The 143299-nt window shown below is 47.8% G+C and overlaps 2 protein-coding genes across 5 annotated transcripts in view; one reads left to right on the top strand and one right to left on the bottom strand.

Moving 5' to 3' along the window:
- The window catches only part of Jade1 (jade family PHD finger 1), a 48251-nt gene extending 275 nt beyond the window's left edge, over positions 1 to 47976 (top strand). The window contains exons 1-11 of one of the 4 annotated variants that reach the window (XM_042670485.1): positions 272 to 313; positions 9984 to 10060; positions 17645 to 17730; positions 20643 to 20800; positions 21734 to 21921; positions 23378 to 23589; positions 28988 to 29155; positions 29952 to 30068; positions 37321 to 37827; positions 41731 to 41848; positions 44577 to 47976. In XM_042670485.1, the coding sequence (XP_042526419.1) occupies positions 10009 to 10060; positions 17645 to 17730; positions 20643 to 20800; positions 21734 to 21921; positions 23378 to 23589; positions 28988 to 29155; positions 29952 to 30068; positions 37321 to 37827; positions 41731 to 41848; positions 44577 to 45481 (2511 nt within the window). In that variant the 5' untranslated portion in view covers positions 272 to 313; positions 9984 to 10008 and the 3' untranslated portion in view covers positions 45482 to 47976. Of the gene's footprint in view, positions 1 to 271; positions 314 to 9983; positions 10061 to 17644; positions 17731 to 20642; positions 20801 to 21733; positions 21922 to 23377; positions 23590 to 28987; positions 29156 to 29951; positions 30069 to 37320; positions 38914 to 41730; positions 41849 to 44576 lie in introns of those variants that run through there. The other 3 variants (XM_042670486.1, XM_042670484.1, XM_042670487.1) reach the window with 3 other exon arrangements.
- A 15124-nt stretch (positions 47977 to 63100) lies between these two features.
- Sclt1 (sodium channel and clathrin linker 1) lies at positions 63101 to 139245 on the bottom strand. The gene is made up of 21 exons (XM_042670488.1): positions 139165 to 139245; positions 132012 to 132082; positions 130051 to 130109; positions 129093 to 129165; positions 125504 to 125559; positions 123495 to 123630; positions 119552 to 119644; positions 118136 to 118183; positions 113578 to 113648; positions 103872 to 103962; positions 99990 to 100081; positions 99005 to 99182; positions 96837 to 96935; positions 91698 to 91769; positions 90708 to 90782; positions 89269 to 89414; positions 87129 to 87321; positions 85331 to 85527; positions 76625 to 76703; positions 75636 to 75731; positions 63101 to 63583 (listed from the first exon to the last, which is right to left on the bottom strand). Exons 1-21 carry the CDS (start codon positions 139226 to 139228, stop codon positions 63521 to 63523), a joined length of 2052 nt encoding a protein of 683 aa, XP_042526422.1. The 5' UTR covers positions 139229 to 139245; the 3' UTR covers positions 63101 to 63520.
- Positions 139246 to 143299: the final 4054 nt, after the last annotated feature.

The following is a 143299-nucleotide window of genomic DNA, read 5'->3' as shown; positions in this document are numbered from 1 at the left end:
GCGCTCGGCCGGCGGGGCCGCGCACGTGTCCGGGGCCCGTGCGTGCGTCCGCGGGCGGCTCGCGGCCGGGCGGCCGGAGCGGAGCCTCGCGCCGAGAAGCGCCGGCGGGCGGCGGCCCCGCCCGGCTGGCGCGGCCCGGGGCGGGGGCGGGGCTGCGCGGCGGCGGCGGCGGCGGCGGCGGCGGCGCGGCGGGAGGCAGGTGCACGGCGCCGGGGGCCGCGGCTGCCCGGGCGCGCGGCGCGGCGGCCTCGCTCCGGCCCGGCGGGCGGGCGCACGTGCGGGGCCGCGGGCCGACTCGGCGGCGCCGCGTCAGGTAACGGACCCCGCGGCGCGGCCCGGCGGCCCGCACAAAGCCCGCGCCCGGCCCCCGCGTCCCCAGGCCGCGTCGGAGGCGCACCGGGCCGAGCGGATGGCGCAGCCGGTGGCGGCGGCGGGGCGGGTGGGGGGGGGGACGACGCGGGGCCGGGGGACGCGGGGCCGGGCGGGATCGGCTCGGCGCTTCCCGCCCCGCGGCGCCGGCGGCGTCGCCTGGGGGAGCGGAGCCGGGGCCGGGCGGGGGGCGGAGGCGGCGCCGCGGCCGGGCGGGCGGCCCGCGGCCCCGGGAGCCCCCCTCGGGGACCCCGGCCGGCCCCGCCCCCGCGCCGGCGCCGCGGCGCGCGGGCAAAACGCGGGCGATTTAAACGGACGCGCGCCCTGGCGCCGCCGCCCGGCCGTTGGGAGGCGGCCTGGAGGCCGGGAGCCGGCAGCGGCCTTCCGATCCGGTCCCCGTTTCCCCCCCCCCCCCACACCCGGTCCCCTGTTCCCACCCGTTCCCCCTCCCCCACCCCCGTTCTCCCGTCCCCCTGCCCCGTTCCCTGTCCCCCTCCCCCGTCCCCTGTCCCCTGCCCCGTTCCCCGTCCCCCTCCTGTCCCCCTCCCTGTCCCCCTCCTGTCCCCCTCTTGTCCCCGTCCCCGTCCCCCTCCTGTCCCTCTCCCCGTCCCCCTCCAGCCCCCCTTCCCGGGCCCAGCGCAGTCCTGGGGCGTCTGGCGCCTCCTGGAAGTGACCTTGGGCTGCGGTGGCCGAAGGGGCAGCATCCTCGGGGTCCGGGAAGGGTTGGCCTTAGCCCTGTGGACAAGGGTGTGTGTGTGCCTCTAAACGTGTGTGAGTACACCTGCACACCTTCACACATGCAGGTGTGTGTCCACATGTGCACATAGACACCTTCACACATGCAGCTGTATGTGCATGTGGACACACACATGTGCACATAGACACCACACATGCAGGTGTATGTGCACGTGGACACACACATGTGCACATAGACACCTTCACACATGCAGGTGTATTGCGCGTGGACACGCGTGTGCACACCCTGGCCTGGCTGTGAGGGCCCTGTGAAGTGAATTCTGGATAGCCAAGGCCACTGTCGCCCAGCCCAACCCTGCAGACTCAGGGCATGATGCTGGGGACTCAGGAGCCCCAGTGATAGCAGGGTGGCGGAAGTGACACATGGCCCCATGTGTGAGCAGGTGTGAGTGAACTGCTGGTTCACCTCGCAGAAGCCCTTGAGAGTCCTGGTCCTCGGGGCTCTGGTGATGACGGTATCTTCAACACACAGTCATGGGGCTGCAGACCGATCAGACCCTCCGAACCCCAACAGTGCTGACGGATCAGACCCTTAGAACCCTAACAGTGCTGATGACCCTCAGAACCCCAACAGTGCTGACCCAGACCCTCAGAACCCCAACAGTGCTGACCCAGACCCTCAGAACCCCAACAGTGCTGAAGTCCCTCAGAACCCCAACAATGCTGACGGCCAGACCCTCAGAGCCCCAACTGTGCTGACGGCCAGACCCTCAGAGCCCCAACTGTGCTGACATGATTAAAAAACCGGGACATTGGTTGTGCTTTCCCTTGGGAAAACCCCTGAGAGGGTTTTTTGCCTCCCGCTTCCCTCGGGAGGTAGGTTGCCTGCCAGGGTCCCCCATTCCAGTCTGGGGTCCAAGTGCTGCTTGCCCTCTCCCCTCCCCTCTCCCTTCCCTTTTCTTCCCCTTTCCCTCTCCCCCTTCCTTCCCCCTCCTCCCCCTTCCCATTACAGTTGGTGCTCTGTGGTCTGCATGCCAAGTAAGCCCAGTTTTCCAGGAGGTTATACGAGTGTCTTCTTGAGGAAGGTGGACTTTAGTTTTTTGTTTTTCTTTGGGTCCGGTCGTGGGGCCTGAACTCTGGGCCTGGGCGCTGTCTCTCAGCTCTTCAGCTCAAGGCTAGCGCTCTACCACTTGAGCCACAGCGCCACTTCCGGCTTTTTTCTTTTTGCTTATGTGGTGCTGAGGAATTGAACCCAGGGCCTCATGCATGCAAGGCAAGCACTCTACCACTGAGCCACCTTCCCAGCCCGGAAGGTGGACTTTAGGAAGCACTTCTTGCCTTTTATTTGAACTGGCAGCGCGGGTTTGCTTGGTAAGCCAGTGAGAACTGTCTCAGTTTTTCATCTCTTTCCCCGCTCACTACCTACCTTAGCAAACTGGCACTGTACCATGAGTGAACAGTCAGACTCCTCACACCTTTTTTTTTTACATTTTAACATAAAGAATGAGTTTGCTTAGAATTACTTTTTCTTAAAAGGTACTAGGAGTCTGGTGGCAACATTGAAAATGTTTTAATTCCTAAGAAAGTAGATTTTCTTTAAAGGTTCAGTGTTCCCTTTTTTTAGTCTTTTTTCACACTCTGATCCTGTACGTAAAATTTAGGGCTGGTTGTGTGTTATTGTGTAGTGTGTTATTTATCATTGGAAGGCCCGAGTTTGATAACCAGTAAAAAGAAGTGTAAGTTTGGGTAATGGGGTATTTTTATCCTTAGAATATATCTGTGTTGAGATTTCATTGCAAGTCTTTTGTCATTTCTCTGGTATACTTTTCACACAAACACTTCGTGCATCAAGAGGCTGTGTGTTGTGGTTTCTGGTTTTTAATGTATTTTTTAGCAGTTGGTCTGTCTTGGTGAGCGCAGTGGTGCTCATGATGTTGAGGGGGAAGAGCCGCTGGTGCTGGCCTGGACATGGGGGCAGTCTTCTCCAGCCCTGGCTTGAGTGGCCTACCTCAAAGCACAGGTCCTTACTTGAGACCAAATACTTGGTGTCTGATATACAACAAATGTCCAAAGGTGGATTCTTAGTATTGCCGTGGATGAGACCAGTCTGTGGCACGCTGGAGAGAAGGGGGGGGGGGGGCGCCTGCCTGCCCACGTGTGCATGCTTGTCCTGGGGCTTATCTCAGGGCCCAGGCTCTGTCCCTGAGTTTCATCAACGCTGGTGCTGTACCACTTGAGTCCACAGCTCTGCTTCTAGCTGTTTGCTGGTTTATTGGAGATGAGTCTCAAGGACTTTCCTGCCCAGGCTGACTTTGAACCATGATCCTCAGCTCTCAGCTTCCTGAGTTCTAGGATTACAGGGGTAGGCCACTTGTGCCCAGCTCAGAGCAAACTTTTGACTTGTTAAGTCAGAACCAGAGTTGGGCGTGAGATGATTGAGGACAATTTGGTGCCGGGAGAGAAGGTAGAGCGAAGCCTGCACACTGCACTGAGCACGGTCACCAGCCCTACAAGTTTATTAAAATGTCAGGTTCTCTCCAGTTTATTTGTTGAAGAAATTAAAAGTAGGTTGCTCTGTTGAAAGCACTAAGATTGGACAATAATTATTCTCCACAGACTTCTTCTGGTGAGGTTTGAACTCAGGACCTTGGTCTTGCTGGGAAGGTACACTACCACTTGAGCTATGATCTCAACCTATTTTGCTTTGGTTATTTCTCAGAGAAGGTCTGCATCCTTTGCCTAGACCTGGGCTTGGACAGTGATCTTCCTACCTATGTCTCCGATGTGGTTGGGTGACAGTCTGCCCTACGCAGCCTTTCTTTGTGGGTTTCTCTTGTTGGGATGGGGTTTCCCTAACTCTCTGTGTGAGTGTGTGCTGTAGGTATTCCTTAGGGTTCACAGACAGCACTGTCATCTGCTGAGGCACAGGAGGCTGGAAGGGCTTTCCTGAGCAGACTTAGTTTTATCACAGCACACTCTGCAGGTGAGACGGTTGTGTTCATGAGAAAAGATAATTAATAGGCCTGTGGGCCAGTGAAACTTCGTGAACACTGAAATGTGAATGTTTGTGTGCTTTTTGTGTGTCATGAAATGTGAGTTTGATGTGCTTTTTGCACATCATGGACAGTCTTTATTCTCTCCTGATTTTTGAAGATATGTGAAAAACCATTCTTTACCAAAGGCTGTTCCAAATCAAGCTTTTGACCCTGATTTATAATGAAACACCTGGTCACCTGCATGTTTTCTGTTGGTGGCTGATAACTCTTTCTTGCAGGGACCTGAAGAAACACCTTGAAGGTAGAAGTTTGGTAAATATGTTGGTAGTTGGCTAGTTTGAGATTTTTTTTAGTCTTAGTTGTTCTAGAATTGGGCAGGTAACGCGTGCGTCATTGTGTGAGGTAGGCTCAGTGTTCTCAGGGTTGTAGTTCTTGGTTGCGCTTGTGCAGTGTCCGCCTGGGCCCTGTCTGTGTACGGGTGTGCCCTTGAGGACTGACTGTCCCCTGGGGGAGGTGAGTGGAGGGCTGGTGCCTGCTAACAAAAGTGGAGCTGCTGTGGTTGCGTAGAAGACTGGAGGCCACCGCCAGCTCTGCTGGACTCACTGTCCTCACTCCTGCTTGCCAGGCCCGGCCGGCTCCATGGATGCTCTTCAGTGACCACTGGAAGGGCACCGTGGCCTGCCCTCTAGACAACCCTCGATGGTTAGTTCTGGAAGCTGTCAGCTGGTCTTGGGTTTTGCTGTTCATTTTGCCCATCCCCTCCAGATTGCTGACCCTGTGCAGAATTGAGTGTGCTTGTCTTTGAAATCAGGAAGTGTGTTGTGCTTGATCTCTGAAATCTCTAGTTCTTCAAGTAAGGTCTTACACGTTTCTTTGGGGAGAGTCCTGTGGACACAGTCCTGTGGTCTGATGCCTTTCAGCATTAGCCACAGCAAGTACTTTCCGGGCCTTGCTAGTAGTTTTCAGACCATGATAACAACAACTTGTTTGATTGTGATGGAATGCTTGTTTTCATTAGTAACTCAGGTGAGGGTGGTTGCAGTTTTTGGTAAATGTGCTATCTAGGGCTTTTAGTAGACAATGTTGGACGTTTGGCTCTTTCTGAGGCAGTAACTTTATAAATTTCTGGTGACGTGGCATTGTTAGTAGTAACTGATAGTTTCTGTAATCAAGGAACAGAGTTATTCAGATCAGGGGCACTTTGATCAGCACATGTTGTATGTAATTGTCATTCGCTGTTTTGAGTCTGACATCTACAGAAACCTTGTATGTCCTGTCTAAAAACATCTGGTTTAACATTTAAAAATCTGAAAATTACCCTGCAGATGCTTGGATTGGCTTAGATGACACGGTAGGTTAGCATATTTCCCCACCTTTCTTTTCCCACAGTCTGTCTAGCTCTCTCTCAAATGTTCCTGGTTTGACCTGAAGGTTGTGTTTGTGTGGATGCATGCTTATGTGTTTGTGTGTCCATGCATGCACACGTGTGCATGCGTGTGCGTCCTCAAGCATGTGCCTGTGATGTCACAGGCAATGTGTAAGATAAAACCTAGTTCAGAGACTCCAGAGCAGAATGGAGCACCAACTTAATTTCAGTGAAGTGGTTAGAAAGTGAAGATTAGCATGAAGGAGTTTGGGAGGGAGAGTAGTTAGAGGGCATACCACGGGCTCTGGCTCTGGCTCTGGCGAGGCAGCCATGGTACGGGCATCGGTTGGCAGTGTCCCATGGCTGTCACGTGGCCCTCACTTGTCTCTCACCTGCTCGCACAGTGGTGAGCCTGGCTGTCTCACCTGTTCAGTGTCCTGTTACTCACGTGCCTGTTGCAGCTGCTCAGGAGCAGTGAGCTGGGCCCTCACGTGGCTCTCACGTGGCGGTCAGACTGCTTGTGAGGTGAGCGTGGCTCTCACGTGGCTGTCACACTGCCTGTGAGGTGAGCGTGGCTCTCATGGCTGTCACAGCTGCCTGTGAGGTGAGCGTGGCTCTCACGTGGCGGTCAGACTGCTTGTGAGGTGAGTGTGGCTCACGTGGCTGTCACAGCTGCCTGTGAGGTGAGCATGGCTCTCACGTGGCTGTCAGATGGCTTGTGAGGTGAGTGTGGTTCTCACGTGGCTGTCACACTGCTTGTGAGGTGAGCGTGGCTCTCACGTGGCGGTCAGACTGCTTGTGAGGTGAGTGTGGCTCACGTGGCTGTCACAGCTGCCTGTGAGGTGAGCATGGCTCTCACGTGGCTGTCAGATGGCTTGTGAGGTGAGTGTGGTTCTCACGTGGCTGTCACACTGCTTGTGAGGTGAGTGTGGCTCTCACGTGGCTGTCACACTGCTTGTGAGGTGAGTGTGGTTCTCATGTGGCTGTCACACTGCTTGTGAGGTGAGTGTGGCTCTCACGTGGCTGTCACACTGCTTGTGAGGTGAGTGGTTCTCATGTGGCTGTCACACTGCTTGTGAGGTGAGTGTGGTTCTCACGTGGCTGTCACACGGCTTGTGAGGTGAGTGTGGTTCTCATGTGGCTGTCACACTGCTTGTGAGGTGAGTGTGGCTCTCATGGCTGTCACACTACTTGTGAGGTGGTGAGCTTGGCTGGATTTTGCTCTGCTGGGGCATACTTACTTTTGAGGAATTCCTCTCTAGGTAGTATTTTCTGCTTGTTTAGAGCTTTTATACAAGTGGTATTGGGGTGCCAGGCCCTTGTGCACTGTGCGGTATTCCTCTTGGCATCTAGGGAGCTAGGGTGACTTCTCTGAGCTGGAGGAGGCACAGGGGTTGGTGATCCAGGCACACTCAGGACGGGGAAGGCATTTGCTTCAAGTGGGGGGGGGGGGCTTCCAGGTAGGTTTTGCAGGAAGGGTCAGGTGGTTGATGTTGGGGTGGTGGATTGTGGCGTTGCATCCTGCTCATACTCGGGGAGCAGGGGAAGGACCTCTGTGAAGGTTCACTTATCTCTTGGTAAATCCTTCTAAAACCTTACCAACATTTTTATTGTTGAGTTTCTCAAAAGAACATATAAAATGGTGCACATGTGGATCCTTGGCCTAAGTATTTGGGAGGATTAGCATTTAGACGTTGTTTGCTGTGCTTCTGGAAAATTTCCAGAGGCCTTGAAGAAGCAGAGCTTCTTTGGTAGTACTGGTGACAGGTGTGCACAGACACATGAATGAAGTAGAAATCCTGAAAGACTATGGACCGAAGTGGAAATCCTGAAGACTGTGGACTGGAGAAGTGGAAATCCTGAAGACTGTGGACTGAGAAGTAGAAATCCTGAAGACTGTGGACTGAGAGGTGGAAATCCTGAAGACTGTGGACTGAGAAGTGGAAATCCTGAAGACTGTGGACTGAGAAGTGGAAATCCTGAAGACTGTGGACTGAGAAGTGGAAATCCTGAAGACTGTGGACTGAGAAGTGGAAATCCTGAAGGGCTGTGGACTGGGAGAAGTGGAAATCCTGAAAGGCTGTGGACTGGGAGAAGTGGAAATCCTGAAAGGCTGTGGACTGGGAGAAGTGGAAATCCTGAAAGACTGTGGACTGAGAAGTGGAAATCCTGAAAGGCTGTGGACTGGGAGAAGTGGAAATCCTGAAGACTGTGGACTGAGAAGTGGAAATCCTGAAAGGCTGTGGACTGGGAGAAGTGGAAATCCTGAAAGACTGTGGACTGGGAAGTGGAAATCCTGAAAGACTGTGTACTGGGGAAGTGGAAATCCTGAAAGACTGTGGACTGGGAAGTGGAAATTCTGAAAGGCCGTGGGCTGGGAAGCTTGTGTACTATTGTGTACAGAAGGGGGTTTGTTTCTAGAGACTGACTCTGGAAAGGTGACTGGACAGGATACCTGTGGATGAGAGGAAGTTCAGTTACAGATGACATCTTCTTTACAAAGGCAGTTTATGCCTCGTTCAGGTCAGCCTGGGAGGCCTAGAGCTCCTGGGTACTGTGTTTCAGTTCTGTGATCTAACCCAGGGCCACCGGCTTCATGGACACATATCCCCGCCCAACTCTGGGTCTTGTGCTAGCACAGTGGTTCTCCGCTCCTCATCAGAAGCACTTGCACACATGTTCTGACCTCGACCAGAAGCACCGGCACCATGTGTTGTGACCCTTACCAGAAACATCTGCGTCATATGTGTTGTGACCCCCACTGGAGGCCTCTGCGTCACATGGTGTGACCTTCACTGGAAGCATCTACACATGAGCCCCTCACCGGAGGTGCCCACATTACGTGGTGCAATTCCCTGTGAGGACTTTTGGTGGGTGGGTGGGTGAGGGGCTTTGTACCTTTTAGACAGGACAGTACTCCTTCCTTTGGGGTGTATTGATCTGGCATCGAGGTGCAGACCCTGCAGAAAACACCCAGGACCGGTACGACTCACGCCCCTCTAGTCTGCCCACCCCAGCTGCCACTTCCTTTGTGCAGAGGGGTCAAGGCCCAGCTCTTTGTAAGACTGGCTTTCTGTGTGGTCAGTTGTCCCTGTCCTGAGATGAGTGGGGGCATTGGGCATGGAAATAGAACTTCTTAGCACACACTGAGACCTTGGAGAATTGCTGACTAACCGGTTGGCCCTCACTCCTGGAATAAGAGAGGGGTCTGGTTCAGGGTTCCTTCCTGTGCAGACACTGAGGGTCAGCAGATGGGGTCATTTCCATGACCCAACTCCCAGGTGTCAGGCAGTGTCTGGCACAAGCCCTGCCCCTCCCCAGCACACACAGGACATTTGGGACTGGCTGTCAGGGAGTCTGAGGGGACTTGGCTGTGAGAGGATGGTCTGACTGAGAGAATGGTCTGACTGAGAGGGTGGTCTGACTGTAATAGGGTGGTCTGACTGTGACAGGGTGTCTGACTGTGAGAGGATGGTCTGACTGAGAGGATGGTCTGTGAGAGGGTGTCTGACTGTGAGAGGATGTCTGACTGTGAGAGGATGGTCTGACTGTGAGAGGATGGTGTGACTGTGAGAGGGTGTCTGACTGTGAGAGGGTGTCTGACTGTGAGAGGATGGTGTGACTGTGAGAGGATGTCTGACTGTGACAGGGTGTCTGACTGTGAGAGGATGGTCTGACTGAGAGGATGGTCTGTGAGAGGGTGTCTGACTGTGAGAGGATGTCTGACTGTGAGAGGATGGTGTGACTGTGAGAGGATGGTCTGACTGTGAGAGGGTGTCTGACTGTGAGAGGGTGTCTGACTGTGAGAGGGTGTCTGACTTTGAGAGGATTGTCTGACTGTGAGAGGATGTCTGACTGTGAGAGGGTGTCTGACTGAGAGGGTGTCTGACTGAGAGGGTGTCTGACTGTGAGAGGATGGTCTGACTGTGAGAGGATGGTCTGACTGTGAGAGGATGGTCTGACTGTGAGAGGGTGTCTGACTATGAGGATGGTCTGACTGTGAGAGGGTGTCTGACTGTGAGAGGATGGTCTGACTGTGACAGGGTGTCTGACTGTGAGAGGGTGTCTGTGAGAGGGTGTCTGACTGTGAGAGGATGGTCTGACTGTGAGAGGATGGTCTGACTGTGAGAGGGTGTCTGACTGTGAGAGGATGGTCTGACTGTTAGAGGATGGTCTGACTGTGAGAGGATGGTCTGTGAGAGGGTGTCTGAAGGGATCTGACTGGTAGGGGTGGTCTGATGTGAGGGAGCCTGACTGAGAAAGTGGTCTGACTGAAGAAGCTCTCCTAGTGATGGGCCATCTCTGCAGTCCTCCTGGGCTGGTTGTAGCTACAATGTTTTGAGAGGGAGGGAGGGGAGAAACGGGTGCCTTTAGGAGGCCCACTTCCAATACCCTTGTTCCATCTGGTCTGTTAGTGATTGGAACCGGTTACGTGCCTCTTCCATTTTCTGTTGGAGGGCGACCTAAGGCCCTTTGGCTGTTGTCTGCTGTGGATCTGTGCTGGTGGCCGACACACCCCGATGACGCGTGTGTGTTCTTGTCTCCTTGCCTTGCAGGCTGCCTGCTGTGCCCTGGGAGATCATGAAACGAGGCCGCCTTCCCAGCAGCAGTGAGGACTCCGACGACAATGGCAGTGAGTCCTGCTTTGTTGTTCTCAGCCGGCCGGGCTGGGGCCAGCGTAACACTTGACTTCTTCATTCGTACTTTCAGAGGCTGAGGCCCTTTGCGTGTCAGTGTGAGGCTGCAGGTGTGTGTGCAGAGCTCCCTGCCAGGGACTGCAGACAAGTCCCCAGGGTCACCATGGTGTCTGTGTTCCCTGTGCATGGAACTTGTGCTTCACAGGTGCTTCAAGCCAGGTCATGACTGATAGGCTGGGCCTGGTCCACGGGGAGATGGGGGGCTGCTGGTGACTGATAGGCTGGGCCTGGTCCACGGGGGGATGGGGGGGCTGCTGGTGACTGATAGGCTGGGCCTGGTCCACGGGGGGATGGGGGGGCTGCTGGTGACTGATAGGCTGGGCCTGGTCCACGGGGGGATGGGGGGGCTGCTGGTGACTGATAGGCTGGGCCGGGTCTACGGGGAGGTGGGGGGCTGCTGGTGACTGATAGGCTGGGCCAGGTCCATGGGGAGATGGGGGGCTGCTGGTGACTGATAGGCTGGGCCTGGTCCACGGGGAGATGGGGGGCTGCTGGTGACTGATAGGCTGGGCCTGGTCCACGGGGAGATGGGGGGCTGCTGGTGACTGATAGGCTGGGCCGGGTCCACGGGGAGATGGGGGGCTGCTGGTGACTGATAGGCTGGGCTGGGTCTACGGGGAGGTGGGGGGCTGCTGGTGACACCAAGTGTGTGAAGTGGGTGCTGCGTAGTCTCGATACCGGTGTGGTCTGTGTCTCAGCAGTCTGGTCACCTTGTGTCTTCACAGCACAGCTGGAGTGAGCTGGCTTCTGTTGGTGAATGCCATGCCGTGTCGGTGGACGCTACACATTGTAGATGTCACACTGTTGATGAAGGCCCACATGGTTTCAGTGGACGCCATATGATATTGGCAGATGTCATGTGGTATCAGCCGATGCCATGTGGTATTGGTGAATGCCACACGGTAGTGGTAGATGTGACATGGTGTTGGTGGACGTCACAGTGTTGGTGAACACCACATGGTGTTGGTGACCATCATATGGTATTGGTGGGCATCACGTGGGGCCAGTGGACCCACATAGTATTGGTGGACGCCAAGGGGTTGGTGAAGTGACACACTCAGATTACTGAGGGAAGGAAGAGCTCCTCTCGTACAGCGGATGGAGGTTTGTGCCTGGCACAGTGCTGGAGCATGCAGTTGCGCTCTTGTGTGTGGGTAGGGGCCTGGGGAAATACAGCTCGGCCAGGTAGGAGCAGCTGTGATTGAGACCACGAGGACAGTTTCTCAGCTGTCTTTCCATGTGTTAGGTACATATCGACAGACTGAAGAGGAAACTTGACAAAGAGAAGAAGGTTTTTAATTTCAGTTCCTTTAGTCTCTTAAGTTATCGGCAGATTAAACGCTGTAGAGTAGCACGATGTTTGTGGTAAGTGTCTCTCCTGACAGCTGCGGGAACCGTGGAAGGGTCGGGAGGAATTCTGGCTGGCACTTTGGGAAGGTGTTAGAGCAGTGCCAGGTGTGTGCAGGAAGCTGACCAGCCTAGCCCTGAGGAGCACAGGGAGCCTTCACTGTTGTTGGAGTAGAGGGAGGGAGGGAGGCAGGGGAGGGAGCAGGCCCCGAAGGGGTCTGGCCACACCAGTGGGCTGGTCTCAGGGCTTTTCCTCCAGCGTTCACTGTATTGGACGTTGGACGCCACAGGCACAGGCGGGCCGGGGGGTTCTCCACCTCGGATGGCAGTTCCCCGACTCATCAGCAAAGGGCTCAGTAAATGCTTGCTGCTTGTTCAAGTGCACAGTTTAGTCCTCCAGAAATGCTTAGAAAAAGTTGTGCCTTTAGGTTTAGAATTAATCCTGAGATGGCTTTGTGAATGACCACAGCAAGGACTGAGCGTCCTGTGTGCGGACGTGTATATGTGTGTACACGGACACATCCGTTTGTCATCATTGAAGGGAGTGTGCTCACTGTGTTTGCTCTCATTTCCTCCAAGCAAGACTGGAGCTAGAGATTCTTCTGGAATGTTCTCTCAAACATGAGCCTTTCTCTTTCTGGGCAGCATTTATTAGAATAGCGTGTTCTAATCTGGTACAAGTACGAAAATTGAATTTTAAAATTCCACTTAATTTTTAATGAATTTGGACGTGGAAGCCACGTGCAGCAGGTGATGCAGCCCAGCCCCTCCCAGCCTCACCCCAGGGTGGAGCCTGCAGGCCTCAGCCAGGCCAGGGTGCAGCTCCAAGGCCCGAGTGCTGGCCGGCTGGTGTCCCCTCCGCCTGCACCCTCCCCGCAAGCCCCTCCCAGTGGGCTGCCCCCCCCCCCCCCCAGCAGCTGGTTTTGACTAGAACCACCTTTTGAGGTTCCTGCTCCAAGAACAGTCACACACGAGATGCTAGGAGTTGAGGCTTCACACAGCCCTACAAGACCAAGTGCTTCATTTAGAAATGCATTTCTAGTCTGGTGTGGTAGCTCACACCTGTAATACCAGCACTCAGGAGGCTGAGTTTGAGGCCAGCAAAGAGCTTCACACTCAACTTCAGAACAAACCAGTCTCCTCATTTCTGCGCAGAACTTTGGCTGGAAAGGAAGGAGAAAGAGAATGTCTGTGTCACATCTCAAAGGTGTGACTCCTGAAAACAAGTTTTCAGGGCCAGGCCATTTTCTTCCTCATACCTTGTCGCCGGCCTCTCTGAGGACTCTGGGTCCGGGGTTTGTGAACATTTATAGGGTGCCAGGGGTTTGTCCTGGGGGGGTTAAAGCCCAGTTGTGCTCTGGTCCTTTGCTGGTTGTGGAAGTGGGGCACAGGCCTTGTGTGGTGGTCCAGTACAGGCGTAGATGGGCTTTGTGGCTGCTGCATGTCCAGGCTCGGTAGTAACCAAGCGTGCAAAACCAGTAGTTTTTGTGAGGATCTCTAGGAATGCCGGCCTGTGTGTCCACGCTGTGGAATGCCCCTTTCTCCACCTGCTCCTCGCCGGCTGGCTTCTGACGCAGCCTCTCAGGTGCGCTTGTGTGTCCGGGGTCTTGGGGTGCCTTTCCCTTCTACTTGAGGTGGTCACTGTGCCCTGTGTGTTTCAGACTGCTCTGGGCACTGGCTTCTGCCTGCAGTCCTGGCAGAGTTTGAGCAAGGGTTCCCAGCCCCACTCAGAGTAAGTCCAAGTGGGGGACAGGGCGTTGCGGGGTCAGGAGGTCTGGGGCTGGGCTGAACGCCTTCCCAGTTCTGAGCGCTCTGCTTTATCTGCTGGCCTAGTGTGTGTATGCCCGCTGCCACCCTTCTCCCAGGCTTGTATGCCTGGCGCCACCCTTCTCCCAGGCTTGTATGCCTGGCGCCACCCTTCTCCCAGGCTTGTATGCCTGGCGCCACCCTTCTCCCAGGCTTGTATGCCTGGTGCCACCCTTCTCCCAGCATCCCGGAGCCCCTCAGGCGGATGGGCTCTGTGGTTGCTGGCCTCTTGGGACTGGGTGACCCAGCCCCACTCAAGTTACATACCATGCCAGGGGGGACCAGGGGAGCAAGCCTTTAATCCAGCCCAGGCTCCTCTGTCCTTTGGGCCTTGGCAGCTGTGGAATGGATCTGCCAGCTGCCTTCAGTATTTCCCAAACCTAGAGCCATTTTATCTGCAATCCAAATGTGACTTCCTCTTGTTAAGAAAGAAGTATTACTGGTTGTTTGAGGCTAAACAGCTCTGATTTGCCTCTTCTTTCTATAAAAATAAAAACGACATAATGCTTGGCAGTTTCCTGCCTGAATGAGGTTTTGGCTTTGGTTAGCTAGCCAAATGTAATGGCATTTTTGTTGATTGTTTTTTTACTGGGTGCCTTTCAGAGACCCAGAGGAACATGGGTTCTTTGGCTTGTGCAAAGAATGCTCGACCTGCGCAGGTTATCTGCAGCTCCCCTAGAGTCGGGGCAGGCTCCGGTGCCTGGTTTTCAGGTTTGCTGGCCTCTGCGGGGAGAGGGTCTGGGGCCAGGCCTGCCAAGCAGCCTTAGCCCACTACTCATGTCCTCCGCAGGGAACTGAGTGGCTGGCGGGGGTCTTCCATCGCCTGTGGAGTGGAGCGCGGCCTTCTGCGCAGATCTGCTGTCTGCCGGGGCTTGTTACCCCGCTGCGAGTCTGTAGTGGGAAGAGTGGGGTCTGTTCTTGCTGCAGTGCGCTGTAATCTCCTCCCCCTCACCTGCGTGGACACTCAGGGCCCGGCGGGGGCTCACTCCCAGAGCGGGGGGCTGTGGCCCCAGTGCTGCACGGCGCGTACCCATGCTCTGGGGAAGGCTGAGACGGCTGTGGCAGAGTGTGCCGTCTTGGGCTCGCGGAGCATGTCCTCCACAGATTGCTCTTCTGTGGCTCTTGGGACTTGTGATGGAGGGATGATGGTGTGTCCTTGGTGGCAGGCCCCCATTTACTTAATCTGCTGAGCTTCTTGGGCCAGTTCTCTGCACCCAATGGTGAGTTGGACCAGGAGGTCAGGTGGGCTGGAGTGGAGAGCGAGGGCAGGTGTTGGTCGGCCCCTGTTCAGACAGCGGCCAACCCAGGCACCTTGTCTTAATAGCAACAGTGCTTTCTGTGGCTGAGAGCCGACGCGGGCCACTTCCTGGCAGAGCAGCTGGCTGGCAGGCCTGTGTGTCCGCTCTGACATGTACGGCACCCTGCGGCAGGTGGGGTGTGTGGTGGCGTGAGTGTGGGTTCAGTGCCCACTGTTGGGGGGCTTCTTCCACACGGCTGTGAGGTGTGAGGTGTGTGCGTTCTCCTGACCTAGGTCCTAATATCTCCAAGGGGCTGTGGTGATGTCTGAAGGACAGGACGAGAGGGCGGAGCTCGGAGTGTTGGACTTGTGTAACTGCAGTTCCCAAAGGGTCTAGCCCAGTGGAGCTGGGATAGTCAGAACAAGACTAGCAGGTTGTCAGTGTGGGATTGCTCCTGAGCAGTGCACATGCCCCGTGTTGGAAGCCACAGAAGCCTGCCTCTAGATTGGACTTCGGCAGTAATCTTACATCGCGAGTGGCAATAAAATGAGTTAGACATTATTGTCGATGTTTAGGACTGCCAGCATCTCTCCTGAGAGCAAAAGGAAGCAGTTTCACTTGTATATTCTTATCATTGGTACTTAAATATCAGCATCACAGAGACAAGTGCAGTACCAACCAAACCTGACCTTAGCACAGAACTAGATGTAGTCTTAGCACGCAGCTGGGCACAGACCTAGCCTACGTCAAGATGTCATCTTAGCACGCAGCTGGGCACAGACTTAGCCTACGTCAAGATACATCTTTGCACACACTACATACAGTCTTGGCACACAACTGGATATAGTCTTAGCACACAACCAGGTACAATCTTAACACACATTAGATGCCTGATGCTTTACTACGGCATAAATCAGTCTCTCAGACCAGAGTATTTCTAATTAACAATATGAAAATGGTTATTTTTACTGTTACACCCCGACTATGATAAGGACACACCACGTTGGGTGTTTCTTTGAAACAGGGTCTTTATAATAAAGCCCAGGGTGGCCTCCAACTTGGGCTTCTGCTTTTTAGCCTCCGAGGTACTGAGACTACACTGGAACACCAGTGATTTCTGTTTGGGAGTTGAGGGTGACCTGGACAGACGGTGCTGGAGTTGTGAGGACAAACGGCTGTAGTGGCTCTGGGCCTTTCTGTGGTGGGAACGCGTTCCAGGAGGAGGCCTCTGGCCCTCCTTCCCCTCTTGTGCCTGCCATTTTCATCCCTTGGCTCACAGGGATGGATCTCCTAAAAGCAAGACTACCTGACTCTTCCTGATGCCACTGTTAAAATTTTGTCTGCTCTTGAAAAATACATTTATTGGGAATTGTCTGTGGAAGAACAGTTGGCTGCACTCGGTCCTGCATTCTGTGGCTCATGCCAGTCACTCTTACATAGCAGTGTGAGTTGGCAGGAAGACGGCACCCAGCCTGCTGCTGACCCAGGACGCTGGGCAGCTACTCTGAGCCCTGTCTCCTGTCCATTCCTCCCCGGGTTTGCGGCCATGTGTAGATTTTATATAAACCACTGGTGCATTGCGAGACCGAGTTTTCTTTGACTGTATGGTTAGTGCCTGTCTCCGTGGTGGTAGGCTTCTGTAGCTTTATGGAGGGATGGTTGACACACAGCAGCTGTTGGTGTCCAGTGTGGCTGGAGTGAAGGTGTGCGTCCCTTGGTCTGGAGAGTGGGTGTGGCACTGAAGCTGCGTGCACACCCAGTGGGGGCGTGTTACTCGGCTCTTTGGGGACTTAATTCTGGGGCTCTTTGGGGACTTAATTCTGGAAGGCAGCATGGTGGGTTGGGATGGTAGCAGTTAGTGACGGTTGGGAGCTCGGCAGTAGTCTTGCACCCGTGGTTATGTGGCTACTGAGGAGCAGCAAGCCGTGGTGGGTGGAGAGAAGGGAATTGGAAGTTCAGTCGATAGCTGGACCGTCCAGGGGAGAGCTGGGAGCGCTCACAGGTAGGCCTGGTACTCGGTCCAATGTGTGAGAACTGCACAGGTTTTTGTCTAGCTAACGGTTGATGTCTGCTGTGGAGGCCAGCATAGACGGGAGGGGAGGATGGAGGTCTAACAGACTTCCTGGGTGTGCTGGGTACAGACGCCACCGATTACAGGTGCACAGAAGAGAAGGGCCGGAGGGGAACTTTCAGGACAGAGGCCTGCCTCCAAGACCAGCTGGAGTGGCTCTCGGTGCCAGCCTTCCTGGCACTCCAGAGGCCTGGATCCACGGGGAGAGTCTGTGGGAGGCTCAGTGCCAGCCTTCCTGGCACTCCAGAGGCCTGATCCATGGGGAGAGGCTGTGGGAGGCTCAGTGCCAGCCTTCCTGGCACTCCAGAGGCCTGGATTCTCAGGGAGAGTCTGTGGGAGGCTTAGTGCCAGCCTTCCTGGCACTCCAGAGGCCTGGATCCACGGGGAGAGTCTGGGAGGCACGGGGCATCCCGGGGAGGGGAGAACGCACACTCATGAGAAGCTAGAAGGGGCAGTTATTTTTGTTGTTGTTGTTGGTCATGGGGCTTGAACTCTGGGCCTGGGTGCTGTCCCTCCGCTCTTCAGTGCTCTACCACTTGAGCCAAGCACCACTTCCAGTTTTTGAGTGGTTCATTGGAGATAAGAATCCCACAGACTTTCCTGCCCGGGCTGGCTTTGAACTTCGATCTTCAGATCTCAGTCTCCTGAGTAGCTAGGATTACAGCCACCGGTGCCTGGCACAATTGTTTTAAACTCACGTGAAAGGGGTTGCTGAATTGTATGTCTTCTTAAAATTTTTGTTTTTGGTAAGGCCTTTGGGTGATGTTAGCGTTAGAAAGCTTACTGGGACTCGGCAAGACGTGTTCCATCTGTCCATGAGGAGTGTGCCCAGCAGGGCCTGCCGGCAGCAGGGCCTGCGCCGTCTCCCTGCCCGTAGGCAGGAACTTGGGGAGCCTCGGGGTCTGCACAGTGCCACGCGGGCCCGCGGTCGTCACATGGAACTGGGATGCTTGTGCCTCTGCGGAGCCGCGGCTGGAAGAGGAGGGGATGAGCGCTGCGCTCTGGGTGTGGACCCTCCCAGCCTTCCATGGATCCCATTTTGACCTTTGTTTCCATAGGCCTGTCCACTACTTGGTCCCAGAATTCTCGATCCCAGCACAGGAGAAGCTCCTGCTCCAAACACGAGGATCGCAAGCCTTCCGAGGTACCTAGTGGCCCCACGTGTCCCGTGTGTGTGTGTGTCCGTGTGTGTATGTGTGTGTGTGTGTGTGTGTGTGTGTCCGTGTGTGTCACATTGTGTGTGCGTGTTGTACCCGCATGTCGCGTGTGTGTCACGCGCGTGCACATCACGATGCATGTGTGCACACACGTGCCTGCTGCCGGCAAGTGCAGCCTGTGGGTGTCTCTAGGGCGGGGCTCTCGTAGGGGTCAGTGGTGATACTTATGGATCGGGCGTGGTTTCTGTCGGTCACGCAGTGTGCCACAAGTGTCAACTGTTCTTGTTAACTGTTCCCTCTCACCGGCTCCCAGCCCCTCCCCTGGCCAGAAGGTGAGCAGGCCGGCGGCTGGACAGGGGCTGCCAGCCTCAAGTTTCAGCCATGAGTTTGTGGCCTGTTTGGCCACAGACCAGTGCAACCCTGGGAGTTTGTCTTGGGCTCCATGCTTCAGGCTTTCCCTGCTCTTCCCTAGTTTGTTTCTTATCCCCCCCCCCCCCCCCCCCGCCAGCGCGGCCAGCATTTTGTTGTTAATCTTGCTATCCGAGCTTGTTTTCCATTCGCCTCTCACACCTCTCAGCTGGCTGTGGTTGGCTATTCTCTCTGTGCCTTGTTCGGCTCCAAGCACTCACTTCAGAGTGGTTTGCTTGCCACCGTTTCTCAGTGGGCAGCCTGGGAGGGAGCTCACTCCAGGCCGATTCTGGCCTTGTGCTGCTTCTGGTGGAGTGATGCTCTGCCTTACCACAGCACTGCACAGGAGGGCCTTCCCCGGCGCCGGCCAGGCAGGGGTGTGGGGTGAGGGCCTTCCCCGGCGCCGGCCAGGCAGAGGTGTGGGGTGAGGGCCTTCCCCGGTGCCCGCCAGGTAGGGGTGTGGGGTGAGGGCCTTCCTCGGGCACAGGCCAGGGCAGGGGTGTGGGGTGAGGGCCTTCCTCGGGCACAGGCCAGGCAGGGGTGTGGGGTGAGGGCCTGCCAGGGGCGCCAGCCAGGTACGGGTGTGGGGTGAGGGCCTGCCTGGGGCACCGGCCAGGCAGGGGTGTGGGGTGAGGGCCTGCCTGGGGCACAGGCCAGGCAGGGGTGTGGGGTGAGGGCCTGCCTGGGGCACAGGCCAGGCAGGGGTGTGGGGTGAGGGCCTTCCTCGGGCACAGGCCAGGCAGGGGTGTGGGGTGAGGGCCTGCCTGGGGCACAGGCCAGGGCAGGGGTGTGGGGTGAGGGCCTTCCTCGGGCACAGGCCAGGCAGGGGTGTGGGGTGAGGGCCTGCCTGGGGCACAGGCCAGGCAGGAATGTGGGGTGAGGGCCTGCCTGGGGCACAGGCCAGGGCAGGGGTGTCAGCCCAGCAGTGCCTGACCCAGAGCAGTGAGCTGGCTGTGAAGCTAGCCCCTGAGCAGTGTGTGTGTGCTTAGGGCACGGAGGCTGCCCCCAGAGGCCTTCACCTGAGACTGGGGCGGGGGCGGAGGTGTGGGTGACTCAGAGGGCGGTGACCAGGCCTTTTGTGCATTTGACCTGTGGGGCCTGCTCTGCTTCTGAGGATCTGTGCAGCTCCTTTTGTTCCTGTACCCAGGATGCCTTTCTGATCATCATACTTGGTGCCGTTGGCCCAGCACCCACTTGAGAAGTGGGTGCCTTTCTGGAGCTCAGACTATGTCCTGCCGTAGTGCAGTGCTGCTTTGAGCCTAGTGTACCTGAGGCTTCTCTGTTGGAGGAGATCAGAGCCCTGCCCAGTCTGTAGAGATGGTGCCTGTGCTCACATCGCTCATCTTGTCCTCCCAGTTTGGTTTTCTTTCTTCTTTGGAGTCGGTTTGTGTGGACTTTGCTCTGTGTAGGCCTGTGGGGCCACTTGGGGTGAAGGATGCTGGGCTGTGCTGGGTTCAGGGCTCAGTCTCTGGGTGGTTCTGTGGAAGGACTGGGAGTGAGGATGGTTCTGGAAGGACGCTGTTGAAGATGATGGCCAGAGAGGGGAGGGCCGGCCTGTACTCGCACACTGATTGTAGAAGCCACCACCAGTGTGTGAGGCTCTGTCAGCAGCAGGTGTAGATTACGAAACGTGGATGTAGACAGGTGCCAGGTGTGGTCTGCTGAGCAGTGCGAGGGCACGCCCCTGTCCTGTGTACCCAGAGGACTGCCTTCAGACACCAGACACAACTTTGGGGTGGGCTGATACCCCGGTCAGGCTTCCTTAGGTAGCTTAAGACATGAGTGGCTGAGAAGAAGGTGTGGGAGGAAACCAGCAGTTAGTTCTAGCCAGCAGCTCAGGTTGGCTTTGTGACGTGGATGCCGCTAGAGGCCGCCATGGTTCTGGGAGGCGATGAGGAGTTGGAGAGGGGCATTGTGGGGCATCATTGGCCAGGTGGGGATATGTCCCCTCATCCAGCAGCAAGGGACTGTGCAAGAAGAGCTGCAGTGCGTGTATGCACACGTGCTTATGTGCACACACGTGTACGCGCACGCGCGCACACACACACACACACACACACACACACACACACACACACACACACACACACACACACACACACACACACACACACTTGCTTTCCCCAGTCCTTTCTGGGCAGGTATCTCAGAGGCCTAGTGTTGGCCCTACCTCTGCAGCACGGTGAAGCGGGGTTTCCTCTCCCTTGCCCTCAGCCCCACCACCCAAGGCAGCACTCACTGTGAGGACGGCCCTGTAGGCCAGGCTTTGTCTGTGGCCGGTGCGAGTTTGTGTCTGACAGAAGTTAGGCGATTCTCCAAGAGCCTTCCCGGTGTGTAGAGGTTGGGCGTGCGCTGCCTGTGCAGAGGGAGCAGGGCTGGCCCTCTGGCCTTCTGGCTTGGGTGAGGGAACTGCTCCTTCTGTGTGGGCATGTGGCAGCTCCAACTGCTGTGCACAAGATGAAGCGTCGGCGTGCCCCTTTTCCTCCTTCAGGTGTTTAGAACAGACCTGATCACCGCCATGAAGCTGCATGACTCATACCAGCTCAACCCGGATGAGTACTACGTGCTAGCCGACCCATGGAGACAGGAGTGGGAGAAGGGAGTCCAGGTGCCCGTGAGCCCAGGGACCATCCCTCAGCCTGTGGCCAGGTAGCGCCCTCCCTGCCCTGCCGGGGCTCCGTCCTGCACCAGGCACAAGGGAAGCTGGTCAGAGCCCTGCACACGGCAGGATTAGTAGGAGTCGCCGTGGGGAGGGAGGGGGGGCGGGGGGGGCGGGGCCCCAGGACAGCCTGGGGAGAGTACTGGCTGACGCCTGTGGCCGCCTCTTCTCTTGGGTGACTGGAAAGCAGAGCAGTCCGGCCTGGACGCGTTGTAGATGACGCTGCAGGAGCAGACCCGTCTGGCTAGGGCTTCAGAGGAGGAACTTGTGAGATACTGCCCTTTCTAGCTATAGTTGTAGATGATGCTGCAGGAGCAGACCTGTCTAGCTAGGGCTTCAGAAGAGGAACTTGTGAGATACTGCCCTTTCTAGCTGTAGTTGTAGATGATGCTGCAGGAGCAGACCCGTTTGGCTAGGGCTTCAGAGGAGGAACTTGTGAGATACTGCCCTTTCTAGCTGTAGTTGTAGATGATGCTGCAGGAGCAGACCCGTTTGGCTAGGGCTTCAGAGGAGGAACTTGTGAGATACTGCCCTTTCTAGCTGTTAGGCACATTCTCCAGACCCACTGAGAAGTCGCTCCTCTGTGGTGAGCAGGCCCCGGGCTCAGGTGATTCCCTGGGCCGTGCTGTGTGTCCTGGTGTCTCTGCCCCGCCAGGTGGCTGCTCTGCTGCAGGTTGGCCCACAGCGGCATGCAGAAGAGGCCTCGCTCTCTGGCTTCCCAGCTCCATCACTGAGGGGCCGGGCCACTGCCTGGACGTGGGCTCCTATTTCCATTGGAGGCCTTTGTTTTTCATCTAGTTAGGGGTTTCCACTGTCACTGGGGCTGTGTGTGAACCTGGGAGAGGACCTGAGAGAGGAGGAGGAGGAAGCTGCAGCTGGGTTTTCTGATGCACTTGTTGAGTGCCCTGTGTTCTGTTAATCAGGGTCCTGTCTGAAGAGACGCCCCTCATGTTCATTAGGCCGAAGAAGCACATCGTCTCCGCAGGCTCGGAGCCTCCAGCTCTGGGCTATGCTGACATCCGGACGCTGGCCGACAGTGTGTGCCGGTATGATCTCAACGATACCGATGCCGCGTGGCTGGAGCTGACCAATGAGGAGTTCAAGGAGATGGGTAAGGCCCGGCAGGGGCGGCTGTTGGGCATGCACGTGGGCAGGAGCGTATGCCAGCCTCGGAGTGCACTCTGGCGGCTCCTCACACTGTGGTGTGAGGAGGCACTATGGCGTCTTCCCTGGGGTCCCGTGTCAGGCGCGCTCCTTGACCACCTGCTGCGCTGCCAGGCTCCAGCTCCACCTCGCGGTCTCCTGCCACCTGTGTCCATCGCGCTCCTCACTGCGGGCAGTGGCCACAGGAGCCTCCTGTCTGTGGGCCTCTGTGGTGCCGTCTCCACATGCGCCCAGCCTGCTGCTCAGGGCCCCTGAGGGCCGCCACCGTCAGGCAGGGAGGGCACGTCTGACCATGCAAGGTTTGTGCCGTGGTCTGGAGTAGGTAGCCACAGGGCTTTGGGGGCCGAGGCACTCTTGTCTGGCTGTGTGGAAGCTTACCTGCCACTGGCCCGGCCGTTGACCACTGCCCCTTCTGGCTGTCCTCACCAAGGAGATTGCTTCCCTCAGCCTTTGCTTTCGGTGTTTGCAGCCAGACCTTGCCTTGCGAGTGGCCTCTCCCTGTCTCACCAGAGGATGGGCACTGCCAGCCGGCTGGTGGCTCCGGGGCCCAGCCGCGCCCTTGCCAGCTGCCTAGCTCCCTTGGTGCTAAGGCCTGTGCTGCCTGGGGATTCGGGGGCTCCGCAGGCCTGGAAGCAGGGCGGCAGTCCTGTGTGCTGAACGTTCATTACAGGGCGGACTGGGGGCCAGCGCCTCCAGCCAGAGGAGGGGACTGCGAGGAAATGTGGGGCTCATCTCACCTGTGTTCTCTACGTTGTTGAAAGTGTGAGAAGTTAATTTGATAGTTTTAGAGTTTATGGTAAGTGCAGCCTGCAGTCATTTCCTTTGCCGTTTCTGCAGCATTTGTATCCTTGAGTGGTTTTTTAACCAGCTTTTTAACTGCACAAATATTTTCATTGTAAGGAGTTTAGAGAATGTGCAAATAGAAGACGGGCCTGCCCCCTGCCCTAGCCAAGACCATGGCTCTTGCCAGAAGTGTGGTTTACAACTGCACGGTCTGCCACTCTGCACTCTCCCGTGTTTGTCTTCCACGTATCCGAATAACTATGCATTCTTGTGGGTGGAACTCAGAGGAGAGGCTGGCCAGGAAGTCTGCTTTCAGGGCACAGTGGTAAAGGAGAATTCCAAAACAAATAGTCAAACCCTATAATACGTTGTGGTCACAGTTTTGAAACTTAACATGTTAGCTGTTAGGTGCAATAAGTATAATGAAGCGGCTTATTTCACAGTCTGGGTATTTGATATTCTTGTTGCTTCTGAGGTTTGTGTGTGCAGCCAGAATGGGGATGGTTTCGTGAGAGGCTTCCCCGTGGAAGGCGTTCACAGAAGGCGGTGTGCTCTCCTTATCGGTTCTGAATTGTTGAGGTGCACCGATAGGGCTTACTGGCATGGATCTTGCCTTTCAGGAATGCCTGAGCTAGATGAGTTCACCATGGAGCGGGTCCTGGAAGAGTTTGAGCAGCGATGCTACGACAATATGAACCATGCCATCGAGACGGAGGAAGGGCTGGGGATCGAGTACGACGAGGACGTGGTGTGTGATGTCTGCCAGTCCCCCGACGGCGAGGACGGCAACGAGATGGTGTTCTGTGACAAGTGCAACATCTGTGTGCACCAGGTGGGGCGGCCGGGCGCGCGGGGCCCAGGTGGGCTGGGGGTGCGCGGGGAGCAGGGCTCCACCTCCTGGGACGGGCACACCCTTCCGCCCAAGGCTGGTCTAGTTAGGACCGCCAAAGAGGGCTAGCTGCTTCCTTAGTGTCCACATTCAACAGACTGTGTGGCTTTCGTTAAGCAACTGGAGTTGGCTTTTTGTCGAAGAGGGAGTTTTGAGAATGGGGCTGTAGGGCAGACCCTCTCATTGGCCAGAAAACCTCGGCCCAGCACCACTTCCTTTGCTTTTCCGCTCCAGTGTCCCAGGTGGCTTCTTGTCCTTGGAGCCCACCTTCTCCTGTCAGTCCCATGGACCTATCGTCCATCCTGTCAGTCCTCAGAGCCCATGGTCCATCCTGTCAGTCCTCAGAGCCCATGGTCCATCCTGTCCTCGGAGCCCATGGTCCATCCTGTCAGTCCTCAGAGCCCATCGTCCATCCCCTCAGTCCTCAGAGTCCATCGTCCATCCCCTCAGTCCTCAGAGCCCATCGTCCATCCTCTCAGTCCTCAGAGCCCATGGTCCATCCCCTCAGTCCTCAGAGCCCATGGTCCATCCCCTCAGTCCTCAGAGTCCATGGTCCATCCCCTCAGTCCTCAGAGTCCATGGTCCATCCCCTCAGTCCTCAGAGCCCATGGTCCATACCCTCAGTCCTCAGAGCCCATCGTCCATCCCCTCAGTCCTCAGAGCCCATCGTCCATCCCCTCAGTCCTCAGAGCCCATGGTCCATCCTGTCAGTCCTCAGAGCCCATGGTCCATCCTGTCAGTCCTCAGAGCCCATGGTCCATCCCCTCAGTCCTCAGAGCCCATGGTCCATCCCCTCAGTCCTCAGAGTCCATCGTCCATCCCCTCAGTCCTCAGAGCCCATCGTCCATCCCCTCAGTCCTCAGAGCCCATGGTCCATCCCCTCAGTCCTCAGAGCCCATGGTCCATCCCCTCAGTCCTCAGAGTCCATGGTCCATCCCCTCAGTCCTCAGAGCCCATGGTCCATCCCCTCAGTCCTCAGAGCCCATCGTCCATCCCCTCAGTCCTCAGAGTCCATGGTCCATCCTGTCAGTCCTCAGAGCCCATGGTCCATCCTGTCAGTCCTCAGAGCCCATGGTCCATCCCCTCAGTCCTCAGAGCCCATGGTCCATCCCCTCAGTCCTCAGAGCCCATGGTCCATCCCCTCAGTCCTCAGAGTCCATGGTCCATCCTGTCAGTCCTCAGAGCCCATGGTCCATCCTGTCAGTCCTCAGAGTCCATGGTCCATCCTGTCAGTCCTCAGAGCCCATCGTCCATCCCCTCAGTCCTCAGAGCCCATGGTCCATCCTGTCAGTCCTCAGAGTCCATGGTCCATCCTGTCAGTCCTCAGAGCCCATCGTCCATCCCCTCAGTCCTCAGAGCCCATGGTCCATCCTGTCAGTCCTCAGAGGCCATCGTCGATCCCCTCAGTCCTCAGAGCCCATGGTCCATCCCCTCAGTCCTCAGAGCCCATGGTCCATCCTGTCAGTCCTCAGAGGCCATCGTCCATCCCCTCAGTCCTCAGAGGCCATCGTCCATCCCCTCAGTCCTCAGAGCCCATGGTCCATCCCCTCAGTCCTCAGAGCCCATGGTCCATCCCCTCAGTCCTCAGAGGCCATCGTCCATCCCCTCAGTCCTCAGAGTCCATGGTCCATCCTGTCAGTCCTCAGAGGCCATCGTCCATCCCCTCAGTCCTCAGAGCCCATGGTCCATCCCCTCAGTCCTCAGAGGCCATCGTCCATCCCCTCAGTCCTCAGAGCCCATGGTCCATCCCCTCAGTCCTCAGAGTCCATGGTCCATCCCCTCAGTCCTCAGAGCCCATGGTCCATCCCCTCAGTCCTCAGAGTCCATGGTCCATCCTGTCAGTCCTCAGAGTCCATGGTCCATCCTGTCAGTCCTCAGAGTCCATGGTCCATCCCCTCAGTCCTCAGAGCCCATGGTCCATCCTGTCAGTCCTCAGAGTCCATCGTCCATCCCCTCAGTCCTCAGAGTCCATGGTCCATCCCCTCAGTCCTCAGAGCCCATGGTCCATCCTGTCAGTCCTCAGAGTCCATCGTCCATCCCCTCAGTCCTCAGAGTCCATGGTCCATCCCCTCAGTCCTCAGAGCCCATGGTCCATCCCCTCAGTCCTCAGAGTCCATGGTCCATCCCCTCAGTCCTCAGAGCCCATGGTCCATCCTGTCAGTCCTCAGAGTCCATCGTCCATCCCCTCAGTCCTCAGAGCCCATGGTCCATCCCCTCAGTCCTCAGAGTCCATCGTCCATCCCCTCAGTCCTCAGAGTCCATGGTCCATCCCCTCAGTCCTCAGAGCCCATGGTCCATCCCCTCAGTCCTCAGAGTCCATCGTCCATCCCCTCAGTCCTCAGAGCCCATGGTCCATCCTGTCAGTCCTCAGAGTCCATCGTCCATCCCCTCAGTCCTCAGAGTCCATGGTCCATCCCCTCAGTCCTCAGAGCCCATGGTCCATCCCCTCAGTCCTCAGAGCCCATGGTCCATCCCCTCAGTCCTCAGAGCCCATGGTCCATCCCCTCAGTTCTCAGAGCCCATGGTCCATCCCCTCAGTCCTCAGAGCCCATGGTCCATCCCCTCAGTCCTCAGTCCATCGTCCATCCCCTCAGTCCTCAGAGCCCATGGTCCATCCCCTCAGTCCTCAGAGTCCATCGTCCATCCCCTCAGTCCTCAGAGTCCATGGTCCATCCCCTCAGTCCTCAGAGCCCATGGTCCATCCTGTCAGTCCTCAGAGCCCATGGTCCATCCTGTCAGTCCTCAGAGTCCATCGTCCATCCCCTCAGTCCTCAGAGCCCATGGTCCATCCCCTCAGTCCTCAGAGCCCATGGTCCATCCCCTCAGTCCTCAGAGCCCATGGTCCATCCTGTCAGTCCTCAGAGCCCATGGTCCATCCTGTCAGTCCTCAGAGCCCATGGTCCATCCTGTCAGTCCTCAGAGCCCATGGTCCATCCCCTCAGTCCTCAGAGCCCATCGTCCATCCCCTCAGTCCTCAGAGCCCATGGTCCATCCTGTCAGTCCTCAGAGCCCATGGTCCATCCTGTCAGTCCTCAGAGCCCATGGTCCATCCCCTCAGTCCTCAGAGCCCATGGTCCATCCCCTCAGTCCTCAGAGCCCATCGTCCATCCCCTCAGTCCTCAGAGCCCATGGTCCATCTTGTCAGTCCTCAGAGCCCATGGTCCATCCTGTCAGTCCTCAGAGCCCATGGTCCATCCTGTCAGTCCTCAGAGCCCATCGTCCATCCCCTCAGTCCTCAGAGCCCATGGTCCATCCCCTCAGTCCTCAGAGCCCATGGTCCATCCCCTCAGTCCTCAGAGCCCATGGTCCATCCCCTCAGTCCTCAGAGCCCATGGTCCATCCCCTCAGTCCTCAGAGCCCATGGTCCATCCTGTCAGTCCTCAGAGCCCATGGTCCATCCCCTCAGTCCTCAGAGTCCATGGTCCATCCTGTCAGTCCTCAGAGTCCATGGCCCATCCCCTCAGTCCTCAGAGTCCATGGTCCATCCTGTCAGTCCTCAGAGCCCATCGTCCATCCCCTCAGTCCTCAGAGCCCATGGTCCATCCCCTCAGTCCTCAGAGTCCATGGTCCATCCTGTCAGTCCTCAGAGCCCATGGTCCGTCCCCTCAGTCCTCAGTGCACCGGGCTGGCTGCTGTCTTCATTGTGTGTGGTGGCTGCCGGGGCCTGTGGTTCGCCTACTCCAGTGTTCCTGTAGTAGCATCAGCTGGATTTCAGGGCTTTGCTAGGGTACATCCCCATCTCAGGTCAGTTTCTTCCATTTTCAGGGACTGTAGATGAGGTTGTATAGGCTTCTGCTTAGCTTTGGGGGTCAGAACGTATGAATAGATAAAGCAGACTTCCTGCCGTCTCCCACAGCACTGAGGCTTGAATTCAGGACTTGGTCTATACTGCGTCATGTAGACCCCAGCCCCCTTGCTTGCTTTGGGTATTTTTGGAGAGGGCCTCGTGCCTTTTCTCCGGGGCTGCCTTGGACCGTGGTCACTACCTGTGTCTCCCTCAGAACCGAGATCATCGCCAGGAGCCCAGGTGCTTTGGCTTGCTTGTTCAGATAGGCCCTCACACACCTTAGTCTAGGCTGGCCTGGAATGTTGACGCAGATGGGTGGGATGTAGGGGTTCAGAGGCAGTCTGGAAGCGCTTCCCGTGGATCTGTCGGGTCTGAGGTTCAGACAGATTGGGTGACGTCACGGAGGAGGCTCAAGCCTCTCCTTTGAGATCCACCTGCCCTCCTCCATTTGCCGCCACGGCTCAGCAGAGTCTGTGGTCTTGTTCTGCATGTCTTGGGAAGCTCATCCATTTGTCTGCGTTTCCTTGGGCAGTGAATTCCTCGGGTGTCAGCCGTGATCATGGGCCTGGTGGCCACCATTGCTGCTTTTGGCTGCTGGTACTTGTAACCTGTGGAGGACTTTCCTCACTTCCTTTACTTGTCTGCTTGGAAACTTAAGAACTCTGTTCTAGAAACTTGTCACGGACATCAAGGCTAGTGGGCTCAGTTTCAGATGCTCTTTTTCTGATCTCTGTGTTTAGTATATTTTTCGCTTGTGACCTCTTCTTGGTTTGTCTTTAAGCCATACTTACTAGCTTAGACCTGCTTCTCGTTTTGTTTTTACCCAGTCGGAACCGGCAGTGTTAGCCCAGGTCTGTCTGTGGCACCTGTCTGGGCCCTAGCGTCGCGAGGTGTGGTTGAGCAGCCTTTGCGTGCGGGTCCCGTGGAGTCTGTGGGGTCGGTGTTCTTAAGACGCTGTCTGAGGAGGGAGCGTTGTGTTGCCACGACTCCCGACTCCCTGAAGTTCTGTGCACTTCATTTTTATCAGTTTGGCTTTTAAAGCTCTCTGGGCCTCTGGTACCGTTGGGGTAACTTACTCAAATTTGCCTTTTTACTCCTTGAGCCGTCATGATTACATTAGCCGTGAAACCTTGATTTCTGCAGTGTGCTATCTCGGGTGGTTTTGCCATCTTGTGCAAGGCTTTGTTTTAAATATTCTCCTTGGGTCTTGTTCTTCCGTGTCTGTTTGCTCCTCACGTGGCTTCTGTGTCGGCCACTCTCGCTGTCCTGTGTGTGGCCGTGCATTGCTGCCCTGTGCTCCCGCTTTCTGTGAGGCGAGGGTAGGGGTCCCCCGCGGCCCTGCCACGTTGGAGAGCCTGGCGTAGGTACAGGGCTAAGCGGCTGTCCCGCAGGGGTCTGCACGGCGCCTCATGTCTCAGCCCAGAAGCCTTTCGCCTTTGCTGGGGTCGCAGCCCAGGGTTGGGATCTCAGCGTTGGTGGGACCTCTGTGTGTGCATTCGGAGAGGAACCGTGTTTCTCTTTGTCTCCTTTGCCTTGTGCTGTGGCTTTGTCCAGGCCTGTTATGGAATCCTCAAGGTGCCAGAGGGCAGTTGGCTGTGCCGGACCTGCGCCCTGGGTGTGGAGCCGAAATGTCTGCTGTGTCCCAAGAAGGGGGGTGCCATGAAGCCCACCCGCAGCGGAACCAAGTGGGTCCATGTCAGCTGCGCCCTGTGGATCCCAGAGGTATGTGACTCCCGCACACCCTCCCGGACGGCTTGGGATCCTTCCCAGTCGCTGCCGGCTTGGCCTCCGCCATGTTGTCCTGGGGTGGGGACGTGGGAACTGTGTTAGGGTCAGGTTGCTCCCTCTGCGCAGGGCCAGCCTGGCCTGGGGTCCTTCCTCGACGGTGCCACACACCAGGCCACACTTCTGCAGGTTGTAGTTGTTGAAAACTCTTACTCAGCTGCAACCTTTTTAACTGCAGGGTTTGTTTTGTCTATTTCCTGTCCCACACCTTGACTAATTTAATTGGCCGTGCCACTCTGAGAAGATCGTGTGTGGCTCAGACTGCTTGGCGTTGCAGGGGGCAGGCGGTGCGGGATCCTGTGTTTGTGGTCAGCCCGTCTGCTGGCTTTGGGGGATGGAAGGCAGAGATGATGTTTTATCTGGCCTGTGGGATTTCTTCTTTGCATCATTCTTCTTTTCATTCTGGTGGAATGAGCTAGTATGTTTACTGGGAAATGGATAAAATGGCTTTTGTATTTGCTCACTCCAAACTGAAAGTCTATGTAGGCATTTTAAGGTGATTTTTCGTCCTGACCAAACTGTTACTGGTTCAGAGGAAGACTGCGCTATCCACATGCCAGGGTCTTTGCCGTCACATTCTTCAGTGGGAAGGGAAGAGGTAGCCGTCTGCAGGAGTCAGCCAGGCAAGGGTGTGTGTGGGTCAGGGCTGCCCTCAGAGTGGCAGGTCTTGAACTCTAGGACGTCGCGTTCTGCTTCTGATGGCTGGGTGTTCGCCCTTGCTGTTGGCCTGCAGGTGAGCATTGGCAGCCCGGAGAAGATGGAGCCCATCACCAAGGTGTCTCACATCCCCAGCAGCCGCTGGGCACTGGTGTGCAGCCTCTGCAACGAGAAGTTTGGGGCCTCCATTCAGGTGAGCTGCTCAGCAGGTTTGGCCGCCGGGCCTTTGCTGTTCCAGGACGGGAGGGAGCATGGGACCGGCCCAGGTGCCTGGGGTTAGCTGATGGTCCAATGTCCCTGGACCCAGAGCTGTTACCTGGAAGTTCCTTGCTTTCTGTTCTGTCCCAGGCCTCCTGCTAGGCCCGGGCCACAGCTGCTGTCCCCAGGCAGACATGAAGACCTGGGTGTGCAGGTTGCTCTAGGAAGAGGTGGCCTGCTCTGAACACAGCCTAGACATTGGATTTTTTTTTCCTGGTCCTGGAGTCTGAATTCAGGGCCTGGGCGCTGTCCCTGAACTTCTTTGTGCTAAAGGCTGGCACTCTACCACTTAGCCACAGAACTACTTCTGGCTTTTTCTGAGTAGTTTTTTGTTTTTTTAGGGGTCCGGTCGTGGGCCTGAACTCTGGGCCTGAACGCTGTCCCTCAGCTCTTCAGCTTAAGGCTAGTGCTCTACCACTTGAGACACAGCGCCACTTCCGGCTTTTTTCCTTTTTGCTTATGTGGTGCTGGGGAATCGAACCCAGGGCCTCATGCATGCAAGACAAGCGCTCTACCACTGAGCCACCTTCCCAGCCCTGAGTAGTTTTTTGATATAAGAGTTCTCTTGGACTTTCCTGCCCAGGCTGGCTTTGAACTGCAATCCTCAGATTCAGCCTCCTGAGTAGTGAGGATTACAGGCATGAGCACCAGCACCTGTGCATTTGATTTATGGCACTTACTTACCTGCAAGTAAATGCGTCAGATGCGCAGATACAGGCAGGCATGACAGTCCTGAGGTCCAGTGAAAGGGAGAAAGCACAGCATGCTGTTTCCTCTTGTCATCTGATGGCATCAGTGCGTCGCTTTCTGGGCCTTGCGTCCTAAGGTCTGGATGGCCGTGGTCTGAGAGGCTTCTCTGGCTGGCACGGGGCCTACGGCGGCGGCGGCTCTGGAGCAGAGGTGCTCTCTGGGCTGTGTCTCCCCAGACGACACGGTGCTCAGCACAGACAGCGCCTGCATGTGGTCCTGATTCCCCAAGGTGCCAAGCCACGTGTGTTACCTGCGCCTCCTCCCCTGCTTGCCGTCAGGCGCGCCACCCCTCGAGCCAGGCCCCTTGTTCCCCTTCACGACTTTGTGGTCAGGGTCCCAGCTTGCGCCTGTGCTGGCCTCCATGGGTCCTGCTCGGCTTTCTGCAGTTAGGGTCACAGGGGCGCCGCCACACCAGCTTCTTTCAATGGTTGAGCTGTGGGGCCAGCCCCAGACCACGATCCTCCTGACCTCAGCCTCCCAGGTAGCAAGGGTTAGAGGCGTGAGCCACTGTGTCCAGTTTTCTCTCTCTACCTCCCTCCTCCCTCTCCTTTTTCCTCCTTCCTCCTTCCTCCTTCCTAACAACCCCAGAGATTCCACTTATTGTAACTGCCATCTCCTGGTGTTTGAGGGTCTGAAACCTTCGCAGAAATATCCAGAGGCTTGGGGACTTGGGTGTCAGGAGAATCTGTTATGAACTAAGATTACCAGTACCTCTGCCTGAGAGTGGGTTGGGCAACGGAGAATGGAAGAGAGAGTTTAGACACTGTGTTACTTGGGGACAAGCACCGCGGACTAAGGACAAGCCACCACCCTCTGGTGAGCTGGCGGCAGGCGGAGCCGCTTGCTTCTCCTCTGAGGGCTCTGGCCAGTCCACCTTCTTCTTGCCATCGATTGCCTTATGTTCCTGATTGACTCACTTTCCCAGAACATGTGTTTGAAGGAAAAGCGATGTGTCTTCCTAGAGTCGTTTTGTCAGTTCCTGTCTGCATGTCTGCGGCTATGCTTCCATCTGTCTGTCTGTCTGCAGCTGGAGGGCTGTGCTTCCATCTGTCTGTCTGCAGCTGGAGGGCTGGGCTTCCATCTGTCTGTCTGCAGCTGGAGGGCTGGGCTTCCATCTGTCTGTCTGCAGCTGGAGGGCTGTGCTTCCATCTGTCTGTCTGTCTGTCTGTCTGTCTGTCTGCAGCTGGAGGGCTGGGCTTCCATCTGTCTGTCTGTCTGTCTGTCTGCAGCTGGAGGGCTGGGCTTCCATCTGTCTGTCTGTCTGTCTGCGGCTGGGTGGCTGTGCTTCCATCTGTCTGTCTGTCTGTGGCTGGGGGCTGTGCTTCCATCTGTCTGTCTGTCTGCAGCTGGAGGGCTGTGCTTCCATCTGTCTGTCTGTCTGTCTGTCTGCGGCTGGGTGGCTGTGCTTCCGTCCGTCTGTCTGTCTGTCTGTCTGTCTGCGGCTGGGTGGCTGTGCTTCCATCTGTCTGTCTGCAGCTGGAGGGCTGTGCTTCCATCTGTCTGTCTGTCTGCAGCTGGGTGGCTGTGCTTCCATCTGTCTGTCTGTCTGCGGCTGGGGGGCTGTGCTTCCATCTGTCTGTTGTCTGTCTGTCTGTCTGTCTGCAGCTGGGGGGCTGTGCTTCCATCTGTCTGTCTGTCTGTCTGTGGCTGGGTGGCTGTGCTTCCGTCCGTCTGTCTGCAGCTGGAGGGCTGTGCTTCCATTTGTCTGTCTGTCTGTCTGTGGCTGGGGGCTGTGCTTCCATCTGTCTGTCTGTCTTTCTGCAGCTGGGGGGCTGTGCTTCCATCTGTCTGTCTGTCTTTCTGCAGCTGGGGGGCTGTGCTTCCATCTGTCTGTCTTTCTGCAGCTGGGGGGCTGTGCTTCCATCTGTCTGTCTGTCTGCAGCTGGGGGGCTGTGCTTCCATCTGTCTGTTGTCTGTCTGTCTGCAGCTGGGTGGCTGTGCTTCCATCTGTCTGTCTGTCTTTCTGCAGCTGGGGGGCTGTGCTTCCATCTGTCTGTCTGTCTTTCTCTAGCTGGGGGGCTGTGCTTCCATCTGTCTGTCTGTCTGCAGCTGGGGGGCTGTGCTTCCATCTGTCTGTTGTCTGTCTGTCTGCAGCTGGGTGGCTGTGTTTCCATCTGTCTGTCTGTCTGCGGCTGGGGGGCTGTGCTTCCATCTGTCTGTTGTCTGTCTGTCTGTCTGCAGCTGGGTGGCTGTGCTTCCATCTGTCTGTCTGTCTGCAGCTGGGGGGCTGTGCTTCCATCTGTCTGTCTGTCTGTCTGTCTGTCTTTCTGCAGCTGGGGGGCTGTGCTTCCATCTGTCTGTCTGTCTGCAGCTGGAGGGCTGTGCTTCCATCTGTCTGTTGTCTGTCTGTCTGTCTGCAGCTGGAGGGCTGTGCTTCCATCTGTCTGTTGTCTGTCTGTCTGTCTGCGGCTGTGGGGCTGTGCTTCCATCTGTCTGTTGTCTGTCTGTCTGCAGCTAGGTGGCTGTGCTTCCGTCTGTCTGTCTGTGGCTGGGGGCTGTGCTTCCATCTGTCTGTCTGTCTGTCTGCAGCTGGAGGGCTGTGCTTCCATCTGTCTGTCTGTCTGCACGTCTGCGGCTGGGTGGCTGTGCTTTCATCTGTCTGTCTGTCTGCAGCTGGAGGGCTGTGCTTCCATCTGTCTGTCTGCAACTGGATGGCTGTGCTTCCATCTGTCTGTCTGTCTGTCTGCAGCTGGAGGGCTGTGCTTCCATCTGTCTGTCTGTGGCTGGGTGGCTGTGCTTCCATCTGTCTGTCTGTCTGTCTGCAGCTGGAGGGCTGTGCTTCCATCTGTCTGTCTGTCTGCGGCTGGGTGGCTGTGCTTCCATCTGTCTGTCTGTCTGCAGCTGGAGGGCTGTGCTTCCATCTGTCTGTCTGTCTGCAGCTGGGTGGCTGTGCTTCCATCTGTCTGTCTGCGGCTGGGTGGCTGTGCTTCCGTCTGTCTGTGGCTGGGGGCTGTGCTTCCATTTTTCTGTCTGTCTGCAGCTGGGTGGCTGTGCTTCCATCTGTCTGTCTGTCTTTCTGCGGCTGGGGGGCTGTGCTTCCATCTGTCTGTCTTTCTGCAGCTGGGGGCTGTGCTTCCATCTGTCTGTCTGTCTGTCTGTCTGCAGCTGGGTGGCTGTGCTTCCATCTGTCTGTCTGTCTGTCTGCAGCTGGGGGGCTATGCATCCATCTGTCTGTCTGTCTGTCTGCAGCTGGGGGGCTGTGCTTCCATCTGTCTGTCTGTCTGTCTGCACGTCTGCGGCTGGGTGGCTGTGCTTCCATCTGTCTGTCTGTCTGTCTGTCTGCAGCTGGGGGGCTGTGCTTCCATTTGTCTGTCTGTCTGTCTGCAGCTGGGTGGCTGTGCTTCCATTTGTCTGTCTGTCTGTCTGCAGCTGGGTGGCTGTGCTTCCATCTGTCTGTCTGCCTTTCTGCGGCTGGGGGGCTGTGCTTCCATCTGTCTGTCTGTCTGTCTGCAGCTGGGGGGCTATGCATCCGTCTGTCTGTCTGTCTGCAGCTGGGGGGCTGTGCTTCCGGAAATCTGTCTGTCTGTCTGCACGTCTGCGGCTGGGGGGCTGTGCTTCCATCTGTCTGTCTGTCTGTCTGCAGCTGGGGGGGGGCTGTGCTTCCATCTGTCTGCTGAACAGGAAAGCCCAGGGGCCACTAGCGCAGGGCTGCTGCAGCTCCTTTCTCTTGATGGTTAGCACACTTGCATTAGTGCAGCTCAAAGCCAGGCACAGATGGGCTCCGGCTAGCGCCAGCTTCCATTCCTGTGGCTGCAGCTGTGCTGAGCGGGACCTGGCCAGGTGTGTCAGTGTTGTGTGCTGAGCGGGGCCTGGCCAGGTGTGTCAGTGTTGTGTGCTGAGCGGGGCCTGGCCAGGTGTGTCAGTGTTGTGTGCTGAGCGGGGCCTGGCCAGGTGTGTCAGTGTTGTGTGCTGAGCGGGGCCTGGCCGGGTGTGTCAGTGTTGTGTGCTGAGCGGGGCCTGGCCGGGTGTGTCAGTGTTGTGTGCTGAGCGGGGCCTGGCCGGGTGTGTCAGTGTTGTGTGCTGAGCGGGGCCTGGCCAGGTGAGTGTGTTCTGCCACTGATGTTGCCTCACCCGCTTGAAGCTGTTGTTAGTTGTGGGTTGCACAGCAGGTATTTCTCCAGGTTCTCTGGGCTGAGTGCTAAAAGCAGAATGAAGGGCTAGGTTTTCAGTGTCTCTGACACTGAAGGATAGGGGCAGACAGTGTCCCGTGTCCCATGGCTCTGGGTTTGGGGTGCCGAGTGGGCTCCCTCTCTGCAGCCTTCCCGGGCTAGGTGCTTGTGCTCACCCGGGTTGGGTCGGCCTCCTCCTGAGGCCGAGGGGCACGGGAGCCGAGTCACCTCACGCTGGCTGGGCAGGGCTGCTGCACTGGGGCACCTGGCAGCCCCGCCCAGGCAGAGGGGTGGCGCTAGGCGCACAGCTCCCTGAGCCCGGGCTGACTCCTGGCTGGCTCCCCGTGGCAGGCGGGTGGTGGGCGGGTGCCGTCTTTGCCCTGGCCTCCCTGGCCCCAGTGCCCCGCCTCCTCCTCACCCCTGGGGCTGTGTCCTCTACCTCTCCCTCCCCCCATGCCACTCTCTCTCTCTCTCTCTCTCTCTCTCTCTCTCTCTCTCTCTCTCTCTCTCTCTCTCTCTCGCTGCCGCTCTTACCTCTCTGCCTCTCCCTTCTGAGCAGTCTCTACACTAACATGTACTGTATAAAGCGTCCTTCCACACAATGTACTTCTGATCAACTTCACTCCATTACTTTCCCATTCTCCCCCCTTTTCAACACACTTAGGCTGGGATGTTGTTTTTGTGGTGAGGATGGGTTTCTTTGAGCCCTGCCACCCTTTCCCTGTGAGGGAAGGAATGTTTGCCATCCTCAGCCACGGTCCCTGGGGCTACCCGTGTTCGTGGCCCGTGAGGACCCCTGGCTGGCACATACCTGTCCGTAGAAGATGCTTGAGGTTTGTCATAAAACCCAAAGCCAAAATGTACGAAGTACAAGGTGATGTGGAGCATGTTGAGCCCCCGGCCGGCCGTCAGCTCCGGGTGTGAAGGCGGCCAGGTGGGCGTGACGATCCTCAGGGCCATCTGGAAAAACGCCGGTCTGGAGACGTGGCTCAAGTGCAGAGTGCTAGCTGAGCGAGCAAGCTGAGCAGGCATGAGGTCCTGCCTGAACTCAGGGCCTGGGCGCTGTCCCTCAGCTCTTCAGCTCAGGAATCAAACCCAGGGCCTCAGGCATGCAAGGCAAGCACTCTACCACTGAGCCACCTCCCAGCCCCTGGTCCTCAGTTTATACTTGAGTTGTTTCAAGCTACTGGTGGTTTTTGTGGTTAGGAAGCCTCCACATGCGAGTTCCCTTTTCTCCAGGTTCTGCTTCACTGAAAGCCTGCCAGGGTTCACTTTGCTGCCACTGTGCATGTGCATGCATGGGTGCCGGAGTGTGATGGTGTGACATGCGTGCACATGCGTGGTGTCAGGTGTGATGTAGTATGTAATGTGTGACATGCGCATGCATGGTGCCAGGTGTGACGTAGCATGTGATGGTGTGATGTGCGTGCACATGTGTGGTGTCAGGCGTGACGTAGCATGTGATGGTGTGACGTGCGTGCACATGTGTGGTGTCAGGCGTGACATAGCATGTGATGTGTGACGTGCACATGCGTGGTGCCAGGCGTGACGTAGCATGTGATGTGTGACGTGCACATGTGTGGTGTCAGGTGTGACGTAGCATGTGATGGTGTGATGTGTGATGTGCACATGCGTGGTGTCAGGTGTGATGTAGCATGTGATGGTGTGACGTGCGTGCACATGCGTGGTGCCAGGTGTGACGTAGCATGTGATGTGTGACGTGCACATGTGTGGTGTCAGGTGTGACGTAGCATGTGATGGTGTGACGTGCGTGCACATGCGTGGTGCCAGGTGTGACGTAGCATGTGATGTGTGACGTGCACATGTGTGGTGTCAGGTGTGACGTAGCATGTGATGGTGTGATGTGCGTGCACATGCGTGGTGTCAGGTGTGACGTAGCATGTGATGTGCACATGTGTGGTGTCAGGCGTGACGTAGCATGTGATGTGTGACGTGCACATGTGTGGTGTCAGGTGTGACGTAGCATGTGATGTGCACATGTGTGGTGCCAGGTGTGACGTAGCATGTGATGTGCACATGTGTGGTGTCAGGCGTGACGTAGCATGTGATGTGTGACGTGCACATGCGTGGTGTCAGGTGTGATGTAGCATGTGATGTGCACATGTGTGGTGTCAGGCGTGACGTAGCATGTGATGTGTGACGTGCGCATGCGTGGTGTCAGGCGTGACGTAGCATGTGATGTGTGACGTGCACATGTGTGGTGTCAGGTATGACATGCGTGTGGGGTGCCCCGGGGTGTGGCTGTGTGTACGTGCGTGCCTTTGCTGTGGTCGCTCGGTAAGTCTCTCCTCTGCACGCTCTCTGCAGTGCTCGGTGAAGAACTGCCGCACAGCCTTCCACGTCACCTGCGCCTTTGACCGCGGCCTGGACATGAAGACCATCCTGGCAGACAACGATGAAGTCAAGTTCAAGTCCTACTGCCCGAAGCACAGCTCGCACCGGAAGCCCGAGGAGAGCCTTGGGGCGGGGCCCGCGGAGAACGGGGCTCCCCGGAGCCCCCTGGAGGCCCTCACCGGCCCTGGGCAGCAGCGTGACGAAGCCCACCGCACCAGCGTCCGCAAGCAGAAGCTGCAGCAGCTGGAGGACGAGTTCTACACCTTCGTCAACCTGCTGGACGTGGCCAGGGCCCTGAGGCTGCCGGAGGCGGTGGTGGATTTCCTGTACCAGTACTGGAAGCTGAAGAGGAAGGTCAATTTCAACAAGCCCCTCATCACCCCAAAGAAAGACGAGGAGGACAATCTGGCCAAGCGCGAGCAGGACGTCTTGTTTAGGAGGCTGCAGCTGTTCACGCACCTGCGGCAGGACCTGGAGCGGGTAATGATCGACTCCGACACCCTGTAGTGACCTAGCGACGAGGATGCAGAGGCCGGGCTCGCCAGAGCAAGAGGTGATAGCCAGTCCTCATGGTGACCTGTGCGCACCACGCACCAGGTCCTGCGGTCTAGTGCGGTGGCGGGCGGCCACTCCCTGCGCTGGTGCGCTGCCGCCGCCGCCGCTCTGGCGGGCTTCTCTGTGATTCTTAGACACTCTCCCTTCACCTTTACTGTTGGCAAGATCAGAGGGCGTTCCTTTCTTTACCCTCTTTTTCCAGAGGGGACTGAACCCCAGGAAAATGACCAAGGGTTGACTCAGAATGTTTACAGACTAACTTTGACAACTAGGACGGGTTTCACTTGTGAGTGGGGGGCAGGAGTAGGGGATGACTTGTGCAGCCGGGGAGAGGCCTGCAAGGGGCACCAGGCTCCGCTCCCCGCCTCGGCCCCAGCACCACTGTGAGCGGAGCAGGCTGAGGGCGCCGACCTGTGTGCATGTTTGTGAGGACACTCCTGACAGGCTGCCGTGTCCTCACAGAGGCTGCATTCTTGCTGTGTATGCACGGTGTGTGTATATACACATGGTGTGTGGCGTGAGTACAGTGTGTGTTCAGTGTGTACGTACAGTATGTATGCAGCGTGTGTCTACTGTGTATACACTACGCAGTATACACGTGTGGGTATAGCGTGTGTACAATGTTTATACACCATGTGTATGCAGTATGCATGTGTACTGTGTATACACTGTGTATATGTGCATGCATATGATGCGTGCATGTGGTGCACCGTGCATATGTGCGCATGTACAGTGCATATACACTGTGCATGCAGCATATGTGCGTGTGTACAATGCATGCAGGTGTGTGTACAGTTCATATATACACCGTGTGTATACAGTATGCATGTGTGTATGATGTGTGTATGGTGTGCGTGCCGTGTATGTATGTAGTGTGTGTGCATGCATAATGTACACACCGCGTTGCATTATGCATCCGTGAGCAGTGGCACACGCCATGTGTATGCAGTATGTGTGTGCATATGATGTGTATGGTGTGTGTGTAGTGTGTATGCAGTATGTGTGTGTGCACAGTATACACTGCAGTAGGTGTGTGTGGTATGTGTACAGTGTATGTATGCCGTGTGTCTGAGTGTACCATGTGTATGCGCCATGCAGTGTGTATGTGTGTGTGGTGTGCACGTTGTGTGTGTGCAGTGTGTATACACTGTGTGTATGCACTATGCATGTGGGATGTGTGCAGTACACGTGCATGTGTGTGGTGTGTGTACACTGCGTACAGGCACGCACTGAGTCTGGTGTTGCGGGTGTGTGACTCCTGGCACAGGCCTTGGTGCTAGCCAGAGGCCTGGCAGTTGTGCTCCACTGTGTGCTGCTGATACTTGTGTGTTCCGCTGCGCAGCTGCAGCCATGGATGCCGGCACTGTGCATGTGTGTGCTGCTTTGTACCCCCGGTTCTCCTGGCCTTCGGGGTCTGCGTGAAACTCCTTCCCACTTGGGCTGGCTCCCTTCCCAGGGTCTCCTCTTTCTGCCTGGGCTCACTGGTTCTAGAAACTCCCCCACGCCACGCCCCCCCCCCCCCCCCCCCCCGGGCTGTCGGCTACCATTAATTCATTAGTGTGGCCAGGATGGCATGGCGTTTTCCGGCCTGGGGCGGACTGAAACAGTGAAGGGCCCCCAAACCCTGGCTTGCTAGTGGGGTGTGCACCCTCCCTGGGAGTCTGCTCAGATGTGGAGATGAGAGGCTGGGCCGCAGGGCAGAGCAGACGAGCTGTCTAGACCTCCCAGAACCTGGCTGGCCTGGAGATGGGTCCACAGTGCTGCCACCCCTGGCCCCTAGGCCTCTGTCCTGCAGAGACCCCAGGGTGAGGCCCCCTGGTGGTGAGGCCAGGGAAGACCCCTTCGCAGGCCCGTGGCTCCTGTGATGCCCGGGGCTGAGGCCGGCCCGGCAGTGCGGCCCGGCCCAGCTCGGCTCGGGGAGGGAGGGCAGAAGTCTCGTGTTTGAGCTGTGTCTGTCTCAATCACCACAAAATAAAAGTGTAGAAAATGCCTGTGGTGTACTAACTCTTCTCTGTATTTAAGAACATGCACTCACAATTAAATTCTGAACTATTTTTGGAGTCACTGCTGCTTTCTAAGTAGAATGCCTATGATGTATGAAACAGGGAATAAATCAGGATTTGTGTGTGCGTGTGTGTGGTATTACTTGTATTTGTCTTATTAAAAAAATCAGATGTTAGGGGATTCAGCATCGGTTGCTTACGGTACTGGAAGTTGCGCTTTCCTGAAATTTGCCATCGTGCTGTGATAGCAGCGGCTCTAAAAAGTTGAACTCTGCCCCAGAGAGGGCAGTGCTCGTTGTAATTATGAACAGCACGCATGTCAGACCAAGGGCTAATCAGGGCAGCGGTGACAGTGAGAACTAACTGTGAGGCAGGGGACTTGTCTCAGTCCTTGGAGTTCTGCCCACATGGCTCAGGGCATGGCCCTTCTTCCCAGCACAGACACAACTCCGTAAGATAGGAACGGATCTGCGTGGTAGTGAACACATTGAGCCCCACGGCCGCCTTCCTGCCTGGAGCGCCCCTTAAGGCCCTTTTGAAAAGACACAGTGAATGGCTCAGAGAGTGATGTTTGGCCAGGGGTTCAGAAGGGCCAGGCAGTCCTGTGCTCGGGTCACATGTGAGGAGCTGGACACCATGGCCTTGAACATGGATGGGTTGGGGTCATGCTGTGACCTGTAGGAACTACCTTCCGGGTAGTTCTTCGGGCAATTCCGGAAAATTCATTAGCAGTGCAGTCAGGTGTTTGCAAACTAGTGCTTCAGGGAGAAGTATGGTCAGGACATGGCGTGGTTTGGGAACGGTGACCTGCTTGAGGCGGGTATGCGGGCGGGTGCCTCGGGAGCGGCCGTAGCCCGCAGTGAAGTACCATAGGGTCAAGCTTCCCATGCGTCTCTCAAGTCCGTCCTGTGGCAAACTCACAGGAGATGCGGCTCTGGCGGGGCCCCTCCTGTCCGCCGCCGCCGGGCTCCTGTCCTGTTCCCCTCCTGGCTTTGGGGTGTGTCTGGGAGCAGGAACTGACCAGGCCCAAAGATAGCAACACCAGCTCCCCTCGCTCCTCTGAGGAGGCGGTGGGGCGGCCGGGACCATGCTCCGTCACCCGTGGGAGAAGCCAGTGCCTGAGTAGTGTGCAGGGGGTCTGCAGAAACGAGAGGAGCGAGCTGGGAGGCCCGCAGTGCGTCCAGGCCGTGGCGCCCCTGTGACCGAAAGAAGGCACAGTGGCCTTTGACCTTTTCCCCCCGGGAGGCAGGAGGGTGGACCCATCGCGGAGATAACTGCGGTCCTGTTCACACGGCGCTGTCATGCTGTGTGCTCTGGGCTCATGAAGATGCAGGAGCCTGGCATCCGCGGCGCTTAGTGGCTGAAGCCTTAGCTTTGGGTTCCGTGTGGCTAGTGATGTGTGGTCCTATCTGGTGACGCGGGGCGCCTGGGCCTTGCTGTGCACACAGCCGCCAGCTGTTTGTCACGCCCCGTGGACAATGGCTCACTTGAACTGTGACAGTTGGGTGGTAGAGGGGGCTGGGCTGGGGGCCTCTTCTTCAGAAAGCACAGTGGTGGCTTCCGAGTCCTCTGAAGGCCGTGGCCGTAGAGCCCAGGGGAGAACCTGCAGGCGGGCGAGGGCAGGAGCAGATCCTGGCGGAGGAGCGCGCCTCTGCGGGCGGCTCGGTGTCAGGGCGGTGCAGCACCAAGGGAAACAACTGGACTTCTTGTTGCCAAAAAGCTAAAGATGGGGTGAAAGGCTAGCCCGAGTTTTCTCGGCTGAAATGAACCCCAAGGCACTGCTGCTGCTGTTGCTCACGTGGAATCTTTTTTTCTCTGCGTTCAGGTGCGGAACCTCACGTACATGGTCACACGCAGGGAAAAGATGAAACGGTCGGTGTGCAGAGTCCAGGAGCAGATATTCAGTCTTTACACTAAGCTCTTGGAGAAAGAAAGAGTTCCAGGTATGCACTGAGTCTTCTTGGCTAAAAGGCAGGGCGGATGTTTGTAAGCCTTAGTACTGTTAAAGGAAAAATGGTCTGTCCTTTTTCTTCCCATAAAAAATTTAAGAAGTACTGATTTTCATCAAGGAAGTCATTGAGACCCCATGTTAAGGGAGTCTCCCACGGGAGGGGGGGGGGTGAGTCCCCTTGTACTGATCAAGCACAAATCTTGTCTTTCCACTCTCCTCTGTGTAGAATGGGGGTACAGCAAGCTTCGTGTTGAAGCTGTCTTGAGACCAGAGTCAGATATTGCAGAGCCTGACTCATATTTAAACATCAGCCCAGCCTTTGGGTTGACCAGTAATACAGGAGACAGCACGGAGTTCTGGGGGCCAAGCAGGAGTGGGGCATCTTGACCCATCTTGGATTCTTTTCATCTGTAGGAAAGGCTTACGCTGTGACCAGCATTCTGCAAGTGCAAGTCCCCAAAAGTAGGGCTGGAAGAGTGTGGAAGTGGTAGGCAGGTCTGGCCTGCCTTCTGAAGAGTTGAGTGTCTCTGCCCTGGACTGAACTAAGTTGGAGCAGTGTCCTTGTTTGCACTTGCGTTAGTCACCGTTGACTTCTACTTTTCTGCATTTGTGCAGTTCTGTTTCTGCATTGAGATTATTATGACAGGCAGAAACAGCAAACACGAATTAACTTTATCCTTGTGAATAGCCTTGGTCGGCTAAACAGGTCGGCTGAGTTTTAATCTTGATATGTGACACCATTTTAACAGCATTGACTTATTGACACTATTTTAGATCTTTCCTGGCCAGGACTAGGTATTTTCCATATGTAGCCTACCCACATCATTAGCTGGACCTTGGAGTTGACTGGCAAAGCTCTTAGGAAGTTGTTCCTCGTAGTGTGTTTAGGAAAGATGTTCAGTTCTGATTCTTCAGCTTCCAGCTCTCCTTTCCCTTATTCCTTCTTGGCTTAGTGTTGCCTGGGCTCCTTCTAGGTTGTGCCTCTGTGGCTCTTGTCCTGTGGAGGTGACTGTGGAGGTGAGCTCCGAGTGTCTCTCAGGGTCTTGTTGTCCTGTGGAGGTGAGCTCCGAGTGTTCCTCAGGGTCTTGTCCTGTGGAGGTGAGCTCCGAGTGTCCCTCAGGGTCTTACTGTCCTGTGGAGGTGAGCTCCGAGTTTTCCTCAGGGTCTTACTGTACTGTGGAGGTGAGCTCCGAGTGTCCCTCAGGGTCTTACTGTCCTGTGGAGGTGAGCTCCGAGTGTTCCTCAGGGTCTTGTTGTCCTGTGGAGGTGACTGTGGAGGTGAGCTCCGAGTGTTCCTCAGGGTCTTGTTATCCTGTGGAGGTGAGCTCCGAGTGTCCCTCTGGGTCTTGATGTCCTGTGGAGGTGAGCTCTGAGTGTTCCTCAGGGTCTTGTCCTGTGGAGGTGAGCTCCGAGTGTCCCTCAGGGTCTTCTTGACCTGTCTGTCAAAGCGAGTACTAAGTGTTCCTCGGAGGTCCCTGTGGACACTGCAGGCAGGATGTTCTGCATTTCAAGGCGAGGGTTTTACTTGTGTGAGCAAGTGGTGTTTCTCCCAAGGCTGCTGTCCTGAGATGGCCGTTGTAGGTGCTGTGGGCAGTGGCTCTCCCCACGCCTTCGTGCACGGCCTGTGGAGCACAGGAGACCCCCAGGGTGGCTCTGCACCTTCCCCACTGGGGACTGTGGTGCCTGAGGTGAGATGCCTTCCCTGTGAGGACCTTCCTGGATAAGGGTGTCAGAGATCTGCAGACGGACACCCTGTTTAAGAATCACTGGTCTCCATTCTGTTTTTCTGTGGTGCCAAGTGTCAGAAATAAGGAAGTATGTACGTTAGGTGTGGCACTGAAGCCGAGCCAGTGGCCTGGCAGATAGGACCACACCGTGTGGTCACCACGGCGCACCTGTCGTGACGGGCACTAGTTGTTGTATAGAGAACTGTTGTGCAGGGGGGTCTGAGCCTTTCTCATAGGAAGGAGCACAGGAGTGCTGTGCTTTGGGTGGCAGGAGGCTCTTGCAGGAAGGAATTCAGGCCCGCCCACTCGCGGGGTGAGGCCGTTCACTGGGGCATGACTCGAGGCAAACAAACACAACATGCAATGACACGTGATGTCGCAAGAAAGGAAGTTCTGCTAGTGTTACGGAATTTAGTTCTCGCTGTGATTCACCTCAGAAGACAGTGTTAAGTCATTCTCAGCTCAGGTGTCAGTGCAGTTGAATCCCACTGATAGATTTTGTACATAGTGATGGTGGCTTTAAGAAACAAAGCACAAAAGATCCCCTCTAACTGTAAAGAACTGTTCAGCACCGCTGTTTGCCTCACACAGTCACACGTACGTGTGAGAGGCACTGGGGGGGACGGGCAGGCTGCCTGGTCCTCCTGCGGGTCTGGGGTGGTGGGGCGGGCAGGCGGGAGGCAGTGAGTGCCTGGCCAGGGGGTGCTGCTGAATCTCAGGGGGTCCTGCTGAATTCAGGGGGTCCTGCTGAACTTTCCTCTGTTTGCAGGAAAGGGTAGTCCTTGAATAGGTAGCTTCACGAAGGACCATATGAATTGTAGCTGGAAGAATCTAGAATACTGAGCATGTATTGATCTGGATTCTCCTAACTAGAAACCAGTTTTTACAGACAGGCTGACCGATTTACACTGGTGGGTCGGAAGTGTGCGTGGAGCGGGTGACACTTAGGTCCAGGATTGCTTTGGACTTGCCTTTGTGCTTGTGTGTTCACAGGTGTGCCTTCTTCCTGTGCATCCTCCTCCTCCCTGGAAAACATGCTTTTGTTTAACAGTCCTGTGGGTCCTGGCACTCCCACCATAGAGGACTTGACGTGGCATTCGGCCTTCTTCAGGAAGCAGATGGGCGCATCCTTGGCCCCGTCGCTGAAGAAGCTCCATAAACGAGACCCGCTGAGACCTGGGAGCATGGGCAAGGCCTCCCTTGGACGGCCGGGCCTGGCCGGGGGGCGGGGCGGGCTGGGGGCCCCAGGCGGCTTTCTGAACTTTGAAAAGACCTTTGCAGATGCACGCTTCCTATCATCAGCACAAGAGAAAAATGGGGTTGCGCCGCCAGACCATGGGAAACGGAGAGACAATCGCTTTCATTGTGACCTCATTAAAGGCGACTTGAAGGACAGGCCTTTGAAACCGAGTCACAAGCCTCTCAGGTCCACAGATTCATCCCAGAGGCACCCGGGCAGCCCCCGCATGGCCACTCTGCCCGGGGCGGGGCAGTGGGCGCCTGGCGCCCGGAGGGAGGGCGTGCCCAGGTGCAATGGCTCCCTGCTCCGAGCCGGCGGTTCCCAGACTGCAGCCCAAGTGCCTACCACACCTGCCAGCCCGGTGAAAAACTGGGGCGGATTCCGGATTCCAAAGAAGGGGGAGCGGCCGCAGCAGGGAGAGGCCCCTGAGGGGCCTGGCCACCAGCACACAGACTGCCCGTACCTCAGCCTGGGCCGGGCACCGGCCAAGGACCGGGCTAAGAGCAAATTAAAATCTGACCACGAGAATGACGGGTACGCCCCAGACGTAGAACTAAGTGACTCTGAGGGCGAAGCATCGGAGAAGAAGTGTCCACAGGCCAGCGGCCCCCTGGGCAGGAGGGCGGACTTCATCCGGAGGAGCATCTTGGCCTCCTGATGGCCGAGGGGGACAGACCCCCCGATTCCCGGGCTACACACACATTTACTTACAATTCAGATTGGGTTTTTTTTTCAGAGTCATTTATAAATCACTGTTGTGAGAAGTTTGTGTTATTAGCAACTTGTTGAGAAAACAGAAGAGTAGACTAACGCAGGACAGCTAAGGTCAGAAGCTGAGTGTTAAGGGTTACAAGAAGGCAAGGCTTCAGTAAGCCTCTGCATACTGTGCTTCTTGCCCTCTGCATTCTTCCAAAGCACAAACTCTGGGTTCCCTGAATGTACAGAATCCTATCTAGTTCTGCAGAATGGACTGACACCCTGTGGAGACCAGGGCGCCACGCACGTACAGCCCTGAGGTGTATTCCTAGGACGGGTCGATTTTACAATCACTCTGGCCCCAAGGCCATTCTTGTTGCGTTGATAGTGTGCAGGCAGCAGCTCTGGGACCCCCCTGCACCCCGCATCAGCAGAGTTGGCAGGAAGGGGCTTCTGGAGGGCTGGGCGTGGGCAGTGCCACAGGGCTTGGGGAGTCAGGGAGCCCGCGCATGGCCCTGAGACAGTTCTCACAGTTCTCTCCTGGCACGGGGTGTCCTTGGCCACGGCCCGCACCTTTGCCTTCTACCCTCCAGTGGTCGTTTGCGGTCACTCACTCCCCAGAGCCAATCACTAGTGCGCGTCAGGGAACCCGGGCCTCCATCACGAATAGGTTCCCTGAGGAAAACAAGAAGTGAGGTTATATTTTAAACCTATAGAAAGGCAATAAGTTGCAATAAGCTCTTACCATTGACCTAGTTATATAGACAAGAGGTTGAAATGCACCCAGGAATAGGTTTTTGGGGTCAGAGTTCTTATTTGTAACTTGGACTTTCTAATTGCAAATGGCAATAACTAGTAAGTTATCAGCAATAATAAGTTTAGCATTAAATTTGAGAACAATGTTGTAGTGCATATGTATTCAGATACTGGGTAGTGTTAAGGTCCTGTTAATTTTCTTTGGAATTCAATGTCGTTGTGAGTCAAACTTACGGGAAGCTTAAGCAGCAATGAGATTTAGAAGTACGGGCGTCGGGAGCCAGCCCAGCGTCCCCCACACTGCCCCACAGTCCGTCAGTGCCAGCGCCTGCCCTCCTGGTTCATTTACATGTCTGTCCTCATTGGCAGAGCGGTTCTGCTGCTTAGGAGTGATGCTCCGAGCACTGTGGTTCACTGTCGAGTCTTCCAGGTGACTGTCAACCGCAAGCTTTGTGAGCTCTGTCTTGCTATGCAAGTTTTACCAGATGATTGGATAGCAGATCTGGCGCATCCCTGTTGTGTGTTTGACATGTTCAAACCAAGTCTTCACTTTTCCAAGTACACTGTAGCTCATTCAGGGGAGGGGAAAGACTGGTTTTTAGACAGACTGCTTTTGAGCCCTGAGGCTCATTTCAAGAGACTGCTGTCCTAAGTAGCTGTTGCTGTAGGCGGCGGAGGGTCTTATCCAAGTTGCACGTTTGCTAGTAGCATAATTTATGGATTTTTTTTGGTAATTTTTGCATACGAGCAAAACCCTTCTGGACAGAGGAGAAGGTTGGACTCCACCGCAGTTGTCTTTTGATGACAGCTCTCGGTGAGAGGAGGGTTGTAGAGGGGTAATCTGTGAAGCCATAGAAAGAAAGTCTAAATTAATGTAGTGTATGGCCTCTCACCACTCAGAGGTACCAGACTCATTTGCACTATTTAGGAATGCTAGTTTTGTGCAAAAAAAAATGCCTTACCTGTTTTCCCCCACATTTAGGTTGAAAAGCTTTCAAATGTTCCAAGTTATGCTGAACCAAAAAACAAAAGAAAAAAACCCACAAAAAAAAAAAAAACAAAACACAGAAATAAAGTCCATACTTTATAGTCCTGCTCTGAAATGCCAGTGGTGTGCGGTCTCCGGACAGTAGGTGGCAGCCTTGTCGCTGGGAACTCTGCAGCAGCCGCCCAGCGACCCACTGCGCCCTATTAGCATTGGAACCGTTGGCTTTTTCTTTTTCCCTTGTGCATCCTGACCAAGAAATACCTTTGATTATGATCAATGTATTATGTCAAAATGTAGGCTAGTTAAGCTTTTGTAAAGTTGCCTGGAGTGTCATTTGTTAGGTTATAAACACAGGACTTAAATGACGGTTTTATGTGTTGTGTACAAATCTAAATTATTTTAAAATGGACAAACTTGTCATTACATTTGTAACCTTGTACAGAGGATTTTTCACTATGTGCCTAGCTTGGTGTCCATTCAACTGAATTGAAAAAAAAAAGAGGTGCATGAAGAGCTACAAATCAGAAATTAAACAAAGTCTATGTAGAGATGACTATTTTATATTACACGGCCCAGTCCTGTATTTATTTCTACCCCCTTTTTGAAAGTATTTATAAAACTAGTTGAGGACAACTGTATTTTTTGTTGAACTATTTAGTAGAATTGTGCCTTTTTGTCTGTATGTGAATAAATGCTGTACATTTTGCAATACAGTCATGTCTTTGGGAATCTGATGTGCTGAGGGCCTCCACCACCCACGGCGGGCCGGGCATGGAAGGGTCCTGCCAGCACTGGCAATTCTTCCGGGATATAGTTCTGGATCTGGAAAGATCCAATGGTTGGAACAACTTAGGCGTTAGAGACAGAAAAACCCGTGATTCTGATCCTACAAAGAAAGAGACGGTCTCAGTGGTGATAGACAGCAGGGACCGCATGCAGAGCCGTGGTGTGGGCACAGATGGCCAGTGTCGACGTGGACACGAGAACAAGATGCCGCGTGAGGGAGGTGGGAAGGCTGCACTCACAAAACGCTTTTCAACTAGTTTTCAAGATGACTCCATGGAGTGTTGCTGTTTGGTCTCACTGTGCAGACAGAGGGTTGTCCACATCACTCACTGAAGACTTGTCTAGGGACACAGCCCGTGCCCACAGCTGCTGCATGCAGAAGTGGCCACAGACTGAACACAGCAGTGAAGCCGGGGCAGTTCACGTGTCCCATGTTGCTGTAGCTCGCGTGTCCCGTGGAGGTTGTAGCTCGCGTGTCCCGTGTTGCTGTAGCTCACGTGTCCTGTGGAGGCTGTAGCTCGCGTGTCCCGTGTTGCTGTAGCTCGCGTGTCCCATGGAGGCTGTAGCTCGCGTGTCCCGTGTTGCTGTAGCTCGCGTGTCCCGTGTTGCTGTAGCTCGCGTGTCCCGTGTTGCTGTAGCTCGTGTGTCCCGTGTTGCTGTAGCTCGCGTGTCCCGTGTTGCTGTAGCTCGCGTGTCCCGTGTTGCTGTCGCTCGCGTGTCCCGTGTTGCTGTTGCTCGCATGTCCCGTGTTGCTGTCGCTCGCATGTCCCGTGTTGCTGTAGCTCACGTGTCCTGTGGAGGCTGTAGCTCGCGTGTCCCGTGTTGCTGTAGCTCGCGTGTCCCGTGTTGCTGTAGCTCGCGTGTCCCGTGTTGCTGTCGCTCGCGTGTCCCGTGTTGCTGTCGCTCGCGTGTCCCGTGTTGCTGTCGCTCACGTGTCCCGTGTTGCTGTTGCTCGCGTGTCCCGTGTTGCTGTAGCTCACATGTCCCATGGAGGCTGTAGCTCACGTGTCCCGTGTTGCTGTAGCTCGCGTGTCCCGTCGAGGCTGTAGCTCACGTGTCCCGTGTTGCTGTAGCTCGCGTGTCCCGTCGAGGCTGTAGCTCGCGTGTCCCGTGTTGCTGTCGCTCGCGTGTCCCATGGAGGCTGTAGCTCACGTGTCCCGTGTTGCTGTAGCTCGTGTGTCCCGTGGAGGCTGTCGCTCGCGTGTCCCGTGTTGCTGTAGCTCGCGTGTCCCGTGTTGCTGTAGCTTGCGTGTCCCGTGTTGCTGTCGCTCGCGTGTCCCGTGTTGCTGTCGCTCACGTGTCCCGTGTTGCTGTCGCTCACGTGTCCCGTGTTGCTGTCGCTCGCGTGTCCCGTGTTGCTGTAGCTCGCGTGTCCCGTGTTGCTGTCGCTCACGTGTCCTGTGGAGGCTGTCGCTCGCGTGTCCCGTGTTGCTGTCGCTCGCGTGTCCCGTGTTGCTGTCGCTCGCGTGTCCCGTGGAGGCTGTAGCTCGCGTGTCCCATGTTGCTGTAGCTCACGTGTCCCATGGAGGCTGTAGCTCGCGTGTCCCGTGTTGCTGTCGCTCACGTGTCCTGTGGAGGCTGTCGCTCGCGTGTCCCGTGTTGCTGTCGCTCGCGTGTCCCGTGTTGCTGTCGCTCACGTGTCCTGTGGAGGCTGTCGCTCGCGTGTCCCGTGTTGCTGTCGCTCGCATGTCCCGTGTTGCTGTAGCTCACGTGTCCCGTGGAGGCTGTAGCTCGCGTGTCCCGTGTTGCTGTAGCTCGCGTGTCCCGTGTTGCTGTAGCTCGCGTGTCCCGTGTTGCTGTAGCTCGCGTGTCCCGTGGAGGCTGTAGCTCGCGTGTCCCGTGTTGCTGTCGCTCGCGTGTCCCGTGGAGGCTGTAGCTCGCGTGTCCCGTGTTGCTGGTGCTGTTGTCCTCAGGGAGAGCACATTCCCAGGATGACTGGTAATCAGATTTCTTACAAAAGTTGGGCCAGCTTATTTTGGTGTGCATGTGGCGGAACTACTAAAACCTTAACTCTTCTTGCTTCTCCTGACTTACTTGGTTGGCTCCAGAGAGAAGTAATGTGATTCAAGCGCCCAGGAGCCACAGGGAGGCCTGGCACAGGTGGCCACTCTGACCTGAAACATGCCCGGGACTCAGGTTTTCACCCAAGTGATTAGAAAGTGGCTTCTCCTGGTGAAACACTGGCACTGGCCAGTTCACACAAGGCAGCCGGTGAGCCGCAGTGAACTGTACAGCAAGGTGACAACCTTGGCTTCAGGTATAAGGCACCAGTTAAAGGCCTCACGTAAACTGAGGTGGTCTGTGCCTGCCTTATTCTGGGAGCTAATCACACACGCATTGATGTAAGCCCATTCACAGGTGGATTCTGTGCATCATACGCAAAGAAAAGCTATCTACATCTGACACAACACTTGCAACTTCAGTCATTTAAGAGCAATTCATGACTGTTATCCTGGGCCTAATATTCATGTATCATGAACACTTTAGGTTGAGCCAAACCTCCAAATCAGCATTTTCAAACATAAAGCACGATGAATCTGGTTATTTTTACATCTGTAATGCCAGTCCCAGTACTGGCAGGATCATGGTCTTGAGGTCCTGGGCTACACAGCGAGAATAAACCAAGCCCAAACCAGCTGAAAACTAAAACCATTTACACAGCGCCAAGTGGCAAAGTGCACCGTGTTACTCCTAATGTGTACAACATGTGATTCCTGATGGATTTCTACGGAGCTTCCCAACATGTCAACACCTGATTCTGGCGTGTCACCATGTCCTGGCGATTGCACTAAGTGCTTCCGTTTAAGTAGTGTATTAACGTTGAGCGCATGTGTGTTAAGTATTGTATTTATTTTTGTTGAGACCATGTTTGCTTAGTATGTTTATGTTGAGCTTACGTGTTTTGGTAAGTAACTTTACCTTTGTTGAGCTCATACATTTGTTTGGTGTATTTATGTTACGCTCATGTGTTTGTTAAGGAGCATATTTATGTTGAGCTCATGTTTGTTAAGTGGTGCATTTAGGTTGAAGTCACAAATTTAGTCATTTATGTTGAGCTCACATGTTTAGTATATTTATGTTGAGTGCATGTGTTAAGTAGTGTATTATGTTGAGGTCACGTATATTCACATGCGTTGACACATGTGTTTGTTGTGTAGTATGTTTATGTTGAGCGCATGTGTTTGCTTGTTTAGTACATTCATTTATGTTGAGTGCATGGTTTGTTAAGTAGTGTATTTATGTTGAGGTCACGTGTTTAGTATATTCACATATGTTGAACATGTGTTTTTTGTGTAGTGTTTATGTTGAGTGCATGTATTTAGTATATCATGTTGAGCGCATGGTTAAGTAGTGTATTTATGTTGAGGTCACGTGTTTAGTATATTCACATATGTTGAACATGTGTTTGTTGTGTAGTGTTTATGTTGAGCGCATGGTTTGTTAAGTAGTGTATTTATTTACCATTACAGACTCCCTGCTTATTTCGCCTTCTTTTTTAATTTTCTCCTCCCACCCTATCTGTCTTGAGATCAGGTACTTATGATAGCTTCAACTCAACTATTCTAAATAAATGTAACTTTGCAAGATCATGCTTGAAAATAGTATATTTTGAGCCAGGCACTAGGGGCTCATGCCTGAAATCCTAGCTACTCAGGAGGCTGAGATCTGAGGATCATGGTTCAAAGTCAGCCAGTAAAGTCTGTGAGACTCTTCTCCAATTTGTCAACTGGGAGCTGTGTCTCAAGTAGCAGAGCACCAACCTTGAGCAAAAATGCTAAGAGCCAGAAGCTGGTGGCTCACACCTGTAATCCTAGCTACCCAGGAGGCTGAGATCCAGGATCATGGTTCAAAGCCAGCCTGGGCAAGAAAGTCCATGAAACTCTTATCTCCAATAAAACGGAAAACTGCAAGTGGCTCTATGGCTCAAGTGGTAGAGCGCTAGCCTTGAGCTGAAGAGCTGAGGGACAGCGCCCAGGCCGAGTTCAAGCCCCACAACCAACGAAAGGAAAAACAAACAAAAAGCTAAGTGATAGCACTCAGGACCTGAGTTCAAGTCCCAGTTCCAGCACAAAAAATATACTATGTTTACTTTAATGAAAGAACTCATGTAATACTGTTTAAAACACCAACTGTTGGATATAATTTAACAACTATAAAATTTAAATTTAAAACCTTCAAAAGCAGGTATTTATTATAACTTCCTGTGTTTAGGTAATTTCTACTGACTTTAGTTTATATCTACTTTTCTAGGTTAAAAAAAATTACCACATAAATCCCACTAGATAGGATAGTTTTTATAGTAAGTCCTAAGTATACGGCTACTTTGATAACTGAACGTGCTTTCTGGACTCAGGGCAAAAATAAAACAACAAAGCTAACTAGCACTTATTATCGGGCTGGTGAGGAAAATGGTGTCAGAGCGTCTCCGGCTGTATCTGCATCTGTACTTTCCCATCAAGAGCTGAGGTCAGACCAGACCTGCGTCCCCAAGAAGCACGGAGGTCTAGGAGTCCCATCTCCCGGCTGGCCGGAGCTCATGCCCTGGCCAGTCTGTGCTCCCTTACAGTCCAAGTGCAGATGTGGCAAAAAAAAAAAAAAAAAATGAACAGTACAATGTGGCAAACGCACGAGTTCTGCAGACTAAAGATGTAGAAGGGGCCAGGCACTAGTGCTCAGGGGCTGAGGTCGGAGAGTCCCTGTTCAAAGCCAGCTGGTGAGCCGCATTCAGAAGGATGCTGGTGCTGCAGAGCACGGTGTGCAGCCCGCCGCACACTGTCCACTGCGTTAGAAGGAAAAGAGAATACCTTCCTGGCAGGAGTGCTGGTTCTAAGTGAAAATAAACGCAGATGTCCAGCACTTGATAGACTCTCCACAGACAGACACCACTGCAGACTCTTCCTAGTTCCAAGGACCCTCCAACGGACTGGAGCATTTACAAAATGTGAGTATAACTCGCTTCTCTTCTAGAGTTTGCATCATAAATGCAGGTGCTAGGGTCTTGTCTTTATTCATTACAGCTTCAAGTGCTGACTAAAAAAAAATTATCCTCTGAGCCAGGCGCCAGTGGCTCACGCCTGTCATCCTGGCTACTCCGGAGGCTGAGATCTGAGGATCGCGGTTCAAAGCCAGCCCAGGCAGGAAAGACTGTGAGACTCTTATTTCCAATAAACCACTAGAAAACCGGAAGTGGTGCTGTGGCTCATGTGGTAGAGTGCTCGCCTTGAGCTGAAGAGCTGAGGGACAGTGCCCAGGCCCAGAGGACTGACCAAAAAAAAAAAAAAGGACCATGCTGTCATAAAATATGAAATAAAAATTCCCAGGGTGCCTTCTCAATGGAATGAAACGATTTAGCAGGCACTTAATGGTATGGCTCAAGCGGTAGAACACTGGCCCAGCAAGCACAAGGTCCTAAGATCCAAACCCCAGTACTGCCAAAAAAATAAAAACCAACCGAAAAGCAATCCACCACAGCAACTGTCTAAAGAACAAAATGGAGAGAGATACAAAGGAGTGTAGAAGGGACCAGGAAAAGCCGGAGAAGTACAACTGCCAAGAACGCCGGGCTGGAGGGTGCCTCGGCTGTGACATCTCACCGAGCAGAAGAAAGGCCATGCGGACCGCAGCGCTGAGAGGCCGGCAGGCGCGCAGGGCCCTGGTCCCGAGCGGACATTAGGAGAAGGCCAGCTCCTTCCTGATGCTCTCAGTCTGGAGCACAAGCAGAAACGTGGGCAGGTTCAAGGAGCACGGTGGCAGGTGGAGGAGGTGGTGGCTAGCCTGCTCTAAGATGGGACTCGGGTCTCTCCAAGGTGTTTCGAGAAGATATGGGCACCCTGTTTATCTGAACTGTAGCTGACACACACTGGAGGTTTCTGGAACATAAGATGTACTGCAGTAAGGAAAATAAGCCAGACACACTCCATGTGCTCAGAACTCACCAATGAGGAGAAAATCGGGCATGAAAATAACCCACAGTACTGCCAGTCCTGTTTCTCGGATTAGTGATAAAACCTCTGAAGGAAGTGTTTGATTTCAGTAGGTTCAATATCTGCCTGTGATTCAGCTTCAGAGAAAAAAATGAGCTCACAGTTTCAAGTTGCACCCATGGAAGGACAGACTTCGTTTCTATCAATTTCAAGTTGCACCCATGGAAGGACAGACTTCGTTTCTCTCACTCTGAACATGGAGAGCTCTTGTGTGCTCGCACTTGCTTCCAAGCCAGGGCAGTGCTCTGGGCTGCGGAAGGGAACGCAGTTGGACACCATGTCTGCTTCTCAGGGATTGAGTAAGCTGCTCCACTCTTGGACATGTATAATTTACACTCTTTCTGATCCTCTCAAGACCCAAAGAAAGGCATCACAAGTTTACACATTCAGCATGCTTCCATTTGGCTTATATACACGGTGTATAGAAGCTACTGACTGGCTCAGTGAGTGGATGTGCAATTGCACATGGATGTACACTGGCAGGGAGACCAGAACCTCTCAGCCCAGGTCTCAGATCCAAGCCCTATGAGAACGTCAAACAGGTGTGTACAGTATTGGAAGTCACCTGCTACAAAAAATTAAGTACTAGCTGGGCGCCGGTGGCTCACGCCTATAATCCTAGCTCCGTAGGAGGCTGAGATCTGAGGATCGCGGTTCAAAGCCTGCCTGGGCAGGAAAGTCCATGAGACTCTTATCTCCAATAAACCACTAGAAAACCGGAAGTGGCGCTGTGGCTCAAGTGGTAGAGTGCTCGCCTTGAGCTGAAGAGCTGAGGGACAGTGCCCAGGCCCAGAGTTCAAGTCCCACGACCAACAACAACAAAAAAAAAAGTACTGAAAAGAAATCAAGTGGAGCAGACTCTGCTACTCTACTTGCTGTCGAGGCGGCGGGCTCAGCCGCACAGTGTCTGTGGGAGGGGCACAGGGAAGTCACGTGGGAGAAGGTGCTGGTGTTGTAAAGAGCTACCTGATGGTGTCTTCCTGCTTTGACCTTTGTTATTTAAATACATACCTGTTTTCCTTTCTTATATAAACACTAAGAACACTGATATTACCAACTGATTTGCCATACTTTGTTTACCATTGCCCAAACAACAAATCTGTGGTGAACTTTTATAAACATACACCCAAAGGTGTATGCTTCAATATAGATTTAGAGACAGACACTGACAACAATACTGAGGCTGCTTGTGAAGTCTGTCCTTTATCAGCCCTTAAAACGTGCACAGATTTGTTGTTTGGACAAATGGTAAACAAAATATGGCTCCAGAAGAGATCTACAGTAAAGCGTCTACATCTGGAGCATTTCTCAGGCTGCCTGTTGGGAGCTGCTTTGGCGCATGCCAGTACGAAACACTCAGCATTGGCTGAATTGTTGCTAACTGTGTGTCCACATGTGTGGCAGCCGCAGCTTCCACAGAGGAGGCGTGACAAGCGTGCAGCCTGCCACAGCTCACGGGGCACACGGGGCTGCCTCCTCCTCCTCCTCCTCAGCAGACCCAGAGGAAGGCACACAGGAGAGAAAGAGCCGGGCTGCCCTCCAAGTCAGCTTTATAGAACTTCTCTCTTTCATACTCATTCTCTTCCTTCTTTGAATATTTCACAGAAGAAGTGATAGTCTTCGTAAATGATGTCAAAGATGGGAAACTAGGGAACGTTAAACACGTGACCTCAATTTACATTAGAAATTAACAGACTTTTTCTGGAAGAAAAATAACCACCACGCTCAGTTCTATTGCTAAGACAGCTTCGAATCTCTTACATCTACAGGTCACAAAGGCAGGTGACTGTGTGCTCAGCGTGTGACTGCGTGCTCAGCGTGTGACTGCGTGCTCAGCGTGTGACTGCGTGCTCAGCGTGTGACTGCGTGCTCAGCGTGTGACTGTGTGCTCAGCGTGTGACTGTGTGCTCAGCGTGTGACTGTGCTCAGCGTGTGACTGTGTGCTCAGCGTGTGACTGTGTGCTCAGCGTGTGACTGTGCTCAGCGTGTGACTGTGTGCTCAGCGTGTGACTGCGTGCTCAGCGTGTGACTGCGTGCTCAGCGTGTGACTGCGTGCTCAGCGTGTGACTGTGCTCAGCGTGTGACTGTGTGCTCAGCGTGTGACTGCGTGCTCAGCGTGTGACTGCGTGCTCAGCGTGTGACTGCGTGCTCAGCGTGTGACTGTGCTCAGCGTGTGACTGTGTGCTCAGCGTGGGACTGTGTGCTCAGCGTGTGACTGCGTGCTCAGCGTGTGACTGTGCTCAGCGTGTGACTGTGTGCTCAGCGTGTGACTGTGCTCAGCGTGTGACTGTGCTCAGCGTGTGACTGTGTGCTCACCGTGTGACTGTGTGCTCAGCGTGTGACTGTGCTCAGCGTGTGACTGTGTGCTCAGCGTGTGACTGTGCTCAGCGTGTGACTGCGTGCTCAGCGTGTGACTGCGTGCTCAGCGTGTGACTGCGTGCTCAGCGTGTGACTGTGTGCTCAGCGTGTGACTGTGCTCAGCGTGTGACTGTGTGCTCAGCGTGTGACTGTGCTCAGCGTGTGACTGTGTGCTCAGCGTGTGACTGTGCTCAGCGTGTGACTGTGTGCTCAGCGTGTGACTGTGTGCTCAGCGTGTGACTGTGCTCAGCGTGTGACTGTGTGCTCAGCGTGTGACTGTGTGCTCAGCGTGTGACTGTGTGCTCAGCGTGACTGTGTGCTCAGCGTGTGACTGTGCTCAGCGTGTGACTGTGCTCAGCATGTGACTGCGTGCTCAGCGTGTGACTGTGCTCAGCGTGTGACTGCGTGCTCAGCGTGTGACTGTGTGTTCAGCGTGTGACTGTGTGCTCAGCGTGTGACTGTGCTCAGCGTGTGACTGTGCTCAGCGTGTGACTGTGTGCTCAGCGTGTGACTGTGCTCAGCGTGTGACTGTGCTCAGCGTGACTGCGTGCTCAGCGTGTGACTGCGTGCTCAGCGTGTGACTGTGCTCAGCGTGTGACTGTGTGCTCAGCGTGTGACTGTGCTCAGCGTGTGACTGTGTGCTCAGCGTGTGACTGTGTGCTCAGCGTGTGACTGTGCTCAGCGTGTGACTGTGTGCTCAGCGTGTGACTGTGTGCTCAGCGTGTGACTGTGTGCTCAGCGTGACTGTGTGCTCAGCGTGTGACTGTGCTCAGCGTGTGACTGTGCTCAGCATGTGACTGCGTGCTCAGCGTGTGACTGTGCTCAGCGTGTGACTGCGTGCTCAGCGTGTGACTGTGTGTTCAGCGTGTGACTGTGTGCTCAGCGTGTGACTGTGCTCAGCGTGTGACTGTGCTCAGCGTGTGACTGTGTGCTCAGCGTGTGACTGTGCTCAGCGTGTGACTGTGCTCAGCGTGACTGCGTGCTCAGCGTGTGACTGTGTGCTCAGCGTGTGACTGTGCTCAGCGTGTGACTGCGTGCTCAGCGTGTGACTGTGCTCAGCGTGTGACTGTGTGCTCAGCGTGTGACTGTGCTCAGCGTGTGACTGCGTGCTCAGCGTGTGACTGTGTGCTCAGCGTGTGACTGTGTGCTCAGCGTGTGACTGTGCTCAGCGTGACTGCGTGCTCAGCGTGTGACTGTGCTCAGCGTGTGACTGCGTGCTCAGCGTGTGACTGTGTGCTCAGCGTGTGACTGTGTGCTCAGCGTGTGACTGTGCTCAGCGTGTGACTGTGCTCAGCGTGTGACTGTGCTCAGCGTGTGACTGTGCTCAGCGTGACTGCGTGCTCAGCGTGTGACTGTGCTCAGCGTGTGACTGTGTGCTCAGCGTGTGACTGTGCTCAGCGTGTGACTGTGCTCAGCGTGTGACTGTGTGCTCAGCGTGTGACTGTGCTCAGCGTGTGACTGTGCTCAGCGTGACTGCGTGCTCAGCGTGTGACTGCGTGCTCAGCGTGTGACTGTGCTCAGCGTGTGACTGCGTGCTCAGCGTGTGACTGTGCTCAGCGTGTGACTGTGTGCTCAGCGTGTGACTGTGCTCAGCGTGTGACTGCGTGCTCAGCGTGTGACTGTGTGCTCAGCGTGTGACTGTGTGCTCAGCGTGTGACTGTGCTCAGCGTGACTGCGTGCTCAGCGTGTGACTGTGCTCAGCGTGACTGCGTGCTCAGCGTGTGACTGTGTGCTCAGCGTGTGACTGTGTGCTCAGCGTGTGACTGTGCTCAGCGTGTGACTGTGCTCAGCGTGTGACTGTGCTCAGCGTGTGACTGTGCTCAGCGTGTGACTGTGCTCAGCGTGTGACTGTGCTCAGCGTGACTGCGTGCTCAGCGTGTGACTGTGCTCAGCGTGTGACTGTGTGCTCAGCGTGTGACTGTGCTCAGCGTGTGACTGTGCTCAGCGTGTGACTGTGTGCTCAGCGTGCGACTGTGCTCAGCGTGCGACTGTGCTCAGCGTGTGACTGTGCTCAGCGTGTGACTGTGCTCAGCGTGTGACTGTGTTCAGCGTGTGACTGTGCTCAGCGTGTGACTGTGTGCTCAGCGTGTGACTGTGCTCAGCGTGTGACTGTGCTCAGCGTGTGACTGTGTGCTCAGCGTGTGACTGTGCTCAGCGTGTGACTGTGCTCAGCGTGTGACTGTGCTCAGCGTGTGACTGTGCTCAGCGTGACTGTGTGCTCAGCGTGTGACTGTGTGCTCAGCGTGACTGTGTGCTCAGCGTGTGACTGTGGTCAACGTGTGACTGCGTGCTCAGCGTGTGACTGTGCTCAGCGTGTGACTGCGTGCTCAGCGTGTGACTGCGTGCTCAGCGTGTGACTGTGCTCAGCGTGTGACTGTGCTCAGCGTGTGACTGCGTGCTCAGCGTGTCACTGTGCTCAGCGAGTGACTGCGTGCTCAGCGTGTGACTGTGCTCAGCGTGTGACTGCGTGCCCAGCGTGTGACTGCGCTCAGCGTGTGACTGTATGCTCAGCGTGTGTGCTCAGCGTGTGACTGTGTGCTCAGCGTGTGACTGTGTGCTCAGCGTGTGACTGTGCTCAGCGTGTGACTGCGTGCTCAGCGTGTGACTGCGTGCTCAGCGTGTGACTGCGTGCTCAGCGTGTGACTGTGCTCAGCGTGTGACTGTGCTCAGCGTGTGACTGTGCTCAGCGTGTGACTGTGCTCAGCGTAACTGTGTGCTCAGCGTGTGACTGTGCTCAGCGTGTGACTGTGCTCAGCGTGACTGTGTGCTCAGCGTGTGACTGTGTGCTCAGCGTGTGACTGTGTGCTCAGCGTGTGACTGTGCTCAGCGTGTGACTGTGCTCAGCGTGACTGTGTGCTCAGCGTGTGACTGTGTGCTCAGCATGACTGTTTGCTCAGCGTGTGACTGTGCTCAGCGTGTGACTGTGTGCTCAGCGTGTGACTGCTCAGCGTGTGACTGCGTGCTCAGCGTGACTGCGTGCTCAGCGTGTGACTGTGCTCAGCGTGTGACTGCGTGCTCAGCGTGTGACTGTGCTCAGCGTGTGACTGTGTGCTCAGCGTGTGACTGTGCTCAGCGTGACTGTGCACAGCGCGTGACTGCGTGCTCAGCGTGACTGCGTGCTCAGCGTGTGACTGCGTGCTCAGCGTGACTGTGTGCTTAGCGTGTGACTGTGCTCAGAGTGTGACTGTGCTCAGCGTGTGACTGTGCTCAGCGTGTGTGCTCAGCGTGTGACTGTGCTCAGCGTGTGACTGTGCTCAGCGTGTGACTGTGCTCAGCGTGACTGTGCTCAGCGTGTGACTGCGTGCTCAGCGTGTGACTGTGCTCAGCGTGTGACTGTGTGCTCAGCGTGTGACTGTGCTCAGCGTGTGACTGTGTGCTGAGCGTGTGACTGTGCTGAGCGTGTGTGCTGAGCGTGTGACTGTGTTCAGCGTGTGACTGTGTGCTCACCGTGTGACTGTGTGCTCAGCGTGACTGCGTGTTCAGCGTGTGACTGTGTGCTCAGCGTGACTGCGTGCTCAGCGTGTGACTGTGCTCAGCGTGTGACTGTGCTCAGCGTGTGACTGTGTGCTCAGCGTGTGACTGTGCACAGCGCGTGACTGCGTGCTCAGCGTGTGACTGCGTGCACAGCGCGTGACTGCGTGCTCAGCGTGTGACTGTGTGCACAGCGCGTGACTGCGTGCTCAGCGTGTGACTGCGTGCTCAGCGTGTGACTGCGTGCTCAGCGTGACTGTGTGCTCCGCGTGTGACTGTGCTAAGCGTGTGACTGCGTGCTCAGCGTGTGACTGCGTGCTCAGCGTGACTGTGTGCTCAGCGTGTGACTGTGCTCAGCGTGTGACTGCACGCTCAGCGTGTGACTGCGCGCTCAGCGTGTGACTGCGTGCTCGGCGTGTGACTGCGTGCTCAGCGTGTGACTGTGCTCAGCGTGTGACTGTGTGCTCAGCGTGTGACTGTGTGCTCAGCCTGTGACTGTGCTCAGCGTGTGACTGTGTGCTCAGCGTGTGACTGTGTGCTCAGCGTGTGACTGTGCTCAGCGTGTGACTGTGCTCAGCGTGTGTGTGCTCAGCGTGTGACTGTGCTCAGCGTGACTGTGCTCAGCGTGACTGTGCTCAGCATGTAACTGTGCTCAGCGTGACTGTGCTCAGCGTGTGACTGTGCTCAGCGTGTGACTGCACAGCGTGTGACTGCGTGCTCAGCGTGTGACTGCGTGCTCAGCGTGTGACTGCGTGCTCAGCGTGTGACTGTGCTCAGCATGTGACTGTGCTCAGCGTGTGACTGTGTGCTCAGCGTGTGACTGTGCTCAGCGTGTGACTGCGTGCTCAGCGTGTGACTGTGTGCTCAGCGTGTGACTGTGTGCTCCGCGTGTGACTGTGCTCAGCGTGTGACTGCGTGCTCAGCGTGTGACTGTGCTCAGCGTGTGACTGTGTGCTCAGCGTGTGACTGTGTGCTCAGCGTGTGACTGTGCTCAGCGTGTGACTGCGTGCTCAGCCTGTGACTGTGCTCAGCGTGTGACTGCGTGCTCAGCCTGTGACTGTGCTCAGCGTGTGACTGTGTGCTCGGTGTGTGACTGTGTGCTCAGCGTGTGACTGTGCTCAGCGTATGACTGCGTGCTCAGCCTGTGACAGCCTTCCTTTCTGTTGGAAAATCCTCAAGTGTTGAAATGTGGAGCCTGTTGGTGAGTTGTTAATACCAGAATGTAGAGTCCTTTTCATTTTAGTACGAAACTATCTGTATCATCTCACCCTTAACAATTCAGTTCATGGACAACCACTGAAAAGCCCCAGTGTCCCCCAAATTATGCTGAGTGCCCAAAATGCAATGATGTAAGCTCATCCTGCTCACAGATTGCAACAATGTTGAAGAGGCTGATCCAATGTTACGGTGATGGAGTGAGGCTGATCCAGGGGTAGGGCGATGGAGAGAGTAGATTGATCCAGGGTTACGGTGATGGAGAAAGGAGGCTGATCCAGGGTTACGGTGATGGAGAAAGGAGGCTGATCCAGGGTTACGGTGATGGAGAAAGGAGGCTGATCCAGGGTTACGGTGATGGAGAGAGGGCTGATCCAGGGTTATGGTGATGGAGGGAGGGCTGATCCAGGGTTATGGTGATGGAGTGAGGGCTGATCCAGGGTTATGGTGATGGAGATAGTAGGCTGATCCAGGGTTAGAGTAATGGAGGGAGGGCTGATCCAGGGTTACAGTGATGGAGGGAGGGCTGATCTAGGGTTACGGTGATGGAGAGAGAGCTGATCCAGGGTTATGGTGGAGAGAGTAGGCTGATCCAGGGTTACGGTGATGGAGTGAGGCTGATCCAGGGTTACGGTGATGAAGAGTGGGCTGATCCAGGGTTACGGTGATGGAGTGAGGGCTGATCCAGGGTTACGGTGATGGAGAGTGGGCTGATCCAGGGTTACGGTGATGGAGGGAGGGCTGATCCAGGGTTATGGTGATGGAGATAGTAGGCTGATCCAGGGTTACGGTGATGGAGAAAGAAGGCTGATCCAGGGTTACGGTGATGGAGAAAGAAGGCTGATCCAGGGTTATGGTGATGGAGAGAGGGCTGATCCAGGGTTATGGTGATGGAGAAAGGAGGCTGATCCAGGGTTGCGGTGATGGAGGGAGGGCTGATCCAGGGTTACGGTGATGGAGGGAAGGCTGATCCAGGGTTACGGTGATGGAGGGAAGGCTGATCCAGGGTTATGGTGATGGAGAGAGTAGGCTGATCCACGGTTATGGTGGAGAGAGTAGGCTGATCCAGGGTTACGGTGATGGAGTGAGGCTGATCCAGGGTTATGGTGATGGAGAGTGGGCTGATCCAGGGTTAAGGTGATGGAGGGAGGGCTGATCCAGGGTTACGGTGATGGAGTGGGCTGATCCAGGGTTACGGTGATGGAGTGGGCTGATCCAGGGTTACGGTGATGGAGGGCTGATCCAGGGTTACGGTGATGGAGTGGGCTGATCCAGGGTTACGGTGATGGAGAGAGGGCTGATCCAGGGTTACGGTGATGGAGAGAGTAGGCTGATCCAAGTTTACAAGGAAGAGAGGAGGTTGATCCAGAGTTACAGCAATGGAGGGAGTAGGCTGATCCCACTCAGGGTTACAATGAGGACAAGAAGCTGATCCTGCTCTCAGAAGTCTGGTGAGGATAGCTTTTGAAAAAGAGTTAATTACAATTTTGACAAATGCTGAAGGAACAGCTGTACTTTTCAGTGTTACAGCAAGGGGACGGACCTAGTTCTGAGTGCAGGGAAGGCTCATCGGGGAGTGACGGCTGACAAGAGATGTGAAGAAAGTGTAAAGGAAAAGATGAAGGCAGAAGCGAAAGGCAGCCATGGAGTCAGAGGACGGAGCGGGAGGGGAAGTGGCCAAGGCGGGTCAGCGTCACCAGCAGAGGCCGTGGACATTCCCGGTGCCACACCCTCTGTGCTCAGGGTCTGCGGGAGGACATGCACCTGTCTCCCATCAGAAACCCACATCCTCTTCTTGGTTACTCCTTCACTTCCCCTGCCTCCTCTGAGCACCTCTCAATCCACAACCTCTATTATCTATCCACAACTACAGCAGCTCAAAGCCACTGGTTCTTAAAATCTGCTGTGTGACTAGGAAGCACTGCCTTGACTAGTACTAAAAACATCCTAAACTCCTATTAAACATCAGGTTCTATCCATCCGTGAAACCATGTGTGTAAAAATGAATCACAACCACTTGGCATCATTTGTGAAAACACTGGTTTATTACATGTGAGTTCACAGAATGGATACTTGAGAACTTTAAAAATGAGTTAGGAATAACAACTGGATATAAAATCTCCAAATCCTAAAACCTGAAATAACCAATTCACAAGTTTTCTTAAAAATTTTTTTTCTCATGATTAGCACAGCTTGAAAACAGTGATGTTCTTCCAAGGGAAAAGGAGATTAAAACGGACACGGGATGATGGTAGAGTTCCCACTGGATTTATTCTCCACTGGAGCACTCGTGGCAAGCTCCATTCTCTTAATTACAGGAAACCACCACGGATCTCTCTTCAACACCCGCAGGCAGAGTGGAAAACGTCCTGCAAGTGCCATTTCCACTCATGCTAGTCCGACAGTGTCCCCAATGCTATGCTGTCAGCGAACTACGAATAGTTTAAGTATTTCCCAGATTCATCATGGAGGCTGCTTTTCTTCTCTGCACTGAAATCACACTGAGCTGAAATTAAAATAAACAATCAGTAAGCAGTTGTTTTTGCTGTGGCGAGTGCAATGTGCTGCAATCGGTAGTTATCTGCAAGTCCTGGAAGAGGTCTGTGTTTGGTGTTCATTTCTGGTTTACTCCAGACTTCAGTGTCTGCATTACTTTTGAGAAATGTCAAGAATGACATCCCATACTCAGAGGGGTTCACTCCTAAATTCCCAAATTTATTTATTTCATAGGTGGATAAAAAAGCCATCTAGATCAAAGTTAATCAGAACGTGCAGCATGAAAGGGTATCTTTCCCATCACCACCCGCATTGCTTTTCACAGTCCTCTTCAGTCCTCTGCTACTGTCAGCAGCATGTTTTCCTTAAACATTTTGAGACAGGATCTTCAATGCATAACCCTCCTGCCTCAGCTTCCTCAGTGCTGGGATTATAGGTAGGTGTGTGTGTGTGTGTGTGTGTGTGTATATGTGTAAGTTCTGGTACTCGGGCTTGAACTTAGGGCCTAGACTCTGTCCTTTAGCTCAAAGTTGGCACTCTACCACTTGAGCCACATCTCCACTTCTGGCCTTTTGGGGGTTAACTGGAGAAAAGGATCTCTTGGATTTGACTATCCAGGTTGGCTTCAAATCATGATCCTCAGATCTCAGCCTCATGAGTAGAAGCTAGGCTTACAGGTGTGAGTCTTTTTTTCCCCCCCCTGAGTGCTGGAGCTTGAACTCAGAGTCTTGCACTTTTTTGGCTTTCTTGCTCATGGCTGGTGCTCTACCACTTGAGCCATTCTTCTAGCCTAGCTGTTTATTGGTTATTTTGGAGATGGAGTCTCGCTTTTTCTGCAAGACTGGCTTTAAACAGCAATTCTGTAGATGTCAGACTCCTGAGTAGCTAGGATTACAGGCTTGAGCCATGGCACTCAGATATAACCAGTTTGTACATTTGTAGAGATATTCTAAAGGAGAACATATACACATGTATACATTTCTTTTTTTTTTTTTTTCTTTTTCTGGTCATGAGGCCTGAACTCTGGGCCTGGGCGCTGTCTCTCAGCTCTTCAGCTCAAGGCTAGCGCTCTACCACTTGAGCCACAGCGCCACTTCCGGCTTTTTTCTTTTTGCTTATGTGGTGCTGAGGAATCGAACCCAGGGCCTCAGGCATGCAAGGCAAGCGCTCTACCACTGAGCCACCTTCCCAGCCCATTTTTTTTTTTTTTTTAAATGATGAAGTCTACATTCACTTTCATCATGTCTTCTTCTACATAACCAGCCTTAGGAATAACTATATGTTGAAATACTAGACTGCTCTATGACTGTAAACTATACACTGTACCGAACGTCACTCTGTGAGCTGGCCTCTCACCACTGGTTACTTGGATGGGTTTACATCTTTACTGTTAGAGATCGTGTTGCAATGTGTGTTGTACGTAACAGTTGCCTCACCAAGTCATCCGGTGCGAGCGTGGACCAAAGGTCATGCTCACTGAACAGGTCTGAGAGGCCTGACGGCGGTGCCTAGACACTGTCCAGGGGACACTCACATCCAAATAGAGTTGGGCCCACAGAATCATCACCGAATTTTATGATCTGATAGTAAAAATGGCACAGGCATCACCTGCCATTGCCTTCCCTGTAAAATCCCCTCGCTGTCTTGTCCACGGCACTGAAGCACTTTGTCTTTTCTCAACTTTGGCACTTTGACATAAATTCAGGATACTGAACCTTTTTATTACTATGTGGCTTGAGGTTCCCCTGGGGAGCAAACTCCAGACCATGTGCATGCTCAGCAACCACTCTACCACTGTGTTATCTCCTGACCTTTGTGACTAATGCAGCTCTGAGACTGTCAATGCTTATACTTATAAATCGTTCTGTAGACGCTGCTGCACAGAAAGGTTTCACCTCACATATTGTAACAGTTGCCTTCTTGTCAGAAGAGTGCAGTGTGACATTCAATACAGCTCAGAGCTGCACTCAGAGTGGTGAGAGGCTGTCAGGAACATGGTGTGTCTAGGGCAGGACGGGCCAGCTCAGCAGGCCCAGGGCTCTAACCACAGCCTCCACATGCCTTTGGTGCATTAAGAGGAATGCCCTCAGAGGGATTCATTTTTAATAGCCAGTCTTGTCTTTAGAAGAGAATAGGAAAATGAGAGGATTTGGAGAAAGCAAAGAGAAAAGACAAAAATGAACTTCCCAGAGGAAAATTAGCTCCAGGATACTGTCTGTGAGCTTTTATGCTCAAGGCTAACGCTTTATTATTTGAGTCACAGCTCCACGTCAGGCTCTTTGGTAGTTGATTAGAGAAAAGAGTCTCATAGACTTTCCTGCCTGGGATGGCTTTGAACTGTGATCCTCAGATCTCAGCCTCCAACACAGATAGGATTACAGGTGGGAGCCACGGGTGCTCAACAGGACATTTCTTTTTTGTAGGCAGAAAATGCTGAATGGCCACTGTTCATTTTTAAATAACATCAGAATGAAAGAAGAAAAGCTTAAAGTTTGTTATAGACAAATCTGTAATTAATGAGAGGGGGAAAAAAAGCTTCAAAACCCCCCACAAAACAGTGTGGCAGAAGCTTGTCAGAGGGGAGTCAGTGAGAATGTGAAGAGGGAACTGTAGCAGCATCATTCGATTACGCAACTGGTTTAAAAGTTGTGCTCTTTTCACCATGGGAAGCTAGGTCATTGGTTTTAAGGAGGTGTTTCCTTTGCCTTGTAATTTGCAAGGGTCGGTGTGTGCCAGCTGGTGGGTCTGCCTGAGCCCAAGAGTGGGAGGCAGCGGAGGCGACGGTGAGACTTCGTGGAAAGCAATGAACCATCAAGGGCTGTACAGGACTATAAAGGACTATACTAAGTATAAACAGTAAGTCACGTGCGCACACACACACCCATTCAAGGGCTGTACAGGACTATAAAGGACTATACTAAGTATAAACAGTAAGTCACGTGCGCACACACACACACACACACCCATTCAAGGGCTGTACAGGACTATAAAGGACTATACTAAGTATAAACAGTAAGTCACGTGTGCGCACACACACACACACACACCCATTCAAGGGCTGTACAGGACTACAAAGGACTATACTAAGTATAAACAGTAAGTCACGTGCGCACACACACACACACACACCCATTCAAGGGCTGTACAGGACTACAAAGGACTATACTAAGTATAAACAGTAAGTCACGTGTGCACACACACACACACACACACCCATTCAAGGGTTGTACAGGACTATAAAGGACTATACTAAGTATAAACAGTAAGTCACGTGCGCACACACACACACACACACCCATTCAAGGGCTGTACAGGACTACAAAGGACTATACTAAGTATAAACAGTAAGTCACGTGCGCACACACACACACACACACCCATTCAAGGGCTGTACAGGACTATAAAGGACTATACTAAGTATAAACAGTAAGTCACTTGCGCACACACACACACACACACACACACCCATTCAAGGGCTGTACAGGACTATAAAGGACTATACTAAGTATAAACAGTAAGTCACGTGCGCACACACACACACACACACACACACACACATTCAAGGGCTGTACAGGACTACAAAGGACTATACTAAGTATAAACAGTAAGTCACGTGTGCACACACACACACCCATTCAAGGGCTGTACAGGACTATAAAGGACTATACTAAGTATAAACAGTAAGTCACGTGTGCGCACACACACACACACACACACACACCCATTCAAGGGCTGTACAGGACTATAAAGGACTATACTAAGTATAAACAGTAAGTCACGTGTGCACACACACACACACACACCCATTCAAGGGCTGTACAGGACTATAAAGGACTATACTAAGTATAAACAGTAAGTCACGTGCGCACACACACACCCATTCAAGGGCTGTACAGGACTATAAAGGACTATACTAAGTATAAACAGTAAGTCACGTGCGCACACACACACACACATTCAAGGGCTGTACAGGACTATAAAGGACTATACTAAGCATAAACAGTAAGTCACGTGTGTGCGCACACACACCCATTCAAGGGCTGTACAGGACTATAAAGGACTATACTAAGTATAAACAGTAAGTCACGTGCGCACACACACACACACACACCCATTCAAGGGCTGTACAGGACTATAAAGGACTATACTAAGTATAAACAGTAAGTCACGTGTGCGCACACACACACACACACACCCATTCAAGGGCTGTACAGGACTACAAAGGACTATACTAAGTATAAACAGTAAGTCACGTGCGCACACACACACACACACACCCATTCAAGGGCTGTACAGGACTACAAAGGACTATACTAAGTATAAACAGTAAGTCACGTGTGCACACACACACACACACACACCCATTCAAGGGTTGTACAGGACTATAAAGGACTATACTAAGTATAAACAGTAAGTCACGTGCGCACACACACACACACACACCCATTCAAGGGCTGTACAGGACTACAAAGGACTATACTAAGTATAAACAGTAAGTCACGTGCGCACACACACACACACACACCCATTCAAGGGCTGTACAGGACTATAAAGGACTATACTAAGTATAAACAGTAAGTCACTTGCGCACACACACACACACACACACACACCCATTCAAGGGCTGTACAGGACTATAAAGGACTATACTAAGTATAAACAGTAAGTCACGTGCGCACACACACACACACACACACACACACATTCAAGGGCTGTACAGGACTACAAAGGACTATACTAAGTATAAACAGTAAGTCACGTGTGCACACACACACACCCATTCAAGGGCTGTACAGGACTATAAAGGACTATACTAAGTATAAACGGTAAGTCACGTGTGCGCACACACACACACACACACACACACACCCATTCAAGGGCTGTACAGGACTATAAAGGACTATACTAAGTATAAACAGTAAGTCACGTGCGCACACACACACACACACACACACCCATTCAAGGGCTGTACAGGACTATAAAGGACTATACTAAGTATAAACAGTAAGTCACGTGTGCACACACACACACACACACACACCCATTCAAGGGCTGTACAGGACTATAAAGGACTATACTAAGTATAAACAGTAAGTCACGTGTGCACACACACACCCATTCAAGGGCTGTACAGGACTATACTAAGTATAAACAGTAAGTCACGTGCGCACACACACACACACCCATTCAAGGGCTGTACAGGACTATAAAGGACTATACTAAGTATAAACAGTAAGTCACGTGTGTGCGCACACACACACACCCATTCAAGGGCTGTACAGGACTATAAAGGACTATACTAAGTATAAACAGTAAGTCACGTGCGCACACACACACCCATTCAAGGGCTGTACAGGACTATAAAGGACTATACTAAGTATAAACAGTAAGTCACGTGCACACACACACACACACACACACCCATTCAAGGGCTGTACAGGACTATAAAGGACTATACTAAGTATAAACAGTAAGTCACGTGCGCACACACACACACACACACCCATTCAAGGGCTGTACAGGACTATAAAGGACTATACTAAGTATAAACAGTAAGTCACGTGTGCACACACACACACCCATTCAAGGGCTGTACAGGACTATAAAGGACTATACTAAGTATAAACAGTAAGTCACATGTGCACACACACACAGACACACACCCATTCAAGGGCTGTACAGGACTATAAAGGACTATACTAAGTATAAACAGTAAGTCACGTGTGCACACACACACACCCATTCAAGGGCTGTACAGGACTATAAAGGACTATACTAAGTATAAACAGTAAGTCACGTGCACACACACACACACACACACCCATTCAAGGGCTGTACAGGACTATAAAGGACTATACTAAGTATAAACAGTAAGTCACGTGTGCACACACACACACCCATTCAAGGGCTGTACAGGACTATAAAGGACTATACTAAGTATAAACAGTAAGTCACGTGTGCACACACACACACCCATTCAAGGGCTGTACAGGACTATAAAGGACTATACTAAGTATAAACAGTAAGTCACGTGTGCACACACACACACACACACCCATTCAAGGGCTGTACAGGACTATAAAGGACTATACTAAGTATAAACAGTAAGTCACGTGTGCGCACACACACACCCATTCAAGGGCTGTACAGGACTATAAAGGACTATACTAAGTATAAACAGTAAGTCACGTGTGCACACACACACACCCATTCAAGGGCTGTACAGGACTATAAAGGACTATACTAAGTATAAACAGTAAGTCACGTGCGCACACACACACACACACACACACATTCAAGGGCTGTACCGGACTATAAAGGACTATACTAAGTATAAACAGTAAGTCACGTGTGCACACACACACACACCCATTCAAGGGCTGTACAGGACTATAAAGGACTATACTAAGTATAAACAGTAAGTCACGTGCACACACACACACACACACACCCATTCAAGGGCTGTACAGGACTATAAAGGACTATACTAAGTATAAACAGTAAGTTACGTGTGCACACACACACACACACACACACACATTCAAGGGCTGCACAGGACTATAAAGGACTATACTAAGTATAAACAGTAAGTCACGTGTGCACACACACACACACACACCCATTCAAGGGCTGTACAGGACTATAAAGGACTATACTAAGTATAAACAGTAAGTCACGTGTGTGCGCACACACACACACCCATTCAAGGGCTGTACAGGACTATAAAGGACTATACTAAGTATAAACAGTAAGTCACGTGTGTGCGCACACACACCCATTCAAGGGCTGTACAGGACTATAAAGGACTATACTAAGTATAAACAGTAAGTCACGTGTGCACACACACACACACACACCCATTCAAGGGCTGTACAGGACTATAAAGGACTATACTAAGTATAAACAGTAAGTCACGTGTGCACACACACACACACACACCCATTCAAGGGCTGTACAGGACTATAAAGGACTATACTAAGTATAAACAGTAAGTCACGTGTGCACACACACACACACACACACACCCATTCAAGGGCTGTACAGGACTATAAAGGACTATACTAAGTATAAACAGTAAGTCACGTGTGCACACACACACACACACACACACATTCAAGGGCTGTACAGGAATATAAAGGACTATACTAAGTATAAACAGTAAGTCACGTGCGCACACACACACACCCATTCAAGGGCTGTACAGGACTATAAAGGACTATACTAAGTATAAACAGTAAGTCACGTGCACACACACACACACACACACCCATTCAAGGGCTGTACAGGACTATAAAGGACTATACTAAGTATAAACAGTAAGTTACGTGTGCACACACACACACACACACACACCCATTCAAGGGCTGTACAGGACTATAAAGGACTATACTAAGTATAAACAGTAAGTCACGTGCACACACACACACACACACCCATTCAAGGGCTGTACAGGACTATAAAGGACTATACTAAGTATAAACAGTAAGTCACGTGTGCACACACACACACACACACACCCATTCAAGGGCTGTACAGGACTATAAAGGACTATACTAAGTATAAACAGTAAGTCACGTGTGCACACACACACCCATTCAAGGGCTGTACAGGACTATACTAAGTATAAACAGTAAGTCACGTGCGCACACACACACACACCCATTCAAGGGCTGTACAGGACTATAAAGGACTATACTAAGTATAAACAGTAAGTCACGTGTGTGCGCACACACACACACCCATTCAAGGGCTGTACAGGACTATAAAGGACTATACTAAGTATAAACAGTAAGTCACGTGCGCACACACACACCCATTCAAGGGCTGTACAGGACTATAAAGGACTATACTAAGTATAAACAGTAAGTCACGTGCACACACACACACACACACACACCCATTCAAGGGCTGTACAGGACTATAAAGGACTATACTAAGTATAAACAGTAAGTCACGTGCGCACACACACACACACACACCCATTCAAGGGCTGTACAGGACTATAAAGGACTATACTAAGTATAAACAGTAAGTCACGTGTGCACACACACACACCCATTCAAGGGCTGTACAGGACTATAAAGGACTATACTAAGTATAAACAGTAAGTCACATGTGCACACACACACAGACACACACCCATTCAAGGGCTGTACAGGACTATAAAGGACTATACTAAGTATAAACAGTAAGTCACGTGTGCACACACACACACCCATTCAAGGGCTGTACAGGACTATAAAGGACTATACTAAGTATAAACAGTAAGTCACGTGCACACACACACACACACACACCCATTCAAGGGCTGTACAGGACTATAAAGGACTATACTAAGTATAAACAGTAAGTCACGTGTGCACACACACACACCCATTCAAGGGCTGTACAGGACTATAAAGGACTATACTAAGTATAAACAGTAAGTCACGTGTGCACACACACACACCCATTCAAGGGCTGTACAGGACTATAAAGGACTATACTAAGTATAAACAGTAAGTCACGTGTGCACACACACACACACACACCCATTCAAGGGCTGTACAGGACTATAAAGGACTATACTAAGTATAAACAGTAAGTCACGTGTGCGCACACACACACCCATTCAAGGGCTGTACAGGACTATAAAGGACTATACTAAGTATAAACAGTAAGTCACGTGTGCACACACACACACCCATTCAAGGGCTGTACAGGACTATAAAGGACTATACTAAGTATAAACAGTAAGTCACGTGCGCACACACACACACACACACACACATTCAAGGGCTGTACCGGACTATAAAGGACTATACTAAGTATAAACAGTAAGTCACGTGTGCACACACACACACACCCATTCAAGGGCTGTACAGGACTATAAAGGACTATACTAAGTATAAACAGTAAGTCACGTGCACACACACACACACACACACCCATTCAAGGGCTGTACAGGACTATAAAGGACTATACTAAGTATAAACAGTAAGTTACGTGTGCACACACACACACACACACACACACATTCAAGGGCTGCACAGGACTATAAAGGACTATACTAAGTATAAACAGTAAGTCACGTGTGCACACACACACACACACACCCATTCAAGGGCTGTACAGGACTATAAAGGACTATACTAAGTATAAACAGTAAGTCACGTGTGTGCGCACACACACACACCCATTCAAGGGCTGTACAGGACTATAAAGGACTATACTAAGTATAAACAGTAAGTCACGTGTGTGCGCACACACACCCATTCAAGGGCTGTACAGGACTATAAAGGACTATACTAAGTATAAACAGTAAGTCACGTGTGCACACACACACACACACACCCATTCAAGGGCTGTACAGGACTATAAAGGACTATACTAAGTATAAACAGTAAGTCACGTGTGCACACACACACACACACACCCATTCAAGGGCTGTACAGGACTATAAAGGACTATACTAAGTATAAACAGTAAGTCACGTGTGCACACACACACACACACACACACCCATTCAAGGGCTGTACAGGACTATAAAGGACTATACTAAGTATAAACAGTAAGTCACGTGTGCACACACACACACACACACACACATTCAAGGGCTGTACAGGAATATAAAGGACTATACTAAGTATAAACAGTAAGTCACGTGCGCACACACACACACCCATTCAAGGGCTGTACAGGACTATAAAGGACTATACTAAGTATAAACAGTAAGTCACGTGCACACACACACACACACACACCCATTCAAGGGCTGTACAGGACTATAAAGGACTATACTAAGTATAAACAGTAAGTTACGTGTGCACACACACACACACACACACACCCATTCAAGGGCTGTACAGGACTATAAAGGACTATACTAAGTATAAACAGTAAGTCACGTGCACACACACACACACACACCCATTCAAGGGCTGTACAGGACTATAAAGGACTATACTAAGTATAAACAGTAAGTCACGTGTGCACACACACACACACACACACCCATTCAAGGGCTGTACAGGACTATAAAGGACTATACTAAGTATAAACAGTAAGTCACGTGTGTGCGCACACACACACACCCATTCAAGGGCTGTACAGGACTATAAAGGACTATACTAAGTATAAACAGTAAGTCACGTGTGTGCGCACACACACCCATTCAAGGGCTGTACAGGACTATAAAGGACTATACTAAGTATAAACAGTAAGTCACGTGTGCACACACACACACACACACCCATTCAAGGGCTGTACAGGACTATAAAGGACTATACTAAGTATAAACAGTAAGTCACGTGTGCACACACACACACACACACACACCCATTCAAGGGCTGTACAGGACTATAAAGGACTATACTAAGTATAAACAGTAAGTCACGTGTGCACACACACACACACACACACACATTCAAGGGCTGTACAGGAATATAAAGGACTATACTAAGTATAAACAGTAAGTCACGTGTGCACACACACACACACACACACACCCATTCAAGGGCTGTACAGGACTATAAAGGACTATACTAAGTATAAACAGTAAGTCACGTGTGCACACACACACACACACACACACATTCAAGGGCTGTACAGGAATATAAAGGACTATACTAAGTATAAACAGTAAGTCACGTGCGCACACACACACACCCATTCAAGGGCTGTACAGGACTATAAAGGACTATACTAAGTATAAACAGTAAGTCACGTGCACACACACACACACACACACCCATTCAAGGGCTGTACAGGACTATAAAGGACTATACTAAGTATAAACAGTAAGTTACGTGTGCACACACACACACACACACACACCCATTCAAGGGCTGTACAGGACTATAAAGGACTATACTAAGTATAAACAGTAAGTCACGTGCACACACACACACACACACCCATTCAAGGGCTGTACAGGACTATAAAGGACTATACTAAGTATAAACAGTAAGTCACGTGTGCACACACACACACACACACCCATTCAAGGGCTGTACAGGACTATAAAGGACTATACTAAGTATAAACAGTAAGTCACGTGTGTGCGCACACACACCCATTCAAGGGCTGTACAGGACTATAAAGGACTATACTAAGTATAAACAGTAAGTCACGTGTGCACACACACACACACACACCCATTCAAGGGCTGTACAGGACTATAAAGGACTATACTAAGTATAAACAGTAAGTCACGTGTGCACACACACACACACTCACCCATTCAAGGGCTGTACAGGACTATAAAGGACTATACTAAGTATAAACAGTAAGTCACGTGTGCACACACACACACACACACACACCCATTCAAGGGCTGTACAGGACTATAAAGGACTATACTAAGTATAAACAGTAAGTCACGTGTGCACACACACACACACACACACACACATTCAAGGGCTGTACAGGAATATAAAGGACTATACTAAGTATAAACAGTAAGTCACGTGCGCACACACACACACCCATTCAAGGGCTGTACAGGACTATAAAGGACTATACTAAGTATAAACAGTAAGTCACGTGCGCACACACACACACACACACACACACACACCCATTCAAGGGCTGTACAGGACTATAAAGGACTATACTAAGTATAAACAGTAAGTCACGTGCGCACACACACACACCCATTCAAGGGCTGTACAGGACTATAAAGGACTATACTAAGTATAAACAGTAAGTTACGTGTGCACACACACACACACACACCCATTCAAGGGCTGTACAGGATTATAAAGGACTATACTAAGTATAAACAGTAAGTCACGTGTGCACACACACACACACACACACACCCATTCAAGGGCTGTACAGGATTATAAAGGACTATACTAAGTATAAACAGTAAGTCACGTGCGCGCGCACACACACACACACACACACACCCATTCAAGGGCTGTACAGGACTATAAAGGACTATACTAAGTATAAACATGTAAGTCATGTGTGCACACACACACACACACACACACACACACAGAGGCTCTGCTGTTCCCTACCTGCTGGGACACACACACACACACACACACACATACAGAGCCCCTGCTGTTCCCTACCTGCTGGGAAGCAGAAGCAGCTCTGTCTTCAGCCTGACTTAGTCGGCTCTGAAGTCTGTTGGCTTTTTCTTGATGTTCTAGAATTAACTTTTCATTCTGTTATGGAAAAGATAAAAAAAAAAAAGTTAGGAATCCACGTGAGGGTTAGTAGTATAGTTCAAGTGAACATGCTCAACAAGTTTATACAAGGCTTCAGGTTAAAACCCCAGGAATGTGGAAAAAAAAAGAAATGGAGATTTTTTAAAAAAAAAAAATGGAATAATCAATGAAAACCCTGGACATAATTTTATTACGTATAAAACAAAAAAGAGCTGGGAGACAATGGCTCTATAATCCTAGCTACTCAGCAGATTGAGATCTGCAGATCATGGTTCAAAGCCTGCCCAGGTAGGAAAGTCTGAGATTCTCATCTCCAATTAACTATCAAAAAGATGGAAGTAGAGGTGTGGCTCAGTTGGTAGAGCACTAGCCCTGAGCAAAGAAAAAGAAAAGCTCAGGGTTGCACCTAGGGCCTGAACTCAATCAACCCCAGGACTGGTACAAAGAAAACAATAACAACAAAACAAGAGCTGGGTCCAGTGGCTTATGTCTGTAACCCTAGCTCAGATGAGGCACTGATAGAAAAATTGTGGCTTAAGGACATCACTGGGCAAATGTAAGACAAGTCTCTGAACAAAAAAGAAAAGTAGACTGGCAGTGTGGCTAAAAAGGAGTGTGCCCTGCCTACGTAGCACAAATCTTAGTTAAGAGCAACAAAACACAAGAGGGCTTTGCATTGTTCTTAAATGGCCTCCCTATCCTGCAGCTCAAGAAAGCTACTTGGTCAACTCAAAAGCAAAGTGCGTCAGAAGGTAAGAACAGGATGCTTTGTTTTGACTTGTCAGCCTTGAAATCTGAGATGAATGGCTTGAAATGACCAGAGGCTTGTGGAAATACAGAACCTGGGCATTCTGGCCTGGCGCATTTCTCCCTGGGAGTCTGGGTCTTACCTCTACTATCTTTTCGTTTGCTATCTCCAGCTGGGAAAGCAGCTCTTGCGTGTGAAGTTTCTGTCGACTCAGCTCGCTTCTGAGGAGAGAGAGGCAGGAACCCATTCATATAATTGCCCAAAATCTAAAATTGAATCTTTATTAATTTTAAAACAAAAATACCATCTTGATGTCCAAAATAAAGTTACCTAACACACCCTATCTTCATTTCTTTATGTAATATGTGCATATCCTAGTACTTATTTGTATAAAAATTATTTGTATGTACAAATCATTGAACACACTTTAGTTAAGATGGTAGACTCCAGGCCGTGTATTTTGTTGTCATTAAAATCTTGAGTCCTGCTATTGATGCACACCTGGAAATCTGCACACTCAGGAGAGGTCAGGCCATCACGATTTCCAGAATAGCATGGCTGTGTCGTGAGAGATCCAGCATCAAGAAAATTGTTTTTGTCATGATTTAAGAAATCACAATTTAGCCAGGTGCCAGTGGCTCATTCCTGTAATCCAACCTACTCAGAAGGATGAGATCTGGGGATCAGAGTTTGAAGCCAGCCAAGGTAGGAGAGTTCATGAGACTCTTATTTCCAATTAACCACCAAAAGCCAGACGTGGAACTATGGTTCAAGTGGTACAGCACCACACTTGAATGAAAAGGGAGACCACCCAGGCCCTGAGTTCAAACAACAGGACTGACTCCACCCCTACCTTGGCAAAATAACTTCTACTATGTTGTAAAATTTTATACTAGCTGGGCACTGGTGGCTCACGTCTGTAATCCCAGCTTCTCAGGAGGCTGAGATCTGAGGGCTATAGTTTCAAGCCAGCCCTGGCAGGTAAGACGGTGGGACTCTCATCTTCACTAAACTACCAAAGAAGCCTCAAATGGAGCTGTGACTCAAGTGGGAAAGCACTAGCCTTGAGCAAAACAAGCTCAGTGACAGTGCCTAGGCCCTGAGTTCAGGTCCCAGAACTGGCGCGCGCACACACACACACACACACACACACACACACAGCAAACTTACAAGGCTCTGGGTTCAAATAGTTATGTTAATAAAAGGAAAACAAAAAATACATATTTAAAGGTGTGAAAGTCTTTCATTATGCTGAGATATTAGGTGTTAAAAGTATATTCCTATTAAATATGCATTATTATTATGATTTCTCATAAGCAACTGAACAGACCTTTGTCTTGCTATTCTTGTTCTATCTGCCCAGAGTACTTTCCTGACATTTTTGTATACTGAGCTCACTGCACCTGTCAAGCCTCAGTTTAAATGCCACTACTTTTCTAAAACAGTCCAGCCCTCTAACGCTTCTTGCCTCATGCTGGCTACTATCAATCTCACTCTTCATTTTCCTCCTCTTACTTGAAACATCCTAAAATTACCTTGTTTACTCATTAGTTTATCTTCTTAGTGTGTGTTTCTCTCCACCAGGATAGCTACTCCAAATAAGAGGCTACATCATACAGGACTAAAACATTGTCTTCATTTAGTAACAACATTTCCAATATCCTGCTTCTGCTTTTCCAAAGGGTTTATAAGCTATCTTCTTTCATTTAAGAGAAGGCCATAACTGAGTGACTGCATTTGCAAACTAGACATCAAATAATACAATAAATCCATGACGCCACTGCTTAAAAATCAATGTGTTCTAAAGCTTTTTCTGTAATGAATACTCCTACTAAGATTATTTATAAAATTATGTGAAGAATATACTTAAAGCTACAAAGAAAGGGCCAAAATCTCCTTGTAACATTGAAGTGCTTACTTAGAATAAGACTGGCAGAATTGCAAAGCTACTGAAGTGGTGCCTGTTGCTTTCCTCCCATTGTGTCAAGGAGAGAAAAACGAGATGCAGATCAAGTCACTGCTGATGAACAGGAGAAATACTGGTGAGCCACCAGGCTTATGGTAGACTGTCAATACTCTAAAAAGCAGACAGTGTTGTGGGGTGCATCTGGAGGATTTGGGATTCTCCAGAGGAAGTGGCTTTCCCGATGATACACGAGGGGACAAGCCAGATTAGATGGACACAGCAGGGAGGAAAAGCGCAGCTCTCCAGACAGTCAAGGTCTGGAAGAAAGGTCATCAATGCGTGAAGCACGAAGCTGAAAAATTCAGTGTGAATGGGACACAAAGTATTCAAGAAGGTGGGAGCTGGACAGAGTGGAAGGCGCTGGCAGTGCAGGAAATGCACATCAGAAAAGATTTCTGAACCTCGACACAGCAGGCTGAGATTTATCCTGAATATACTGGAGAAACAAAGGAAGCAACATGACTCAACTTGAAAATCTGAGAACCTTGCTTATTGCAGCAGGAAAATATAAGACTTCTGCTAAACTAAGGAGTTTTGTAGTAATTCAAGTGACAATGTTGATAGCCAGAACTGTAGTGATTGGATGGAAACAGACAGGTTCCCATGATATTTAGGAGGTGGAATTAATAGCAATGATTTAGGCATATGAAGGTAGTTTAGGATGACACAATTTTGCTAAAGCAACTGGGTGGGTAATATGCCATGCATGGAAATGGGAAATACAAGATAAACTAGGAGTTTGGGTAAGAGGTGACCATATTGTTTGCTGTAGCAAACAATAAAGGTCAGCACTAGATGCGTGATGATAATCGCTGGCCCCTTTCTGTTGGTCTCCTGGAAGCTATGAAGTGTCTTCAATTCTGAAGAACACTTGCATGCACTGTAACTGAAATGGAATGGTTTTGAGGTCATGGCTAAGACTTTGTTTACAATGCATCAGTCCTTTTGAAAATACTAAAATTCATTGAATAAAGCAACAGAAGCAAAGCTTCCTTAATACATGAGGGAAGAGGCTTTAGGCCAATGTGTGGGCCATAAAAATGACTATAATTACTCCATCACTGTTATTTTCTTTTTTAAATTTTTTATTTTAATAAGTTTTTTATTGTGAAAATACTGTACAGAGGGGTTACAGTCACATGAGCAAGGGAATGAGCACATTTCCTATGGAGCACTGTCACCTCCTCCTTTGTTTTTTCCCTGCCATTTCTTCCCTCCCCTCTATCGTCGTCATTTTCGAGGCGTGGATGAAATAGGACGAGCCACGCCAATTCTGGCCTCCTCAGTGCACAAGATGCCTACCACCCCACAGAGGAGGAAAGTACTGAAACAAAGTGGACTATTCATCCCAGGGCTCACAGCTCCGGGGCTGTAGCAGCGGTCTCCTCCAAACTCTCTCATGACAAATTAACACAGCCTGTGCCAGATGTTTTTCTTCCTGTTGAATTATACCATAATATGCTTCAGTTACTTTTAGTAATTATGCATTTTGTAATCTGCCAGTACCTGCAGCTGCCTCTCATACTGTTAATTAAAAAAAAGAAGGCAGTCATGGCAGGCAAACATTAGAGATGTACAGACAAGAAATTATGTTTTAGAAAGTGAAAAGAACTCCTTAGACTGAAATGCTGGATAGTCAATACACACACACAATCTGAAAACTGAAAATTTCAGAATAATGCTAACTAACCCTCTTCAGACATTGGACCAGTATACATATTGAGAGGGAGGAAGGAAGGGATGGAGGGAGGAGGATCATCCGGTGAAACAAGAACAAATACTGCACATTGTATAATTCAATATTGTATGGAATAGCTTGTTTGTTTGTTTTTTTTCGGTAGTGCTGTGGTTATGTAAAATGGAAGGACATAAATGATAGTTTCTACTGTAATTTGGTGAGTGCCATAAAAACCAGAATGAGCTCTTCACTGATTTTAAATGCCTTCATTACCATGAAAAAATTACTCATTTGTCATCCTTTGTTTTTCTGTATTCCTTTCACCTTACCCCCTACCAAGACACATTTGTACATTTATCTTTGAGATAAGGTCAACTTAATTGTTAGGCAATAACAAAGACAAAGGCTATCATCCAGGTGTTTTTTAAGATATTCTTAATGAATACAACCTGATAGATCAAAGGGCTGTAGTACCTTTAAAAGGGGTATATTTAGGGAAAAACTTGGACGATTAGAACAGCAAAAGAGTACACTGTGAAGGAGGCGGCCGAGGTACAACCTGAAAGGTTCATTTTTAAAGCTGTTAATGAGTACTTTGGATGTGAATGACAGAAAGCATACCTCCATGATATGTGCAGATAAACCATTATAAAGCCATTTGTTTCCAATGCATCAAATGAGTCATTTGATTCTTTTAATATATTGTTTTGTTGCTTACTTCTAATATTATTAATAAAACATCTAATTAGTTGTACCACTGAATCACATTAAAAGCAAAGCTATTTTTCCTTTTGTTTTGTGCTGATACTGGGCCTTGGACTAACTTGGGACCGGAACCCATGCTATTGCTTCCTTGAGCCACAGCTCTATTGCCAGTGTTTTGCTAGTTAATGGAGATAATCCTCTCTAAGATTATCTACTGGAACTAGCTTTGAACCTCAAACCTCAGATCTTAGAATCCTGAGCAGCTGGTATGCAGGCATGAGCCATGGGTATCTGGCCTCAAAACTACTTCTCAGGATAGCAGAGGAACCTTTTCCAAAGATACAGAAATACATATAGCAGCTAATCTCAAATACTATGGAATACCAAGTAAACATTAGTTTGTTACTATCCAATAAGAACATTATTGTTGTGTGCCCAGCATCACCTTTGTGATGCCCACTTTCATTGCAATAGGTGTAAATTTGTGTACATCAGAACAATAAATGTTTAGGGCTGGCTCTGTGGCTCAAGTGATGATAGTGAGTGTCTAGTACCTGGCCCTGAATTTAAACCCTAGCATCTCAAAAAAACCAGGAAAGGGGGTTGCTGTAAGTGGCTTATTTCATGGATTATTTCTCTCAGCAGACTGTCCTTTCATGATGTTAAAGTACATATTCTTTTTACTGATTTCAAAAGATTTCTGGAATGTCATTGTGACTCCAACAAGCAGGCCATAGACAAAGTGGAAACGGGATCTAAGGACACAGAGTGTGGCCTTGAACTGAGCAGGACAGTCTGGTCTTGCAATGGAGCAGGTCGCAGAGTCTGGTCTTGAACCGAGCAGGACACAGAGTCTGGTCTTGAACCGAGCAGGACACAGAGTCTGGTCTTGAACCGAGCAGGACACAGAGTCTGGTCTTGAACGGAGCAGGACACAGAGTCTGGTCTTGAACCGAACAGGATGCAGAGTCTGGTCTTGAACTGAGCAGGTCACAGAGTCTGGTCTTGCAATGGAGCAGGTCACAGAGTCTGGTCTTGCAATGGAGCAGGACACAGAGTCTGGTCTTGAACCGAGCAGGTCACAGAGTCTGGTCTTGCAATGGAGCAGGTCACAGAGTCTGGTCTTGAACTGAGCAGGACACAGAGTCTGGTCTTGAACTGAGCAGGTCACAGAGTCTGGTCTTGAACCGAACAGGATGCAGAGTCTGGTCTTGCAATGGAGCAGGACACAGAGTCTGGTCTTGCAATGGAGCAGGACACAGAGTCTGGTCTTGCAATGGAGCAGGACACAGAGTCTGGTCTTGCAATGGAGCAGGACACAGAGTCTGGTCTTGCAATGGAGCAGGTCACAGAGTCTGGTCTTGCAATGGAGCAGGACACAGAGTCTGGTCTTGCAATGGAGCAGGACACAGAGTCTGGTCTTGCAATGGAGCAGGTCACAGAGTCTGGTCTTGCAATGGAGCAGGACACAGAGTCTGGTCTTGCAATGGAGCAGGACACAGAGTCTGGTCTTGCAATGGAGCAGGACACAGAGTCTGGTCTTGCAATGGAGCAGGACACAGAGTCTGGTCTTGCAATGGAGCAGGACACAGAGTCTGGTCTTGAACGGAGCAGGACACACACTGCAGAGGAACAGACACCAGGACATGGAAGAATGTGAAGGCAAGCAGGCAAAGGAGGCATTCTCTCTCTGAGTGTCTCAACTAATAGAGCTATGGGAGGAGCTACGGGAGGTTGGAGGAGAGAGGAGAGAAAAGTCAGCAGGGAAAGAATACACAGAGCAACTGCTCCAGGCTTTACAGGCTTATTATGTGAATCTATGGCTTTTTAGTGCTGGAGTCCCAACTTGGAGCACTGGACCTGTGAAGGCAGGCGCTCTGCAAGCCCTGCAGGAGCACGGGACCACACATGAAGGCTGCATGTGTTTCTAGCCACCGTAGGTTGAGGAGCAGAAGGGACAGAGAGGACAATGCGTTGTACTTAATCAGGCTGTCTGTGGACAAGGAAGCAGAAGGGCAGAGATTTGTAACCTTAACAACGGTGTGCCTTCAAAGATAAATATATCCTATGCTCTTTTCTGCCTGATTTGTCTCTTTAGTACGTATAATTACTAATCACATATTACACTTCATTTGTCCTATTTACTATTCATCTACTTTAGAATGAAGACTCAAATGAGAGCAGGATATTTTTCAGTTTTGGGATTTTAGGGTGGATCTCACTGTGTAGCACAGGCTAGCCTCGAGATGCTCTGCCTCCTTCGGCTTTCAAGTGTGCACACTGTAGCCAGCTGAGGGCGGCGGGGGCGTCCGCCAGTGTTGAAACACTGTTCTCACATCTGTGCCGCTCTGCTACCACTGTGCACAAAGAAGTAACTGGCTGGCTGCTACCTAACAGCTGTTGTAAAGCACTGGATGCTTAGTACATTACTTTCATCTTTAAACTGGAAATACTAATTTCTTGTTATAAAGGGACTTCAAAGTCCCTTTATGGAGAGTCCACTAAAATACAAACTTGCTTTTTAGCAGTACTGGAGATTGAATTCAGGGAGGGCCTGTTGTTTGCTAGGCAGAGGTTCTACCATTTAAACCATGTCTCGAGACCTTTTGTCCCCAGTCCTTTTTTCAGATAAAGTCTTGAATTTTTGCTGGGTACTGGACTTGACTGCTGTCCTTCTGTCTTTCTCTCCCAATCAGTGGGGACAACAGGCGTGGGCTTCCACACTGGGTTGTTTCTGGGAAAGGGACTGACTTCCTGACCTTTCTAGGACTGGCCTTGACTGCGATCTTCCTGCCTCTGCCTCTAAAAACACCTTGAGTAGCTGGGCGCTGGTGGCTCACGCCTGTAATCCTAGCTACTCAGGAGGCTGAGATCTGAGGATCGCGGTTCAAAGCCAGCCCCGGCAGGAGAGACCGTGAGACTCCTATCTCCAATAAACCACCAGAAAACCGGAAGTGGCGCTGTAGCTCAAGTGGTAGAGCACTCGCCTTGAGCTGAAGAGCTGAGGGACAGCACGCAGGCCCAGAGTTCAAGCCCCACGACCGACAAAAAATAAAAAATAAAAACACCTTGAGCAATGAACCGGATGCATGTAAGGGCACAGCAGTAAGCAACAGTGTGAGTGTCCTGTCATAGACAGCTGCCATCAGGACAGGTGAGATGTGGCGCTGGAGCAAGGGCAGCACAGGCTCTGACAGAGGCAAAGGACCCAAGAGTACATTCTTTTCTTTTCTTTTTTTTTGAGATAGGGTCTCACTACTACTCACTCTGAAGGCTGGCCTCACACTTGTGACTTTCTTTTCTCAACCTCCCAAATGCTGAGATTATAAATATACACCACTACATATGGCCAAGGATTAATATATTTTAAATAAAAGAATTTGAAAAGATCACAAAATTAGGTGCTCAAACCATCATCCTCAGTCAGGAAAGTCCACCAAATTCTCCAATTAACCACCTAAAAACTGGAAGTGGAGCTGTGGCTCAAAGTGGTAAAGCACTAGCATTGAGCACCAAAGCTTAGGGACCAAACCCAGGCCCTGAGTTCAAGACCCATGCTTGACAGAAAAAAGAAAAAAGTCATTTGCTGAACACTTAGGACAGACACTCTAATAGCCTTCCAGGGAGCTCCCATCCCACAGCCAGAGGCTCCCATTCATTTACCACAAAGTCCAAAAATTTTCCTGATGAACTGTTCAACAGCTTTGCTCACAGTACTAGAGAGCAGCCTTTTTACATTTATCAGACAAAATATTATACATGCTATATCTTCATGTGTTTGTGAAATATAAAATATACAGAATTTATTTTGATTAATTTTTTTTTGTAGTTTAGTAAGTATTTGCTAAATAAAAATATAAGTACGACAGGCTGGGAAGGTGGCTCAGTGGTAGAGCGCTTGCCTTGCATGCCTGAGGCCCTGGGTTCGATTCCTCAGCACCACATAAGCAAAAAGAAAATAGGCGGAAGTGGTGCTGTGGCTCAAGTGGTAGAGGGCTAGCCTTGAGCTGAAGAGCTGAGGGACAGCGCCCAGTCCCAGAGTTCAGGTCCCACAACCAGACCCCCCCCCCCCAAAAAAAAATATATATATAAGTACAAGATCCAGAATTATACTTTTCTATAAAAAGATTATAGCAGGAACATCAAACTACAGGCTTAAATAATTTCTTGTATAAAACATAACCAAGCAGGGTGCTGGTGGCTTGTATCTGTAATCCTAAACACTCAGGAGGCTGAGAGCTGAGGACTGTGGTTCAAAGCCAGCCTAGGCAGGAAAGTCTATTAGACGATTAACTCCAACTAACCACCAGAAAATCTGAGGTGCCTCTGTGGCTCAAAGTGGTAGAGTGCTAGTCTTGAGCAAAAAAGCTCAGGGACAGTGCCTAGGCCCTGAGTTCAAGCCCCATGACTGAACTCCCCCCCCCCCAAAAAAAAACCCCAAAACAAGGCCTTCCCACCCTCCCATAACCAATCATTAAGCAATTACTGAGTGGACTTACTTTAAACTGCTGATTCTAATCTCTGTACTTTCAGTCAGTTTCTTGGTTTCTTCCCTCCATCTGTTGGCTGCTTTCTGCTGAGTTATTAAGAGACGCCTCAGCTCAGTAGTAGCATTTCGATTACTGTCTTCCATCTCCCGCAACTGAACTTCAAACCCATGCTGCTTTATTGAAAATTCATGCTCCATTGTACTGATCTAAGGGAAAAAATTAGTATTATTTTAGGAGCTCTACTGATAAATGTATACAAGAAGAATAAGTAACTGTGCTGTCTAAAATTTAGAAATGTTTGGGTAAGAAATCTATGTAAGAAATTAAGATTACAGGGGCTGGGAAGGTGGCTCAGTGGTAGAGTGCTTGCCTTGCATGAGGCCCTGGGTTCAATTCCTCAGTACCACATAAGCAGAAAAGGCAGGAAGTGGTGCTGTGATTCAAGTGGTAGAGCACTAGCCTTGAGCTGAAGAGCTGAGGGACAACACTCAGGCCCAGAGTTCAGGCCCCATGACCGACAAAAAAAAGAAAAAAAAAAAAGAAATTAAGATTACACTCAGTCTTTATCATGAAGATTTAACCTATAACATAAATTTTGCAAAACTAGAAATCATGATGACTAATTTTTTTGTAATACTTCAAAAAATGCATCTCTTCAATATGTCAGCAGAGAAGATATATTCTATGTAATCTAAAATTGCTTTTTATCTCCACTTTACTTCTGTTGCCAGAATGCAGTGTTCATGTTCAGACTTAGGTCTTTACTCAAGCCATTTTTATTTCTATGTTAATGTTCACATTGTTTCTGGAAGTACTTTGTAAAGTTAAAGTCATGGACTTTCCTGTCCGAGCTGGCTTTGAACCATGTTACTAGGATCTAGCCTCCTGAGTAGCTAGGATTATAGGTGTGAGCTACAAATGCCCCAAAGAACCACTCTCTACAAAAATTTCCTGGCATGGAGAAAGGTAACGAAGACAGATAGGGAGAGCCTATGTTTCTTGAAAGCAACTTAATTACGGCAATGTGTTCCTTACCACCAAAGCAGTAAGTGCATCAGAAAGGAGGAGAAAGGAAAAATTAAATGAGAGGTAGTTTTTTTTGACTGTCATGGGGCTTGAGCACTGTCCCTTAGCTCTTCAGCGCAAGGCAAGTGCTCTACCACTTGAGCCACAGTGCCACTTCTGGTTTTCTGATAGTTTATTGGAGATAGTTTATTGGACTTTCTAGCCTGGTCTGGCTTTGAACCACGATCCTCAGATCTCAGCCTCCTGAGCAGCTAGGTTGCAGGTGTGAGTCACTGGCACCAGGTGAGAGAGATGTTTTTTAAGACAAAACTTTTGTTCTGTCTCCTCTTTCTGCCATGGTGTCTTTAAGCTAAAGCATACTGGTGCAAGGTCCTCTTAGAGGAAGTCTGGGAGAAGATCAAGGTTTGCAGAAGCTGTAACCAGATGAGGGCAAGGGAAAAAGGCATTTTATGAAGTTATCTAATCAATAGTTTTGCTAATGATGCTTAAATGATTTTGACAGGACTGCAGGTGTGTGTGTGTGTGTGTGTGTGTGTGTGTGTGTGTGTGTGGAGAGAGAGAGGGTAGGAAAGAATTGTTTGTGTTTGTGGAAGACAGGGAAAGCACTTACGGTAAAGTAGGCTTGCCAAGTTCTCACATATAGAAATGACTGGTAATATTTTGAATTATGACTTAATACTATCTGATAAGACAAAAAAAAGGCCTTAGAATGTTTCACTAGGTCTAAGTATTTTCTGTACTGTTATTTTCCCAAGATATATGACTATAGTCTTAAAAATACCTTTAATTTGGCCTTCTTTTGAGCTTCCAATGCAATCTTTCTTAACTCCTCAGCCTCCTTCTGCAACTGTTCATTTTCCTGCTGAAGCCTCAGCCTCTGTTCACTGAGGAAGCCACAGCTCTCTCTTTCAGACTCGATGACAGTTTGAAGGGTCTGAACCATCTCGTGGGAACGTGATATCTCTTCTGAGGAGCTGATGAAAGGAAAGCAAAACAAAACAAAGAACCTTTACTCCAAGTGTAGCTAAATTAGACTGCTGCCATCCATCTAAAGCAGCAACATGAACCTTCCCTCAAATCAGACAAATACTTATTTCCTTGGATTTTTTTTCTTTCTTTTTTTTTTTTGTTCGGTCATAGGACTTGAACTCTGGGCCTGGGCGCTGTCCCTGAGCTCCTTAGCTCAAGGCTGGCACTCTACCACTTGAACCAAAGTGCCACTGTCGATTTTCTGGTGTTTAGTTGGAGGTCAGAGTCTCATGGACTTTGCCGCCTGGGCTGGCTCTGAACCGTGATCCTCAGATCTCAGCCTCCTGAGCAGCTAGGATGACAAACAAGACCAACGGGCACCCAAATTCATTTCTTCCTTATCTCTGAAAAAAAAGTGTAAACATGAAAATAAAAATAAGCTTCAAGAACGCAAGGAAGTGAGAAAGTTTTCAGTTTTCTCTAGATATGAAAGAAAACAGCAGGTTCATTCTAGAAATGCACATTCAGGAATGAGAGAAAGTAAGACGTTTTCCGTGCCTACACCCTTTAGGAAATACGTGAGAATTTTCCCTGGACCAAAACTTTATGATTGTTAAGTTTCTTGAAGTTTCACTGACTTCTCTTTTCTCTTAATTCAAAAGCCCCACCCTGCAGAGCTACGGTGTAAATGAGAACACTTGTGGGATGTCTCTACCCAACACCCCACCTTAAGGGCAGGCACATGGAGCACTTACTGCATTAAGAAAATTCCTCATGGAAAAGCCAGTTTCTCCCACCTGCTTTCTTTAGAAGTAATCATGAGACTATCTGAAGAGATCACCGAAAATTATACATTGTATTTGTGAAGCAAATTCGCAAAATCTCCTTTTGAAAAAAGATTAACTAGCTTAGATATTAATATATACTTCAGAGAAATAAAATTGTTTTCATTATAAAACAAATCTGAAAACCATGTATAAAGATTGAGAATTCAAGCAATCTAAGTAAGTTTTTACTGTCCCAAGTAAATGTTAAGTTTAACATGAAAAGCTTAAAAAAAAACAAACCCCTAAGCAAATCAGGTGCCAGTGGCTCAAGCCTATAATTTTAGCTACTCAGAAGACTGCGATACAGAGGACTGAAGTTCAAAGCCAGCCCAGGCAGAAAGTGTGCAAGATTCCATCCCCAATTAAGCAGAAAAATGTTGGAGTGAAGGCTCAAGCTCTAGAGTAGGAGTAGTGATCAAGAAAGGTGAGTGGGAGTTTCAGGTACTAAGACCAAGCTCTGCACTAGCACAAGAAAACAACACAAAACCACCCAGAATTGATATGCCAGACTGATGCAACTGATGCACTATAAGCTTACCATTTTAATAGATAATAATTAAAAATGATGGGTTATTACCGACTACTCAATACCAAAATAAATATACTCAATATAAACAAGACAAAAGCAATACTTAAGCCGGGCACTCAGGAGGCTGAGATCTGAGGATTGTGGTTCAAAGCCAGCTCAGGCAGGAAAGTCCCTGAGACCCTTACCTCCAATAAACCACTAGAAAACCAGAACTGGTGCTGTGGCTCAAATGGTAGAACGCTTGCCTTGAGCTGAAGAGCTGAGGGACAGCGCTCAGGCCCAGAGTTCAAACTCCATGACCGACAAAAAAACAGAAAAAAAAAAGCAATACTTAATAAGTCCAATAATATAGTTAGCTATAGTATAAAAAACAATCTAATGAACAGTCTAACTTCTAGAAACTACAAATTTAAAATCAATAGTATACTACTGCAATTTTCTTCCTGAAAAAATTAGCTTTCAGAAATAATCATGATTAGTGTGAAAAAACTATATTTGGTGTTTTCAATTTAAGAATCCTACACTAAACAAGAAAACCCACCCAAAATCATGCGGTTTGTGAAGATGCATCATAGGAAATGCTAAAGAAAACATACTTAATTTCAAGCTGCTTTATTCTGTTTTCTGCTCTCTTTAGGCTCAGCTGAAGGTCATCTTTCGAGCGCTCTGCAGCAAGGCATCTACGGTGCATCTCTTCCAGCTTTCTGTAGTCCTCTCCACTCCCTCTGCCTTCACGGTAGGCCTGTGGAAAGGCTGACAGTCTGTGAGCTTATGGAAGGATAATGCCTTTACACACTCTTCAGTTTAGTAAATGAAACCAGTGGGAGAAATGACAGTCATCAGCCATCATGTGCTCGTCTTCCACGAGACACATCCACAAGTAGCAGGTTGTTCAATCTTACAAAATAAAGTGCTGAAAACCTAAACATAATGGTGAAGTTTTTCAAATTATTCATTCCTACTATGAACTATTAAAATAAAATTGTAAAGCAGCTGAAGCTAAAAAACTGTCTTGTCTTTAAAGATAACCAATGGTGCTGGGTACCAGTGACTCACACCTGTAATTCTAGCTACTTAGGAGGCTAAAATCTGGGGGATTGAGGTTTGAAGCTAGCCAGGGCAGCAAAGTCTACAGAGATTTTGTCTCCAATTAATTAGCAATCATGGTTTAAGGGATGGTACCAGAAAATGAATGAACATAAACAAAACACAAACCAACTAAAAGTAACCAGCAGCCATTCTTTGATGAACAGCCTTCAATTCTCTAATGCAACATTTAAAAACAAAGAACTGTTTGCAAGTGATCCCAGATACACTTCCACCTGGGTAATGTCTAGCTGGGATGGAGGTCCTTAAAATCACGGCAACAATTTACAGATGGCCTAATCCCAGTAAGAATTGGTATAAAACTCAAAAAGAAAAGATAAAATAAGCTTTTAGCAAGGAACAGCAGTATTTTATAAAAGATATGTCTTTGCTTGGCACCAGCTGCTCAAAACTAGTAATTCTTGGAGGCTGAGATCTGGGGATCAGTTGTAAGTCAGTCTGGGCAGGAAAGTTAGTGAGACTCTCATTCCCATTTAACTAACATTCTATCACAAGTAGTAGAGTGCTGGTCATGATAAAAAAACAAAAACAAAAAACAAAAAACACCTCAGGGACAGCGCCCAGGCTCTGAGTTTAAGCCTTAGGATTTATTTTTATAATTTACAAATATGGTTATTCTTGGAAAGAAATGTATTCAGACAATGCTATTATTTAAATAGACACTAAATATATTCCAAAAATGTAAAAATGAATGTGTCTGCTTCAAAATACATTTTATGCACATATGGACATGTCTGAAATAAAACTCCCTCATATAACTAGTTGATGCTAATAAACGTGTTTAAGAAAAAGAGAAAGAAAATAGAAAACACTTACCAGGAGGGCCTTTATAAATGTAAGGGTGGCTAGTAGACAGTGTAATGGGGCAGACAGTGCTTCTGAGTATCTGAACTTGGTTTTGGTAGCTACATTTGCTTTTCCTTTTTACCTTTTCTAGTTCTTCTTCCACAGCCTTTTTCCCCCTAATGGCTCGTTCGATTTGGCCTTGTTTTTCATCACATTCCTATAAATTCAAGTCATAATGCAAATAAATACATTTGGTAAAACTACTAAAAATGGGAGAGACAGAATAAAATGCTTTGTCTGTAACCAGTATCACATGTACCTGGTCAACAAGGTAGTGACAGAGCTACCTGAGCCAGGCCGTCAGAAACTACAGACTGCAAAGTGACCCAAGGGAAGCACATGGCTTAAATGTGCACACAAGCAGCTACAAAAGTCCTAACATTCTTTATTGGCCTGGGCATAAAACATTTATGCTGAAAAAGTTTTATTTATTTTGTGGCCTCATGCTCCTGCGTGGCTTTTTTTGCTCAAGGCTGGTGCTCTGCCAGTTGAGCCACACCTTTGCTTCTGGCTTTGGGTGGGTGAGATAAAGGCCTCTCAAAATATTCTGTCCCAGCTGAATCCTTCGATCTCAGCCTCCTGAGTAGCTAGGGTTACAGGTGTGAACCACTGATGCTTGCCTGCTTAAAAGTTTTAATCAGTAAATTTATGAAATATATATCAACTAATCAATAAAATTTAGTACTCTGCTGGTGATACTAAAAGCTAAAAATCATTCTAATGAAGAGTTCTTCACAATTAGTTGTTATTTTGTATTTATCTCTGATAATGAATACAACTATTTCCCTTTACTAATTGTGATTCACGCTCTGGGTGAGCTTACCCTGCTGACAAACGTACTACTGATATTATTCAATCAGCGTTTCCAGTCTTCATAGAAAAAGTCTATTTAATGTCATTTAATTTGGGGGGGTGAGGGTAACTGGGGATTGAAAGCAGGGTCTCACACTTGCCAGGCAAGTGCTCTACTGCTGGAGTCATGCCTTAAACCAAGTTTCAAAATTTTAAAGTGAGCTTCTACATTGTGACCCCAAATTATTATTTAGAGGAAATATTCAGTCTTCTGGCATACCATTCGAAGAGCTGAGAGTTCTTCCATTATTTGAGAAATCTGTACCTCGCAGTGCTTTTTTGTACTTTCAACCTGAAAATTAAGATGTTACACATTTAGATGAGGAATGAAAATAATTAGGATATTTTTATTAAGCTTAGCATTTTCAGGCAATAAAAGAACTTAAGAATTGTCCTGATCTGGGTGTAACTCAGGAGGTGGATACAGGATGCTCTTGAGTAGTTGCTACAACGTGTTTGAAATGAAAACAAAATGGAAAAAACAAAAACCAAGAATAAGAAAAGCAAAATTTGTCATGAGAAGGGAGTGAGCAGGCTGCCACATCCAAAAGACGGGTGTTTTGGAAGCTCCAGCATCCTTACACTGCGACATGAACTCTGTTTTCAAATAGGATCTTTCTGCTAGTATTTTAACATTATTAGAAACAAAGACTAAGAAAATCTTAAATAATTTAAATTATTAATGCCTTTAAAAACAACAAGGTCAGAATCTAGGAGCATATGGGTTTACAGAGAACTAAGAGTGATAAAAATGTCATCTCGGGCTCAGTAGGAGGCATGGAAGTCTCCTATCTGCTCCTGTATCAGCCTGCTGAGTAGGCGGGCTTCACACAGGCTCTGCCTGGAAGACAAGGCTGCGCCTTGTGAGAGAGTGAAAAAAGCCAGCCAAGTCCTACTTGTGAGGAAAGGTGTGAGCTTGCAGAACCTTGATCAGCACGGAGAACTGCTGCGGAGCACAAGGCAGGAGCACTGCAAAATCACACCGCAAAAGTGCCACCAACAACTTTTGAGGCACTTTGGTTTCACAAGAGACGCCTTTCAGAATCACATCACATCCTGGTGCTACACAAATTTCCTTTTAAGGGACTCTGTTCTAAAAATGAGTTAAACATCTTTGAAAACAGTATATGCTCAGGATATTTTGAAAAATTAGACACATCTTGTCAGAATGGCTGCATGTCAACAATCTTTTCTAAAAGCCTGGTCTTGCTTTGTAAAGGTCTGGGAAATGTTGTCTGTATATGTCAGTGACTTCTAGGACAAAAGGCTTTGGGAATTTTCTAGCCCCGTACAAAAAGAACTAATTTCCTTCCTTCCTTCCTTCCTTCCTTCCCTCCCTCCCTCCCTCCCTTCTCTCTCTCTCTCTCTGTTGTGGGAAATGCTGTTTGTATATGTCAGTGACTTCTAGGACCGAAAGGCTTTGGGAATCTTTCCTTTCCTTTTTCCTTTCCCTCCCTCCCTCCCTTCCTTTCTTTTTCTTTCTTTGTTGTGGGACTTGAATTCAGGGCCTAGGTGCTATCCCTGATTGACCTGAGCTCTTTTGCTCAAGGCTAGTGCTCTACCACTTTGATACACAGTTCCTCTTCCTGTTTTTGAGTGGTTAACTGGAGATAGTGTCTCACGGGGACTTTTCTGCCCTGGTTGGCTTCGAACCTTGATTCTCAGATCTCAGCTACCTGAGTAGCTAGATTACAGGTATGAGTCAGCACTGCCAGGCTATTTTTTTTAAAATAAGAAAATCTGGCAGAGCTTTACTGAATAAGCAACAAGCAGACAGACAAGCAGACAAGGAGAAAGGCAGAGGCTCACCCTAACGGAGGTGTGGGTGCTCACAAAGGAGAGTAAAAACTATTTTAAAAATAGAATGTGTGCAATATTATTAACTTTATGTGATTAATTAATATGAGCTTTTTGAAGGCTTACCAAAAATTACATGTGGCACAGTCTGAGGCTCTAATTTAGGTTATAATCTGGTGCGTAGTTGTTATAGTGATGCTGGCAAATTCAGTTGAATTAAAAGTATTCATAATTTTTTTGAGACTCAGTAGTGAACGGGGCTGAAAGTGCCTAGGGTTAGCATCTGATGACACACAACTGGAAACTCCACAGCACGCAAACAAGTGCCGTTGTTGTGAGGTGGCTCTGGGGCTGGGGCTCTTTAGCATGCACGGTGATGGAGCTCCTCCCGTAGCCTACTCTCATTTTCTTTCCACAAACACTTCATTCTATAGTTTTGTAAGTAGTACAGAAAATTGTCAACCAAATAGGAAGGCAAATTAGCAAGAAATAGGGATAGAAAAGACTGACGTTGCCATCCAGGATTCAAAATCAAGTCAAAAACGTTTTACTTCTTTACAAATTTGGTATCTTCAAAAGCTACGTATTTCCATGCTAAAAAAATAAGCTTTGTCATAAATTTGTTCAATTTTGTAGCCAGATCAGAAATATGTGAAAACATGTTCATTGTGTTTGGTCAATAACAATAAACATAAACACCAAGCCAGGAGGAGCAGGATACAGAGAAGCCAAGGGAACACAAGAGAAAGCGACCAGATGGACTGAAACCAGAGGAGCCCAGGAAAAAAGGAACAGATATCCCGACCTTCAGATGCCATGGTAGAGCTAGTGACAAAACAAACATGATTCAACTTAGAAGGCAGGTAAAGCTCAGGTTTGCAAAGATGTTTAAGATGAACACAGAGATCATACACCTGAAAAACTACATGGAAATAATTAAAAGATGACTGTAAAATAATCCTCAAGATCCCAAACCTAACCTTAAAAATCAATGTGAATTTACCTTAGAAATAGGTTGCTAGTATCAGCATAGCATATTTTGATGAAACATTAAAAAGTGTAAGAATTATTGTATGTCAAGAGTATTTTGGGCTATGGTCCAAGTACCTGTACTTTCAACCCCCAACATAAAGTGGGGCTCTTACAAAAGGGTATATAAAGATTAGCAATAAGAAGACCAAGGCTTTACTTTATACGATGCTAAAATTAGCTAATTTATGTATGCATGCATGGATAACAGGGTTTGAACTCAGCCTGGCACTTGCTTAGCTTGCTTGCTTGACTGGTATTCTCCCACTTGTACCATGTGAGCCACATTTCCAGCCTGGCTTTTTACTTGTTATTTTGGAGATGGAGTTGTATAGCGTTTTCAGGCTGACTTCAAACATCAAACCTCTGGACTTCAGCCTTTTAAGTAGCAAATATTACAGGCATGAGCCACAGGGGTAGACAAAAAGTTAGCATTTTTACCTTTGGAAATTAGCTAATTTTACTCACTGACAAGTATGAACACTAAACACCAGGGATTGTTCTGAGACACACACTGTTACACCATGGCGATGTGGATGGTATACACGCACACCGTCACACTATGGCGCAGTGGGCAGTGTACACATGTACTTTTATACCTTGTCGACGTGGACAGGGTACATGCACACGGTTACCATGTTGATGTAGACAGTGTACACGCACACCGTCACACTATGGCGCAGTGGGCAGTGTACACATGTGTGCTGTCACACCATGGTGATGTTATATCATGTCGACGTGGGCAGCGTGCACGCACACTGTTAACACTATGGAGCAGGGGGCAGTGTACACGTGTGCTGTCACACCATGGTGATGTTATATCATGTCGACGTGGGCAGTGTACACATGTGTGCTGTCACACCATGGTGATGTTATATCATGTCGACGTGGGCAGCGTGCACGCACACTGTTAACACTATGGCGCAGTGGGCAGTGTACACATGTGTGCTGTCACACCATGGTGATGTTATATCATGTCGACGTGGGCAGCGTGTTAACACTATGGCGCAGTGGGCAGTGTACACGTGTGCTGTCACACCATGGTGATGTTATATCATGTCGACGTGGGCAGTGTGCACGCACACCGTCACACTATGGCGCAGTGGGCAGTGTACACGTGTGCTGTCACACCATGGTGATGTTATATCATGTCGACGTGGGCAGCGTGCACGCACACCGTCACACTATGGCGCAGTGGGCAGTGTACACATGTGCTGTCACACCATGGTGATGTTATATCATGTCGACGTGGGCAGCGTGCACGCACACCGTGGCACTATGGAGCAGGGGGCAGTGTACACGTGTGCTGTCACACCATGGTGATGTTATATCATGTCGACGTGGGCAGCGTGCACGCACACCGTGGCACTATGGCGCAGTGGGCAGTGTACACATGTGTGCTGTCACACCATGGTGATGTTATATCATGTCGACGTGGGCAGCGTGCACGCACACCGTGGCACTATGGAGCAGGGGGCAGTGTACACGTGTGCTGTCACACCATGGTGATGTGGGCAGTGTGCACCATGTTGACAAGGGTGGTGCGCATGTACACAGTGTGGAAGGGTGCTCGCACACCGTGACACTATGGCAGGGGCAGTGCACTTGCACAGTGCACTTGCACAGTGAGCTCTAGTATCACCAGTAAACCCACCAGATACCATTTCTACACAGTTAGGCTGTGCAGCACAGTCAAAACGTAAAGCATGTGACTGTACTGAATCCTAAAGGCACAGTGTTAGTACCTGTGCACTACACACATTTACACTAGAAAAAAATACAGTAACAATACTTGGCAAACTTCCAGCCCCAATGCAATCTTGTAAGACCACTGCTATACAATCTCCTTTCACCAAAATGCCATCTGTGGCCAATGGTTGTGATGCTTTCTAAGAAATACCTCTCTGGGCAGAAACATGTATTTTTCTTTTCACAAAACATAAGCAGTGTACAGTAGCTTTTTAACAATAAAATCTCTACCAGTGAGCTGTGTGGGAGAAAGCAAACATATTAACTTCATTGAATTAAACTATCATTACTGAAAAAATTAAGATTTTAGTCTACTTAGAAAATGTAGGAATGAAAAATTACAAGTATGAAAAAAAACTACCGTCCAGTGAAAAACTACACACAGCATATTCACTGTCCTACAGAGTTCATTTTAAAGGAAAGAAACATTAGCTTTTCACCATTTTCAATAATAATTTTCCAGTCTTTGTGAATATATACACAAATATTTTAAAGTATTTAAAGTATTTCTTTAGTATTCATTCTTTAGTTGGGACTACACTTTAACTTTAGTACTATAAGTAAAACCCATTATGAGCTGGGTACTGGTAGTTCACATCTGTCATCCTAGCTACTCAGGCGGCTGAGATCTGAGGATTATGGGTCAAAGTCAGCAGGAAAGTCCATGAGACTCATCTCCAATTAGCCACCACAGGCCCTGAGTGTAAGCCCTAAGACTGACCAGCCTTCCCCCCCTCCCCTCCAAAACAGAAACAAAAACAGAAAAAAAAAACAAAACCCTTACGTCTTTCTTGGACTTTAAGTCACCATCTTGTATCAGCTGACAAATTGTTTTTTTCATTTTCTCTATCTCTTCTTCTTTTTGTTTGTCCTTGAGCAGAGCCTTCAGAATCAGAGGTTATACTATTATTTGTAAAGCCAACAGGTCAAAACCCTACCTACTTTCTCTAAAGTGAATATCTGTAAAATGAGTGAACATCTGAATTTCTGGAAAGTAAAATATTGCATAAATCACGAATGGTATTTATTTCTCCTAACCTCATTTACCTTTGTTTCATTTAAAAATGTATTCATTTTCTTTGACATTTATTTCAACCAGTGTTTCCATTTTTCTTCTACTCTATACCATGAAAACCTTGGAATCACTTGTGAAATAATCTGCTCTTTCAAGTCATTGTACAAAGTTGTATCTAGGTACTACAATGGAAAAATATCCTGTATCTCTTTCTCTTTTTTAAAATACTATTTGACACTATTCAAATTACTATCCTCCCTCTTCTCTCTCTTTTTTAAAGACGGGGTTTTTCTATGTAGTCCAGGATGACATCAGCCTCACGAATCTTGGGATTATAGGCATACACCACCATGCCCAGTTTTTACTTTTTTCTTTATCAGCTTTGAACTATCTGACTCAATGCATGTCCTGTTTTCAGTAATTTTCTTAGAATCCTCTACAATGTAAAAAAGAAACAAGGCATTTCCATTATAACTTTCATTTTTCCTAGTATTCTGCAAAGTATTCAGTATATGTTGGTAAGTAAGGATTCAGTGAGTTCCACATAAACAGTCAGTGACATTAAAAAACAAATCTACTATTTCTTCTATAAGCTATATACTATTCACAAAAGTACAATATGGGATAGCAAATAACAAATTTTCCAAGTTAAACTCAACTGTCAGTTAAGCTTCTATTTTATTACAGTAACCATGTAGGTGATGAAGACAAAATAAAGATGAGTAAAAGGCACACCTTGTATGCTGTGGTAACATTCTGTTACAGACTTCTAACAAGTCTAGGTCATGAGATCAGGGACAGGTCTGACATTTAAATACTAGTTTTCAGCAAGACAAGGGGCTGTATCCAGGCTATATCCTGTAATCCTAGCTACTCAGAAGGCTAAGATCTGAGAAGTAAAGTCTGTGAAACTTTTCTCTTCAATAAACTACAAAAAGCCAGAAGTAGAGCTGTGGCACAAGTGGCAGAATGCCAACTTTGAGCACAAAAGCTCAGGAACAGCACGTAGGCCCTATGTTACATCACAGGACACAAAAATGACTGACTGAATCATTCAACCATTTCATAAATATGTTAAATAACTATTCCTAGTGCAAGTCTAACAAAGCAGAAAATTCTATTCAGTCTACCTTTAGGATATGCTTCAAAGGACTGACATTTTAGCTTATGCCATTAAGTCATATCACCTACAAATACACAATGCTTATTCCATTGAGAAGGTAGCAATTTGTTTTCATGTTTATTCCGCATCGATTCCCTTCAGGACTGTGTGAAGGAAGCCAGCATGCTATCCGGTAAAGACGCTCACCAGCCTCACCTGATCCAGCATGCTATCCGGTAAAGACGCTCACCAGCCTCACCTGATCCAGCATGCTGTTGACACGCTCACCAGCCTCACCTGATCGAGCATGCTATCCGGTAAAGACGCTCACCAGTCTCACCTGATCCAGCATGCTGTTGACACGCTCACCAGCCTCACCTGATCCAGCATGCTATCCGGTAAAGACGCTCACCAGCCTCACCTGATCCAGCATGCTATCTGTAAAGACGCTCACCAGCCTCACCTGATCCAGCATGCTGTCTGTAAAGACGCTCACCAGCCTCACCTGATCCAGCATGCTATCTGTAAAGACGCTCACCAGCCTCACCTGATCCAGCATGCTATCCGTTAAAGACGCTCACCAGCCTCACCTGATCGAGCATGCTATCTGTAAAGACGCTCACCAGCCTCACCTGATCCAGCATGCTGTTGACACGCTCACCAGCCTCACCTGATCCAGCATGCTATCTGTAAAGACGCTCACCAGCCTCACCTGATCCAGCATGCTATCTGTAAAGACGCTCACCAGCCTCACCTGATCCAGCATGCTATCCGTTAAAGACGCTCACCAGCCTCACCTGATCCAGCATGCTGTTGACACGCTCACCAGCCTCACCTGGTCTCTTTTAAGGTTAGCTTCATCTAAGAGTTTAATGCTGTCTCTGACTCTTGCCGCAGCTGCATAGTTCTCTTTCTCCAGTGCACTGCACCTTGCTTGCAGCTCTCTAGCCACTCTTTCCAGATGTGCCTTTTCTGCTTTTAGTTCCTTGGCTTCTTGGGATATGACAGAAAACCTAGAAACAATCATACTGTGAAAGTCCAGGGAAGGAGAAAGGGATGCACTAAAGGATTTTTTTTTAATTACAGAAACTGGTATTACACCACTAAGTTTTACATGTGTTTTCTCCTTTGATCTTGCTATACTTCTGCAAAGTACTTTTGTCACATCCATTTTAGAAAACAACATACATGTATTTGGTTTAAAAAAAGAGAAGGGGACATGAGGCTAGGCCTCGATGTTCTGATGTTAATTATGTACGATAGTATTATTAAGCAAAACTTGGGAGCTTGTTTTGCATTATATGGCTTTTTATTATGCTTTCTTTCTTGTTGGATGCCTTTTCCTACCTGCCAGGTAGGCCATGCTAAATTATTAATGCATGTTTGAATATTTTTGTCCATGCTCATGTAATTATAGACACACACACACACACACACATATAACATCTATCCATAATTCTTCTTGGCAGTACTAGAGTTTGAATTCAGGGGCTTGTACTTGCTTGGCTGGTGTCTGACCACTTGACTCAATTCCCAACTATTCTGGAGATGAAGTCTCTCAAGACTTTTCTGCACAGCTGGTTTAAAATACAATCCTCAAGATCCCAACCTGCTCAGCAGCTAGGAATACAGGCATGAATCACCAGCTTATCCACAGGTTTGTAAACATGAATTTAAGGAGTTACAAAAATTAAAATGATCTTCTGTACTTTCCTCATTCAGCATCAAACAAATATCAACAAATCTTTCCCCAGTCTGATGGGTATGACCTTATATATTGTAAAGAATACAGATCAAGGTAGAAGTATCGACCAACTTACTTAGATTCTAGTATTTTAATGTTAGATTGTAGTTGCTGTGAGAATCTTTCTGATGCTTCCTCTCTTTCTCGGGCAGATACCATATCCTCCTCCTAGAAAACAAAGAAAATAGGAACTATTTTCTATTTTTGAAGTATGTGAAGATCTAATACCCAATTCCACAGAACTAAAGGGCAGTCATACTAGAAGGGTATGCTGCTAGAATTCTAATACATATGCTCAGAGAAGCTGTACAAACTTGAGAACAAAACACATAATGAACAGGAGAAGAGACCTTCACCATCACTATCATATTGGACATTCAAAATAGCTATATTACGAAGATTTCCAGAACATTTCAAATTATTCCTAGTGCAAGTCTAACAAAGCAGGGAATTCTATCCAGTCCACCTTTAGAACATGTGCTCTCTCCTTATTTTTCTTTTTTTTTAAAAATAGTTTATTGAGGGGAAAGCAAACTGTGGGGCCGCAAGAGATGGAGGAAGGAAGAAGCGAAAGAGAGAATGAACAAAACATGCTCTCTTAGTAGTGTTACACTATTTCTCATTACCAAAGTAATCACAGGGTCAGGGTGTTTCATGCGATGTATTGATGCTTTGAAACATTAGTAGATTTTATTTGAATTGCCTTTCTAGAAAAAATTTTATCTGTCTTCTGAGTCTTCTTTTGTGTTAATTTATCTTTTATTAATTTCTCCTATTGCTTTTTAACAGCATCTCTCTGAATTAATTTAGTGAGCTATGGACAACACATTCTGTAACTTACTCCTATTTAATAGTTGATATAAGTTAACTCATAGCACATTGGAACTTTGCAACAGCATGTTTCCATATACTTTTTAGTGCTATTGCTATCACTTTACAAATCCAACGAATACTTAAGTTCTAAGCAGAACTTTACATATTTCCCTTCAGAGTTTGCTGAAATGTACATCTGCTAGAGACAAATTTTATTTGGAAATCTTTAGTTTGCCTACACTTCCTCTCTCTTCTCCCCTCCCCCTTTTCCTTTTTGTTTCTTTTTACTTTTGTGCAGCTCCTGGTGCTTGAACTCAAGGCCAGGGCATTGTCCTTAGATTTTTCTGCTCAAGGCTGGTGCTTTACCACTTGAGCCACACATCTACTTTCAGCTTTTTTTGGTGTCTACTTGTAAATAAATCTCATGACTTTTCTGTCTGGGCTGGCTTTAAACCATGGTCCTCATATCCCAGCCCTCTCAGCAGCTAGGATTATAGCTACCAACGCGTGGCAATTTTCTTTCTTTCTTTCTTTCTTTTTCTCTTTCTCTCTCTTTCTTTCTTTCATTCTTTTTGGACTTAATTTTTAAGAATAGTTTAACCAAATATAAGATTCTTTGTTAGCTTTCTTCTTTCAACACTTGGGACATCTTATTCCAATGTTTTCTGCTTCCACAGGGTTTCTTCATGAGAACTCAGCCATTCATTTCATTGTTTCCAGGTTCAGGTCATTGTGCTATTATATTTTCAACTTTCTTCTTTAAAATTGATTGTCAGTGTATCATGATGTGCCTAGAAGTGGCTCTGTGTTTATATTACTTAAATCTACCACTGCAATTCGTAGATCTGTTAATGTTCTCCCCATCAAATTCAGCAATTTTCAGTCATTGTTTCTTCAGACATTCTTGATTCCCCAGTGCCATCCTATGCAATTTCAATTCTACTTATACTGGACTAGTTCACATTGTCCCTTAGATTTCAACATTTCAAACTATGTTTCTTACTGGAAATTTCTACTGTTGTATCTTCAAGTTCACTATTCTTTCTTGTTCAATCTATTGTCTGTCCAATAAAATTTCAGTTGTTCTTTTAAGTTCTATTTTTGTTTATTTTTATTTTTTTAACAGTTGTGGGGCTTGAATTCTAGGCCTGTGCACTGTCCCTCAGCTCTTCAGCTCAAGGTTAGCTCTCTACCACTTGAGCCACAGCGCCACTTTTGGTTTTCTGGTGGTTTATTGGAGATAAGAGTCTTAGAGACTTTTCTGCCCAGGCTGGCTTTGAACCAAGATCCTCAGATCTCCAAGATCCTCAGCCTCCTGAGTAGCTAGGATTAGAGGTGTGAGCCACTGATGCCTGGCTAAGCTGTTTTTATTTTTAAACATTTTCTACTTTTTCATCAAAATTATCTATCTTTTCCTTCTTGAGAACTTATGCTAATTTGAATTTAAAAAATTCCTTGAACATATTTATAATGGCCTGTTTGAAGCATGCTAAATCCTACAAGTGGATCCTCTTGGCACTGGTTTCTGTTGATGGTGTCCATCAATCCTGTCCCAAAGGGGAGATCATAATTTCCCATCTATTAAGCTTTGGCTGAAAACTGGGCATTGAAGAGAATCCACTACAGTTAGTTTGGATTCAGTTTTGCTTTTTTGAGCACTACAGCTCTTCTGCTGGTGGTGCTCTTGTGTTGGCTCCTCTGCAGTGTACAGCAGCTGACCCATGCCTGCACAACTCCTGCCTGCTGCCTTTCACTTACACACACCTCCACGCAGCCGGCTCTCCGGGGAATGCCTGTGCCTGTAGGACTTCAGAGCACCCAGAGCTGGGCACAGTGTAGGCTTCACTCTGGGATTTCCCTGCTGCTATACTTCTGGCTTGGAGTTTGCCCCCTGACATTCCAATAAAAAAGCTTCATTATTATTATTATTGGCTAACTTTGCACACATTTCTAGAATGTGCTCAGTTGTAAAAACTCAAACATCTGGTTTGATTTTCTATCTTTCCACAGCAGGTTTCTCTCAATCTCTGCCTGTTTCTTAATTGGGCTTCCAATTAATTATACCCATAAGCTTCAATTAGGCATGGATTTGTAAGAAATAATCAGAAGTTCAGATTAATTTGTGTGTGTATGTGTCCTGTTGGCAATATTTCTCCTCTTTAAAATTCTAACCCTTTGTATGACCCTCAATTTTAGTATTGTGTGATCTAATCATATAGAAACTGCTTTCTAAAGCCACAGCTTTAGAGATCTACAGTTAAGATCAACAAGTCAGAAATGCAAAAACTACAAATTGAAAGCAGATGAGTGGTAAGAGGAAGGGTGGGTGAATACAGGCATAATATTCAATATATACATGTGGCAATGGGACTAAGTTCTTGAGGGGATGGGTAGGTGAGGAGAGAGAGAGAAGACGAAAGGGGCAACACTGATTAGGATGCATTGTACCCATAGTGTGACAGTTAAATCGAACCTTCTTTGTACATTTACTTAAGATAATGAAAACAAATTAAAAAAATAAACAATACCTCCTAAACTAAGAGCTCCTCCCTTTTACTTCCAACTATTTTGGAGTACCTTTCAGAGTTCAAAAAGATATATATGTATATATATATTTATTTTTTTTGTTGGTCATGGGGCCTGAACTCTGGGCCTGGGCGCTGTCCCTCAGCTCTTCAACTCAAGGCGAGCGCTCTACCACTTGAGCCACAGCGCCACTTCCGGTTTTCTGGTGGTTTTTTGGAGATAAGAGTTTCACAAACTTTCCTGCCCGGGCTAGCTTTGAACTGTGATCCTCAGATCTCAGCCTCCTGAGTAGCTAGGATTACAGGTGTGAGCCACTGGCGCCCAGCTTCATATATGTATTTTAATAATGATAATATTGATTATTGATAGTAATATGTAATACTATTATTTAATAATATTAGAATGTCTGGGGTTTTCTTTAGTTAGGCTAAACTGAATGTAAAGAAAGATTCTTCATAAAGGTATCTTCAATATTATAATTACATTCCTACTTTCACAGTTTATATTCAGGGAAAAATAATTATTTTCTAATGTCGCCTTAATTTCTAATGCCCAGTAAGTTAGCAGTCCACTGTATGGCGTATGAAGCCCCAGCGGACTCATCTCAAAGCTAAAGTACCTTTCTGTGCATCTGGCCCTGCAGCTGCTCTGTCACTGCAGTCAGCTCCTCTACTTTTGCTGCTGCAACTCTCAGATTTGACTTGGATTGCCTAAAGAGAAGACAAATTAATGCTCTTAGACCACAAAGAAGGAAAAATTATGTAAAATTTAAAAAATCACTACTCATATACCTAAAAATGAATCTGAAATATAAAAGACATTAAAGATTCCTCTATTTTTTTTTTTTGTTTGTTTCTTCTGGTCCTAGGGCTTGAATGCAAGGCTGGGGCACTGGCCCTGACCTTTTTTGCTGGAGGCTGGTGCTCTACCACTTGACCCACAACACTATTTCTGGCTTTTTCTAAGTGGTTTATTAGAGAGAAGAGTCTCATGGACTTTCCTGCCCAGGCTGGGTTCTAACCTCAATCCTCAGATCTCAGCCTCCTGAGTAGCTAGGATTATAGGCGTGAGCCACCAGCACCCAGCTAAGATTCTTCTATTTCTAACAAAATGTATGTAAAAGCAAGAAGAAAAACACAGCGGATGAGGAAGGGGACAAAGTGGAAATTACTCACACTGTGGATAAATTATCTTAATGCACAGATAAAGCAGTGTTGTTCAAATAACTGCATGAAGAATTTAGTCAACCTTATTGTAAGGTCCGCTCCTGGATGGCTAGCAGACTCCACCCTCCTCGCAGCAAAGTCTCCACCCATTACCTGCGTTACCTAGGCAACTGGGACACCTGGAAGAGGTCACATCTGCATCTGCTGAGGTCACATCTGAATTTGATGTGGCCACACCTTTCCCCGCCCATACCCTACATAAGGCCCAGCCCAGGCCCAGACGCTCTCTTGCTCTTCTAGCTCTCTTGCTCTTCTTTTCTAGCTCTCTTGCTCTTCTGTTCTAGCTCTCTCTGCTCTCTCTCTGCTCTAGCTCTTTCCTCTCTCTTTCCCAGCCACGTGGAGTGCCAACCTTGCCTGGTCCCAGCAGGTCTACTGGATAAACCTACCCCTTACCTGAATACCACGTGCGTGCTACTGTTCTTACCCCTCTCTCTGCTCTTTTCTAGCACTTTCCTCTTTCCCAGCTCTCTCTCATTGCCAGGCCTTTCTCAGCCACGTGGAGTGCCAACCTTGCCTGGTCCCAGCAGGTCTACTGAATAAACCTACCCCTTACCTGAATACCACGTGCGTGCTGGTGCTGTTCTTACTCGGCTACCTCTTTTTAAAAACCTAACATAAATGGTGCCGTGACTCGGATAAAGGCTGAAAGTCAGGATAGCTGGGATTTCTGTTTTTTTCCTTTTTTCTTTTTTTGTTCTTCCCTTTTTGCTCTGAGGAATACCCACAGTTCTGACGGCCTTTTGCGAACCAGTCTGTCTGGGGCGGAATCAGCACATCTATACCATTGCTGCCTTCACATCCACGTCCACACCACTTCTCTACTCTGGTGAGTGAAGCTACTCTCTACAGTTCTCTGTTGCTCTCTCTAGAGGACTCTGGCGGAAGTCGGGACGCCGCTTCTGCCTGGTCAGCTCTCCTTCACTCACCAGACTGACTACTCATTTAATGGGGTGCTACGAATCACGCCTGAGCCGTGAAACCCCTTTGAAATGCCTCCTGTGCTCCCTGGAAAGCCAGAGAGCCTAATTTTATGCCGTTCTCAGAAGTACACAGTTTTTGCTACTGCAATGGTAAATGGTCAGAAGCTTAATTTCAGGCTGTCTTTGTTCTCTCTCTGCCATTCATGTCCAAAACTACCCTTTTTTCTACAACTTTTTGGCTTGTGCCTTGAAGAGTGCGACGCAGACTGGGTCCCAGGGACCCCCCTCTAGGTTACCTCTCAAAGGCTAGCCAATGTAGGCTTGATCTATTTGTTCAGGCTTTCTTTGCATTCTTTCAGAAGTTCGCCATCTTGGCCCCATGGTGGGTTAAGGGTTTGGCCCCATCTGACCCTTAACCTTCCACTAAGTTTACTACTCCATCCATCTATTCTAAGGTGCCTTGCTAACAAGTTGCTCTTTTCACAGGCCTGGGCACTGTCCCTGAGCACTTCTGCTCAAGACTAGCACTGAAACACTTTGAGTTATAGTACCACTAGTATTTAAGGAGGTTTGAACTCAAGGCCTGGGCACTGTCCCTGAGCACTTCTGCTCAAGGCTAGCACTGAACCACTTTGAGTTATAGTACCACTTGCAGAGTTTAGCTGGGAGATGGAGTCTTAGGGATTTTTCAGCCTGGGCTGGCTTTGAACTGCAGTCTTTGCCTCAAAAGCCCTTTATTATTTCCAATTAAAGCAACAAGGAGATCAAGTAGAATAAGTAGAGCTTACCTGGTCCTTAACAAGAATTGCCAACAAATATTCTGAAATGACAAAACTCATTAGATGTGATGATAATTTTAGCACAGCTAAATCACCTAATAAAAGAGGTAGCCGAGTAAGAACAGCACCCGCACACACGTGGTATTCAGGTAAGGGGTAGGTTTATCCAGTAGACCTGCTGGGACCAGGCAAGGTTGGCACTCCACGTGGCTGGGAAAGAGAGAGGAAAGAGCTAGAGCAGAGAGAGAGCAGAGAGAGCTAGAAAAGAAGAGCAAGAGAGCTAGAAAAGAAGAGCAAGAGAGCTAGAAGAGCAAGAGAGCTAGAAGAGCAAGAGAGCTAGAAGAGCAAGAGAGCTAGAAGAGCAAGAGAGCTAGAAGAGCAAGAGAGCTAGAAGAGCAAGAGAGCTAGAAGAGCAAGAGAGCTAGAAGAGCAAGAGAGCGTCTGGGCCTGGGCTAGGCCTTATGTACAGTATGGGCGGGGAAAGGTGTGGCCACATCAAATTCAGATGTGACCTCAGCGGATGCAGATGTGACCTCTTCCGGGTGTCCCAGTTGCCTAGGTAACGCAGGTAATGGGTGGAGACTTTGCTGCGAGGAGGGTGGAGTCTGCTTGCCATCCAGGAGCGGACCTTACATTCCAGCCTTTTAATAATCATGAAATAGGGCGAGGATTCTCTCTGGCTACTTCCTGCTGACAAGGGGCCTCGACAATAGGGGTAAAAGGCTGGAATTTGGTCTCCTCCCAGAGAAGGCAGTGAGCAGCAGCTGTCCCTTGGTGGCGTGAGTCCTTAGGTGAAGTATGGAGAAGTCTCATGAGCATTGAGGGGCTGGAAAAAAATACTAGAGAGCAAATAAATGGCAAGAGGAAGGACTTGAGCTGAAAATGTTGTTAGAAACGTCCCTAGCTACTTCTGGCATCAGGCGACTAGGTGGAGAAGTCAGGTGACAAAGGCAAGAATCTAAATTCCTGTCCAGTTAATAGGTAGACAGGTATGGACACTAGATGGGCAGGTTTCTTACTTCTACTGACCTCCCGGCTCAGGTTAATTTTGAAAGGGCAGGCACAAAGTAGCTGATGTGACATTATCTCCTCTTACTCTTCTCCATGTTCCCTTGTTCCCCAGACTGGCTGAGTCTAGGTGCTCGTTGCTGGGATGGCTTGTCCCAATTGGTATTCAAGATTTGAACTCAAGGCCTGGGCACTGTCCCAGAGCACTTCTGCTCAAGGCTAGCACTGAACCACTTTGAGTTATAGTACCACTTGCAGAGTTTAGCTGGGATAAATCACCTAATAAGAGTTTTAGTGAGTAAAATATGGTTTATAATTTCTTCAGAAAAATATTGCTAATTGGCCTAAGAAAATGAATCTGAAAGTAACTTTTAATACCTTTATCATTCAATAATGTATGTATGTATGTGTGTCTATGGAACACCTACCTATCTGAACTGAACTGGATGTCACAGGAACCACTATATGCATGTCTGTGGAATATCTACCTACCAGAACTGAACTGAGCACTACAGAACCACTGTAGACACGTCTATAGAACATCTACTACCTGGACTGTACACTAAGTACTTCACAGTCTAGGGGATGTACTGGTAAGCCAGGGGAAACCACCAGCCCTAAAAAGTGTAGCTTCTAGTAGAGGGAGGGCAGTAAGTTCAGGAACAGATAATGCCTTGAAGAAAGTGATATAGAGCAACAGGACAGAGATAGTCCGTCATAGAAAGGAGACCTGAGCTAAGGCCTGAATGATGTTTTTAACTTAAAAAAATTACAGGGAGAGAATGTAACCAAACAATGCAAAGAACATGAGGACTTAACAGTTAAACTCGCAGGGTCCACAGACAGAAAAATACAAGAGGAAGTCATCAAAGAAGGCAGAAGGTAGATAACTGTGTGAATTTTGAATTTTGTTCCAATTGGAGCAAGCCTGCAAGTGAGTAAGGTGTCCTGAGTGTGGGTGGATGGAAGTGGATGAGTGCAGCATCCAGTGTGGTGTGACCATCTGGAATGTGGAGCTGAGCTGGAGAGAAGACTGCAGGGAAAGGCCGAGGTACCCTGTGGGGCCAGGATGAGAAAGACCCCCTCAGCTCTGTTGGGCTCTCAGCAGTGCGGTGCATTCCTATGCTCCTGGCAAGGCTTTTTAAGGGGCCTGCTACCAAAAATAGAAAGTTTGCAGACCACTTAGTATGGAGCCACAATGAGACAATGAAGGCTAATGTGATTATTTGGAAAAAATTACTACTGAGACTTAAAGAGGCTGGACAGTGTAGGTGTGACGATTTAAAGAGGAGGCACTGAATTTTTTTTAAAAAGCCTATTTTCAGTAAATGGTAGAATAAGGAAACTGAAAATGCAAAAGATGCCAAGAACTGGCTCCTAAAGTCAGAAAATAAAGATCAGAAAAAGTACAAATTCAAAATATGCAGTGCAAACTTGTCTACGGAGGGAAGAGAAATCACTCAAGGGGCAGTAATACCAGAATATGAAGAATTTTGCCTTGTAACAACAAATGTACTAACTAGAACTATTGAGGAAAGAAAAAGGAGGTAGGCTAAGCTCAAAGTAAGAGACGTGCCAGAACAACTAATTAAAACACTCTTCATGAGGAGGTTTTCAAAGAACTCTGCAAAAGAGAGAGAAATTTAAAAACAGGAAGGCCTTAATTTGTAGAACAAGGTGAAAGAAGTTTTGTGATTCCCAGCCGGATAGGAAGTGGCAGGGACACGCGGGATGCTGTGGGGGGTGGGCCGAAGGGAGGAACTCAGACCAGAACTGCAGAGCCCTACAGCTGAGCAGGTACCTCATAAAAGAGGCCTGAGGTGTCTCGTGTGCCCACTGCACTTTGGAAAGACAGAAAAGGTGCTGCATCTACGAGCCATTCCTTTTAGAGCTCTTGGAGAGTAGGACAAAGCAAGACGAGCCTGGGAGGCCAGGGAGCCATCTGGAGGCTACTGCACTGGTCTGGAAGCCACAACGGGGCAAAGGCAGCTGTGAAAAGGGAGAGGGCTGAGGGCGGAGGGACACTGAAGAGGCAGGATGAGAAAAAGAACACACAAGTCTGGGAGTCTTCTGAATTGGAACCCTGAGGATACCATTTAAAACACAAAGACACACGAGCTCCGAGAATAGGCCTAATTTAAAGCCTTTTGTATTTCATGTGACCTGAGACTCTGGGTAAAGACAAGCTTCCCTGAAAATGCTTCCTGAAACCTTCACAGGCTCACTGAAGCCACAAAAATGTACATGGACGAAACAATCCAATCTCAAGTTAAGGGTATCATGTCATACCATATGTAAGGCTGTGTTTTTAGTTTTTATTGCTATATCTTATTTGTACAGAGGGGTTTTATTGTGATGTTCCCATATAGTCATAAAATGCAGTATGATTGTATTCAATCACAATTCAATTATACTTCCTCTTACCTCCTTAACAAAGATAACACTAGTTATTTCTAAAAGATATCCACAAATAAAAATCCTTTTCTCAAAGACTTTATATGGAGAATGTGAAACGTGAGCACATTTGACATGAAAAATAACTGATTTCCAGAAATGAGCTGGCTTTGTCTTATAGACAAATATAAGAAAATGATCAAAGTACCTGAGAAGAAATAGCACAAAATCTCAATTTAAGTTTAAGTGTTAAATCACAATTTAAATAAGAATAAAAACTTGGCAAAGTGAATGCAAGAAGCCTATCTGGAAAAAGTACAATTTTTCCAAGTTTAGAAAACTAAACTTTCTGAAAAAGGAATAATAATCAAAAGCAAAAAGGAAAAAACCAAAAAGATTTCTGAAAAATAGCAGAATGACTATTCTGAGCAGTTCATAGGTAACTAGAAAGGCAAGAAGGCCCAGGTGGATGAAGGTTCTTAAAAGAACAGGCTGGCTAGGCATGGCGGCATGTGCCTGCGGCCCCAGCTATTGGGAAAGTAGAGGTAGGCACTGGATTCCAGATGAGCCAGGGTAAAGCTGCTATAAGACCCTGTATGAAAAACCGACAATGGGAAGCCAGACTGGGGATGTGGCTGAAATCACAGAGCACTTGCCTAGAAGCATGAGACTGAATTCAATCCTCAGTATCAGGAAGGAAGGAAGAAAGGAAGGAAGGAAGGAAGGGAGGGAGGAAGGAAGGAGGGAAGGAGGGAGGGAGGGAGGGAGGGAGGGAGGGAAAGAAAGAAGGAAGGGAGGAGGGAAAGGAGGGAGGGAGGGGGGAAAGAAGGAAGGAAGGAAGGAGGGAAAGGAGGGAGGGAGGGAGGGAGAGGAGACAAGGAGAGGGAAAAAAGGGAAGAGAAGGGGAGGGAAGGAGAAAGAAAAGAGGGAAGGAAAAGTAAGTGTATCTAGTATAATTATAAACTTGTGCTTAAGGGTTTCTTATTTAGTTATTCTTGGCATGGTGACGACACACAGCATCTTAAAACTCAAATTCTGGTGATGTCAATATGCCCATCACTCGAAATCTGTCAAACTTGAAAGTGACACATTTTTCTGTAGAAGAGGCATCTGCTTGTCCTTATGCCTTTTCAAGCCTGTGGCAGGGAAGCAAGCATAGCTTTATGCACACAACTCTGAGCTGCTCAATGTTCAGCTATGGAATACAGTCAGTAAATATTATGGCAAAGTTGCTTAAGGACAACTCAATGTTTAAGACGTTGTGGGCTTCAGAAAACCCCAATTTGTTTTACCAGTCTCAATTTATTTACTTTCAACTCTTAACCTTTAAGCGAATGTCTACAAGCCAAATGAACCTTCTTTCCACACAGACATGAAAAAAAAAAAAAAAATCAACATACTCACTATGATCCTTTCTTTCCCAATCAACACTCATCCCGGTGTTCCTCACTGCTATGAATATTGCCCGGGAACCAGGCTCAGACGCTCACTGGTAAGAATCAAAGTGGCCTAGAAAACGGTTTAGACTGGTTCCCAGATTTACTCGAGTAGGGAGTGCGCACAGATAGTTGCAAAGACAGCTGGAAACAGACTGAAGTGAACGGACGGAGAACAGTACACAAAACAGAAACCGAAGGGAGCAGGGGCAGCTGCACACAATCTGACAAAACTGTCACTGTGTGTCAGTGACGATAAAATACAGAAAAATGTGCGTGCCTCATTTCTTAAAAAACCTGGACATGAAGGTTCACAAGCTTCTCCAGACTGGCCAGGCCCACATGACCTGCGCAGAAACACCGACTGGGGCCAAACTGGTGATGAAGGTCAGACCAGGCACTCCTGCAATTTATTACTCAGAAGCACCGTCCTTGCAGATGCGATTAGGGCTAAAGTCTCAAAAAGAACTCACTCACGATGCAAACGGGCTCTACACCAACAATTAGTATGCCTATAGTAAGAGAAGACACAGAAGCAGGAACAGAGAAGAATACATACAAAGATACCAACTAACTAGAGTTGTGCCGCCACAAGCTAAACACACCAAAAGCTAATGATGTAAGGAAAGATTCTTTTTGTTATTGTTGTCAAGTCTGGGCCTGGGCACTGTCCCTGACCTCTTTTTGCTCAAGGCTAGGGCTCTACCACTTTGAGCCACAGCACCACTTCTGGTTTTCTGAGTGGTTCATTGGAGATAAGAGTCTCATGGACTTTCTTGCTCAGGTTGGCTTTGAACTGCGATCCTCAGATCTCAGCCTCCTGAGTAGCTAGGATTACAGGCATGGGCCACCACACCTGGCATAGGAAAGATTCTTATACCAAGAATTCTGCACTGATACATCAATTTTATATTTTTAGCATCCAAAACTAATAGAAGAACAAATTTTTAGCAAGTCACTTTTTGGTGGTTTGTTATGGTAACCCCCACATTATTGAGCTTAATGGTCAATTCTCAGAACTCAGGGTACTTTATTATCACCACAGGTGCATCCACATAACAATCTTGACAATGGGAAGAATGGTAACATTCCATACAATATTAAAAACAGTATTACTTCCAGCATTACAAAAATGATGTATTGATAGGATGTTCATATGACAAAAAGTGAAAAAATTAAGACTAATTCAGTGCCTCTATTATCTCATTTTAATAAAACACTTAAGTACACACCTAAACTTAAGTTATACATTTAAAAAATTAACAATAGGATCTTTAATTAATAGCATTATGATCTTGTCACTTTTCTCTTATGCTACAGGCATGTAATAATATGCCCAATTTTGTCTCAGGCCCTAGGGGTGGAGGTACCCCTTATACTTCCTAAGTGACAAGCTATTTTTAACGAGCCGCCGAAGGTCCCTGATAGGGCCCCATGCTGCCAAGAATGACAGTCATTTAAAACAGTCTGTTGGGCTGGGAAGGTGGTAGAGTGCTTGCCTAGCATGCATGAAGCCCTAGGTTCCATTTCTCAGTACCACATAGAAAAAGCTGGAAGTGGCGCTGTGGCTCAAGTGGTAGAGTGCAAAAGAAGCTCAGGGACAGTGCCTGGGCCCTGAATTCAAACCCCAGGACTGGTAAAACAAAACAAACAAACAAAAATAAACAACAACAAAAAAAACCCATAAAAGTCTGTTTTAAAACACAGTAATGTAAGTATTAGGCCTAAAGTAAATGGAAGTATTAAAAAAAAAGTCATAGGGAGATCTGTCTGTGAAATCCAGTAAATGCAATGATTATTAAATCACTAAAAAAGTATGAATTTGAGGCAGTATAATTTGTTTAAAAAAAAAAAAAAAAAAGAAAAGAAAAAGAAATAAACACCCATGGTGGCTCTGCATTGGTTCAAAATGGATGTGAATTCATTAGAAGTGGAGTGTCCCGGGCTGCACATAGCCTGGCGCTGAGCCGAGGATGGATGGAGTGACCAGCAACCACAAATCGGCCTTGGGATCAGGCAGCAAGCCCTGAGGCCCCTGCAGCCTGGCTGTGCTGGGGCTAGGTGTGCTACTGCACTTTGGATTTAGGGAATTTCAAACTAAGGATGGTTTTATTGTGATGCTTATTGTGATGCAAGTCTCTTACAAGGTGAGGAGCATTTGCATTATTTTATTTCCCAGTCTCAGTTCCCCACTTCCCTTCTGGTATACCTGTCATTACCTCTGAGACAAACAACAGGTTTTGAAACCCCGTTTCTCAGGGTCTGCTTACACAGAAGCCCAAGGAAGGTATTTAATGGTGATACTCTCCTCTCTGTTTAAGATCTGTTTCTTTCCTCCATACTACCAGACAACTGGCTTTATCATCATGATGTACTCCTGCAGTTATATAATTGTCTCCTGACTCACTCAATTTCAGTATTCTCCCACCCGAGGTGACCAAACATAACAGAACAGTACTGACAGAAGCCTAATAAAAAGGAGAAAGAAAAAAGCCCATTTGAAAAATTACAGCATTATCAGTTTCCCTAAATAAAAACATCAAAATTACTCTTTAAAAATACCGAAATTGTTTTCGGAGCTGCTGGATCTCTGCATTTTGTTCTGCTATTGCCTTCAGGAAGTGTTCAGTAGCCTGTGGTAAGAAAACAAACGTGGTATTAGAGCTGTCTTGAAAAAGTAGCCATAAGGCACCTCAGTAAAAGAAAATGAAGCAGGATTCATTTTATGATTGCTCTTGAAGGAAAAATGTAACCCTGGACTTTTCTCACTATCATCAATCAGTTTTGCTGTAAACTGCCTGCATATCATTAGTGTACCTACATTTCTCTTATGTTCCTTTCTTGCTACATAATCTTTTGTTCATATACCTGTGCAGAAAGCTGTTGTAGAATTAATGTTCTGTCTTGTTACTGAACGGCCGGATGTGGCTGAGGATGGAATTAGAGTAGAAAGAATGCAGCACGGTGTAATAACAAGGCTTGTGCTCTTCAGTTACTGGGCTAATGTTCTTCCTTGTTTTGCTTGTTAACTTGAATTTTTAAAAAAGTTATTAAAAAGTGACTTATAGAGGAGTTGCAATTTTGTAAGTCAGACGAAGAGTATATTTCTTTTTAGACAATGTTACCCCCTCCCTTGCTCACTCCCAGTTTTTCCCTCCAGACCCCACTCACAAGTCACATAGTTCATTTTTAACAGTGTCTAGTGAGAATCACTGCTGCATTTGTTCACCATTTGTCCCTTCATTTCTGTGCCTCCCATAATACTCCCAAAGACAGATAAATGAACAAACAAGACAAAAATAGCAATGAAGAAAAAAGCATTTCCTAGAGTTCATTTCAGTAAATACTAATTTTAGGATCAGAGGCACATTCGTACACCTACGTGTTCCTCTCCCGAGAGTATCCTCCTTTGGTCTCACTGTGTGTGGATGCCTAGAGTTCCATATAGTTTATCATGTTCCAGTGAATTTTAGACTAATTTCCGCATATGAGAGAAAATGTGCTGTTTGTTTCTGAGCTTTGTTTACCTCACTTAACATGATGTGTTGTTATGTTTGAAAAGAGGGTCTTGCCCTTGTATGGTCCGAGCTGACCTGGAATCCCTGGTCCTCTTCCTCCCAAGTACTGGGTGTATAGTGGTGGGTCATCATGACTTACTGATTTCTTGATTTCCTTTAGGAGTCTGGTTTTTATTAGCACACATTAATTCGCCCCACTTCATTCCCCCTTCCCCTTCTACACCTAATAGTTCTACTTGTACTCTATGCCTCTGGCTCTCCCACGGTTCTTAGTGAGAAAAAGCATGTGATACTTGTTTATGAGACCACCTTAATGTGATAGTCTTCTGTTGTCAACCATTTTCCTGCAAATACATTTTTTTCTTCTCTATGGCCAAATAGAATTCTATTGAGTACATATATCATATTTCATTTATCCATTAATCCAGGTCTCAATGTAATTTTAATTTGCATTTCTTTTAGGACTAAACATGTTGAGTATTTCTTCATGGATTCACTGGTTATTTGTACTTATTTTGAGAACTGCTTGCTCAATTCATTTGCTCAATTATTAACTGCTTTATTCTTTGTGTGTTTATTATTAATTTTTTCTAGTTAATAGCTATCAAAGATTCCCTTTTTCACTCTGTAGCTCTCTTCATTCTGGTAACTGTTTCCTATGGAGTGTAAGAATTTTCTAATTTGTTGTAATCCATTCTGTAAGTTCTTACTCTTATTTCCTCAACCACTGGAATGGTATTTAGAAAGCTGCCTGTCTTTACGCCTTGATGTGTTTTTCATATGATTTCTCAAAGTAGTTTCAAAATTTCTGACTTCTTTGCTTTGTCTTTCCATAGCCTTTTGTGTTTCTTCGCTGTGGGTTGTACACTGGTTGAGACAGATCTGTCCTCAGGTTTTAACAGGGGTATTCTTAGCCAGCAAACTTCTCTTGAAGTCTGGACCCCCACTACCACCCTGAGAGAAGAGAGCAGCAACAACAACTCAAAAACAAGCCAGAAAGTTAAATGTGTTAAAAACCACATCTACGATAAAAAATAAACATCTCAGTACTCATGGGATGAATTAAGAATTTAAAAATTCAAGTAAAATGACTAATAATTTATAAAAATAAAAGAGATAAGGAAATGAAAAAGAGATGCAAGTGAGAAAAGAGATGAAGATATATGGATGAAGACACAAAAATAGTGAGAAATACAGTAAAACAAATATAGAAAAAGGCAAAATAACAAAAGGACAAGATCCTATTTCTTTTTTTTTTTTTTTTTTTTTTTGGGGTCCGGTCGTGGGGCCTGAACTCTGGGCCTGGGCGCTGTCCCTCAGCTCTTCAGCTCAAGGCTAGCACTCTACCACTTGAGCTACAGCACTACTTCCGGCTTTTTTCTTATGTGGTGCTAAGGAATCGAACCCAGGGCCTCAGGATAGAAGGCAAGCGCTCTACCACTGAGCCAACTTCTCAGCCCCCAAGATCCTATTTCTTAATGAGAAAACAATTATTTGCAACTGACTTGGTGTGGAGGATGAGGGGTTAATGGATGGTTTTCTGTCTGACCACCAAATAAGAGTAGACAGATGGGCTGGGAAGGTGGCTCAGTGGTAGAGCGCTTGCCTTGCATGCTTGAGGCCCTGGGTTCGATTCCTCAGCACCACATAAGCAAAAAGAAAAAAAGCCGGAAGTGGCGCTGTGGCTCAAGTGGTAGAGTGCTAGCCTTGAGCTGAAGAGCTGAGGGACAGTGCCCAGGCCCAGAGTTCAGGCCCCACGACTGGACTCCCCCCCCCCCCCCCAAAAAAAAAAAAAGAGTAGACAGAACAGGATGTTTGTAGGCTGAGTCCTGCTGGACTCTTGAAGTACTGTAACCATTCACAGTAGGCTTAATTCCTGCTAGTATTCTCCATATGCAGACTTAGCATCAGGGCAAGAATAGGAGCTACCCTGAGGCCACTCAGTTGTTTTGTAAAGAAAGGATAGTCCTTGGTTCTACCATGAGGATAGATTCCTTGCTCTTTACATATATAGTCCCGTCACCGCTTCACTAATAATCTTGACTTCAAGTGTATTTCTGTCCCAACAGACCATCCTTAAGACTCTCCAGCTTTCTCCTCCTCTTCCCAGATTCATTTACTTTTTAATTTTACCACACTACTTTGTCTTGCCTGAGACATATCCATTCTGCCTGCGTGTGACCTTCAACAATCGGATTGGCCCCTCACTCTCCAGTGGAATTAACAATCCCCTTTGCATTTTGATAAAATGATCTGTATTTTTACAGTAAAAGATATAGTATATTTTAAATGATAGATCAGGTTTATGTGTTTCTGGCCATAACAACCTTTTAAATGGATTGAGGTATAGAAATACATGCCTTTATTTACACATCTATACAACAGAATAAGTATTCAATTCATAAAGTACAATTTAAGAGACAAACTACTACATTAAGAAGAAGAATACAATACTGAGAGTTAGACAGAGCCACACAAAAATTTAAACAAACAACCAAGTGTAATATCAGGCATTGTTTTGTAATGGTTTCCCAATTTCTTGCGAACTGTCCCAAAAGCAGTTCCAAAACCCTGGTCTCTGGCAAAGCCTGCCAAAGGGTGAGATCTTGAAGGAAAGGACCATGTGATCAGAAGGCAGGAATCCTCAAGTTTTCCATCTTTCTTCCAGTGGTCAGTGATTTAATCCATCACATGTACACAATGAAAGTCTCCAAACAACAATGCCTAGAAGCATTCCGTATCTTATGGCATCTCCAACTGGGAACCTTAATTTTCTGAAGAAGCCTTATTATATACATTAAAGATCTTTCAGCTCATTTATTTAATCATTTTGTTCTAGAGTACTTTATCAGTATCTTAAAACTCTGTATATTGTCAAAAACTGAGACTAGTAATTCCTACTATTAGTATAAATAGGGGAGGCACTTGTTTATTAATTTTTTATATGTTCAAAAGAGAAAGAAGGAGAGAAAAAAAGTCAAAGAAAACTGGATAACTTAGTTTTGATGACACAACGCTACTGTTTTTGGTACTAGTAAGGATTAACAGAGCAACTAAGTAAGAATGAGAGAATGATTGTACACACTGTCATAATTCGATTACTCCATAGTGAGTACAAATGAAATTCTGATAAGGTAAAAGAATAGAAAGTGAAAAAATAGAATGTAAACAGAAATGGGAGGTCTGATGAAATGTTTTGAGAAATTATAGGGAAATTTACATGTACTAATGTTAGTACTGATGGTTAATGAACTACTTGTTTTTCGTTTCATGTCTGAGAAATAAGCAATTTACTCATTACACACAGACTTACATTATTATTAACATGCATGCAGGATGAAACAACATAAGTGTATGCTGCCACTGAGGAGCTCAAGGCCTGCATTTCTCTTAGGAGATCTTAGCAAGGGTCTCAACAGGATTTTCAGATGGACTGAACTGCAAACTTCCCACAAGGTACTGCGTCTGTGATGTTACTGAGTATGTAGAAGAGAATGAGACTGAGGACTGCCTACCTACTGTGGTTTCACATACGCTTGCTGCTACTGATTTAATATCTGCAGTGACAACTGCTAGTTTACTTAAATGATATTGTCACTTACCATTTCTATGTTCTTAACAGCATGAAGGTTTTGAGTTGGTTGCTGATCCTAGTGAAGAGAGGTATATCAGTAGCAATTAAAATCAACCCTAAATTGTTTGTTCTATTGTGTTGTCAACTAAGTCAAAGAATGCAAAAATATTTTTAAATAATTAAAAACTTAAGAAGATGTTAATACTAACGTAGGTATTTTATGTAAAATCATTATTCCTAGCAATCAACCCAGTAGCAAATATTTTTTAAGAAAGCCATATATTATCAAAGTTATCTACGATGACAAATCTGAAATGCTAGCAGGAGTGCAGAATCTTTTTCTGAGAAAGGGCCATTTGGATATTTATCATTACATTACAAACCATACAAAATGATCAATTCAGGCAAAGAAGCTGCAGACAGCCCATGAGAGGCATGGTGTGTCTCTGATCATGTACCAGATCACCAAGGGCCTTCTACTGCCTAGAGGCTGTATGTGCCCCACCTCTAGATATGGGGGCGAAACAGGAGCTACTGCTCAACATTTCTGAAGGAATCTTCATGGCCCATCAGTCCTAAAGTGTTCAATTAGCTGTTGTGATCTTTTTAAAAACTATTTGTGAAAATACAAGAGGTTGTTCACAAGCTGAGTAACTCATGAGCTTAGTTCTTAATCTAAATGAGAAAACAGCCCAAAGACCTTACCTCTCTCTCTATTTTTTTTTTTTGGAGGTACAAGCATTTGAACTCAGGGCCTGTGCTTTCTACACAGGCACTCTACCACCATGCCAACCCCTTTTTGTTTTAGTTATTTTTCAGGTAAAGCTTTCTTGATGTTTGGGCTGGCCCTGAGTGCAATCCTCTTAACGCTTCCCTCAGTCACTGGGATGGAATGCACATAGTACTATACTAAACCATTGTTCTTCTCATACATCTTAGGATGAGAAATGAACACTGCTGTACCTAGCCAGGACTTGACTGGGGCACAAGTTCTATACACTAAATTACACGTGAGTTATTTCAAATGGGGTATGTATTGAAAAGCCACTTTGTAAACTGGAAAGCATCATACAAGGACTTTCTGACTTCCTGAGGTAAAAATTCTCAGCCACAAGGAGAATAACAGGAGTACTTTCCATAGGAATTCCAAGTTGATGAATAAGAACTAGAGAGTTATAATCATCAAATTACCTGCATAAATGTTAGGTCCTGAGTTCAAACCCTAGCACTGACTATATATATTTATTTATATGAGGAGCTCCTCTCTACAGTACCTCTCCAGAGTGCAATTCTTACTCCTCTGCCAGAGACTCACTGGACACGGGTGCCCACAGTCTCTGGCTTTGGACACGGGTGCCCGCTGTCTCTGGCTTTGGACACGGGTGCCCTCTGTCTCTGGGTTTGGACACGGGTACCCGCTGTCTCTGGCTTCGGGCGCACTCACCTGGGCCTTCGACACACACTCCTGGTGATGCTCCCGTAACGCGGTCAGCTCCTGTGCAGCAGCCTCCCACAGTCCCAGAACACAGGCCTTCTCCTGCCAAACAGCGCGATGACCCACCGAGTTATTAACCTGCTGTCAGTTCACAGTGCAAATAGACTACGTTCTTTTATAAGTGAGTTCTTATGAAATTACAAAGTAAAAACAGAACCTATGTGAAAAAAGTTGTCTGGTTTAATGGTGGCAACAGGTTCTGAGAAATGGAGTTAGGCAACTTCCCTCCATGTGAGAATCAGAGTGCTTTAAAGAAAGCATAGTGGCTATGTCACTGTTAGCTGACACCGACCCAGAAGACCCCTATCTATACACAGTCCCCCATGAGTAACACGTCACTGCACCTGACTATGGAAGTGACAGCATCTCTGATGATGTGAAATTGTACTAATGACAATTTAGAGAATAAACCTAAAGAAACTGTCCTTGGTCAGATTTCACAACTAAATTTAGATATACAGAATGAAACCACGCTACTTGTTCAACAAGAAAATGCAAGCCCGACTGTAAAAGTAGTAAGTACTCACTGCAGAAAGTTAGAAAAATAGAGTAAGAAAAGAAAGTAAGAACTACTTGTAACTTTAATTCCTAATAGTAAACACTGTTTTTAAGTCAGCTATGGGGCTCGAATGCAGGGTCTGGGCACTGTCCCTGAGCTTTTTGCTCACGGCTGACAAAACTTCACTTCTGATTTTCAGGTGGTTAATTCAAGATAATAGTCTCACAGACTTTCCTGCCCAGATTGGCTTCAACTACAATCTTCAGATCTCTGCCTCCTGCGAGGCTAAAGCACAGGAGTGAGCCACCAATGCTCGGCTCCTAATTTTTTTTTTTTTTTAACAAAACTTAAAACACACACACACACAATGGGAATACTAACAGTGTGTGTTTACATCTTATCTTTTCATTGATAATTTCTAAGGAGAATTTTATAAAAATTTGCTCTATTTACCTTTTCCATGTAATTTTAATTCTTATTTTCTGCTCTTGCTGTTTGGTAATGATGACAAAGATAAAAAATATTGGTAAGTTTATTAACTAAAACACATCATTATATTAAGTGACTTAGGGAGGATTTTTAATTTAATTACCATGAGGAAGATCTCCAGAAGTTGAAATGAAGACAGAAATGAAGACCTTTGCTCTCAGCTCCATCACATCTGTATTCTCCCAACAGCCCATGTGTTCCAAGAAGAACCAACTTTTCCATTTTCTGTACAGTCTAAGCACAGCGCTTGTCCACAGACCAAATAAATGCACGTGCAACGAGCAAAGACATTCAAACTGCCAAATGCCTGACAGTGGTCACCCCAGGGCAGCCCCCTGGACTCTGGTCCTGGCCCCTTCCTCCCACTCCAGGATACCAGAGGCTACAGGTACAGGTGCTCAAGTCCCTTACAGACATTTGTACATCATGCATTTGTACATCACCTACCTGTGTCCTGCTTTATACTTCAAAGCATTCATCTACTACTCATAATACTGAACACAACATAAATCCATGTGAATATTATGCACACCATACTGTTTAGGGAATGGTGAAAACAGTTTGCAAATGGTCCAAGTCGATGTCCTATATCTATATATCTATATTTTATGAGGCTTGAATATGGGCCGAGGCACTATCTTTGAGCTATTTTTGCTTAAGGTTAGCATGCTACCACTTTGAATCACATTGCCATTGCAGGTCTTCTGGTGATTAATGGGAGATAAGAGTCTCACAGACTCTCTCTGATCCGGGCTGGTTTTGAACCGCAATCCTCAGATCTCAGCCTCCTGAGGCGTGAACCACCAGCACCTGGCACAAATGTCTAATCCACAAATATGGAGTACCCTGATGTGGATGGCCAGCTATGCTTCTATCAATAGTCAACTTTAAATTATATATAGCTTAGTTTTCAATGCATGACAAAGAGGGCTTTTGATGTAGTAATCAAAATCACACAACTGGGTGTTTCTTGAACCTGCACAAATATATTAACACAAAAATAGGTATTGGCAGTAATAAGCAAAAGTAATATTTGATATGTGGTTTTATTGTTTCTTAACATTTCAGAAGTAATAAGAAATGCATAGGTTTTGAAAGACATTTTAGTCTCAGTGAGAAAGAAAGCATTTGTAAAACTAAAATGGTTGTTACTGACTTCTATAGAAACAATTATAAATTGCTCCTAGTTTACAACAAAAAACATGCTTTCCTCATCATTTACCTAATTTTAAATTCTTTACCTTACACGTTACAGAAAATTCAATGCTAGGGCTGGGAAGTTGGCTCAGTGGTAGAGCGCTTGCCTTGCATGCCTGAGGCCTTGGGTTAGATTCCTTAGCACCACATAAGCAAAAAGAAAAAAGCCGGAAGTGGCGCTGTGGCTCAAGTGGTAGAGTGCTAGCCTTGAGCTGAAGAGCTGAGTGACAGCGCTCAGGCCCAGAGTTCAGACCCCACAACCGGACGCCCCCCTCCAAAAAAAGAAAATTCAATGCTATATGTACATTTTGTATGAAGATGATTATAGCCTTCCCGATTTATTGAAATATCACCTTCATAAGAACTCCAAAGACAAATTCTCAAGGAATTATGCATGACTATTCACAGGTAATTTCAAAATCAAAATCATAATAAAAATTTCTTGACCTATTTATAAATGAGGAAACATCTTCAATCACACAGCTAGATAATGGGATAACAGTTCAAACATATATTTGATATGAATTACTTGGACATAAAATTACAAAGTAAAATATAATTCCCCATGCAAAAATTCACAAAATAGGGGCTGGGAATGTGGCTTAGGAGCAGAATGCTTGCCTAGCATGCCTGAAGCCTTAGCCCTGGGTTCGATTCCTCAGTACCACATAAACAGAAAAAGCTGGAAGTAGTACTGTGGCTCAAGTGGTAGAACACTAACCTTGAGCAAAAGATGCTCAGGGACAGTCCCAGGCCCTGAGTTCAAGCCCAAGACTGGCAAAAAAAAAGGCACAAAATACTTATATCATTGAAAACCAGGAAAAAGTGACAAGGTATCCAAAATTTCAGTTCCTATAAGGAAAAGCAGAGAAAAACTGTGGTTTTAGATGCAAAACTTTAGAAAAGTACTACTCTATAATCTTTGAAGAAAGAAGTACCAGGAGAAAACACAAAGATTATAAAATGTATATGTAAGGAAGTAAGGTTCTTGATGATTTTTTAAAAAAAGTTTGACGTTAAAATACTTAGAAGACCCAAAAGTCATTCAAAAGCTTTGTGATTTGATTAAAACGTATTTGCCACTGAGAAGTAGTGATTCACTCTTGTAATACTAGCTATTAAGGAAGCTGAGATGCGAGGATTAAAGTTTGAAGCCAGCCTAGGTGGCAAAGTCCATGAGACTCTTATCTCCAATTAACCACCCAAAAGACCAGAAGTGGAACCCTGGCTCTAAGTTCAAGCCCTAGGACAAGCAAACATACAACAAAAATTATTTGTCAAATACACCAAATATTTATCACAGTTTTAATTCTTTTTTCTTTTTTATGCCAGTCGTGGGGCCTGAACTCTGGACCTGGGCGCTGTCAGCTCAAGGCTAGTGCTCTACCACTTGAGCCACAGCCCTACTTCTGGCTTTTTCTGTTTATGTGGTGCTGAGGAACTGAACCCATGGCTTCATGCATGCAAGGCAAGCACTCTACCACTGAGCCACCTTCCCAGCCTTTTTTTTTTTTTTGGAGACTGGGACTGGAATTCTGTACATGATGTTTTTGCTCATAGGCTAACACTCTACCAACTGAACCAGTCCCTTGCTGAAATTCGTATCTCCAAAAGTCAACAAGTACTGCCAAGTTTGTCACACCTGTCCTTCTCATAAGCAGTGATAACGCATGACTGAGTCAGTGTATGACTTAGGAAGTTACTTACCTGATCGGCTAGCTGCAGCTGTTCTTGGAGGCTGATGACCACTTCCTCATCTGTGTACACTTCCTTTCCCATCTCTACATCAAAGGGAAGGGCCTCCAATTGCTTCTCAACCACGTCTTTTAGCTCACCATGCAACCTTTGCAACAGTTATCATAAGAATTTAAACCCATCTTAGTAACAGAGATTACTCTTTTGGTTAATAAAAAGAACTTCCACATTAAAAACAGTACTTCACACTTTATCTCTCTCTCTCCCTCTCCCTTGTTCCCCTTCCTGCTCTCCATTTCTGTGCTAGTACTGGGCTTTTTTTTGCAGAAGATTGGTACTCTACCACTTGAGCAACACCTCCATGAGCAGCTTTTTTCTGGCTGAGGTAAGTATCTCCAAAATGTGTCATTCTGGGCTGGCTTTGAACTTCAATTTTCAGGTCTTAGCCTTCTGAGTAGCTAGGATTACTGGCACCAAGCTACACAAAACAATTTTTAACTGGTCTTCAAATGAAAACAAACATGCTTAATCCTCATTAGATACTGTGCTATGTGAATAAATAAGATTAACAATTCCAAACCATTTAAAATGATAAATTTTATTTCCATTAGTTTGTCATAGAGAGTTTAATGTTTTAGAAATGTAAAATTACAACCGAGCATAGTAGCTCACACATATAATTCAAGATTCTTAAAAGAATCACAGTTCAAGATCAACCCAGGCAGAGATAGTGAGTCCTCGTCTCAATGAACAAGGTAGGTTGGTGGTATGTGCCTGTCATCCTGGGTATGTGGGAGAGAAAGACTGGTAGAAGGTCTTTTCTCTGCTGCTGAAAACAGGAGACCCAGAGGTAATAGAAAGGTAGAAGTAAATCAAGTGATAGAGCACCTTCCCAGAGGTGTGAGGCCCAATCTCCAAACTCAACACAATTCAGATGCAATTTAGTAATAAGTAAAAGAACTGATTTAGATATAATTTAAATGCTAACATTTTCATTTAACCAATTAAATAAAATAGTGCCTTACACTCTATAGTATTATGTTATTTTCTCCATTGTGTTTCACAAAATTCATTTACTTTATTAGAGTTAAGCAGAAGATAACAAAATAGTTGCTGGTTAGGAATTCAATACTATTACACATTTTCTTCTTTAAAATATCTTCACAAAAGCTTGACTGTAATTCTGAAAGCCTTTCATCGTAACAGTAAATTGCAGACATTTCATATTTAAACTACAGCCCCTTGCCAAGCAAGGAGATACAACTCTAAAAGACTTTTAACTTACAGTGATATAAACATAAAAAGAAATTATTCCATAATATTGAAAACATTTATTTACTCTAAGCAGAAAATACTATTTATAGTCCATAAATTACAAGGTATAAACTACAAAGGAAATCACATCCATCTGCCTAAAACATGTACAAAAGATCTATTAATACTGTATTTTCTTTGAAACTAGAACAAACATTTAGAACATGTTTTCAGATATGGTAAAACAAAGGAATAATTTTAGAAACAGCTCTCTAGTAATGGAGAATCATGTATTAGTGGCATTCTGAGCTTGTCACCCGAGGGTAGTAAGTTATCAAGTTTGCATTCCATCAGCATGCTTCCTAAGATCCACACATAAACACACATATACACGTATATACATATGTATATATATGGATATGTACATATGTATATACGCATATATATGTACATATACATATTCCACATCACGTTAGTACGTGTCTATACTTACAGTATTTACTATGTAGCCTATTCCTAGCCATTGCTTTCTCCCTTACAGTCAGTCTTATGAATAACGCACTGCTATCTCCAATTTACAAACACAGAAACTAAGCAGAAAGATGTTAAACAACTAACTGGTCAAGCCACATGTACTGAAACCAGGAGTCAAACAGAAAACTCAGATTCTGGAGTCTACACTGTGACTAAATAGGCTTATACATACCAAATACAAGTTTTCTACAACAAGCAAAAAACCCAAAGAAAGCAACAGCTAACTGATTTACCTTTCATTTTCCTTAATGACATTTTCAAGATGCAATTTCATCTCACCCATCTGTTGCTGAAAGAGTAAAGTGAAGAAGAGCAATGTATTTTGTACACACTGAGATTGCCAATCACTAGCCCATTTACATGCAGGCAGACTCTATGACATCAGTATAGACACAGAAACTACTCACTCCTTTTAACAAACCATATTAAATACAGATAGCTTAGTAATACATAGGACATAAAACATTCATTTGGAAGACTAAATATTTTTATGTAAAATATTGGGAAATTTATGAATGTAGTCACTAAAATTTATAGCTACAAAAGCAGATGATACATGTCAGTATGATACTATAACAAATACCAGCTGATTCCGCTATGTTTCGTTTTTTTATTTTTTTCAGTAATGAGGTTTGAACTCAGGTCTGTGCTTGCTAGGCAGGTTCTACCTGTGAGCCACACTTCCAGTTGATTCCTGTATCTTCAATGTGTATCCTAATTAATTCTCTTCAAGTTAGGTGAATCCCGTATAAATGGGTATATTCTTCAATAGGTAAACAGCGCCACTTCAGATTCCAAAGAAAAACGTGTAACAGGATAAAGGCAGAAGATCAATAGTTCTCAGTAAGAGTAGACCGTTGGGGAGTCGTGCAAGCCCTCATTGTGAATAAGCGTGCCCTCGACTCCCGTCGTGCCCATCGGTCTTGACTGTACCCTGGGTTAAAGGAGAGGAACCAAGCGGGGGGATTGGCAAGCCACACGAGGGACAGGCAGTTCTCTGAGTAGTCTGTCTCCCTTTCGACCAGAGAAGCTCAAGGCAGCTTGGGTGGGAGTCAGCAATGGCCAATTCTAACTACAAAGTGGCATAAAAGTTGATTTCCTCCCAGGTCCCTGCTGTGCCTGAATCACAATCAAACCAAAATGAATTAATTTACCATCAGACAATTAAGCACTAACCATGCATGGAGTGATGCAGTGATAAAATTAGAAAAGGCAGGTGCAGGGTCCTGAGTGCCATAGGAAGTTTGGGTATTATTGTTTTATGATTTGATGAACTAGGTATGTTATAAAAAAGTTTATCTTGGAAAGTATTCCTTATCGTCCAATATTAAATAGTATACATATATACACTAGCTAAAATCAAAAGTGGAGCATAGCAGTCTCAAGAAAAATCCTTTACTGTAAAATATTTCAAAATATTTGGAAAAGTAGGAGCTGGGAAGGTGGCTCAAGTGGCAGAGCGCTAGCCTTGAGCTGAAGAGCTGAGGGACAGCGCCCAGGCCCAGAGTTCAGGCCCCACAACCGGACCCCCCCCCAAAAAAATTGCAAAGGTATTAATCACCAAAATTTTCCCTGATACTTACATTTCAAGCAGAAAGTCCCTCATCTAAGGAACTGAAGTAATACTTTCCTTGCTTTTAGATATCCTATTTTTTAACGAAGTCACTAAATTGTTAGAATTAGTTTTATTAAGTAACATCTAAGCGAGCAACTCTTCCTAGAAGTAGCTATCAACATCTTTTTTCCTCCCTAAAAGAAGGAACAAGTGTCTCATCAGAAACTCAAGTTCCCTACGGTAGCTTTTCACTGATTTAGGATAATTTTCAGGTGCTAAGAATACCAAGGGAGAAATAAAGCTGAACATCTTAGTAAAATATCTGATGAAACGCACACAGCAGACTATAAAGCATTTAAAAGGATTTAACTTAAAGATAACTACCTATTCTGTAAATAAAAACCCTATCACAGTAAGACACCATAGTAATTTGGTGAACTCAGTAGGAACTTTTGAGTTCCTACTTTTGAGTGCAAAATACCGTTTGTGCAAGAGTTGCTCTCTATTATTCTTCATCAATTAAAGAGAGACTGGCTTAAATCTAACCAGAAGCTAAAATGTGCACAGTAAAGATTAGAAAATAAACTAGCTTAAAAACTGGATTATGATAAATAGGAACAAAATGTAAAAGAAGTGCCTGTTTTTAAATTTCTGGTTCACTTTTATATGTATTAGAGAATAACATGGGAATGAAAGTCTACAATGTAATAGAAAAACAAAGGGGTTATGTGTTCTTTTAGTAATGCTAACATTAAGCTAGTAATAGAATAGTAATAATTAATAGAAAAATATAGGTTGCCACATTCTAACGGTCTTGTTCCTCTAAGTCCTGGCATTTATCATTCATCAGATAGTCAAAGGTGTATGTACAGTTGGATACAAAGTTCTCCACAGACTCCAGTATTACAGTAGTGCTCCAGGACAGCCACACTCGGGGCTCAGGCCTTGATCCAAAGGCTCTGCCTTCAACAGAGCAGGGGCTGAGAAGTTCATGGCTCAACAGGCTATCAGCAGGGCCTCAATGGAGGAAGTAGGTCACTGGAGGACCTGAATTTGAAGGCATACTTTGTCCATGGTCCCCTTCTCCTCCCCTCCTCCTCGTGTGTGTGTGTGTGTGTGTGTGTGTGTCCACATGTACATATCTCTCCCTGTCTTGGGTCTTGTGTCCATCTCCTTTCTGGCTACCATGAACTGAGTACTCACTTCACTATGTTCCTGTTGCCATGGCATTCTGTTATTCCTCAGGCCCAAAGCAATTGAGCCAGCTGACCTTGGATTGGAACTTCTAAAACCATTAACTACAATAAACTTTTCTCCCTTTAAGTGGATTTCTCAAAGGCTTTTTGTCCCAGTGACAACAAGCTGAGGAACACAGCATACTATGTCCATGTACCAAGAGAAGAGAAACAGTCAAAGTATTTAGGGTCTGCCACTCTCACAGCATCATTCGGAGAAAACTTTTTGTCTCAAGTGTTGTTTTACCTGTGCACAAATGTCACTTTGCTATCCTTACCATACTGAATTAATCCAAATACAGAGCTATCATCACCTGCTGGCAGGCTTAGCATAAGACATGTATGTTCTAGCTAGGGAATGCTTCTATTGCATGGTACCCTAGTATTAGAAATTCTGGGGAAAAAATATAAAAGACGTTTCAGTTGAAAGAAATGTGTCATAAGTATTAGTTGTATTTGACAAATGAAATTCACTGAAACCCAGTCTGTATCCTGAACAATTCTATGCTGTTATTCTAGCTTCCCACGAGCATAGGTCAGAGGCGTTGGGCCCTTCGTTCTTCAACTCCATGACTAAAGATGACAGACAAGAAGTTGTGACAGTTTAGGCCTACATTATATCAATAATATCTAAAAGATACCAGTCAAAGATGTTTGTGAAGAGACAATATTTGAAAAAGTTTGTTCTGCAAATGAAAAATACAGGAGGAATGAGGATAACACTCAAGGTCTGAGACAGTTTAAAGAAAACAGAAGCAAAGAACAATGTGATTAAGAGATTCTTCTACATTATTGTAAGAGAAGCTTCTGACAAAACAAGAAAATAACGAACCTAAATAATAAAACTAAGGATAATCTTTAAACACACACACACACACACACACACACACACACACACACACACACACACACACACTCTTATATATTAATTACAACAAACTTTTTCAATTCATCAGTTCATTAATTAAAACAATTAGGAATCTATTACTTTTCTATCTCAATAAAATGTGGAAGTTTATGATGATGTCATACCTGATAGTATTTTAGCTGTTCATTCAGTGCCTCCAGATGTTTATCATACTCAGTAATAAGAAGAGCTAAAAAGCTAAAGAAAACAAGGCAGAATTAAAAATCTAGTATATTTAGTTCCATTCAGCTTAAAATCTTTTTTTTTGGGGGGGGTCCGGTCGTGGGGCCTGAATTCTAGGCCTGGGTGCTGTCCCTCAGCTCTTCAGCTCAAGGCTAGTGCTCTCCACCTGAGCCACAGCGCCACTTTTTCTGTGTATGTGGTGCTGAGGAATCGAACCCAGGACCTCCAGCATGCAAGGCAAGCACTCTACCATTGAGATACCTTCCCAGCCCCTCCATTCAGTTTAATAAGTATATAACAAGTGAAAAAATTTCACATAAAAATTTGTTTTCATATAACAATTTGTATTTTACCTTTTTTCCAAAATTGGTATTTGTGTGCCTGTATGTACACTGGGGCTTCTACCACTGGAGCCCTGCCTCTTCTCTAGCATTTTGTAGATGGAGTCTCAAGTAATTTCTTCTTGAGGTGGTCTCAAACTACAATCTTCCAAGTATTAGCTTTCTGAGGAGCTAGGATTACAGGCATGAGCCACTGACTATCAGCTTTAAGCACACATTTTTTTTTTTTGATCTTAGCACAATTAATACGGCGGGAAATGTCTTGGCTGCGTGTGTGCAGCAGAGTAGGATGGTTTGAGCATTGCAGGCTGTTTAATAGTGCGTAACCTCCATACCCTAACACTCCAGTAGCAGCCTCCCTCTTCAGAGTTTGCCATAGTAAACTAACATGTTTTCAAGTATTCTGAGTGTTTCCTGAGGGATCAGGAAAAGTCACCACTGCAACCCACTTTTACAGACTCTATAGTATTTTCTTATAAACTACAGAAGATCATGAAGTTAAAGGAATTTTTCAATTGATAATATAACTATGAAAATAATATTTTTGGAGATACTTTACCTCTGGTCAACTACTGAGTTTACTAATGTGTCATCTCCATCTCCTTTGAGGACAGCTTTCTAGAACAGAAAAGTGTTATTTTAAAATGTTTTCTCATGATTCTAGCCAATACTGACAGTGGTTGAAAATTAAGTACAATTCAAATTTTTTGTCGGTCATGGGGCTTGAATTCTGGACCTGAACACTGTCCCTCAGCTCTTCAGCTCAAGGCTAGCGCTCTACCACTCGAACCACAGCGCCACTTCCCAATTCAAATTTTTATATTATAAATTACAGCAATATAATTCAAAAATGAGAAAAAGAAAAAAATCACCTTTATGAAATTGAAGTGCATTTGGTATAAGAGCCATACATCATTATACACTTGTGGTAAATTAGAAATATGAAGAAAAGAGCTACAGTCATGGCTCCCATAATAGAAATATGAAAATTTTTTCTTCATTATCTATTCCTCGTCTGGACTGTTCAGTGTATTTGCCCATTTATTAACTGGATTATTGGCTCTTTTGGTGTTTAATTTTTTTAGTTGTTTATACACTCTGCTTATTAATCTGTGACAGATAAATAGCTTTCAAAATTTTTCTCCTACTCTGTAATCTGTCTCTTCATTCTAGTGACTGTTTTCTTTGCTGTTCGGAAGCTCTAGTTGGATATAATTCAATTGTCAATCCTTCTCTTATTTGCCAAACTACTGAAGTTCTATTCAGGAAGTTCCTGCCCATGTGTATGTCTTCCATTTTTCCCTTTGCTTTCCAATACTAGTTTCAAAACTTCTTCTGGCATTACATTAAGGTCTTTGATCTCATTCTGAATTGGTTTTAGCACAGGGTGAGAGTAATCTAGTTTGTCTTTAACGTGTAGATATTCATTTTCTCAGCCCCATGGTTGAAAAGGCTATTTTTTCTCCTATGTAGGCTGTTGGTTCCTTTGTCAAAATTCTGATGTCTGAAATGATATGGCTCGGTCACCTCTGGATCCCTGTTCTGTTCCAGTAACTGTTTTTGTGCCATGCTAGGCTGTTTTATTACTACGGTTCTGTAGTATATTTGAAGTCAGGCTTGTGTTACCCCTAGCACTGTTCTTTTTGGCTCAGGGTTGCTTTGCTCTTCCGGATATTTTGTGCTTCCACATGAATTTTAAGTTTGATTTTTCCACCACTGTGAAGTTCACTGGGATTTTAATGGGGATGGCATTAGATCTTAGATTGCTTTCAGTAGCCATTTTTGGTTAGACATGGAATGAAAAGTCTTCCCATTTCCAGTGCCTTCTTTGACTTCTTTTTCAATGTTTTATACTTTTTATCATAGAGTGTCTTTTACCAACTTAGTTAGTTTTCCTGTTTTCTTTCTTTGTATATTGTTGATGGTAAAGAAGAAAGATTTTTTATATTGATTTTATTATATACTATACTATGCTCAAACGGTAATAACATCCAAGTTTTTTATTGGGGTTTTTAAGTGTTAAATTTGACTTCTTCTGCTTCTATTTCTATCTTTATTTCTTCGCCATGCCTTATTGTTCTGGCAGAGTAGACCCACTCTTGTCTCACTCCTTATTTTGGAGGGGCTGCTTTAAATTCTCCCCCATTTAGTACAAGGTTGGCTGTAAGTTTTTCATATGTTCACAGCCTGCACAGTCTCTACTACTAGCTGCTGCTCTTCCTACCTCCTCAGGCCAGGCCATCGTGCCTAAGAACGACAGGAGTTACAGCTTATAGCTAGATACATCTTGAGAAGCAATTTAGGATATTTCAAACTTGATGAATTCTCATTTTAGAAATTTATTATTTTGAGATTGTACATAATATCAGTTCCAACTCTGGGAAAAAAATTTTAAGTGAAAATAAGCTTTGCCATTACAACAATCAAAGGTGTAAGAAAAACGGAAAATTCAATTTCACATGAAAATAATCCTAAGTAGACTTTATATTGCCTTCATATTGGTAATCCTAATTTACATACCTGTTTAGTTGAGAATTTAGAAAAATTATCCATTTGATGATATGTAAGGACTTCATTTAATAATTTTTGATCTGAAACACATTGTGAAAAACCAGTTTAAGTTCACTAATGTTCAATGTTTATAGTGGCTCTTGTTACTACTTTTCAAACCATCAATTTCAATATACCATTTTAGAACTTAAAATTAGGTTATTTTGTATTCTGAAACCCACTAATGACTACCAATGTGAAAAAGAGCTAAAAAAAAAAAAAACATATTTTTGGCTTCCTCAGTTTGAATACTCAGTTTCTCCTAGCTTGCTCTTCAGTTTGGTCAAGTTAAAAAAAAATACAACCCACATATGTTTTAGGACCCAAGAAGATTTGGGGAGTTATAGTCATATTCTCCACGTCTTCAAATCAGCTTTTAATTCCTTCAGAATAACCCTCTACATTGAAGAGAAATGTCAAGACAAAAAAAAAAAAATAAAAGAGAATGACAGGAGACAGTGAAAAAGAAGGTCTGGAGTAAAGCTAAGAGCTCTCACTAAATATGATGCCATATTTTTATTCACATCAAGAAAATGAAAAATAATAGGATATATCAACTAACAAATATGCAATCACATATTTTCCAAGATCATTTCGAACACTTCAAATTCATTACTTGCTATCAGTAAGGCAAGTCTAAATAACTTTCAAAGCAATAAAGACAAAAAGCATTATTATCAGATAAAGCACAAACTACACTCAAGAACCAAAAGTCTAGTAGAAGGGTAAGAAACCCTCCACAGATACGGAAGAAATCATTTTAAATAGCCCATCAAACTCCTGAGGAGTTACAAAATAAATGTATTTTGATCTGAACAGCAGTTTAAGTGATATACCCCATAACCGCTGTTTTAGCTGTACACCAGGCTGAGTAACCCCTATTCAAATGATTGGGACAAGAAGTGTTCCAGACCTCTAAATTTCCAGATTTTAGAATATATGTATACACTTTTCCTCATGAACATTTCTAATTTGAAAATCGAAAGTCCAAATGCTCTTCATATTCATCATGTGTTAGCACTGAAAAAGTCTTAGATTGTGGAACATTTTGGATTTGGATTTTCAGACCAGGGAAGCCTGTACCAGGAATAAGCCTGACACTACAAATCAATACCAAGTGTTAGGAAAAGCCCAAGAGGCCTCCAAAAGTTAAATGTATAGGGCAAGAAGGACTGTCTCAGAAGTTAAGAAACAGAAAACAAACTTAGAAAACAAAGTCAAAGATATATTATCTCAAGCATTTTGAAAAGCATAGGATGAATTTCAAAAACAGTCAAGATGTCAGCAGAGTAAGGTTAGAAGACTTCCTTAATACAATGATGTCTACAAGAAACATACAAGTATCAGGGGTATGGGTGAAAATGTTGCAAACTGGGAATAACACAGAATAAATTTTAGTCTTTCACTATCATGATTCAACCCCTTTTATGAGCACAAGTAGATTCAACACCAGGTATGTTTTCTGCTAGAGCTTTGATCTTAACTGATCCCTTAGGGCCACATGCTACCAACTTGGTCCCCAGCTGATGCTATTAGGAAGCCTCCTCCCCTTCCCACCATCTCTCTCATATCTGTCTCTATCTCAGCGTCTCTCCCAGCCCTCATGAAATGACTGGCTCTGCAACCAGGCACACAATGATGGAACCAGGTCAGCCTCCTGAGTAGCTAGGGTTACTCTAGGCAGGAGTCACAAAAAAGAAAAGGTCCTACTGAAAAAAATACCCCCCTATCCTGAAAATACGAGGACATCCTATTATGGCTTGCACTCACAGCCTCACTGCTGTCTCTGAGCTTTTATGTTCAAGGCTAGTGCTGTACTGCTTGAACCACAGCTGTACTCTTGGCTTTTTGATAGTTAACTTGATATAAAAAGCTGGTGGATTTTCCTGCCCAGGCTGGCTTTAAACCACAATCCTCAGATCTCAGTTGTCTGAGTATCTATGAAGGTAAGGGCTATCAGCATATGGCTCTCACTATTTTTAAGTTTAAAGAGAATTTATTTCCTTTTTCTTATTTTCTTTTTGGAGGGACTGTATGAGGTTGAACTCAGGGTCTCCTTTTTTGCTCGGTAAGTGCTTGCTACACTGCTTCAAATATGCTCCAAGCCCAAGAATTTACTCTTCCAATCAGCCTGAGAAATAATCATTTTCCTTAGCTATATGAAAGGCATTTTTATTTTATTAAGTTTGAACTCAAGGCCGTGTGCTGGCTAGCACTCTATTAGGAGTCACACCTCCCACTTTTTCTTTACTTTTGTAGGTGGGGTTTCATACTTTTCCCCTTAGGCTAGCCTTGGACCATAATCCTTGTACCTCCACCTCCTGCCTAGCTGTGAGTACAGACACACAAATATGCTCAGCTTATTTTCTGAGTCATTTTGTCCTGGATGGTTTCAAACTGCAATCCTACACTTCTGCTCCTCAGTAGCTGGGATTACAGTACGACCCCATAACACCCAGTGCAAGACTTTATGAAGCAAACATTTTTATTTGGAATTGTTGTGATCTGAGCTCAGGAGGCATTCGACCATGCCACCCCAGCAGACCTTATCTTTCTCTACTATACAGATAAACTAGAGTCTCATCACCAGTTCCTTGACATTACTTTTCCCATTCATTTGTACTGTCTATGTTGGATGTGCAGATTTGATTCTATTCCACTGAGATAAGAATCTACCAATTTTTATCTAATAGTTGAATAGTTACATTTTAATACCCAATAAAATTAAATTTCCTGGGGCTGGGAAGGTGGCTCTGTGGTAGAGTGCTTGCCTTACATGCATAAGGCCCTGGGTTAATTCCTCAGTACCACATAAGCAGAAAAAACTGGAAGTGGCACTGTGGCTCATATGGTAGAGTGATAGCCTTGAGCTGAGGAGCTGAGGGACAGTGCCCAGGTTGAGTTCGGGCCCCATGACCACCAACAAAAAAATAAAATAAATTTCCTACTTTAATGTTCTATAAACTTGTTTTCTTTTACACAGACTAGGTTGTCAAATGGATTGCATTGAATCTACCCGTCAATTTGTGGAGAACTGACTCATTCATACTGTTGAATATTCAATTGATAAACTGGATTTGTCTTTTTTAATCTAGGGTTTTCTTATAAACTGTGTGCAGTAATTTTATAATGGCATACTACCTTTTTATTGCTTACAATGATCCCACTAGTTAAGATGACCATATGTGTGTAAATACCTACATTCATATAGATTCATTGCTGCAATCAATTTGTTAATCTTTATTGAAATTTTAGTTCCAACACATGTAAGTAAAGCAGACTTATCAATTTCCTTTCTTCAAGTACAGTAAGCCCACTTGATTCATGAATTTACATACATTTTGATCAAGCATGATTAGTAATAAATTTTAAATTTATTATTCTAATCCTATGAGCATGACACCACTTTACTGACTCTGTGGGTTCTGTGATGTTACCGTGTGTGTGTGTGTGTGTGTGTGTGTGTGTGTGTGTGTGTGTGTGTGTGTGTGTGTGTGTGTGTGTGTGTGTGTGTGTGTGTTGTGGGGCTTGAACTCTGGGCCTAGGTGCTGTCCCTGAGCTCAAGGCAAGCACTCTACCACTGAGCCATACTGCCACTTCCGGTTTTCTGGTGGTTTGTTGGAGATCATGGACTTTCCTGCCTGAGCTGGCTTTGAACTGTGATCCTCTGATCTCATCCTCCTGAGTAGCTAGGATTATAGGCGTAAGCCACGGGTGCCTGGTACCAGTTGTATTTAAAACACTGTATGATCTGCTTCTACATGCGTTTAGCCAATTCTGCCAGCACCATTTGTTGAAGAGGCTATCTTTCTTCCATCTTGTTTTTTGGGCTCCCATATCAAAGATTAGGTGGCAATAAGTCTGTGGATATGTTTCTGGGTCTTCAGCTCTATTCTATTGGTCCTCAGTCCTGTTCTTGGTAAGCATCTCTCTTAATGTTTATTATTATTTTTTCTTTGTGTAAACTAAGATGTTGGGGGCCAGCAGTTTGATCTCCTAATTGACAGCAGTCATACCATTCTCTGGTGCCCTGGCTGTTTTGAGTGAAGAGTCATCAGCCAAACAAACAACCAGCCACATGGCCCTCATGCCAGCCCAGCTGCTTTGAACATTCATGGATCCCTGGACAGTTACTCTGCTGAAGCACAACTCTGGCTTCAGATGGCACTGTCCCAACCATGACCAACAGCTCATGTCAGACTTCCTGTCATCACAAGCGTTGGTGAACTCTAACAGTCCTTCAGACATTTTCACCAACTCAAGGGGTACTTCCCCAAGAGGCCAGTGACTGGTGCAAAAGACGTCATTCGTATAAAGGCCAGCTGTGACCGGTACAAACACCTTTACCACATCTCCTCTTTGGCTCACTCTGTCCCCTGGGTAGTGCAACATGATGCCCAAGCAAATGGCTTCTTTTAAAGGGTCTGTTTTCTGCCTTCTTTTAATCTTTATCATTAGTAGAGCAGACTAAGCTGGTAACAGGAAGACAGGACAGAGGAAGCAGCAGCAGAGCAATAGCAGTGGTAAGGGTGGCAGTAATGATGCTAGGATGCCATGCCAGGGCAGAAATAACGGAGAGCAGAAGCAGCAAAGACAACGAGGGATGACAATCAAAGAGGTGATGAGGAAGGAAAGAAGGCTGTGAAGAACCAGAGAAGAGAAATCATGGCCCCTGTAGCTGGAAGACTTCCAGGGAACCGACCAACATTAAGGCACCATAGGTGTCTGAGGCCATAGGTCCTGACTACAGAAGCCACAAAGATGTAACCCTATCCACTCTGCCACCTGCTGCTGCTTGCTGGGTCTGCACTGTGATTCACTGAGGTTCACTGCTCCTGAAAGCCAAGGGTGGTAAACAGCTGCCACGTGCCAGGGACATTAGGGGTAAAGCCCAAGCTGATGTCTCCAATCCATGTGCCTCTCTGCTTTCTAAAGCCTGGAATGACAGGCTCCTAGCTCCCAAGGCTTGGACGGGTAAGTCTCTGGGTCCACCAGGTCAGCCTCATCTTTGGTATTCTGTGCTCTGAGATACCAGCACTGGAAGACTTTTTCCTTATCTACCCATGATTCCTATCTGGGTAGGGCAAAAGGACCCTAACCAGCTGACTGAAAACAGCAGGACAAAATGCACGCTCAGCACCCATACCCTAAACAGAAGGGACCAAAATTAGTTGATTTCAGAGTTACTCTGATTTTGGAAAACGAATAGACTTTACTTGTGGAGCACCCTAATCTGAGTACCAGAAATGTCCCAGAATCTGCACTATTTTGTTAGTACAAAGTTTTAGATTTCCAATTTGAACTTCAAATTTTCAAGTAGGAATGCTCAGTCTCTACAGCATAGAAGGCTGAATAGCTCTGGGTACCTGAGGTTTGCAGAAGTTACCCCTCACATACACAAGTAATAAGTCACTCTAGGAGTTAAACTCCAGGCCTACTTGGCTTAACAGGTGAATTCAATCAAATATTTAAGGAAGAAATAATATCATCCCTACTCAAGATTGCAAAGAGCTGAAGAGAACAAAGTGATCCCAAGAGGCTTGTTATACCAAAGTCAGACAAAGACATTAGGAGAAAAAAAAAGCTTTATGAATATAAATACATTTTTTTAAAACTCATTCATTTTTTGGTGGTCCAGTCTGATAAAAACTCAGCCAACACGGAATACAAAAGAACATCCCTAGCCTAGTAAGAAGTTATGAGGAAAATATAGCTAGTATCACAATTAATTTGAAAAGATAATTTTCCTCCTAAGAACAGGGACAAGATAGAATATCTTCTATTCAAAACTGTACTGGATAGAAATCCCAGCTGGTAGAGAGAGCAAGAAGAGGAAATGAAAGGCATTCATTGGGGAACAAGTAAAACTGTATTTTCACATGACAGGATGGACTGTGCAGAAAAGTGCAATGGACTTTACACGAAATGTGCTGGAACTAAGTAGTAAATTTCACAAAGCTGAAGGTTGCAAAAACACATTTCTATATAACAGTAATGAAAACTCAAACTGAAAGTAAAAGAACTACCATTTACATAGTAACAAACTTCAATAGCTAGGGACAAATTTGTCAAAAGATGTGCAAACTTTATGTATTAATAAAGTTAAAAATAGCATGCTGAGATATATTAGAGACATCAATAGAGGTATACTTTTTCACTGGCCAGAGAACTGAAGATCATTAAGGTATTAATTCTACCCAATTTGATCGATGGGCCTAATACAAATATAAGATCCACAAAGGATTTACAATAGCAAAACTACTGTGAAAAGGAGCATACTCTAAAGACTAGCATTATTTGATTTTAAGATTTATAATAAAGCCTTAATAATCAGGACAGTGATGCCCACCACATACCAATAAATCAACAAAATAAAGAAGTTCAGAAATAAATCCGCACACATATAGCTACCTGATTTTGTAAAGATAGAAATATGTCAGTCCTGGAGCTTGAACTCAGGGCCAAGGGTGCTGTTTCTGAGTTTTTGTGCTCAAGGCTAGAACTCTACCATTGAGCCACTGCTCCACTTTCTGGTGATTAACTGGAGATAAGAGTCTCCCTTTCCCGTTCAGAATTGGCTTTGAACTATAATCCTTAGAAATCAGCCTCCGGGGTAGCGAGTCTGAAGATTATCTGTTAGAATGGAAATCCGTGTACAGGACCCTTACACTTCATACGCTGCACAAAATTTCACTCTCGGGAACCGGACAAAAAACTTCTAGAAGAAAAGCTTGGCCACTAGCGATTTCCTAATTATAACACGAAAGCGCAAAGCCATAAAAGCACAGCTCACGAAGAACAGAGCGAAACCCGCTGGTTCAGAACAGATGCTCTCGGGGTGCCTCTGCACCCACTGCCCCCCAGACCCCACACCCAGACCGGGCTTTCCTGGGCCACCGTTCCCCAGCCCAGAGTCCGGCGACGCTGTTCGGAACCTTCCACCGACTCTGGCGCCCGCTTCCGGCGCCCACGGTGCCAAGCGCGGCGGCGGGCCGCGGCCGGGCCGTCGGGTCGGGGCCCGCGCGCTCAGGCGGCCGGCGCGGCCGCCCCGTGGCTGGCCCTCGCAGGCCCGGGCTCCGGGGACCGGGGCGGGCTGGCGGGAACGGAGCGCGCGCGGGCTTACTTGGGTCACTCGGGGAGCCGGCGGCCGCGGCCGCGGGCCCGCAGCTGCAGCGCGGGGCGGTCATGGCTTCGGCCGCGCGGGACGAGCCCGCGCCGCGCCGGCCCGGCGGCCGCCTGCCCGCGCCCCCGCTCGGGGCGCCTCGGGTGGCCTCCGCCGGCCGCCGCGGGGCCGGGGGGCGAGGCCAGGACCGCGGGGAGCCCCGGGCCGGCGGCGGAAGTGCACTCGGCGCGCCCCGCGACTTTGAAAGCCGTGCCTGGGACCGCTCCTTGGAGACGGCGACGCCGCTTGCGTCATCACGGGGCGCCCGCGCCGACGTCACCGCGCCGCACGGAACTCGCACGCTATTGGCTGCGTGTCCAGCGGGGGCGGGCGCGTCGACGCCAGCCTGAGTGTCGGCCCCGGGGTCCGTGCGGCGTGTCCGGGTCCGGGCTGGGGCTGGGGCTGGGCTGGGGCTGGGCTGGGGCTGGGGCTGGGCTGGGGCTGGGGCCGGGGCCGGGGCTGGGGCTGGGCTGGGGCTGGGGCTGGGGCTGGGCCGGGGCCGGGGCTGGGCTGGGGCTGGGGCTGGGGCTGGGCCGGGGCCGGGGCCGGGGCCGGGGCCGGGGCCGGGCTGGGGCCGGGGCTGGGCTGGGGCTGGGGCTGGGCTGGGACTGGGGCTGGGGCTGGGCTGGGGCTGGGGCTGGGCTGGGGCTGGGGCTGGGCTGGGGCTGGGCTGGGGCGGGGCGGGGCGGGGCTGGGGCTGGGCCGGGGCTGGGGCTGCGCTGGGGCCGGGGCCGGGGCTGGGGCTGGGGCCGGGGCCGGGGCTGGGGCTGGGGCCGGGGCCGGGGCTGGGGCCGGGGCCGGGGCTGGGGCTGCGCTGGGGCCGGGGCTGGGCTGGGGCCGGGGCTGGGGCTGGGCTGGGGCCGGGGCTGGGCTGGGGCCGGGGCTGGGGCTGCGCTGGGGCCGGGGCTGGGCTGGGGCTGGGGCTGGGGCCGGGGCTGGGGCTGGGGCCGGGGCTGGGGCTGCGCTGGGGCCGGGGCTGGGGCTGCGCTGGGGCCGGGGCTGGGGCTGGGGCTGGGGCTGGGCTGGGGCTGGGGCTGGGGCTGGGGCTGGGGCTGGGCTGGGCTGGGGCTGGGGCTGGGCTGGGGCTGGGGCTGGGCTGGGGCTGGGCGGGGCGGGGCCGGGGCCGGGGCCGGGGCCGGGGGCGGGCTGGGGCCGGGGCTGGGGCTGGGCCTGGGCCTGGGCCGGGCTGGGGCTGGCCGGGCCGGGCTGGGGCTGGGCTGGGGCCGGGCTGGGGCTGGGCTGGGGCTGGGGCTGGGGCTGGGGCTGAGGCTGGGCTGGGGCTGGGGCTGGGGCTGGGGCTGGGCTGGGGCTGGGCTGGGGCTGGGGCTGGGGCTGAGGCTGGGCTGGGGCTGGGGCTGAGGCTGGGCTGGGGCTGGGGCCGGGGCCGGGGCTGGGGCTGGGGCTGGACGGGCTGGGGCTGGGGCTGGGCTGGGGCTGGGGCTGGGGCTGGGGCTGGGGTGGGGCTGAGGCTGGGGCTGGGCTGGGGCTGGGCTGGGGCTGGGGCTGGGCTGGGCCTGGGGCTGGGGCTGGGGCTGGGCTGGGGCGGGGCTGGGCTGGGGCTGGGCCGGGGCTGGGGCGGGGCTGGGGCGGGGCTGGGGCTGGACGGGCTGGGGCTGGGGCTGGGGCTGGAAGGGCTGGGCCCGGCTGGGGCTGGGGCTGGGGCTGGGGCTGGGACTGGGACTGGCCGGGCCGGGGCTGGCTGGGCTGGGGCTGGGCGCGCTTTCCTAGACCTGCTCTCGAGCCTGGGACCTTGTCTTTTAAGTTGGCAGAGAACAAGCGGGTTATAAAGTTAACTGCACGGTTATAAGATCTATTGGCTTGAATGAAAGCCAACGGTCCTAGTTATCAGTGAGTGGCCCTTGTATTAACTGAATAGAAAAATGAGAGTGTTATGCGTGGACTTGAATTATTTGGATCGCACGATCTGTTTTTAAACATTACAAACAGTAGTTTTTCTGTTTTGTGTCTATGTGGTTACAAGACAGTCCCCCCGCCCCCCTCTGTACTGGGGATAGACCTAGGGCCTTGCACAGGTGTTTACATTTCAGCTAAGTCCTAGCTCTGCTGGTTCGATTTTAATGGAATATTTTTTTAAATAACTTTCATCATTAGTAAATGAAATAGTGACACTTATCCTTGTAGTGTCCCCAGTAGTGTTTCTCCTTTTAGTATCATCCCCTGTCCTCAAGATGGGTGCTACCTAATACTTAATAGCTCTTCTGGCAGTCTTTATTCTGTATGTTTTGTTATTATTGTTAATTTATCTCCAGGCCCCACTTTAATCCCTGGTAGACAATAAAAAGTTAATGAATATCTGATGTAGAAATTAAACTAAGTTTAAGTAGTCAAGGTTCAAAGTCATACAGAAAAGTTAGGATTTGAGCCCAGAAAATAGGTCTTTAATATCATAGTCATTAAGCAGTATTTATATACTTCTCAGAAGTATAATTTATGGTTAGTATAATGTACTTTGTGGGGTTTTTTGCTTATGTCTATAGATTCAATAAATGAATTAGCGCTGTCCATGTTCTATTAACCATACAGTCGATTTTCAAGTCTTTGCACAGTATTTATATTGCAGAGTCTTCTTTGTTCTAAAAATCTACTCAAGCAGTAGAATAGTTAAGCAAGATGTCAGCTGTTTATTTGTGTTCCTTCAACATTTTTCCTAGAAAAGCAAGTGTCTGCGTCAGTGGGGCATCGCCTGGCCTAAAGTGATTCCTGCTGGGTGAAGACTGCAAGTACTTATCCTTCTGGGTGACACTGCTGCAAGTGCTGGACTGAGCTGGACTGAGCTTGCTCCCGGCAGGTCTGGCTCCCTTCCTGTCAGCCCTTCTCCCAGGGGGTCCCTGACATGTTCCTTCTGGCACCGGAGGCACTTTCCTTAAACTTCCTCATCTTTTCCTTTCTCCAGTAAGTGGATGGGGCATGGAAGAATGCACACTGTAAAGAAACAATGATTGTAGAAAAAGGAATGAATGGTCTGTCCACAGAATTATTTCAAATGTTTCCTTGCAACTTTGATGAAACACACACACACAAAACACCTTTTTAGCGGTTTTTTCTTTTAAACTTCGTAGAATATTTTTTTAATATGCTGTTCTTCAGCTCTAGGGTTCAGTCTCCTTCCCCTCCCCCAACTTCATGTCCTTTGCCATAGTAAATTAGGTAAAGGCAGTGATCGAAAAATTATCTGTTTTATTTTTTTGATGAGTATTAATTTTGAGAAGGTAAAAAGTGGAAAAAAGTAAAGATAAACCAGTAACATTATTACTACTTTTTAATTGATTTTGCCAGTCCTGGGGCTTGAACTCTGGGATCCTTTTGCTCAATGCTAAAGCTCTACCACTTGAGCCACAGCTCCACTTCTGGCTTTTTCCTTGACTAATTGAAGGTATGAGTCTCATGGACCCTGCCTGGGCTGGCAATCTTCAGATCTCAGCCTACTGAGTAGCTAGGATTCCAGGCATAAGCCACTGGCACCTGGCTTTCAGTAACATTATTTTAAGAAAGACCAAATACTCAGTATAAAACTGTCCATTAAGATGATCCCTTGATAATATTTATTCTAAAATTTTGGAAATGTTCAATCATTATACTATTTAAGAGATTTATCCTTAAAAGTTGTTCATGTATCCTTAACTAGTAAGGCATATCATGCTTGAAAAGTCAAATAGTTGGAGAAAAGTGATAAAATAAGGCTCTCTTCTTCCACGTCTGAGACAGCTACATCTTCTAGAATAGCACGGTGTGCACCATTAGTTTCTTGTAGGTGGCTGGTTACATGTGCTTCCTTGCACATGTGTAAGTATTCATCACAAGTATGTACACAAATTAGCTTCCTGTTTATTCGGTGATGTTTTCTGCACCTTATGTTTTTCATGTCACAGTCTAATTTACATGTGCTTACACAACTCCTTTCTTCATTTTAATCACTATGCAGTATTGTATAATACAGCAAATTTTCCTTATAGTCATCCTCTGAAGGGTATTTACGCTTAATTTGAATTTTTTTTTATTCTAAATAATGTAACTACTAATGTCCTTCTGCTGTGTCATTTTGATTATATCCAGATATAACCACTAAAACTAGAAT

Source organism: Dipodomys spectabilis, unplaced genomic scaffold (assembly GCF_019054845.1).
Source record: "Dipodomys spectabilis isolate Male_0828 unplaced genomic scaffold, ASM1905484v1 ptg000559l, whole genome shotgun sequence".
Classification (NCBI taxonomy): Eukaryota; Metazoa; Chordata; class Mammalia; order Rodentia; family Heteromyidae; genus Dipodomys; species Dipodomys spectabilis.
Note: the sequence above shows the minus strand (reverse complement) of the source record. Positions and strands in the feature narration are given on the sequence as shown.

Bases quoted from the DNA above. Each gene is read 5' to 3' on its own strand.
- Sclt1 (XM_042670488.1), bottom strand. From the start codon at position 139,228: ATGACCGCCCCGCGCTGCAGCTGCGGGCCCGCGGCCGCGGCCGCCGGC. The intron at 119,645-123,494 runs GTAAGTAACTTC...GCTGTTTGGCAG, and splicing joins AGCTGCAGCTAGCCGATCAG to GAGAAGGCCTGTGTTCTGGG. The intron at 96,936-99,004 runs GTGAGGCTGGTG...CTGATTCTGAAG, and splicing joins CTAACCTTAAAAGAGACCAG to GCTCTGCTCAAGGACAAACA.